The sequence below is a fragment of the Lepidothrix coronata genome, unplaced genomic scaffold (assembly GCF_001604755.1).
Source record: "Lepidothrix coronata isolate B3197 unplaced genomic scaffold, Lepidothrix_coronata-1.0 Scaffold104, whole genome shotgun sequence".
NCBI classification, from domain to species: Eukaryota; Metazoa; Chordata; class Aves; order Passeriformes; family Pipridae; genus Lepidothrix; species Lepidothrix coronata.
In genome coordinates this window covers 1,493,954-1,615,849 of record NW_016690284.1, presented here as the reverse complement: position 1 = coordinate 1,615,849, position 121,896 = coordinate 1,493,954, and the positions used below count along the sequence as shown (strand labels likewise).

The following is a 121,896-nucleotide window of genomic DNA, read 5'->3' as shown; positions in this document are numbered from 1 at the left end:
GATTTAAATCTTGAAAATTTATAATTCACATAGTAGTATCCTCTACAGCATACTGCATATTCCTGTTTAGCATATAAAAAGGCTGCCACAACATGGGGGGCATAAGGGACAATTTTCTGATTGGAAAAAGAAGGAACAAAGAAGGTTTTTTGTGACTCCTTTGCACATACGCACAAAAATATGTCTCTACCTTTAGAAGCCCCTCTCTACTCCCTGAACATGTAGAAACATTTTACCATGGTTTCAAGATTAACCTGCCTTTCAAACTTCCGGGTGACACTAGAGGTTTGTTATGGTCCTGTGTGACATACTCTGCAGGTGGGAAAGGAAATACACCAGCAGCTCACAGGAAATTCTGCTTTCACACTGTGTTCTCTGCTACAGAAGATTTACTTATCTATATAGAGACGCTATACTCACATAAAATTATAAAGCAGGAACTCAGACTAAACTATTCTTATTCCCTATTTGGCCATTACAATATCTTTTCTTTAATTGGATTTATAGGATTCAATGTACTGTGATTTAAACACTGAAAGACAAAAAAAATAAATTGAAGAGGCTGTCATATGCTGGATCAACTGTAATTTGTGACACACAAGCAGAGTGCAGAAGTTAATTTTCTCTTTGGTATTAATTTCCCTCCTTCAAATGAATGAGATAGCTTTTTTTTTCTCCTCTATGTTTCTCCACCCTGCATACTCAGGAGCAACACTGGATGACGAAAATGTGTAGCAAATTTGATGGGTAAGGAATATTTATAATTTTTTAATTAGACTGCTGTGATTCTTTCCCCATATACAAGGGAAGAATAGTACATAGGAAAAGCTCTAAAACCAGATCCCATAATGTCCTCTACTCTCACAGGGTGAGGATTATTCATTCTCACACCAGTTGGTTTTGTTTGATTTTTTTGTTTTGCTTCGTTGTTTTTTGGGGTTTTTTTGTGGGAAGCTCCTGTGGTAGTTAAGTAGTTAAGGTTAGTGCATTTTTCCTATTTTCCATTTCATGATAACAAAAATTTAAAAATCTAACGTTCCGTTTTTCCCAGTTGTGGCAAATATTAATTATACCTCAAACTGCCTTTAATGTAGACTTAAAACTGACATTACGGCATTCTTTTGTGTGTCATTATCAGAGACAATCTCAATTTTGTCCAAAGAATTCAAATATAACTAGGGTGAAAAAGAAAGAGGAAACTGAAGCCCCGCAAGTTAAATGTAATATTTTGATTATTAAAGGATGTCTGCAGGAACAAAGCTGCAAAAGGGTACTCTGGAATTTAAACCTTACTCCTTTCTTACTCTTCCTTATTGGAAGATGATGTTCAGATTCTTTTAAAATATATCAGTCTGTCTGACTTTCTATCTATAAGGGAAGAAATAAGTGTTGTATGATAATAATAATAAATGCTAACTCATACGGCAATAGTGACAAATGCTAACTCACAGCACTTGGCATGAACGTCCAAAGCATTTTACATGCAGGTTACAAAGTTCAAATCTGATTCAGAGTAGGCCAACCCTGAGTGGTGTTTCAAAGCTTATGTGAAAATAATTAGACACAGGAGAATTCGTAGTAAACAAGATACAAGATTAATACCACTAGCAGTAGTTAATTTTGCATTTTTAGGGTGTCAAGGGTTTTCCAGACATGAAATTTTAAAAGACAGTCCTGAAGCCTATTGATGAAACTCCTCGAGGATATTTGACATGTTTTGGTCCTGTGGATGGATGAGATTTTACTATTTAGAGCTTTTAATTTTGAGAACCCGTGATTCCTCCAGAACATTAGCTTCATATTTAATAAGCAAAAATTATGATACAGAAGTTTTTTAAAGTGGTATTTTAAATTAAATATGCTTGATATAATTCTATTGAAACAAGATTCTCATATGTGTGATATTAACTATGTCAGAAAGTTTTTCCACTCTGTCTTCACAAATAATTATTTTACTCATCTAAATCAGTATTAAAGTTTTAGAAGTGCATCAGTAACTGTGAAATCTAATTTACCAATTTTTAGGTAAAACTTATTGTTTATGAATACTTATAAGCCCCAGATTTTTATGGGTAGTGCAGGATCTGAATCGAAAGACCTCCGGAGAAGAGGGAAAATTCAGAGTGGAAAATGATTGACTAGAAAACAGGAAAGCAATTATCTAAGCTTGTGAAGCTATTTTTATACGTCTGGCTACATCTACACTTCAGCTTGAGTATTATTTGCTGGTTTTGTTCCCGAAAATTTCTGAAGTCTGTGTGCAAGAATTTGCCTCGTCTGTCTGAAGTGTCAGGGAACGATGTTAAGGTGTTATCTGCATATCTAAACTCCTGCTTAAAAAAGACATGATCGAGTAGGTAACTACGCGGTTTCTTAGAGTGGGACTTTCCGACTTCTTTTTTTTTCTTTAATATATACACTTATTAGTTAAGTTCAACAAATATAATTGCTACTTTTATATTTGTTGGAACTTAACTAAGTAGCAAGAAATAGACCAACACTCGAGCTGCAGAGAGACCAACCTCGCACAGACCGAACAAAGCGGCGAAAAGCTTTTTTTTTTCTGTTTGTTTTGTTTTTTTTAATTACTTCACGCATTAAAAAAGCAGAAAACATCCGGCGTACAAAAGCCCCTACGGTCGCGGAGCACCCACGTGAATTACCACCTCGTCACAAGGCAAGGAAAAAAAAAAAAAAAGAAAAAGAAGGAAACAGAACAGGCAAAGCTCGTAAAAAAAAAAAAAAAAAAAAAAAAAAAAAAAAAAAAAAAGAGAGAGAGAGAGAGAGAAAGAAAACGCAATTTCAGCTCCGAGGCCGCTCCCTCAGCCCAGCCCCGCCCACGCCTCCTCAGCCGCCCCGGGGCGGGGGGGGGCCTCGCGCGCCTCCCCTCGCGAGAGCGGGCGAGGTTTCCGGTGTTGTGGCTGCGGGGCCGCAAACATGGCGGCTACGCTCCGCGCCCGCTCGCTGAGGCACCTCCGCATCCGAGGTGAGGAGCAACCCGCGGGCCGCCCCGCCGCTGCCCCATACCCACCGGCAGTCCCCCTGTCTCCTCTCCTCTCCTCCCTCTCTCCCTCTTCCCACCTCCCTCTCTCCCCTGGCGCTCCTTCCTTCGCCGCCCGGCTAACGCGCTTCTCTTCCCCCCGTCCCCGCAGGTCGGAACGACAGCGGCGAGGAGAACGTGTCCCTCGATCTCAGCCGAGGTATGGGCGGGGGCGCCGGCCCGGGAGGGCCGCCTGAGCCTCGGTGCGGCCGCGGCGGGAGGTGTGGGGGGGGTCGGGCGGCGGCGTGGAGCGGCCTGGTGGGGCCGCGGGGCCGAGGCCGCTGGTGAAGCCGGTGCTCGGGCACCGCGGGGCCGCGCCGGGGCCGCTGGGCTCCTCCCGCACCGGCGGGCGGGCGGGCGCTGCGCTCCGAGCCTCCGGTGCTCGTGTTTACAGTGCCCGGCCCTCCGGCCGATCGCGCCCTGCGGCTCCGGGCAGCACCGTGAGTGCTCCTGCCACCGTTCCGTGTGTATCCCTGCCTGTCGTGAATCCCTGCCTGTCCTAGGCCAGCTGGCTGTGAGCTTCTTGCTCCAAGACCGGCAGCCACTCGTCTCCCCTTTGCTTGTTAAATTGCTCCGAACATCCTCCGCTGCCCTCAGATGTGCGTGTGTGTGCGGGGGGGAGGTAAGAGGAAGGAAGCAGCACTGACATCTGCTACACACCGAGAGATTTTGCCGCAGGCGATCGGGAACTCTCCTACCTAAATGTGTAATTGGTCTTGTCTTGCTGAGCACTAAGGTAAGCGTTAGGCTCTCTCAAAACAGATGGGTAAAATGCAAAAAGCTGGAATATTATTGCTCTAGAAGCAATGATATTTCCTGGAGCAAAGGATCCTAGTCTGGGAGAAGGAATAAATTTCATGCTGGTGTATAACTGTTCTGCTTCAGGAGATTCAGGACTGCTTTTACTCTGTATAGATCAGTTTTATGGGGAAGCAGGCAGGGAAGTGACAGAATCAATGAGATAAAAGTGAACGGTTAAACATAAAGCAAGTACAAACATTAGCAGTATAAGTATTGTTTTCTACTTAGTAAGATGCAGGATCAACAATTCCTTTTCTAAGTCTCTTTTCCTCCAATATGAGTGTTTAGAAAGGGCTGAAAGTTATCTCCATGTATATGTATCATATTTACAAGTATGTTTTAGTTCCTGGGAAGAGAGCTAGGGTTTTTTCAGCTTAAAGAAGTAGGCTCTTATGTCTCCTCTCTCTCCAAATGGATATAATTGTTCCAGTGAAATGTGGTCTTTAAAGTCAAGACAAGGGAAACTTTTGCCAACAGAATGTGGGATGAAGGCCTTAACAGTTCAAACACGACACAATTAGTACTGTAAGCAGTGCTACCTGTTTATCTGCAGAATCAGAATTTTAATCAATGGGTTTAGTAACTTTTTTATGTTGTGTAGCATACTGAAGTGTTTTGATGTGAAAGAACAATACACAGAATTTAAATGGTGGAATGGTAATTTTTAGATGTGGTCTGTTTGAAAGCTTTTACTCAGAATTCCATAGGCAACCATCATTGTGATACTGATTTTTGCCATGAGCTGTTTTCAGCCACCCACTGATTTCAAGAGACCTGTACTAGTAGCAGTAAAACTACTTGACCTGTATGGTATTGAAAAGAGGCTCTCAGGTAAGATGCAAAACATTTTTAATACCATAAAATCTGTTTTGCAATGTGACTATATAGCTCCTATTAACAACAGTAAAAAAAAATCATTGCAGTGGTTGCAGTTGAATAAAAAGCTGCTTTAAATTTAAATGTCATCTCTTATCAAAAAAGTGAGAGTCTTGATATTTTGTTGGAAAAACTGCAGCTTACTGGTCAGTAATCATGTAGCACTGTATATCCGCAGTAGGTATTAACATCATTTTAAAGAGAAAGCAAAAGTAGGAAGCTTAAAAGTCATAGCAAGACATTAACTAAGCTAGATGATAACTTGATCTCCACAGTGAACACAATGAGTATTTGTTTTTCCAGCTGTTAAAATGGTTATGTAAGCAATTAGTTCAAATATTTTGTTACCCTAATTTGCTACTAATAGTACAGTATTTTGGTTCACTGTGTTGTGCAGATCGCATAGTTTTCCATAGGGCTCACCTTTGCATTAGCTTAAAAGAACATTCTAAAGTTTTTTGTTTCCCTGTACAACTGAACTTTGTGTTGATTAATATGGAATACCTGATTTGGGCCAAGTAGAGGATCACCATAAACAGTGTTTCAGCCATATGCTTCTAGTTACAGGGGCCTCCTTGTTACAAACAAGAAGTTATATTAGCATTGCATTGTTTTGAGTAGGTTTCCATTAGTAATGGTTTGATGAGCACGACTTAGCATACAGGTCAGTCCTTCACTCGTCTGTACCTGTGGACTATATTCTAACTATGTTCTTCCCATGCAAGGAACCAGTGCTGTTATTAAGAATTTCAAAACTAATAATAGATGCGGGGTGAGCACTACCCCCGTTTATGCTGCTTTGGGTCCTGCTTCTTCCTGGCTTTTTGTGCATTAAGGCTCAAAGAGTGCTTTGCTGCATGTGGAGCCAGTCTACATTTCTCTGCATGTGTTTGGTTTGCTCTTTGCTGCAGTAGTTTCAGGATTGCTGATGTTCTCTCACAAGACGCCTTATTGTTTTTTTTACTATGGCTACTTTAGTAGGGGTTTATTCTTTGGAGATCCTTCGTGCTCTGCCTTTTTAAAAATGATACATAATGATGGTTATGAATGAGATTTTATATGATAGTGGTTGATGCATTGTCTGTGTTTGTGTAGGTGTGTGTGAATTTTCTGTGTAAAATATTAGCCTGATAAAAGATGATAATGTAAAGTAAGTATGTGGTTTGCTGTTTTGGGGCAGGAGGGTTTGCTTTTTTTTTCTATTTGTTTTTGAGTGGGGGATTGGTTCTTTCTTGGTGGTTTTGGTTTTGTTTTTGTTTTTTTTTTTTAATTTTGTGTCTGAGCCACTTGGCCCTGCCTGTACCCCGTCTTTTAAAGGGATTCAGATAAATCTTCTCTTAAGAAAATCAGTTTGCTGAAAGGATGATCAACTGTGGAAGAATTGTCCCCAGGACAATTTTGGGCATAATTGCTGGTATAGTAAGAAAAAACTGTACAGATACAGGTTAAATTCATTGCTTTTGTCTGCTTAAGGTCATGTGTCATGTCTTCTGTTGATTATAAAATTGCAATTAATAATTGGGATTTAGAGCACTCAGGTTTTGGCCTCATGTTATGTTACCTACTCAGAATAGAAAAGAAAAGGAAAAGGAGGGCAGACTTGCCACCAGTGCAACTCCCATTGCAGTCATCTGGAAGGAATTAGCAATGGGATGAGAGAGGCTGGTTTAATTAGACTACTGAAATCAAGCTCGTAACTCCTTAAGGCCAGAAAGGACAATGCAAATATTATATATTTTTAGTGTAATTCATCTTTGTTTCTGGATGTTTTATAGGTATTCCAAGCTGAATCACAGCAGCTCATATACCTCCCAGAGCTTTGGGCAAGCTCTAAAAGGCATGTGTAATCCACACTTGTTTTGCTCCTAAGTTCTTTCAGGGAGTTGGACTAGGTGACCTTGAAAGGTCCCTTCCAGCCCAAACCATTCCACGATTCTTTGCTCACCTCTGTAGCTGAGTTGTCTTATGCTGCTGGGTGATCAACACCTTTTTCCTTGTTGGAGTTTTAGCTGTTGCCTTTGGGTTGTGAAGGCTGAGGTAGTTTATAACTTGCCTAGTTGAGAGCATAGTGCATTATCTGTAATCAGGCTTGTCTTCCTTCAAGGGATCCCTGTTTTGGGGGAATCTTGTAGCTTAGAGCTTGCAAAGGCTATTAGGAACTTTACAGAGCATGTTCACTTACAGATAGAGGGGTGCCAGCTGCTGATGGTTGAGTGCTGTATGTGTTCATTTCCTCCTTTTTGAGGGTAACAGTCTTCACTTTCTGATACTGTACTCTTTAATCAACTGAAATGTACCTATCTCAAACGTCAGTGCTTTCATTTATTATTCGTAAACACGTATTATAAGGTAATACTTTGGTTTATCATCTTCTCCTGTACAACCAATTCTCTCTGTTTTGTAAATGTTGAGTCTTCTAGCTATAACACAGGACATGTATGAACAAAGTAGCTGAGAAAACTGGCTATTTTTTTTTCTCTTTGAGAGCAAGTGTCACAAAACTGACTAGTGTTATCTGAGAAAATACCCTTTTCCTTTTTTGCCTCCATTGTTAATAATTTCCTCCTGTCATGTAGGTAATAATAAAACATACAGAGGTTCCATATAACATCACAGGGTCTAAATGGTGTTACTTTTCTTACTGTGCTTGCATCGCTTTAAACCATGTAGTATTTGATTCCATATTCCCACATGGCAAATCGTAGTGCATTGCATGCAGGGCAAATATCTCGGGATGCTATTTGCAGTTTACAGCCCACAGAAATGTCGGGCATTTTTAAGGGTTATTTGTGGGATAGTCAAAGAAGGCTGGATGAATTTTGTTTCCAAAGTCAGCTTGAGATTTGATGACCACGCTGTTTTCAGCTTCCTTCATCAGTATGGAAGAAGCAGGGGAGGAATACAGGGCACCTGTCCGATACTGAAAGCTCAAAGTAGTGGGGGAAGGAAAAAACCCCTTTCGGAGTGGTGGGGAACCAGTGCTGAGATGGCAGCTGGTACATACTTTTTGGTGGCTCAGAGGCAGTTCTTCCACACTAATGGAAAGACTGTTGTGGAAAGCCTGTAGGTTCTTCTTTGGATACGTGGCCTGGCTTGAAAATATGGAGAAGTGGGGCTCCACCACATCATAGAAACAGTATTTTAAAAACAGCCAAGTAGTCATAATGTGTGGGCACCTTTCACCCTCACTTTGTAGTTTGCCACCATTCTGATGGGTAACTATAGCAGGATGTTTTGTTAGAGCAGGTCACAGGGAGCAATAGCTGTTTTTTGCTCCCTTGTTTGTGAATCTGTAACTGAAGCTGTAATAGTAGCAAAAAGGTAATTAGTAACATTTTTTTCAGCTATTCTGAGATACAAAGGAGCAACTTGAAAAAAGCTGTCAGAGAGAGATCTTACTGTGCTTACTGTCTGAGAAATGTTCTACTGTGTTATTCTTGTATATTGAGGTTTTTATGTAGGGGGACCAAAGGAAAGTGATAAAGAGGGTGGCCTGCTAACTTTTTTGGCAGTGTGCAAGCTTTTGATAGGTTTTAAAAGTAAGAGAGTTAGAAGGGCTGAGTACATGCACTCCAAAATTAAGGCACACACTTAACTTTCCTGTCTGCGCTTGTGCTTGCACATGGGCTTTAGATGACTATTGCTTTGGAATTGTACAGTGCATTGGCCTGGTTAGATTAAGAACACTTGTGTACCTTTGTCTTTGCTTCCTAAGTGCTGCTTTTATGATTGTAAAACTTCTCAGAGCTACAAACATGGTGTGTGCTTAAAATATTTTCACTTTTCATTTCTTGAAAGTAGGAACAACATTTTCAGTGAAGGAAAAATATTGACAAAAGACCACTTTAAAACCTTATGACTTGCTTATCTGTCATTAAGGTATCTCTAGGAATTGGCTACTGCTATGTCTTTGAAGATCTGCACTCATATCTGTGTTTAAAGTTCTTGTGTGCAGCATCTCTAAATTTGCTTCTGTGTGTGGGTTCTTTGTGGTTCAGAGAATAAAATATCTTGTATTTTCTGTTTTGCAAAAGAGATTATTCTGTGATTTGCATCAGTATCAATATCGTCTTCGATGTTTAGGCAATGCTGTGTTTTCACAACATTCCACAACATGCTTCCTCCCTACTCACCTGAACCGGTGAAGTATTAAAATGTCTTGCTTCCTTCTTGATATGTTTGAATCTCTGTGATAAATGCTATTCAGGTTTTTTTCATTTGCTTCGCACCACCCCACTTTGAGGTTAGTGCAATGCCTGGTTTCGCCATTTTTTTCCATCTGAGCCTATCCATTGTAGATACTGTGTAAAGAAACACGCCCCTCATCATAATTACAGTAAATAAGGAAGCTGTGTCAAGGATAGCCTGCCCAGAAAGAAATACATCACTTGCCAAACTGATGACCTTCATGCATACTTTACCAGTTACTTAGCAATCTTGGAAGTTTTCCCTTAGTAACATAAAGAGATGCTTAACATCAGGTAGGGATTTTTCTCTTTTAAGTGTAAAGTGAAATAGTCAGTTATATAGTTATAGTTACAACTGCAGTTTTCCTACTGTTTATATCCATACAAACTCAAACCTGCAGAGGAGGGCAAGAGAGCTACAGGACGGCTTGAGAATTGATGTTGAAATGATGGCCAACTGGCCTGGGGGAATGTACTGAAAAATCAGATAAGTTTTTCTTAACTCTTGTACTTGAGATTTCATAATGGATACTCCTGTCTGAAACTTCTTTTTTAAAACAGTTAAGTGACACAAGACGTCTACTTTTAATACCGACTATCTTCTTGCAACTAAGACATAAGCATGTGTGTTGAGGCTTTGATAACTACACAAAATATGTTATAAAATAAGAGCCTTGCTTTTCATTGGAGGTGTTTTTAACTGCATGCAGGTAGGCAGATGCTAGTACAAGACTGCAGGTAAATTTGTACACTGAGCAGCACTCCTGTGGTTAGTTACGATACAGAAGGGAAGGTGACGTAACGTTGCTACACCCGTGCTGGCTGATATTTGTCAGTTTTTTAACTGGAGCACTCATAACTGTCACAATCAAAAGTATTTATTCCAGTTTAAAAATCTGTAATATTGGATTTAATGCAGAAGTGATTTTTTTTTTTTCATTTGCTGGTCATCTGTTTGGTGATGGAAAATTTGGGAAGCAAAACTTCAGAACAGGGTTAGTGAGGAATGTTTTAACTAAGATGTTGTGTCTAGTGAAGAGGAGGAACACTGGTAAAGATGCATAAGTGAGAAAATTGAGTTAAAAAACCCCAACCAAACAAAAAACCCCAAAACCCAACCAACAAGAACAAAAAAATGTACTGACCACTGTATTTTTTAGTTACTTGACTGAATTTTACTTTTAGCACATATCTGAAAGCTTTCTAGTATGCACCTCAATGGTGTCCTGCGTAGGTTTGAGTAAATAAATGTAATGAGGAAGTCTTTTCACCTAAATTCTGCCTGAACAGCAGTAGCTTATGAATCAATGTTATTCATTAATAAATTAGTCTGAGTGATAGAGTGTTTATGAAAGTTTTCCCAAAAGGAGAGATTTTGTTTCTAAATTTACTGGTTCTGTTCTTTGCTATCTGGACTTCTCTAAGCTCACTTTAATTCAACTGCTACTTACTGCTATGGTTTTGGCTACATATCACCATTCACTTAGGTGGTTTCTCCTGCAGTATTTCAGAACAATACTTTTTAAATTACCTATTTATCTATTTATTTGTATGTTTTCTGACATTCATTGTCTGACATGTAAAATGAAAAGCACAAAGATTTTTAATTCTCTTTCAGTTGGAGAAATGGGTAGTTAACATAATTTTATGCTGTTTATAAGTGATATTTTCAATAACCTTTCAAGTCCTAGACCAAAAGGATGGCAGAATGGTAAAGATGAGCAAGGACAGTTACTTGCCCATATTTGAAATGGCTCCTGTCAGTTAGCACTTGTTTGGCTGAAACGAGGTATCTACATCTCTATGCCCTATTTGCATAACTATTCATTGTGAAATGAACTACAGCTGTTGATTTAAGACTACAGAATGATTAATAGGAGGTACTTGTGCACAGAGGTAAGGTATTTAAAGCAAAACAATATGGCCTTGATTTATGGAAAAATACACAATAATTGTAAGAGTAACAAAGAATAATTAATCTCTTCATGTAAAGATGTATGGTGAACAACACAGGGATTTTGTTTGGGTTTCTTTAGCAGCATAAAATATTTGTTTCCTGCTTGAAGGGTACATAGTCTATAAATAAATACATATATTTAAAAATAATTACTTCATAAAAATAGAGGACTATCAAGAACAGCTGTTGCCTGGAAATTACTTCTTTAAAAACAAATTATTAAATCTGTAAGTAATCTTATTCCTTTGTTACCTCCTGAGCATCAGTGAAGTCAGAATTCAGCTTGAGCAACCTCATATCTAGAGAATTTAGAATGTGTTCATCTCTTTCTTTATGCAAACCATATGTGTGTGTCGTGGGTAGACTGGTTTTTTCTTTCATGAAATACAAAAAATGAAATGGAAAAAAATTTGCTGTTTTCATAAAAGTGATGTTTGCAGCTCAGATTTTTAGGTTAGTGTGTTACCTCAGTGGAATAGGTTTTCCTAAGTTGGAGCTGACCAACATGTTGAATGTCTCCTATGTTCAAAGAATTGTACCTAGGTCTTGTTCTGAAATTTATAAATGACATTCCTATACCTTCTCTTAAAATTACCTTTACAGGAGAAAGTATAGAAGTCTTGATTGGTGGCAGCAATGTGACTGTATGAGCTGTGTGACACAGGGACCTGTCCCTAATACAAGGGACTGAAGTTCCCAAGCATCATCAATCAGCAGTATTCTGAAATCTTCTGGTTATAGCATTTTAAGGTGGGGTAATTAACATATCGCGTATTTACCACAGTTTAAAGTTTTCCTGCTGAAGTTAGTGCTGTTTGTCAATTACTTGTAGTTTCTAGATGTCTCCATTTATTGTTTGAGTATGTTATTACTTCGATGTTTCCAAATTGCCCTTCGTGTCTTGATTGGCAAATTGGGTGATCCTACGTCTGCTGATGTTGCTGGACTTCTTACATGACTCTCTGAGTAACAGGATATTTCTGGAGACAGTGGCTACCTCCTGAAAGCTTAGAGTTTATCAGAAAGGGCCAGGTAATACTTACAATTTCAGGTTCTTGAGCAAATCAAAATGATTCAGAGAAGAATCAGAATGCTAATTGAGAAAATAGTCCTAGAATAGGATGATATTTCTCCCTTTCGTAAATTTTCTTTTAATGTTAGTTATATTAACTTGCTTCTCACTTTGATAATACTCAACAAAGTAGGTGATCAGGATTCTCTTGAGTAGTTTTGAAACCAGATTTGCCTGATCTGCTCTCTAAACAATAAGCGAATGATGTGAGGAAGGTGCACTGTATGTTTTTGTTAAAACAACTAAAAATTGATCGCCCTGAATTTTCTGTTTCTAGAATTGGTGACAGAAAAGAAGAAAATGGGTTGGAAGAACTGAAGATAATTTTCTAAGCCATTACAGTAAACTTATGTTCGTCATTCAAATCCATCCTTGATGTTCTGGGAAGTATTAATTTGATTTGTGTACTGACATGACCAGTGTTTTGTATCTGGGAAAGGCTTTTACTGACTTTGGAGCATAAGAACACTTGTACTGGGTCACTCCAACCTTGGCAGCAGCTGATAATTGTTGCAGAGAAGAGAGCAGAACAGGGCAAATAAATACATAGTCACGCAGTTACAAAGTGTTTCTCAGCCTCCAGCATTTTGATTCTCTGTGTTTTTTGTCTTTTTTTTTCTTTCTCTTTTTTCTTTTAAATATCTAAACTTCTGAAAGTTTTAGAGGAAGTTCTTCTTGAGTTTCACTGTATTTTGGAATACGTGTATCACTATGAAGTGGTAATGAAGAAATGTTAGGAAACTGTAATCCTAGTTTGGCTTTAGTCATCATAGTATACAATTGTGTATGTACTAGTGCGGAGAGATGGCATTGTGGTGGGTTTTTTTGGAGAGGGGTTGGGTATAAGTTTGTTACTCTCTTTGCTGACTGCCATGAAAGAGAGGAGGTGTGCTTTTTTCTCTATTACTGAGCCCCTTGCATCTATTCATAGCTTTCTTAATTAGTAGTCATGAAAATAATCTGAGTTCTTAGCTTTTGTTTGCTTTCTATTTTCATGAACCTGAGTTACTGGAACTTACATGTATTGAAAATAAAGTGCTCTTTGTATGGTTAAAGCTAGTTGAATCCCGTGAAAGCTATAGGAATCAAACTAAATAAATCACATGAATCACTAGGTTCATTCTTCAGAAATCTCACTTTTGGTCACCTACGCTCTTCAAGGGGTTGTTCTCAATTTTTAAAACTTGATATACAATGTGGATTTTTTCATCTAAAATTTATAAGACTTATATGGCAAAACATTACATTATACCAGTGCAAAGTATTTCACACCTCACTGATTCAAATGTCATAATAGAATTTTAACTGTGATCTGGTTTAGTATTCAATACATTTTTCAGCATAACCACCTTAACTTGATACTGCTAGCAAACAGTTATTTATGTTTTTACCATATAAACTGAGACATATCTTCAGTCTAAACATGTGTTATTATGTTTTTGGAAATCCTTGGTTGACTGTAAAGTATTCATGTGCCAATATTTTTTTTAATCTGGCAAAGTGGAGTTGATGTGTTAACTTAATTCAGGAGTGATCTCTGTGTCATGCAGTTTGCTTTTTTTTATGTAGCTTTCCCTTCTTTAATTGTTCTTAGGTTTTCTGTGCAGTTTCCACCTTTTGAATTAGATGTATATTAACAATACTTTCATATCACAAAGATTACATAATTGCCCTGAGGTTTTTTTCCCAACAAGTTGATAGTGGTTTGATATGCCTTCTCACTGATATTTCATTTCAATATTAAAGGTCTTGATTAAAAAGTGGTTTAGCAGACTGATTACTTGTCATATAGTCTTACATAGACACCTTGAAGATATTGATTTCTAATGTTTCACTGCTTTTAATAACTGATAAGTTTTTCAGCGGAAATGGAGAACAGTGCATTAATGCTTCTAGTTGGTGTGTTTCCTTCAACTTCCTTCATTTTGGCAGCATGTACTTCAATTAAGAGCAGCTTGGCAATATGCAGTGGCATAGCATTTAAACTTTAAAAATCTCTTAATAAATGTAGTGTACAGAAGTTCACCAGGATCATCCGTTTATGTTGTGATTCTTTCCTTCAGAAAGAGGAAGATATCTCTTGTGTTCTTAGTCAACAGTGAGATGCTTGAGTATAGTGAAGTACAACTTCCTTCTTTTATGTGTATTTAGTCTTTTACTTCACTTTTTGGCCCTGTGATTCTAGCAGGTGTGACATCAGCTGCTAGTGGAGTCTCTCACTTGAGAGTTTACTTACTGTACATACATTGCTGCTGTGTACAGCTACTTTTTTAGCATCTACCAAGTGATGGATATGAAATACACACTCCTCAGTTTAACTCATTATGCCTGACTTCAGAGTTGCTGAATTATTTGTGTGCTAAAGCCTACCATTTTTTTTTCTTTCTGTCTTTTTTATTCACATGGCCATAACAGAATAGCGAGTTGGCATGCTGCTAGCATACTGAATGTGGTCAAACAATGCTGCTAAATCTGTCAGGGGAAAGGAAAGGAGTCGTCACTTGTGCTAATATAGCTGTTGCTGGTCCTATTTCATCCCTGCATTAGATGAAGCGCTCGCTGTTTTGTGTAGATGGACCTCTGTGGTGTTCTTTCTCTCTGGAGAATGGGATCTGTCAGAACGCATCATGATTCTCACTGGGGAAAAACAATGTCACAATCCTGAAGGGGTGAAAAATGAGTCAAGCCCTAAAAGGTCATGAGAGTTTGAAAACAAACAACAACACAACATCGAAGATTTTTGATATACATGCATCTGTGAGTTACTTTTAGGCATAGGAGGTCATGGAATTCTTGAGGCTAATGTTTTGAAAACACCAGCTTTGCTCTGTGCTAAAGATTATAATTTTAAGTACTGGGTGTTAGTGCAGATAGTTGTGGGTGAGAAACTGTGTTTGGTGTCACAAAAGTAAACAGAACAACTGCTGCTACTTCAAAGTGTTTGCTGTCCAAAAAAAGGCAGACAGATATTCAGAAAATGAGATAGTAATGATTAGCAAGCTAAGCTGTTGCTGCAGAACACAAGTGGGCTGGTTTGCAACTTCTATATATACCAACAAGTTTTATGATGGCATTTGAGCAAAGTGGCTTTGTGTACTGTAGTTGGGATGATTTGCCAATTGTAAAGTACAAGTAAAAAAAAAAAGATAGTTGGACATTTTTCTACTGAGCGTCTTGTGGAACAGGTACATCCTGCTTTCATCACTCTACCTGTGAATGGCTCAGTGGTTCAACCACTTCTGTGTGGATTTTGTAAGAATTCAGTTTGAGTGGTAACTCACTAGAGAACTAAGATAGCCAAAAGAACACAAAGGATTCTGCTGAGTTATTTAACAGGATAATTTGAATGTAAATGTGTGCTGAAGTAGTGTAAAGGATAGGATGTATCATAGTGGGACGGGAGAGGGAAGGGAAGGGGTTGTGCATCTTTGGCAGAAGAAAGCTGTAAGATCAGCTCAGTCATTTTGCACAACTCCACCCTCAGAAGCACTATGGGAAAGAATGTGGAGATACTTGGTTGTTGCTGTGGGCCGGCTGGAGATCACAGAATTGTCTAGGTTGGAAAGACCCTGGGTCATCGAAGCCAACCATAAATATAACACTGCCAAGTCCAGCATTAAACCATGTCCCTAAGTGCCACGTGTACACATCTTTTAATTACCTCCAGGGATGGTGACTCAACCACTTTCCTGGGCAGCCTGTTCCAGTGCTTGACAATCCTTTCGGTGAAGAAATTTTTCCTAATACGAGTCAGCATCTCAGTAATAAATGAAGTGAGTCAGAAAAGAATAGGCTTTTTGAGGGGTCTTTAATAAGTAACTTCTTAGTCTTTTGTTTCAGATACAAAAGCAGGAACTTCTGAAGAGCTAAAGAGTAAAAGCTAAGAAATCTCTGCAGCAGTGGTCTGAACTGGGGTCCTTAAAAAAAAAAACCCAAAACAACACACACCATCAGCACCCTAACCCCCTCACCTTATGTTACAGTTATTAACTTCTTTTATAAGATACTTTTAGTGAGAGAGTTCTGGAGTTTAAAATAAGACTTCAACTCAAAAAGTCTCCTTTAATTTTAGTTCCTTCTGAGGTAGGATGCTGTTAGAAGGTCTTTATTTCTTTACTGCCTTATCTTTCTTAAGCGGTAGTGGTTTTGATAGAAGTGTGAGACATCTAACTTGCTGTATTTGTATTATCAATTCAATACTGGAAATGTCTGTCATGTTCTCAGTTTTCTCACAGGTTTGTAGATCTTGTTCTGGAGTTCCCACTTTGCTTCAAATTACTGATTTGCCAGTGAAGTTTCTGGGAAATACCTGGCTGCCCTGCTAAGCACTGCAGAGAGGGTTTTCCTCAAACTTTTCTGTTTCTAGAAATGAGAGTTTTTCTCAGCAGAAAGAGGACAACGTGAGGAAAAGTTGCTGTAACTGCAGTTTTTCATGCACAAATAGAGGAAAATGGTTTTAATGCATGTTTTAATTAGGCATCCTCATCACACAGGTCTGCCATTACTACAGGATTGTTAATGTGGGAAATTGTAGTATCATTGTGTCCTGGTTTCTTCACATCCAAATTGACTGCCTTTCTCCAAGGCAGCGCAACTCACGCACTTCTGAATTAGTACCTGCTTTCTCAGATAGCGGAATAGGAATATTGATTGCCACTGAAGTGCAAGAGGTTTTCTGGGCTACTCTCATGGTCTTTCCTGTCCATACAGCAAACTTAGTTTTGGTAGAGGTTTACTGGTTTACAGCTTACCGTGCTCATGTAGCTATCTGCACTTTCAGAAATAAAACTTTTAAACATACTTGCAGGCATTTTGGAAAGTTACTTTTGCTGCTTGTTCTCCAGGGAACTGAAGTAGAAAACTCTGGAAAGCTCTAAGACTGCTCACCTGGGATCTTTGTTGTGGTGTAAAGGGGTATGTTACAGGTCCAAAAGTGATGTGAGCCAGGGAAATTCCCACACGTTACCCAAGGCAGACCAAAGTATAAATGTCAGCCAAACTGTATTTTCAGAGAAGCCAAATTATGAAGAAGTTATTTTCCTCTCCTGTTATGTACCCCTGAAATCAGGGGCTATGATATAAACTATTTGTGGTGCCATAACTATGCTAAACTACTTGTTTTCAGTGTGCCCTATCCTTGGAACTGTTAAAGGCCAGGTTGGATGGGGGTCTGAGCAAACTGGTCTAGTGAAAGGTTCCCTGCCCATGACAGAGGACTTAGAACTAGATGATCTTTAAGGTACTTTCCAACCCAAACTATTCTATGATCCTATGGCTTGAGCTATTGCAAACCTCTTAAACAGAATTAAGCCCTGGAAAAGCAAACTATTCAGAGGAATCCTAAACTTGGGATCTCGTAAAAGTCTTACTGTGTCTAATTTCTGTGATCGTATCAAAGATTTTTTTAATTTTTTTCTGGATTGGAGGTGGTTCAAAGATGTGCATGCCCATATTCCAATTTAAATTCAGAGTTATTGGATGTTTGGTTTTACTATGCTTACTGTTCAGCAGTGCAAGTGTGCCTGTACTTGAGTATCTGATTGTTGACTTTGCTTACGCTGTCATTAGATCTGTGGAAAAGGATGTTTCACATCAAGCTGGTGGTAGCAGAAATTGATGCCCAAATCTAAGAACCTATCTTGCCTTCCCAAAATCTCACTGATCCTTTGTCTGAAAATTGCCAGAATTATATGGTGTGACAGTAGCATTTCTCTACATGTACTAAAGTTTCATTAAACAGTATAGTCAATACAATTGATTCAACTTAGCCTTGAGTAGGCATCTAGCAGCTCATCAGGCTAATTGCTTTTGACTTCATTGGCTGATAGACAAGATATTCATTGACTACAGTGGATTAACAGGTTTGTACACCTTAATTCGGGTGACTACCTGTAGATGTCATAATCTTTAAATGCTGTCTTGATGCCTGATAGTGGTTCAAGTACATGATCTTGTCTTTCCAAATATGTTCTGGATATATCCTGACAAGATTGCTAGTTATGTTTGCTTTGTAGATCTGTTGGTTTAAGATTTTAAACTACAGGTGATATAAAAGCTTGGTTTATAGAGAGGTGGTGACGATGCTTTCTTTCCATTTCCATTTCCTTTGTATAATGAAAAATATACAAGTACATCTTCAAGAAGAACAAATAAAAGACTATGTATGTGCCACAAATTCAACTCCAGCTGTTCATTCTGCAGTAGGAGGCAAGTTTCTCTTGCTGAAGCTAGTGTGGGGCACCACACACAAAAATCCTTCTCTGTCCTGCATTCCAGGTGTCTGATGTTTGGACTCTTCAGGTGTTTTCTGAAGGCTTTAATTTATGTAACACAATTATTTCTTTTTTTTTTGGTAAGGTACTACTTTCACTAGTTTACATTTCCAGCATAACCTTGGTATTTCATTTATTTCAAGCTGCTGATAGTATTGTTGTAATACCTATCCTCAGTGTCTAAACCAAGGCTGCATGAGAATCCTGCAGCCAAATATATCTCCCTTTGAAAACTGTCCTGTTGCAGTACCATGATGTGCAGAGCTTACTGCAGTTTCTGTTACAGGAGCTCCCTGTGTACCCAGCCCCATTCTGCTTGTTCCATTCTGCCTAATCTTCCAACCTCAGTCCCAAAAGTGGAACAATATTGTCTCTTCTCACTATCATAGTCCCTTTTCTGTTTTCCAGCAGAATGCGGGGTCGTCAACTGGTGTCTGAATTCTGGTTTGTGGGGTTTTGTTATGGGTGAGGTTTTGGTTGTTTGTTGGGATGGTGGACTCTTAGGAAGAAAGGAGAAGACATTCCTAGCCTCTCTGTTTACCTTGTAGTTCACTTCCCATGTCACTAGAAAGGTCTGGCCCTCTATTCAAAGTTTAGGGTCATTGTGGAAAGTAATAGGGAGAGCAGAAAAGAGGCCCATGTTTACAAAATTCCAGCCCTTTGTCTGGAAAAAAAGCAATAATGTGATATGTCAGTAACATACGGTCCTTTTCCTTCCGTCTTTAAGCTTACATCTTGTCTTTCAATTGCAAGGGGATTAAGGATACAGTTGTTCACTTATGAGATGTACGGATTGGAGTTTCAGACACTAAATGGATTTCTTTGTCAGCTGTAAATCTAAAATACTGATTAAAATCTGCTTTAAAATAAGAGTATCTCTCCTTTATGGCCTTTAGCATTTATTTTCCGGAACGCAGGTATGCCTGCTTTTGGTTCCAAGCATAAATCAAATTGGTGCTCCTTGGAGCAAAAATGCTCTGTATCCCTAACTGAGGCCGAGAGAGCACCTATTATATTTATGAAACTGCATGTTGAACACATGTTTAGGGGGTTTTTTTGGTTTTGGGTTGTTTTTTTTTTTTACTGTATCTGCTAATAACCTGTTTTCTTTTGCAGACCCCTGTGATAATATGAGAGAGATTCTCCAAAATGTGGCCAAATTACAAGGCGTGTCAAATATGAGAAAACTAGGTCACTTGAATAATTTTACTAAGGTAAGAGCTCAAATGGTGTCATAAAACTAGTAATCCTACAGGCAAAATATTTTGTATTTACTCTCAGACATTGGCTGGGAGATTAATGAAATCACTTAGTATCATGGAACAGTACTTGAGGTCTGCATACATACTATGGGAGAAGAAAGTATCAAATAAAGACAGGAATATATGTGAATGGAGAGTCATACTAAAGTTTGAGTTCATGTTTTGCTGGCTGAATTTTTGTAGTATTTTAGGGCTTAGAAGATTGAAATACCTCCCAATTAATGGGTTAAGTTGCATAAATAGAGCTAAAGATTAGTTTTTGTGCCACAGAATTAAATCAAAAATGTGAAATGCCAAACTTTCTGGATGTAAACTGATTGAATATGGTGAGTGGGGAGGACTCATGCATTTTGGCTATTAAAAGGACTCCTTGTAAGATTGGCAACTTCAGTGGTAGTGTATGACATTCTTTTAGCTGGTGGGTGAGTATTGAGAACAAAATCACAATAAAAAATAAATGTATTTTCTAATGCATTAATAGAAAATGTGTAAATGCTATTTTCTAGATTGGTTCAGAGCATGTGTAGGTGCACAGCATTCACTGAGGAACTGAACTTAGACTGAAATCTTTTCTTTGGGTCATTGCCTTGCGTCTGTCAGGCATCACCCATTGACAGAATGCTGCTGTTTTCACTGGGATTCCAAACTGTGTTGCAAGAAAGCCCTTTATGCTGCTAGAAAAGTCTGACGCATAGCTGTGTTTTCCTTTTGTGATAATCTGGAAACTTTTAAATGTGAATGCTTCCATATTCTCTAGTTGTCTTAAAATTAAAGAACTGGATTAGGTTTGCAGATGCACAATTCCTAATGGAAAGTCAATATTTGAAACTATGGATCTTAAAACAATGTAAATTCTGCTATTGAAAAATCAAATGTTAATCACCCATAACTGGTAAATTAGTAAATAAGCATACTGTAATTGAAAGAGGAACCAAAAATTCTTTTTAGAAGATAGTTTGGAAAAACTGAATAATTCCACAATTGAATATTTGAAGAATTTTCCATTAAAAATGGAAAATACTTACAGAAATGCAGGGAAGTTTTTCATAAATTGGACTTAAGACTGGCAGGAAATCATGAGTTTGTGAGAAGCAGCTTCCTAAAATGAAATATACCTTTGAAGGTGGAGACTGTAGTTCATAACCTGGTTTTTATCCTAAATCAGAGTGACCCTGTATAAGAGAATCATACTACTGTGTTTAATATTTAACCCTTGTTCTTATATTCATCTCCCTGGAATATGTGCTTTACAAATGTACAGCAGAGCATTTGGTTTTAAAAACTCTTCCTATTTCTGTTTGAACTGTAAATACAGTTATGAGAATAGAATAAAAGTGGCAAGTTGTACTGTATTGTCTGCCTTGTGGTTGGAACAATTCTGTGTCTTTCATTCCAGTGGTTAAAAGTGAAAGCCTGGAGCTTGAGGGAAATGGTTTTATTTCCTTTTTGCACTCTGTTCTTCTACCCTGAACTAGTGTATAGTCTCAGTTCCCCCTTTGCGAGACAAAAGCGTGAGTAAGGTTGATGTGCTAAGAGCTGAGGATGTTTGTATCCTGTCTTGGAATTGAAGTGAACTTGATTTGTTTGTAAATTCTTGCATTTTATAATCCATTTTTGAAGGGCTAGTTTTTATCTAGCATATTTGTACTATGGACGGGGGAGGGACTTTTGAAAATTTTTAATAGCATATATTAGATGAAATAATATGGAAAATCAATTAAGTTTAACTCTCCTGCTAGGAATTTTCTCTTATACTTAAGAGAAAATGTCTGCAGTAGTCATATTTTCCTTCAAAGACTGCAAATCTGACTGTTCTAGTTCTTTGGTCAGGGGAAGCAAAATGTTGATATCATGTGGAAACAAGTGCTGGAAGTTAACATGGAGTTTCCTAGTAGGGATCATAATAGATACCAAATTTTGAATTAATTTAAAGATGTCTGAGGTGTCTTAGATTTAGGTTTCTTTACTTGAAACAGGGTGGGATTTTTAAGGTGAGGTTTGTTCCCCTCACCTCCCTTTATTTGAGGAGAAGGAAAGTATTCATCCTTTAAAAGTTACTGAATTAGTACTGAATTAGACTTTATGCAGAAGTTAAATACTTTGATTAAATTTTTTTTATTTTTTAAATTTTTTTAAATAATGGTGATCAGCAGTCAACAGGATTTATTACTTCATCTGCAAGAATGATACTGTAAAACAGATACTTTGTGCGTAGGTGATATAAATCCCTTTTCATTTTTATTTGCCTTCAAAACTAGTTAACTAGTTAACTAGTGACTTTCACATCTCCACAACACCATTATTACTGTGCAAAGTATGCTGTATGCATGATATTTTACAAAAAACTTAGATTTCATTAATCAAGTTTTAGCTAGTACTACTACTTAGCTAAGTCATTGATGTTCATGTTCTTGGCTCTTTGGCTGCAGAACGTAGGTTGTTCTTGTCCAACAGGTGTTTTAAGTTTTCTGATCCAAGAAATTAGCATTCCCAGTCTGGTGATGCACGGGCTATGGAAAGGTGTGTTTAGTTCTGAATTGCAGCAGTGGCAGACTCAGAAATCTTAGCTGCTTTGAATGACAGCAGACTCCTCCCCTGCTGTTTGTCCACCTAGTAAGTGGAGTTGCAATTTTTTGGGCAAAAACTTGCATTATCTCAATCTATATTCCTTTCAAACTACCTGTATCGCTATTTAAGCTAACCTAAATTCTGACCTGAAAACTGTTTGAGAACTTGACCTCTGGTAAATGATCAGTGACACTTTCAGTTGTCACAGCAGTTCACAAGCTTGGTATGTGCTTTTAGCTTCAGTAAGCTGAGTAGGATTACCCATCTTTCGTTTATATGGCCACCTACGTCGGGCAAGAGCCTTGAAGTTTCCCAGCTTCTGCTGATTAATACCAAAACATCATGGTTACTTCTTGGGGGTTTTCCCCACCCCCATGAAAAGCAGTAAGTGATAAATCACTGAAAACCAGAAGAAACAGTACAATTGCAATTACCTAGTGGAAAATATCTTTGTGAGTTGAAGTATTTATTTATAATCCTGTATTATAGGAGGTTTATCCGACTGGGAGCTTCTGAGAGATCCTTTATACCATTGTAAAACTAAAAGGGTATTTTACTAATGAACTGAGGAAAAAATCCACAGACGATGTAGGGATTTCTGTTTTTCTTTCAAAAAGGAAGGTGCTTCTTAAAGGACAAAAATCAAACTTAATTCACTTTAGCTTAAACTTAGCAATTGAATAGCATCAGTGATACAGTGATTTGGAAAATTATGTTTTCAATCTGCTCAAAACTAATTCTGTCATTATTTAATGAAGCTCTGCTGTTCTCTCTATGTCTCTTAGCTTTTAACCATGCTGCAGACTTTCATTGTGACATAGATTGAGTGCCTTGGATATGGATATGGCCATAGAAACTTTCACGAATCGTGTCTTGATTGTAGTCTGTGATTTGAGAGTCTTAGCTGTCTTTTGCAAAATCTAAATGTTAGAATCTGAATGTATATGCAGACTGTAATATTCATCCAAGTAGATAAACCATTGTCAGCAAAATGTGAAATGTCGTGATGATGTAGCAAATTGGAGCAGAACATGTGCTTAGGGACATTTGGCTGTGAAAAACCTGGAGAGAGTATGTGTCTAAATCTAGAGTCCACAATTTCAGTAGGGGCTTCTCTTAAGACTGGGATCTACAAAGTAGTCTCCTCATAAATGTTACCAGCGGTGGTTCAAACTGTATTTCCAAAGTTACAGTGCAATAATTACATTTTGGATGCATAGAATAATGTAATATTTTTACCTAGTAATTGCTGTGGCTATTCTAAATATGAAATTGAATGGTCTCAGTGTGCACTCCCCTTGTATGAGCTGTTGACCTCCTGTGGTTTTGTTGTTCTGAGCTACCGTTTCCAAGACATGTTGATATGTTACTCATATTACTATGACTCATCTGAGTAGCATGAAAAACTCATAGCTGACAGTAAACATGAAAAAAACCTTCACTGTAAGTTAGTCACTCTCTGACCTAGTGTAAGTACCATTTTGTCCCAATATTAAATCTCACCCTCAAAGAGTCTTTGCTGTGCCTATTCATTGTCTGTTATATCACAAAATTTTAATTTTAAAGTTGACTCATTGGCACTTTTAAATTGCAAAGTATACTCTAGTTTTGTTTCTATATATGTATATATAAAGATATATAAAATTTACAGTGTGTATAAAAATATATTTTATATATAAGATCTATGTATGGAAAAATATAAGAAATATAAAAATATAGAGAATTGCATAATTCCAAGTATGATATGATAATCCATTGCTATTTTAATGAAATATGTCAGTGTATGGCTAAAGGTAGATTTTAGTATTCTGGTACTGGTTGCCTACAAACTTATGCTACAATGTTACGTATGTTACGGTCAAACATAGGACAGTTACTTAGTTTTGTCAGGAATTCAGCCATCTACAAATATCACTGCACTTCAGTCAGAATCTTTGGTCTGCTTAATGTTGTTTGAAGGTGAAATGAGAAGAGAGTGGCAAAGTTTTTATGTATTTAAGCCCAGACATTTATAACTCAGCAACACCCAAAGCATTAAGACCAGCAGAAGGGTATCTTCATGACAGCTTCCATGACTTTTCCGCTTTCAAACATACAGCAATCTGGCTTTACCTTTCCTTTTTTCCTGGACTAAATAAACCAAATTTAGTTTTGAGTGCACTTTCCCTCTTTATCTGCTCTTAAAATGTGGCACACAAAATTTTGTTCTTATGGTTTTGAGAGCAGCCTGTCAAATGGGGAAAACAAAGTCTCTTAATCTCAATCATAGTGCAGTCCTATTAGTATTCCCAAAGATAAATCTCTTTTCTTTTTTCTTTTAAATTAACTTTATGAATGTTTTCTGGACATCTACTGTTTCTCTACTGGATTCTTTTAATTTCTTATGCATCCAATAATGTGTGGTACCCTGAAGGATGTGATACGCTCTTCCTTTTATTTAATTGAATTTTTTTCTTGAGTTTGGTCACTCCTTTTAAGTCACTGAAACATTTTTGAATTCTGATCTTGCTGTCAATCTTTTAGATTCTTTTTTATCTGGAAATCCTGTTAGCACACTACCTTGTATAAATTGTAAAAAAAGCTAATGCATAAGTATTGGTGGCTCATTGAAGTGAGAAGAAACGAGTAGCTACAGTAGCTAACCTACATATTTTTCTTTAGCCAATTTTACCAGTTCATTCTCTATGAGAAATATTTTGCATTTATGCACAGACACTAGCAAACACCTCTATAATAACTTCCATCAAATTCAGAAATATATATCTGCACAGCAGCTAAACTTGATGAAAATTTTAACTTGTCAGGTCTAACTGTTTTGGAATTTCAAGATTAGGTCTAATTTTTTTCTGTGTCAGTGAAAGTGTGTGCAGTGGGAACACATACAGAGATGAAAACAGTTGGCGTTGAGGAGCTAATAACCACAGTATACATATTTGCTGAAAACAACAACTAGACTAGAACTGGTCTAGTGAACTGAATGCTCTTTAGCAGTTGCAGCAGGTTGAGTGGGTTCCTTGAAAACATCAGCTGCTTTAGTTTCGTCTCAGGACTGCTCAAGATGCAAACCAATGGTGAGTATCATGCTAGGAGAGCAGATTCAGAAATGCACTGATGCACACAATAGCAACTTTTTAAAAAATGTTTTTTTCCTACATCAGAATTACAATTCTGTGGTTTTTTTTTTAAATAGGAAAAATAGACTGTTGAGGATAATCTGGTATGTTAAATTAGGATTTCTCATTTGTGTCTGGGGTGGAATGCTGGGGAGAGGTTTAGATGTATAAATGATTAGCCTAAACAACTACTGATGTAATTGTCTGAAACTGAACAATGAACTGTTTTTACTCGCTACCTTCTCACACTGTTTTGCCTACACTCTGCCAGCCAGTTTTTACAGTTCATAAGATGTCAATAGAAATGCTAGAGCAGCAGTGGTGGCCTTAGGCAGTCTAACAACATGGCACAAAAATAGATTGATGTTAGGAAGTGACAGGCTGTCATAACCAGTTAATGCATCAATTGTCTAGTTTTATTATCACTTAAATTTGAAAGGTGGGGAAAAAGAGGTTATGTAAAAACTTTCCCTATGTTTTATAATCATCTTTGGTTAAGAAAAGTGCAAAATCCAAAATACTTCAATTAACTTAGATTATTTGAGCCCAAACGCGGAGCTGATCCAGGCCAATTTAATAATCTCTCATTAACAGCTTTGGATTTCACAATTATAACTATGCATACAATTTCATAAAATGTAATGTGATCCTTGTACTTTTTGAGCATAAACGTAAGTATTGTTTGAGTCTAAATGGTCATGCTAATAAAATGGGTTTACTTAAAAGCAGAGTTTGTGTGCAGTATGCTGGTTTTTTCAGTTAGAGGTGAACAGTATAGAACTGCAGTATGGGACATATTAAATATTTTAAATTACAGTAGCCTTAACTTAGCTGTTTGTTTTGTTTATTATAAATTTCTTATTGTTAGCAGTAAAAAGAGTGTCCCACGTTGTGATATATTATAGTACTTTTAGAGCAGAGCTTTTGACTAGTTAGCACAAACACTTCCTGAATACCTCACTGAGGAGAAACTTAATACTGCACTGACTTAGAACTGAACACATGCCTGTTTTGAAAGCAGAGGACAAAGTGCAAAGCTATTGCAATCAGTATTAGTCACTTGAGGTTTTGGAAGTGCTTGGAAAAGTGCTTTGGGATTTGGGCATGATAGTATTTTATAATTTTAGCTAGGAGGTGGTAAGTGAGATGACTAGGAATTTCTTTGCCGTCCTTGCAAAGGAGGATAGCATCACCTCTTCTCACAGAACAGATTTTCCTTTCCTCAAGAGGCTAAAACATTGGCATGCACTAGATTGCTCCTTTTGAGGTTGGTTTCAGACTTAAAAACTGCACTTAAAAATTTTTTGTGTTCAAAATTAATAGATATGGTTGAAACATTCAGAGTTTGTGATAATTTACTGCTATCTTTTTGTGTACATAAATTCAACCTTCGTGCTGATTTTCCGGAGTTAGGAGTTCTGTGCAATGGATGACAGTCCAAGACCAAATGCCAATTACAGAGCACTTGGCAATGCCTTCTGATGTTTTGTACACCTCTGCTACTGCGGCAACACATGGCATTGGACCATCTGTGTCAGTCTTTGCTTCAAAATCCTCACCTGAGCCTGCTTGGATCCAGATGTGCTGTGACTTCAGTTGTTTTTTATCTCTGCTCAGGTTACCAGTTGCCCAGCCAGCAATCTGGAGCTTAAAAACTTAAGATCACAGCTTACACAATTGTGCAACCTTTTCTTTGTATGAGAGGCCACAACTGTGTCTCAATGTTTGATGTGCATAGGAACAGAATATGGACAACAGTAATTCTCAGACAAGTGTGAAGTTGGTACTTTTTTAATTGCTATGAATGAAATTTCTGAGGTTTATTTGGAAACATTTCCCGAAATCTGAAGTTTTGCACAGTCATTTTTAAAAAGCTATAAATAACAGGTATTTTCTTTTATTTCCAGCTTCTTTGTAATACTGGCCATGCTGAAGAAAAGCTAGGTTTTACCTACGACAGCATCATAATATGGTAAGTAGTAAGGAGCACTAGAGCAGTCCTAGGGAGCTTCAGTTGTTTTGGTGCAATTCAATAAACTTAATTTGTGCTTTTGAGCTAGCATTTTGTATTTACAATGTGTTTGAAATTTCATAATGTAAGCATTGCAATGCAAATAGTTTAATGAGTAAAATCAGAAATGCATTACTTTATTATATTACTCATGGATGTAAAAGTACCTCTAAATATTTCAGTACTTACAGAAAGCACTTTTAGTAAAAATGTACACCTACAAAATATGGAGCATACTCTTGATGTAGAATCAGGATTTTAAAGATCAATATTTTGTTATTTTGTTATGTGTATGTCTTTGTAGCATTGCTTTCCCTGCTACCAAACTGCTCTGTGTTTGTACTCTTAAATGAAATTTCTATTTATTTTGTGACCATTTTTGACAGTCCAGTGACGTGCGTGTTTCCGCATAGACATTGGTAAATTTGTCCTGAGGCTCAGCAGTGGTGGCAAAAACAACCACAACAAGATCTAGTATTTAATACATTTTTTGTGTTCTTTCAATTTGTTATCTCACTTAAGAAAAAAAGGTTAGAAAAGCTAATCACTCTTTAGGTAAAATGTTGGGAAATCTTGTGTAATTGCTTATGGAAATATTGTAAGTCATTTTCCTAAATAGAACTGGTATCTTTATCTTTCTGGCTAGCTGTTCTGTTTTCATTACATTTCTCAATATTTAAATATAGTGATACATCCCTTTTTGGTAGCTTTTTCTTTTGAATATTGGATCTCATGATTGTGTTGTCCTTTGTAGTGGTTTCACTTTAATTGGTGTACACTTCCCTCATAAGAGAAAGTGGAGGGGCAGACACTGATCTCTTCTCTGTGCTGACCAATGACAGGACCCGAGCGAACAGGAAAAGCTGTGTCAGGGGAGTTTAGATTCAGAAAAGGTTCTTCACCCAGAGGGTGGTTGGGCACGGGAACAGGCTCCCCGCAGAAGTGGTCACAGCACCAAGCCTGACAGTTCAAGAAGCATTTGGCCAACGCTCTCACATGATGTGATTGTTGGGGCTGTCCTGTGCAGGGCCAGGAACTGGACTTGGTGATCCTTGATATCAAGAATACCCCTGCTGTCAGTACAGACTGGGGCATGAGCTGATTGAGAGCAGCCTTGCGGGTGGGTGAGAGGCTGGATATGAGTCAGCAGTCCCATGTCCAGTCTTGCAGCCCAGGTAGCTAACTGTGTCCTGGGCTGCATCCAAGGCAGTGTGTCCAGCAGGTCAAGCGAGATGGTTCTTCCCCTCTACTCTGGGGTCCCCAGCACCTGAAGGACATCGATCCTGTTGGAGCCAGTCCAAAGGAGGGCCACCAAAATGGTTAGAGAGGTAGAGCACCTCTGTTACGAGGAGAGGCTGAGAGAATTGGGTTTGTTCAGCCTGGAAAACAGAAGGCTTAGGGGTGACCTAATTGTGGTCATCCAGTCCCTAAATGGAGCCTACAAGAGAGACTGAGAGGAACTTTTTTATGCAGACAGATAGGGGCAGTAGGTTTAGGTTAGATATTAGGAGGAAGTTCTTTGCTATGAGGGTGGTGAGGCCCTGGAACAGGTTGCCCGGGGAAGCTGTAGATGCCCCATCCCTGGAAGTGTTCAAGGCCAGGCTGGATGGAGCTCTGAGCAACCTGGGCTAGTGGAAGGCATCCCTGTGTGTGGCAGTGGAATCATTTTATGATTCTGTGATTGATTTTGGTCTGCAAATTAAGAATATCTTCCTCTTGTGACTTGTAGAACAAGCTCTCAAAGCATTGATTTCTGTTGAGGAACTGTTTGTCTAAAGGTTGTTTTGGTCTGCCATTCAAGAAACATTTTCCTCTCAAATATAAAAGTAAAGTACTCTACTTGATGAGGGGAAGAAAAAAATCCAGAATTAATTTTTGCCTATCCGAATGAGAAATGACATGGATAGCAACACCACCACTTGCATGAGTAATGGGTAACTTCTGCCCTAAAAGGAAACTGCTGAAGAGTCTTAAACTGGCATATCCAGAGCAGTTGTAAACTGTGAGGTAGATGTCCAAACAGAAAAAATACCACTGACTCTTACATATTCATCCATCAGACTTTCACCTCTTCAAACATGCAAATCTAGAAACAAAGCAAAATGTCTGATCTAAAAAATACCTATTATCTGCTCAGCACAATTGAAGAGTTACGTGCTTTTCTTGAATAACTTTGGAAATAAATATCTTCTCTAGTACACTTTTTCTTACAGGAATGCTTTTTCTTAATGTCACAGTATTGAAAATCTGTGTCTTATTTGCTTACAGCTCAGCTTAGAGTGGCACTCTTTTTATGTAAAGAATCTTATTTCATGTTACAGAAAAGATGGTCTTCCTAAAATAATTCCCTTCTTGGTGCTGAAAGTAATAATCAGTTCATCTTTATCTGCATATGACATTGCAGACCTTTTACTTTGTGTAGATATCACCTGGAATTAGGCTTCTGTTACAGTGACTTACCTAGCCAATTAATCACCAACACACTCAAGAGACTTTTTGCCTTGCAGTAGCTGATTACCACACATCATGACCCTAGAATAAGAAAAAAATAATCCATTAGTATAAGTAGAAAACCAGTCTCACTGGCTGAAGTATTTACATTCTTAGGTGTACAGTGAAAGATCCTACTACAATATGTCACTGGGGGGTTGAGGATCCCTCCTCCACCTTCATGTGGTCAAGAAAGAGGGATGAATCTTTTGAGGGCCTTCAGAAGGACAGTGTGCCGCTTACTGCTTTCAAACTCCATTTCTAGAGGTCTTCCATATCTTATTTCTTCTTACCTACTTTACTCAGCCTGTTAATTTTCTTGGACTAATATTGTACTCCGCTGTTTTGTCAAATAACAAGTCACATACAGGTTTTGGTCATGTGTCATTTTATGGATGTACAAGCTGTTCTTTGGGGGAAAAAAATGGTTTATGGCTTTTTCAGATTAGTATATGTAGCGGGTTGACCCTGGCCGGATGCAAGGTACCCGCTAAAGCCACTTTCTCACTCTCCCTCTGCAGCTGGACAGAGGAGAGAAGAAAAAAGCAATGAAGGATTCATGAGTTAAGAGCTGTGAGAGGCCACTTACTTATTGCCTTCATGGGCAAAACAAACTCAAAATGGAGATATTCTAACAGGATAAGAAACAAAGAGTGAGAAATAAAACAGTCTTAAAAGCACCTCCCCCCCACCCCTCCTTCCTTCCATGTTCTCCCTTCTCCCCACCAGTGGTGCAGGGGGATGGGGAATGGGAGTGATGGTCAGTTGTTGTTTCTGCCGCTGGTCAGGGAGAGGAGTCCTTCCCTTGATCCCGTGGGGTCCCTCCAATGGGGACAGTCCTTGATGGGCCTCTCCAGTGTGAGTTCATCCCTCAGGCAACAGTTCTTCCCAAACTGCTGACCCCTGGGTCACTCCTCCATGGGGTGCAGTCCTTCACAAATGAGCTGGCCCCCCCACAGGGGCCACAAGTCCTACCTGGGAAAAACCTGCTCCAGTGTGGGCTTCCCTCTCCACGGGCCGCAGGTCTCTAGCAGGACCCTGCTCCATCTTGGGCCTCCCACAGGGTCACAGCCTCCTTCATGCATCCACATGCATGGGTTCCTCCATGGGCTGCAGGTGGGTCTCTGCACCCCGATGATCCCCCATGGGCTGCAGGGGCACAGCTGCTCCACCATGGTCTGCACCACGGGCTGCAGGGCCTCAGCTCTGGTGCCTGGAGCACCTCTTCCCCCTCCTTCTGCACTGACCTTGGTGTGTGCATTTTTCCCATGTTCTCACTCCGCTCTTCCCTGGCTGGAATTCTTTTTGCGCCACAACCTTCTTTTCTTAAATATGTTATCACAGAGGCGTTACTATTACTCCTGACTGGCATGACTTTGACCAGCGGCCGGAAGTCTGTCCTGGAGCTGTCTGGCATCAGCTCCACTGAACAGGGGAAGCTTCTAGCAGCTTCTAACAGAAGCCACCCCTGTAGTCCCTCTGCTACCAAAACCCAGCCACAGAAACCCACTACAGTATATTATCTGTATCTGCTGACAAGGCTTCTAGGCTGCACATGGAAGTATCTCAAATGAGTAGGTAGTAGCTGCATGTCAGATGATGAAGTCTACCTACTGCTTACTAGTTGTTTGTCCCTCTTGTTTTCTTCATTGTAGTCTGAGGTTAGCTTTACTGAATGAGGCAAAAGAGGTGCGAGCAGCAGGATTGCGAGCCCTCCGCTATCTTATTCGAGACTCCAGTATTCTCCAGAAGGTGCTAAAGCTGAAAGTGGATTATTTGATAGCCAGGTAATTTTTCTCTTTCTTCATGTTGTCAATTGCACAGTTGTGAATCACTTGCTGTTTCACGGTTGAGACAGGTAAGAAAAGTGTTTTCATATTTTCTTACATTCTTAATAAGCAGTTTTATAAAAGCCATTTTTCTTCAATAGAAGGCTATTTCATCACAACATCTAATCCAAATAAAATTTTGTCCTAATACATGATATACTACGAGTAATCTAAAGAATTTTTTCCATCATAAATGCCATTAATCATAAATTAATGAGATTGAAATAGCAATAATTTTCATGTCTTAAGTTGTTCTATGTGAGTTGTTTAATTCTTTGTATTATCACAGTGCTTTGGAACCTGCAGTACAAATTCAGGGCTAAAACGTAGTTCATGCCGAAGAACTTGCAGCTTATCTAAGTATAACCGATGACACAACAGAATAATACCAAAGGGCAAACCAATAGTGAGATAGTAAGATCAGCATGATGAATAGATGTAAATACTAGCAATGGTAGTGCCTTCTGTATTAAAATTTTTGGATTCGATATACTGATAGAGGTGTGTGTGAATTTTTGTTTGCAGATATACACATATAATTTTAGTGTGCTGTTTAATTTTGTTTGAGCAAAAGGCTTTTCTACTCTGAGAACTCACAAAATGTGTTGATATGAATCATTACAAATACTTGGTTTAGTCTCATTTGCAAATGACAAATGCTAGCTCAGACAAATGCTTTGCCATTGTATATTTGAGAACATTCTACTGACTTAATTATAATGAGGATAACTGAAAAAAAAAGCAAAGCTAAGTGACCTATCATAATGAGTATGTTTGCTGAAATGCATAGTTTTTAAACAATAAGTCAATTCTTTTTCTTCTGTTTGTTCATGTGCATAAATATTAACATGACTTGTTAACAGTTAAGGTGAAAGTTACTGTTGTTATAAACAAAATGTGTTTTTTGACTTATTTTAGGTGCATTGACATACAACAGAGTAATGAAGTAGAAAGAACACAAGCACTTCGATTAGTCAGAAAGGTAAAATCTGCTATGTGTGGTGGTATCAGCTGTGCCAGTCCGTTGTGCTGACTTCTGGTTTTTTCCATCAAGAGTGTTTTTTCACATACCTTACCTTACCTTACATGGGAAGAAATTATAGATTTAGATAATTTGAATATGGATAATTTAAAAGACAAAATAAAAGTAATGAAGAGACTTGTTTTGATTTTAATATTTTACCATTTAGAATCTTGCTGATTTTCCTTTGATAGAAGTCATACTGGATGAGATTTGGGAAAAACTTAACGAGGAGTGAATGCAAGGGCATAAGAACAATATTAAGTTTCATCTAGTGACTTGACTTCATTGTAGTCTGTTTAAGCATCTGTGAGTCAAGGATGGGAGATTTTCTGCCATTTGAGGAATGAGACAAATTTGCATCACTGTGGTAATGAGTTAAAGAATGCTTATAGCCTTATTGCTTTTTTCGTAGAGGTTGATGCTACCCATGGGCATTTTTTTTCTCAGGTATTCAATAAGACATGGTTAGTCTATGATGGTTACTGCACTGTGTACCCACGTATATGAGATGTTTGAAGCTATGGTAGCTACGTTTTCAAGTTCATCCTTGAGAAATTGGCGTACACAGCTACTAAATGTATTTTCTTCAGTGAAGAAAGTCCACAAAGTGCTGGACTTCACTATTCTTTATCGTTCTTACATTCTTCAACTGACCTAAAAAGATTCAAGTCTGAAGTAGTTGGAAGAATTGTTCCTTGGGAGCACTGTGTATTTATAGTACATATAGTACATATATATAGTTTTAAAATATGGAAGTTTTCTGTATGATTTCTTTTCTTGTAATAAGCTCCTTTGGTTTCTGTCTTACAGAAAAAAAACAGTATAGTTGATTAACAATTGTGCCAAAAAAGAGGGGTTTAAATCTTAAACACTGGCCTCCACCTCCAAACCCAAACAAATGAGCAAGAAAACAACCATAATGGAACGGGTCCTTGAGAAAGTTGCAATTTATAAAAGTTTTTGCTAATCTACTTTGAAATAAAGAGTTTCAATGTAGAGTCAGAATAACTTAAAACTGAAGATGGAGTGGAAACACGTTTATAATCGGTTTTATTTGGGTCAGAAATTTGTCCTCATTATTCCTGGGCTTTTTTGAGTATTTCTTACTTGAGTAAAAGCTTCTGTCTTGCATGAAAGAAGAGACAGCAAGAGAATCAAATCCATTGGTTTCATTTGAAAAAATTATGTTCATAGATAAACATTAGAGAAATTATACAGCTGACTACCAGTCCTTTTTTTTGTCCATCATTGTGGCAGGGTACTGTGCGTGCACCAGGTGTGTGCATCAGGTGTACCGGCTGTACAGGGATGCTTGTGGTTCCTTGACACTGAGAACTGTGTTGATGAAAGGTGTTTTCTACCATCTCATGCTACCTACAACATTCTTTTTTCTTGAAAGACAATCTCAGACAAACAAAAACCGCACCCTACTGGCTACCAGTAAAGTTAACATTTTTTTCCTGTGCTGTTTAGGCTACAGCGGCTAAACATGCCTTGCCATAGGGTAGTCAGTACTTGAGAGACTCTAACAAGGAATACTGTGACACACTTCCTGAATGGCACACTCTGTATTTTCACACTTTTTATTACCCTGCTCTTACCTTTTTGTCACCTCTGTCTTCATCTCCCTCAATGTCTCAGGCTCAGTGGCTTGATGCCAGGATTCCTAAAAGATCATATAAAGGTCTAGAGGAGGAGAATGAATGGCAAATAAGACAAACAAAGCTAACTAATTTGTGCAGTAGATAATTTACTGTGAGCCATGAAGGAGCTGAACTGGGTTTTTTCAGCATCACAGAACTATTGTTTTCAGTTTTCTGGATGCAATTCTTTGGTAGCAAGAGTACCTATATGAGAATAGCAGAGATTAAATTAAAACATTTTCTCACTCTCCTGTCTTCCTTTTCATAGAGTAGAAGAACAAAATATAAAATATTAATACTTGTTTATGAGTTTAGAAAAGGCACTTAATAATAAATTTATTTAAAACTCTGCAGGTTAAAGTAGTAGAGGAAGATAAAAACAATTTCCTACTAAGAGCTTTACAATTTAGTAATGTCTTCAACCATGAAAAGGATGGCATGAAGTTGCTTTGGGAAGTGTTTTTCTACCTAACAGAAGTCAATAAGACAAATTTTTTTTAATGTAGTAGGCAGGGTGTTTTCCTGTTAAAGCAGAAGTCAGGGTTAGATGCAATATGAACCACCTTCTTTCTTCCTGTTTTTTAAAGGAATCTTAAGAGACCAAATTTGTAGTCTTTATTATTATTTCATGATACTACTTGTAAGTAGCTCTGCATAACCTGTCATTTAGTCTTTAGAACTGCATTCTGATACCTAGCACAGATACAAATACAAAAATTTGTTATTCTACTAATGTATTTGGAATTGATTATTAAAATAAGTCTTTCATTCTCATGTCTTAAACCAAAGAAGGCAATGAAGCAGAATAGCCTTAAGAGGCTGCTTGTGTCCTCTCACTAAGTACATGTCAGTATCAGTAGGAAACAGATTACAGTTTTACAGTACACCCATTTTATTACTAATTCTTGTTTCTTCATGCCATTGTAAAACTGAAAGACTGTGTGGGTGGGGAGGAATTTGTTTTTAATTTAGAGTCCTGTCTTAAAGCTTCCTGTTTTGTTGGCATTAACATTATGTATAACAAGAAATTTCTCAAAAACATGTCTTAAAAGTAAATTTGTTAAAACTCTTCCAATATATTGGTCATTGAGATTGATCTCATTTTAACATCCGTGCAAAAAAAGGTAAAAAATTAATCGCCTTTGAACAAGTATCTATAACACATCAAAGGCAGATGTAAAATGAATATAGGACAAAACATTCTTTTGAAAAATAGTGAATATTTTGTTGTAAACGGAAGGGATGATAAACCCATGGAAAACTAGCCCTGAGTTTTTAGGTGCTTGATGGAAATTGAGTATTTTTGTACATCTCACTTTTAGTGGGGAAAAAAAGTGACATTGTTGAGTGGGCTATAAAACATTGTGTTGTTCCCTTTTTAAGCAGTCAGACAAAAACCTACTTCCTCCTTAGTAATACATCTGTTTAGTGATATTCTTGTTCCGTAGTAGAGAGTATATGTGTATTTAATTTTCACAAATTGAAAAAATGTGGAGAAGCTACTCAGCCTTTGTAATCAAAGCCCCACTTGGGGATGGTGAAGAGTTGGTGGTACTGGTTGTTTGTTTTGGAGTGGTTTTCTTGGCCTTTAATGTGTGCACAGGGTCTTGGTCTTTCATCTGGTGTGAATTCTAAGTGTACCAAACTAGTAGCTGAGGGTTTCCACGGTGCAGAACATCCTCAGTAGTACAAATGAGCATTAGCTATTAAATCTGTTTTTCTATTCTGTCTCAGATTTATTTTAAGTATTTTTTAGTTGAAGAACGACTTCATTAATGGACACAGGTGTTATTTCCATCTTTGCTTTTCCATTTAACATGTTTAAAGTGTGTGTGGTTTTCTTTTGCTATATCTCTTTAACTTATGATGAAGATTAATTACGTTGCAGTTCTAGGACGATCAGGTACTGTGCAAAAGAATATAGGGCTGTTACTGATAGTTGCATTCCAAATACTGTTAGCAGCTGCTTCTGTTGCCTGTCTTTTTTTTGATTTTGCAGCAGTCTAAGGATATCTCTACAATACGGGAGATGCTAGTCTTGGCTAATTAAACAGTTGAGTAGGTATTGAATAATCTGCTGCAGTATGAATGAATCTTCTACATGAATTTGTAATCTACTCTGTCATTGGATAGTGTTCTTTGTCATAAAGAAATTATCGAAAACAGCTATGGAAAATGTAGTCATAATTCTAATTGCAGCAGTCATCTCTTAACTCTTTCTTATTAAAATAAAATAATATAAAAATAAACAACTGGAGCAGGAAGAGAATACTAAAGTAAATTGACAGATGAATTGGAATTGAAATTCAATTTAGGAGCAAAAGAAATAGTTATGAGGATTCACCCAATAAACCAAGTAATAGACGGAGTGGTCTGTCTAATTGTATGTAGGAAACAGAATGCTGGTGAATTTATAAGTGTATTTAAAGAAATATTATGAAGAAACCAGAGGGATTTTTCTTTCTTTTTTGGCAGATGATCACTGTGAATGCTTCATTGTTCCCCAGTTCTATAACTAATTCTTTGATAGCAGTTGGAAACGATGGTCTTCAAGAAAGAGACAGAATGGTTCGAGCATGCATAGCCATTATCTGTGAACTAGGTAAGATGACTTTTCTTAATTAGTTTTCAATTTTGATGGGGTTGTCATTAACAGTATTTGTTTAATAATTAATTAGTTGTTAAGAGTTCTTAATGTCAATTCATGGATTTTTGCAATTAACATGATATGAACCAAAATTACTTAAAATCCCTTTAAGAATAGTACCTGAAGGTTTCAGGTGCTCTTCTTTGCATTAAGATTTGCCAATTTTTGATTTACCCTAAAAACATTTCTGTACTGCAATTGGTGTTTCTTAAACTAATGGATTGGAAGTAGGGAGAATTCCATACACAAGATGCTGACAAATTTACAGGAGTTCAGAGAATTACAAGACATTTTCTTTTTAAAAATTCCTGGAGTGGTTGCTGTAGTTAACTGGCTTCTGGAAGTCAGTATTTGTGTCCCTGTTTAAAGGCTATCAGGACAGTGGTTTATACTAACTCCCTAGACTTTCATTTGTGTGCTGATTTTTGAAGTTTTTCCATAGTCAGTCAGAGGGAAATAACTTCAGCAATATTTTCAAGATACAAACTTCTGTTTTAAAGAAATAAACGATAAGTTACTGTTATATTCTAGTCTGTCCAGTGAAGTGTGAAACTTCTCTGTGGGGAAATCCAGAAACTACCACATGGAAACTTGGTTGGAATTAAGTTAGGACATGGCCACATGGTGGATACTGACCAGTATTTTTGTGTTTGATGAATTAATCCAAAATCTCTATTTATTGTCAGCCAGTTCCATTAAAAGCTTTATATGTGCCTCAGCGGTGTTCAGGAAGGATAAGATTTATATACTGAAGAGATGACAAGTTTATCATATGCCACGAAATGTTTTCTTTCCTATCACTGGCCAAAATGACGTGTTTGTCTTTATTTAGCACTTCAGAATCCCGAGGTGGTGGCTCTTCGGGGTGGTTTAAGTACCATCTTGAAAAATGTGATTGATTGTCAGCTAAGCCGAATAAATGAGGCTCTGATAACTACAGTTTTGCACCTCATTAATCATCCAAAGACCCGACAGTATGTGCGAGCAGATGTAGAATTAGAGGTGGGTGCAGTTTTACTTGTTTAGAGACAGAAATTAAACATTGTATTGGTAATGAAAATATTTCATTTTGTCTCAGATTTCACCCTCTGTGTTAGTGCACAGTGTTTAAAATATAATATTTCAGGCTAAGAGCCTAAGAAATATAAAACAGCAATAATAGGATGGTTTGGAGTGGGACTGAGGAAAGGACAACAGCGATTTAACTGTATTTTCATATGAAAATAATGTATGTCTTTCTTTTGTTTAGCGAATTTTAGCCCCTTACACAGATTTTCACTACAGACATAATCCAGACACAGCAGAAGGACAACTCAAGTAAGTGTTAGTGCTGCAACTGCTGCTCCCAGTTATATTGGAGTTAGGCTATTCTTCTTTCCAAATACTAATTTTCTTGAAGTTTAATACAGTAGCCTAAAGTGCAAATTCCTAAAATACTGTTAAGCATTTAGGAATTAAAAGGGCTTGATTTGCCTAGAGAAGAGAGGGTTGGGGGGCACCCTCCCTGGAATAGCAGACTTTTTAATACTTATGAAGATGTTATCAAGAAGATGTAGTGTGGCCCTTCGTGGTGGCGAAAGGTGGAAGGACAAGAAGCAACAGAGAGAAATTGAAGCAAGAGAGATTTCAACTTCATATGAGGGTAGCAGGGGGATTATTTTCTGTGAGGCCAGTCAAGAGTTAGAACATGCTGTCCAGAGGGATCCTGCAGCCTTCATTGTTAAGAGTTTAAGAGCCAACTGGATAAAGCCTTGAGCGTTTTACAGGTTTCAAGCTGAATTACAGAAGGCTTATATAGTTCCCACAGCTCTAGATACTGTAAAAGGCATGTGTAATCCACACTGCATTTGCTAAGTTCTTTCGGGGGGGTTGAGCTGGATGACCTTTAAAGATCCCTTCCAAAGCAAACCATTCTATGATTCTATAACCTGGCTTGGTTTGATAACTGTCAACTTCTTCATGCGGGAATTTCGACTAGAGAGAGATCTGAGATTGCTTCCAACTTGAATTTTTCAGGCTTTTTTAATTGTCAGATGGCCTTAGAAGCGTAGGTCTGGGAAACTGAATAAGGTCCAATCTTTATGTCCCTGCTGTAGACCCACTGTCAGTGGAGGTGCAGAGTGATTCACCTGACCCCATATAGGTGTTTACTTTTTGATGTTATCCTCCTGTGGAAACTCCTCTGGAAGAGGAAGAGTAACAATATTTAAAAATTCTAAACTTTTTTGTGTGTATATACATTGTGTAAATACATATGCATACATGAAATATTTCTCTTACTCTGGATTTTGTCCCCCATCTAAAGTCTCAATTAACTACCTTTAACTTGCTATGTTAGTAACACTGTTTTCTAGTAATTACCTGCATTGTGACATTTGTTGTTTTAATGACAGAGAGGACCGAGAAGCACGGTTCCTAGCTAGTAAAATGGGAATAGTGGCAGCATTTCGATCATGGGCAGGTAAGATTTGTTTACTTGTTTGAATCTGGATGATTGGAAGGGTGATTTTACTTTCCAGTATAAATGACACAAAATCTGTGTCATTTGATGTTTCTAATTTCTATCAATACCTTTCTACAATGTTTTGATACTGTAAAATTGGAGGACACATAGATAGTTTTCTTTGACTATAACATGGCACAGCTTTTTCCCTCCCTGTATAGAATACCTTATGAGTTGTATCTTGATGGTCGTACTTGACATTTAATGGGTGACAGGATGTTTAAAGTAATATCATATTATAAAAATTTGCCTTTGAGATAGTTCTGCCACTGTAAATGAGAAATGTCTATGTTAAGAGATACTGACAGAATTTAGTTTCATTAGCACCTGCTTTTACGAGCTGCCATAGCTTAAGAGAATTTGCAAATGGATATAGGTTGCAATTTTTCATGTAGAAAACATTTCTAAATCAAAAAAATAGAGTTTTTTAATGTTTTTAAATTCTTTCTCTGCAATATTACAATATCTAAAATGAACGTACTGCTTAGGGACTGCTAATTTTTTTAGTCAAGACTGTGTCTTGCAAATTTTAACTAAATCAGTTAATATAACCATTTACCAAAATTTTGAGTCGGAATTTTGCAGGCTATACTTAGAAAATATTCAGGCTCTTTTTTCACACTTTTTGATTTAATTTTTAAAGCTCTGAAAATGATTACTGAGTTTAATTTTAATATCCAAGTATCCTCCAAGTTTCTTATGTGTTCTTTCATGTTTGGAGAGGAAGTGCAGGAAGCTTGAGACAACTTTGAAACTTCTAGGAAACAGTTTCTGATAGGAGTGTTGCTCCATCTTCCTGTACTCAGACACTTAGAACTTAAAGCCTGTGCCTGAAAGTGCAAGTGACTGAAGAAACAATTGTCCTGGAATATGTTACTTGTTGTGGCACTCCTGCTGTTAACATGTTCATCCTATTTTATATGATTTGTTATGTTGGAGACTAATGTCTTAGATATTCTTACTACAAAAGTGTCCTTATGCTGTCAGCCTTTGAAAAGGACATGCTTTAGGGTGTTGTTGGTTTTGTTTTGACTTCTTCTGTGTGTTTTTTCGCCTGTCTGTTTATTTGCCATATACTGCTGTTCTATTCTGCTTATTTACCAGTCTGTGTTCCTCTTCTGAGCTGATGGTTACTACATGCTTTATGCTCATGTGTGATCCTGTCCTTAGAGACAAAACTGGGGCATGGAGCAATGACTGCACGCACCCAAATCTATTCCTGCATTGCAGTTGGGTTGTGGCCACTGTACGCTCTTGCAAAAGGCCTCTGAGGTGCACCATGGCCCTTAGTGTGTCTAAGATGCCACATGTGCATATCTGAAGTTTTTGTGACTTGTAATTTTCAAAATTGAGAACTTTCTTCAAGTTCCTATGAAACACACCATGGAAGTTAAATTTCTATTAGTGAAAATAAGAGTGAGTAGGTGATATTTTCATCTCTCAGTACTCTTTAAAGAATAACAGTTTGAGTTTGTTTATGGTATCTAAGACAAAAAAGTGGGAAAATCTAGATTATTTTTGTTATTTTAAAGTTGCATTTTGTAGAAATTTGTTTTCTGGATAGTGTAATTTCTGTAAGTTTAATTTGTTCTGTGAAATCTGAAGAGAAGTGGTCAAGGAAATGAACAAGGTTACTGTCTTTGCAGCCACGTTTAATGAAGAGACTGCATAAACTGAGGCTGAAAATCAGTGTGAGCTTTAAGTGATGTACTGTAACTTGAAAAATTTGAAGGTTCTCCCTATTAATATTGAAATTTTAAACTAACAGAGTAAAATAGAGTGTAAAACATGCAAATTTTAAGAGAGACTTTTATGTAATGTTAAATCTACTGTGTTGAAACATCTGGAGATGAGCACTGGTCTCTTGGAGGAATATTATTCTATATTTAATGTTTTCTAGGTATTATCAGCCTGTGCAAACCTGGAAATTCTGGGATTCAGTCTCTTATTGGGGTACTCTGTATACCAAATATGGAAATACGGGTAGGTAGTAAATATTTATTACTGATGTAGGCATAATATTGAATGTTTTAATTTACATATTCTAGCTTTCTAACAGTTCAGTAAACACAGACTTCACAGTTATGAGACCACAATCCTCAAGTTCATTTAACTCCCGAATTCAAGTCTGTAATTCCATTACAAAATTCCTGCGAGAATGGGAAGCAGAACATGTATTCTGAGAAAATGGAGGAGAGAAAAGTACAGGAATTAATCATTACTGTGCTCCCAAATCAAAGGAAGTTTACAATAGCTGCAGTTACAAGCTTAAAGCATAATAATCAGAGTTGAATCCAAGGGAAATAAAAACATTTTTTCACAAATTAAAACTATTAACCAATGAAGTTGATGGTGCCAGCTGTAAGCGTTCTAAAAATCTGCAATCCAAGTAGTCTGAACTTCTATAGAATTCATAGTGATAATAAGGTACAGTTCAAAAGTAAGAAAACCACGTCTTCTCTTCTTCAGATTATTTCAGTTTATGAAAAAAGGAACAATTGCACAAATACACAAATGCAACACATACACCAGTTTTAGCACTCTATAAAAAATCTCAACTTCAGTATTAATAGTGAAAGTAAGGACAATTTTTTTGTACATCTCTAACATGCATGTTGTGGGGTTTGTTTTTTGGTAGCGAGGCCTGCTTGAAGTTCTCTATGATATATTTCGCCTTCCTCTTCCTGTTATCGCAGAAGAGTTTATTGAGGCACTTCTCAGTGTAGGTAGGTATTTAAAACAGTTCACTTAAGAATTCTGTCTATTAAGCTTCTCTGCAAATTTGAAACTTTCACTGTTTCCTCTATATTGTCAATTGCCTTATTATTAACTGTTTTATCTCTGAATTCATTGAGTACTCAGAAGTCCTCTTTAAAATCCTTTATAAACTGTTAAGTGTAAAGTTTGATAAAAGATGAGCAGTGGAGTGTAGTTAGGCATTTACACAAAGGATTGTGTAAACATATCTCTACAAATTAGACTTCTTTGAACTGTCCCAAGTATTTATAATGCAGATGTGTTAGTGAATGTTACAGAAAAGTTATTATTCAGTTTTTTCTATATACCATGTATCTGCTAGCTATCCCCACTGCACCTTACCAAACTTTTGCTTTTTCAAGGGCAAGTGCATGTTTTTTTATGTCTTTATATTTAACTGAGTTAGTATTTTATCTTTAGAATTACTCCTTGTAAACCCAAGATTATTCTCTGCTTTGTCCCTCAGTGCAAAAGTATGAGCCCAAAAGGAGCAAGTTTCAGCCTTTAGTGTTCCTGCAATTCTCCTCTTCAAACTCTGATTACAAATGTTTTGTCATGCAATTGATTATAAAAACTTAATCCTTGTTCCAAGTTTATAAGTAAATAAATCATTCTTTGTTGCAAACTTGCTACTTCAATATATGGACATATATTGTAAAATTTTAGGTGCTAATCGTATTTTCCGTTAAACAAGTTTAATGGGTTTATGAATTGGAAATGTCATTATTTTGGTTGACTCTTAGATACAGTCTTTATCCTAACTATCAAGGTATCCTTGCTTTGTTCAGGAATGTGGGTTAGATGTATTGTTAAAGATCCCTTCCGACAAAATTTTCTGATATTTGAAACTGAGGTAACATTTACTGGCAAGGATTATTATTTACCTACTGACAGCCATTAAAATAACACTATGAAAGCCAGTGTTATAGTTACCTTTGTCCATATTTTCTTGTTATAGATCCAGGCAGGTTTCAAGACTGCTGGAGACTTTCTGATGGCTTTGTAGCTGCTGAAGCTAAAACTGTATTACCCCATCGAGCCAGGTCAAGGTGAGGATTTAATGAACTCAGTCTAAACATCTTTTCTTGTTTTGTTTTTTGGTGGTGTTGACAAAATACTTCCTGTTTTCTGGCATACTTTTTTTTCTCCTTAGGCCTGATCTCATGGATAATTACTTGGCATTAGTGCTCTCAGCTTTTATTACCAATGGACTTCTAGAGGTAACTAATGACTTTGAGTTTGAATAGATGCTTGCTACTTTTTTCCTATAAGAATTCAAATAAGATGTTACACATTAATGTTGTAATATTTTTTAACTTTTTGAAGGGTCTGGTTGAAGTGATCACGAGTAGCGATGACCATGTGTCTGTTAGAGCAACTATCCTTTTGGGAGAACTTTTGCACATGGTAAGTAAAACTTGTTGTAATTACTTGTAAATAGATATTTGCTATTATAGCTATTGTAATATTGAATTTGTATTACAAGCCTGGAACATGTAGTTTTCATCTGAATAGTGGATTAGTTTACATTGCATCTTTTGGCATTTCATGTATTAAAAACAGTATTAATCAATAGAAAGACTGTTTGGAAAGAATTGGAAGTGCTAGGGGTTCTGATCCAAGGATAGTCTCCAGCTCTGCCTCTCACCACTGCTCTTCCTTGCCATAGTAACCAGTTGTATTTTAAGCTGGAATCCTGCAAACTCACCCATCAGTTACTGTGTTTGGGAAAAGGACCATTGGTGATTTTTCCTTTTCTTAGAATGATGGTAGGTAGCCCTCTGACAACGTGTTTACCTTTCTGCTTCCCAGGATAGGCAGATAAAACTTTTTTCACATTCAGCTCCATGTGGTTTGGGTACTTGGTATTATTCATTGAGGGAACTCCATCTTGGTGGAGTGCACTTTCAGCACTGCTGTGGGTATCTCCTGCTGCAGGGAAGCTTTTGCTTTGTTCTGCTTCCGTCTACCTTACGTGGCTTTTACAGTACTTCTCTCCTTTAACCTAAACTATTTTCATATGGAGGTGACATCATGTCCTCTCAATGATGAGAATAGCATATGCAGCAGAGCACTTTAACCAGTTTTCTTGTGGTTTTTTAAATCTTTTTTTTCCAGATAAACTATTTTATAAGAGTTAGTAAGATTGTGAAATATGACTTTGTCTTGCAAAAATTTGAATATGAGTTATCAGATGTAGTCTGCATCTTTAGACTGTTGACTCCTTTCCGTGGTATGCCAAAAAACCCGAAGTCACAATCTTCAGATGTAGGATTGTTTATTACTGTAGTAATTACATCTCAGTTCAGCAGTATGGGTCACAACCACAGCAAATCTTTTTTTTTTTTTTTTTAGTTTTTTGAGTCATTTTTCTTTAAATAATTGATGGAATTGCACGGGTGTTCAGTCAGTCATTACAAAGTTTAAAAAGAGGAATCTGTAATAATGTTTACTATTTTACTGGTTTCCAAATAATTTTGAAATGGTTGTGACGGTTACTCACATTGACATATTCTGGAAAGCATAGGTATTTCTTGATTTTATGAAGAGGTGATTTATTAGTCAAATATGGCTTTTATCAAGAACAGAACAAATATTTATATTTTTATTTAGTTTATAGAGATGGAAGTCATTTCCTTATTTTCATTATTCTTTAGTTTCCAAAAATATTTGCAGAACTACTTATGTTTATTAAAAGTGGTTGAACATCTAGTACCTTATGTTAATTAATCAGTTGGAGTTTTTGTGCGTAGCATTTTAGTAGAAATCAGCTTAAATTGTATTTCTGATTTTAGATTTTTTTTTTAGTACTATGTGCACATAACATAAGCATGTCTGATGCTCTGCAAGTTTTCGCGTGTTAACACTTAAAAAACCACCAGTGCAAACAATATGGATCATAAACTTCTGAAATCTGAAATTGTCCTAAGTTACTTTCAAGTGTATTTGAGATTGATCAGTTAGATCACAAATTCGAAATTGTATGTGTAATATGCTCTGACATTAAGTGAAAGGTAGTTTCATTGTCATGATTTTCTGAAAGTCTTGTGAAAAGTGGTAGATTCTTCAAATGTTGATCCTAAAGAGATGGCTGAAATTGTTATAATAAGTTATTCTAACTGGTCTTTTTTTGTTTGGTTTTTTTTTAGGCAAACACAATTCTTCCTCATTCTCACAGCCATCACTTACACTGCTTGCCAACACTGATGAATATGGCAGCATCTTTTGACATCATGAAAGAGAAGAGACTGTAAGAATTCTAAGTTACATTTAAAAGGATAAAGCTCTGTCACAAAATGCCATCTTCTGGGTCCTTTACACAATTTAAACCTCCTAATGAAAGAAGTCAAATAATTTGATAGATTCACATCTTTAATTGGTATTTCTTCAACTCAGTATCCTTAGTTGCTTTTTTTTGTAGAAGACAAGCTGAGTGTGTTGGGGTTTTGCTATTAGGAAATATTTTTGTTAATTACTCTTTTGTTAATTACTCTTCCATGTGTCCTGTCAGATTGTTATTCTGATAAATATCATAAAGTTCTGTTTTATCTTTCATTCTGTTGTTAGTGATAAATTACAGAATGTTTCCAAACTGCTACTGTGAAATGATAAATGCTACTTGTAGAGTGCTTCCTAAAAGTGTAGTGCTCTTCTGCTTTTTAGATTTGAAGATTTCATATCTGTCACTAGAAGATTTTGATATGCAAAAGCACCGTTAGTTTTCAAAAAAGGCATATCTGAAAAACTTCATCAGAGGATATTTCAGGTGGTCAAAGCTATGGGATGAGAGGAAGGATGAAAAGCAGAAGAGATATGCTTGTGGATTACCTTCGGTTCATTTGCTTTTTGGCATTTGTGGACATACCTGGTAGAGCAGTAAGAATTCCCATTTCAGTTGGAAGAAAGTGATTTATAGAAGTGGTACTTTTTATTTTGGGATCTTGATATTGGTCAACACTGCGTTGTTTCATACGTTGAAAAACTGTAATTCCTGTTACTGATTGAATTTGCATAATTTAGATAAGTGACCAAATTCAAAGGTATTTGTTTGAAAACAAAAAAAAAAGCACTCTTCTATACTTCAAAAATTGTTGTTTATGGGGAAGGAAGATAGAGTTAAGTTCTCATTTTTAGACTTCCTTATTTTTATTTGCTCAGCAGGTGGGTTTTTTTTTCTGCTACCACTATTTTGTAATTAACTGTTCTTGCCCTTGTCAGCTGTCATTTCTGATACTTCCTATCTTTTCCTGTAACCCTTGTTACATGCTGCTGCTGAATTGTTTAGATATAGGAGCAGGAAGCGCACTATTGATAGTCCTGCCACCCTCAAGGGACGAGGGAAGTAATAGAATGTAAGAGAAAAACTTGGTTACTCTAAGTTGAAGCTAACCCCCTCAGCTGTCAAACAGCAGAATATTGATCTACTGTGCCATCTCACAATGTAAATCAACTTCAAACTTTACGATACCTTCTGTGAGCTGTGACAGACACCACTACTTGCTGAGTAGAAGAAAAGTTATCCATAAGGGTCATACTTCAGAGGCTCTGAAAGATAGTTTTCTGTATAGTTTCAGTGTGAGACTGAGGCTTACAGGTATATGAAAACTTGTCTCAAGAAAATAACTTTCTTTGCTTCTGAATTGTTGGTCAAGTTTTTCTTGAGCTGTTTACTCAAGAGATAGTGGTGCTCTTTAGTTTGATAACAGTTGTCAAATACCAATTATGGTATTTTTTTTTCTCTTAGACGAGCAAGTGCAGCACTCAACTGCTTAAAGCGTTTTCATGAGATGAAGAAAAGAGGACCTAAACCTTACAGCCTTCATTTAGATCATATTATTCAGAAAGCAATCTCAACACACCAAAAAAGGGATCAGTACCGTGTACAGAAAGACATCTTTATTTTAAAGGTATTACCATTATTCATTATTCAAAAATGAATTTGAGATTGTATTTTGGAGACTTGGATCCTGCCCTCACCCAGCCTTCATTTATTTAATTGAGTCATTTATGTGATTTCTTCGTAGTATTTTTTTTAATCTGTTTTATCTTTTGGGTACTTGTAGATACTATATTATATTTCCAGGCATTGATGTGCAAAACTCCAGTAATTTTTAATGATTTTTGAGACTAGTTGCGATCTCTTACTTTTAGATTCTTAATGCAGTACTATAACCATACAATTTAACTTCAAATGAAAATTATTGTGAAACATTGCCCTTTTAATGATTGTGACATGAACAGTAAGTATATCATGTGACAAGACTAAAAAATTAATGTTAGGAAACTTATTGTAGCTTTTTGTGTCTGTATTCCAGGATACAGAAGAAGCACTCATCATGAATCTTCGAGACAGCCAGGTTCTCAATCACAAAGAGAACCTTGACTGGAATTGGAATCTAATAGGGACCATACTGAAGGTGAGCTTACAAAGAGCATGATAATATTTTGAAGAAATATTTTGGAAATGTTTGGGAAAAAGTCTCTGTTTCACATCAGAGCTTTGACTTTCTAATATTAATTCTGTAGTACATCCAATAATCTATTTTATTTGGGAAAATTAGGATCTCATAGGTTTAATCAGTGCTGATGTAGTCTCTTTGTATTCAAAACTGTATTAAAAAATACACTACAGATAAATTCACAAGTTTTCTTAATAAGCATGTGTTAAATGTTATATATCTTTATTTGTATAGAATTCATGTTTACAGAGTTAGCTATATTGTCTTTAAAGCTGCTTGTACTTTAGACTGCAGAGGGATACTGCCTTATTTTGTTCCATAGCAGATTTTTAAATTATATGAGCTGAAAGTTAAAGCCAGAGATGGATTCTAGATCAAACTTTAGATGCTTAGACTGAACCACATATCAAAACTGGATATGCAGCCTCATCGAATGTTTTGAACTAATACAAATACTCCTGTAGCATCAGGTTAATTACGAAATTACTTTGGTTTTACAACATAAAGGTAATACCTGAGGGGGGGGCATTATTTTAAATATATTTAATGCACAGGTTTTAAGATACTGCCTCTTTTTGTAAGCGGAAAATTTGCTTTCTTTGAGTAAGAAAACTCTGAGTACTCAGTATAGTTCAAACCAAAATAGCTCCTGTCATTCTGTGCATCAAAGCCATCCTTCAGCTGAGTAACATTTTCTTACTGTCTGTACTGTGTTGATATGAAGACGGTGAAAGTACAAAAAAGGATTAATGGTAACAATCATAATCAAGATTATGTGGGGGCTTGTGGGGGTTTTTTTGTGTTGTTCATTTGTTTTTTTAAAAAATAAAAGAAATTAAGTATTTCTGTGCCTTTCTTTCAGGGACCGATAAACTTGAAAGAGCAAGAATCTTTCTGGTATAAAGACCTGAATATGTATATGACAGTAGCTTTGCTCCATCAGATTTCCAGGCTTTTTTTACAGCAATTATTAGATTTACTGGGTTACTAGATACCTATTATTATTAGTTGTAGATATTTTTACCTTTGATTCAGTATTAAAGATATTATCAGGAAACTGTTTTTCAGAACCTCACTGTTAATTAGTCTATATGGTACTTTGACAGTGGAAGTTTTATTTAGTTCAGGTGTTTGAGTTTTATTGAACTGCAGTTTGCACCAAATGGTCAATTTTTCTGCTATATCAGACCCCCCCAGCAATGTATTTTCTAGTGTTCTGTCAAACAGTTGCTAATGTCTCAAAACTGGGGAGTTCTTACAGAATGAGAAGTGTATGTGTTTTCTGGTTCACTTTTAACCACTTCTGTTCCTGTTAAACTGCACAGCACCAGCATAAACTGAGATAATGTTATCAGAATGATCCATCTTTAGTCCTTAGACAAGCAGGATCCACATTCTAGTGTTCCGAATCTGCTATCTCATGTGGCTACTCACCTGCCTCTTACATTTGTGGAGCATTAGCTCTCTAACCACCTCACTATGTGCATCTCATGTGGTCCCTTACTGCATTTTTTACTTGCCCAGGTTGCTGTGTAAGCTGCTAAAAGAGCTTAGACAAAAGTGTCAACCTCATCTGTATCTGACACTATTATTGTAGTCAGTTTTACTGATCATTGACTAGTGCATTTTATGTCTTAATGCATCTTACAAAGTGTCAACAGGGGAGTTTAAATTTTGTTTTAATAAGCAAAATTTAAGTGAGCTAGAACAGAATAATGTTTATTTTTAAAACAAATCTTACAAATATTGGAAACAACAACCCAAAAATTATTTCCCTATTATGCATATCAGATTTTTTTATTTGCAGAGAAAAAACTGAGCAAAATTATTTATTTTTCATCAGCTTTTCATGGTTTTCTGTTTTCATTAGAATTGTGGCCTCGTACATGTAGCATGTGACCAACATTCCTTGTCCTCCTCTAGAAAAAATTAAACAGTTCTTGAAGCAGGAAGTGTGTGCTTTTCAATAAAATAAGTGCTTTTTACAGATGTAACGTTAGGTGCAAGGAAACTTGTATTTCTAATTAGGTAAATATGACTGATAGAAGTACATGAATTCTAGTGACTAATTAAGGACAAGTTTCATATAATGCTATATTTGCTGTTTTTCTAGTGGCCAAATATAAATCTAAGGAACTATAAAGATGAACAGTTGCACAGGTATGTAAAAATTATTTAGACTTCCTTTGAAGAAAGAAATTTGAAAAAAATGGTTTTTACTATTGCAATAAAATATTTCTTGGATATATCACATTTCTAAAACTTAATCTATAGATAGGCAGAGAATCTCTACTGAAAATTTATTCATGTGAAGCAAAACTCAAGCTACATTGCTTACTGTGATTTCAAAAAGTGAGAGTCTGTGTTTGCAATCATTGTGTTATGTTTCAAAAATGGTTAAGTTAGGTGAATGAAAATGCTGTTGCTGAATGAATAAGACCATTTCCTGTCAGAACACAAAATCGTGTTTTTTATGGTAGCATTAACTGTTATAGCTGGAGAAAACTCAGGTTGCAAGATTCTTTTTTAGCTCTTTGTTAGTCTAGATAATATAGTCTTTGAAACTTGCCACAGGATGTATTACAGCAGAATAAATTATAAGCATGAGAATGAGAGGGGAGCTATGTCTCCTAAGAGCATAGAGATTTTAAATTCCTTTGCTTATATTAAGTAATGGTTTAGACAGCCCTTTATAAAACACAGTACAGCAGCATCTCTGATGTCGTCTGGATAAACTCATTGCTGTTACCTGCTACTCTTCTAACAGATTTTGAAAATTTATTGCCAATAAACCAATTTAATGATAACCTGTTTTTTCTCCCAGCATTACTGTGTCTTGTGAGACTGTCCTTGTCATACTGAAAAATAGCAAATTCTTTTTTACTTTCTGTAGGTTTGTAAGGAGATTGCTGTATTTTTACAAGCCTAGCAGCAAACTCTATGCCAACCTGGATCTGGACTATGCCAAGGCAAAGCAGCTCACTGTCGTGGGCTGTCAGTTTACTGAATTTCTTCTTGAATCAGAAGAGGTAATATATTTTCAGCTACAGGACTGGAGGTAGAATGAATAGTCTTGCTGTGTGCCACTTAGAGTAAAAACCTTAATTTTTGGTAAAGGCTTCTGAGACTTGGGATCTTAAATCTAAAGTGACCAGTGTAAATAAGAAATACAATATAAAATACTGAGAAGGATGACTGTGATTATGTAGAAGTTTTATTAAAAACAGCTTTGTTAAATGCAACTTAGAGTTTGGAGGAATTTTTGTATTATTTTTGCTATGTATAGCCTTCCTTTTCTACGTCCTTTCTTCTTTTGTGCTAAAGACTTTTATGCCTCAAGTCAGAGGAAAACATCATAGAATAATACTTTTCCCTTTTACTGGAAAGAAAGAATTAGTTCCTAAAATACCTCCAAGCTTAACTCCTTTTATTTGCCTTGAACCTTCTTCTGTAGTCTGAATTGATTACCAGCCTGCATTTCCATTTTGTGTCTGTGTTGTGCTTGTACATTTTAAGAAATTTGAAATTATGGGTTTCAGTACAGAAAAGAGACGCAGTTCTGTTACTTACAGATGTTACTCCTCTTTGTTTTTTTAGGATGGACAAGGTTACCTGGAAGAATTGGTTAAAGATATTGTACATTGGCTCAACTCTTCATCGGGAATGAAACCTGAACGTAGTCTTCAAAATAATGGGTTACTAAATACCCTTAGCCAGCACTACTTTCTGTTTTTTGGTACTTTATCTTGTCACCCTCACGGAGTGAAAATGCTTGAAAAATGTAATGTGTTTCAGTGGTGAGTGTTTTTATCCTGTTTGAACTGTGCTTGCTCTGTAAGAGTTATGAAAATTGTAAACTGTGCATCAGGCCATCTGGAAAGCTGGGAACTCTGAAGTTATTTTGGTTTACTTGCAGGTAAAGATCCCCCCTTTTTTTTTAAGAAGGGATCTTTTGGTCTGTCATAATAAACAGATAGATATGATTGTGGCATAAGCAGCTTATTTTTTCCTATCCACACCTGTCTGACAGAGATCAGTCTCAGGAAGGATTATAGAGTACTGAAAAGACAGGGGTAGGGAAATAAAGACAAACAAAACCTAAAACACACAAACCACCAAAAACTGATGTGCATCATACTGTTTGTGAAACGTGTTGATATGTGTTGTACTTAATGCCCAGTCCATTATACTTGAGTGAAGTTCTGAAGTTCAAAATTTTGTTCATGTACAGATAAACTTACCTTCCTTTGGGAATGAATTGGTTAGTGACTAATACCAGTTTATTTAAATATAGTAAAATACAAGCAGAAATGCAGGTGTTTGGATGTACTCCATTTTTTTCTAAGTTGGTTTTGTTGATTATTAGAAAGCAAGCTTTTTACTGCCTTCAGAAAACCTGATTTACAATAAAATCTAGACAGTTAATAGGACTAACTTTATGGCAAACTTTATACACAGCGTTTCATAATGAAGAATTGTTCACAGAGCTTCATGAACAATTTCTATACTCATAATCACTAAGTATGCTGACAAAATTTTTACAGAGCAGTTACAGAAAAATGTTAGTTTGGGGTTTACCCTACCCCCTTACAGTTCAGTGCATTATTTTGTCCTCATTTGACTTTACATCTATAACAGTTTATAGATACTCCATTTCATATGATAATGAATTTTGTGATTATACCTCATATGGAAGGATAATTCAAAGTGCTTAAGTTTAAATTATTGCTTGAATAAATAAACAGGTTTGAGTGAGTTCAAGTACTAATTTTATTCTTCCTCCCTTTTCTGCCTCCAGTCTTCTTAACCTTTGTTCTTTGAAGAACCAGGATCACTTGTTAAAATTGACTGTTTCTAGTCTGGATTATAGCAGAGATGGATTGGCAAGAGTCATCCTTTCTAAAATCCTGACAGCAGCTACTGATGTAAGTTCAGTTCAACGTATGTTCCTTTAGATGCCATTAGACATTTATTTTGTTATTCAAGGTGTATGACTTTATTTTTAAGCTATTATATATACAGGAAGGTTTTTATTTTTGTATTCTGGGAAATGAAACTCCTACTCGTCTAGCTTTTGAATTTGTTGTGAACTTCACACCCTATATTGTATTTGTGCTCAAGAAAAGTCATTCAATTAGAGGTTTCTCTTGTGTGTGAAGGGGGTTAAAGTCTCAGTATGTATAAACTAAGTGTAACATTATTGTCTAGGTCAGTGGACATCCTAAGTTAATTGTGAAGGCATTGTTATCACAAACAGAAATCTGTATTTCTAGCACTACTAAGAAGGTTAACCGTCTGGTAGTAGATACTGTTTTAGTAATAATTGAGGTTACTCAATGTGGTGGAACTGAGCAGAAGCTGTAGCTCCTGGAATGAGGGGTTGTCCAGAAATAGTCACTGGGATTTGTTCTCTTGAATCAAAGAAATTGAGTGGGAATAAAATAGAATTACATGGACTTGGGAGAGGAGACTCTTGAACTTTTAAGGTGTAATATTATTAGACAAGCAAGCGTTGATGTCAGGGAAATGACAATTAGTAAGTTGAAATATTACTAGGAAAACATTCATTACTTAAGGGGGGGTTGTTTCTGTCACCTGAACAGACAGAATGTATTCTAGAGTGGATATGAGAAAGAATAAAGTGCTACCTTTAAGTGTCTCATGGTGTTTTGGAAGAGAGGGAAGGGAATTCAGGATATTTCTCTGAGCCTGTCAAAGATAAGATGATTCTTATGGATAAAGAGTGGAATCTGAAAGTAATGAAGATAGTTGAGGTTGAAGGGTGACTCATTGAAAGAAGAGGGTGAGGCTCCTTACTGACTACAGTTTTTTTAATTGGGTTCTCAGTTCAGTTTAAAAGCAATAAAAATATATGGGAGTTGACATAATTTCTGAAAAGCTATATTTAGGAAGGGGGAAAGACAATCTCCAGTAGGTTTGTTTCTTTCAGAAGTTTTAATTCCCTGAGAGTGTCTCCAAACAATAAAGATTAGTTTCTCTTGTCAACTTGAAATAAGAAGGGGAGAGTAGCATTTTGGGGTGACTGTATACAACAAAAACATTTACAGAGCAATATCCTTACAGATCAGTGAAGGAGAAGCATGTCTTAACCTACTTTCAGATGTGCTTTGGTCATTCATGCTAAAACAAATTATTGCTGCCTCAGCTGCCTTTCTGCCAGTTCATGGTAGAAATAGCAGAGTAGCCAGTGTGTCCTCAGGTGCTGCAGTTCATGACCTCAAATTTTATCCTTATAGGTGGCTGGGAGAGGGAGAATTACCCTACATCTACTGGTATCTATGCTCCGCTGTGTGTAGTCAGATGAGCAGTGACTTCTGACTTGCTTCATCATTTCTAGGGGTCTTAAAGCCCTGTAATAGTAAAAGTAAGAACCTTCTGACAGATTAGAGCTTTATCTATGTTTTTCATGTAGTTCATGCATGAGGAAAAGAGATGTCCTCTGCACTGGTTTTCCTGTTCATTCCCATCAAAAGTAAAAACATTTCAGTATTTTCCTTCATCTGGAAGGCAATACTGGCCTTCCCCTCTCTGGTTTTTACCCTCTTCTCCACACTGAACAGATAAACTGATCAATTTATGCTGTTTATTCAGTAAGTTTTGAACAGCAGTACAGAAATTGACAGGGTACTTGGTTGGTTATGCTGTCACTTGGAGAAACTCATAGTAGGTTTTCTAAGAAGTTTGGAAGACCAAGTATTTCAGGAAGGAAATCAAAATTTATAAAGATAAGTTCCCCAGAGGTTTTAGTATTTGATTTTAAAAGTCATCTGCAAAAATTGCAGACTTGTTGCACTGGCCACTTGCAAGTTCTGTTGCTAATTCTGATGACTTTGTATGATGCTCTCACATAAGGGCTTTCCAAGCAGACTCACAGTGACCAATTAACTTGTGATTTCAGACTTGATTTTCCTATTTGATAAGATAGAAATAGCTCTAATAAACTGTAATTTTAATAGATAAGGTGTTCATCACAGCTGCTTGCTACAAGATATGGTAATTGAAATGTCTTTGTAAAAGGTAGAAACTATTTAACTGCATTAACTGTTTTTCTTCCATTCAAGAAAGCATTTTCCTTGCTTTGCAGAGCTGCAGGTTGTATGCAACAAAACACTTACGAGTATTGCTGAGAGCTAATGTAGAGTTCTTCAGCAACTGGGGGATTGAGTTACTGGTGACCCAGTTACATGATAAAAATAAAACTATTTCTTCTGAGGCACTTGATATTCTAGATGAGGCATGTGAAGACAAGGTGAGCATCCTTTCCCTTTTTGACCTCTTTTTGGTATGGTACTCTTAAGTCTGTTCCCTACCCCTTTCCCTGGTAGCAAAGTAAAAATATGTAAGAAGCTACTTATGGTTGCCTTTCTTGGTTGTCATTGATGGACTTGTAATAGTTTATAGACCCCTTTGATGAAAACACTGCAGTATGATTGACAGGAAAATGCAGACTTCTGGAGTCTGTGTATTTTAAATAAGAACTGCAACAAATTCAGCTGTTTTGTTAATGATATTTTTTGTGACGTAATATATATTTAATGACAAAAGGTACCTAAAATTGGTAATATCAGGATACATTTGGTGCTGTTTAATACTTCCTGTTGTGAAAAACCTGCTACTTCATTGCTGGCGGATTGATGTAGTTATTGTAGTTTTCAGAATAACATAGTGCTCAAATACTCCTTATGTGTTCTTAATTATTTTAGGCCAATCTTCATGCCCTTATCCAAATGAAACCAGCTCTTTCTCATCTTGGTGACAAGGGTTTGCTTCTACTCCTAAGGTAAATGTTGAATACTGTGTTTGACTTCACACCGTGAAAACAAATAAGTGTTCCTTTTTATTCAAATTGCGTGATTTTTTTTTTAAAGTAGAGTAGTAACTGTCTGATGTTATTTTACAGATTTCTGTCCATCCCAAAGGGATTTTCTTATCTAAATGAAAGAGGTTATGTAACAAAACAGATGGAAAAGTGGCAAAAGGTAATGCTAAGAAGAAAGTGTGCTTGATATCAGGAGGGGGAATGGTGTGAATGTGGGTTTAGGCAGTCAGAGATCCTTAAAAATATTGTATATTAATGTATGTGCCTGACTAATATATTTATTGCCTCAGTGACTTAACGGTTTTGCTGAAAAAGGTTGACAGGGACTTAGAGTTGCGTAGGTCCTCTGTACCTGTGGGCTTTTGATTTACCAAGGCCTTTATTTCAGCAAATATTTCAGAGTGTAGTGACTTCCTAAAAGAGGTTGGTTTGTAAGGTCTTATCTAGTGGAGTGTGCAAAGGAATGCCACTTTTCAAGATAGCTGTTACCTCTGGTTATTGCTAATTATAGTTAAATGTGGAGCTCACAAAGATAGAATTGCTTTACTCTCTTAGGAAGTAAAGAGGAACACAAGACCATTAAAAATTCGTAATTGCCATAACTTGAATAAAACTCTCCAGACCCTACTTTGTTTTTGTAATTGTTTATAAGTGGTTGGTCTCATTCCCATTGGCAATTTTTTTTACTAGTTTAACTGTCAGTTCTCAAGGAGTGCTGAAATGTGTGGTGGTCTATTGAGATTATTTGAGTTTGTCAGATGTGAAGTATTTTCTTCCTTTTTTTAACAAATTCACTGAAATGGTTATGGAATCAGTTGTTGACTCTGCAAACTCATTGTATGTATGAAGTGCATTAATTTTGGTAAGCCCCATCTTCAAATTATAAAAAAATTCAACCAGCCTTAAGAAGCATTTTAATTATTTCTTCCTTATAAAGTATCATGCTATAAGACCATAAACCACTAAATGTATTGTGTCAACCTTTGTCTTCCTATAGGAATATAACCTAAAGTACGTTGAATTGATTGAAGAACAACTTAATGAAGCACTTACAACATACCGCAAACCTGTTGATGGTGATAACTACGTTCGTCGGAGCAACCAAAGGTAAGTTTGGGAAAGTGAGTCTTGAGGCATAAGTTGGTGGGACTGACCAAGAAAACTGTAAACTCGAATGTATGAAGGAGGGGCATACCGACAGGGTTTCAGTTTACACTGCTCCTGGGAACACAGAGGTCTCAGGAGCTTATCTGAAATGCTTCTACAACATGGTAGAAGAAACAAACAGGATGAACTGGAAGTGCTGGTCAGTTCCCAGAGCTTTAATATCAATGGTATTAGCAAGACTTGGTGGAATGAGCCCCATGATTGGAGTGCTGGGATGGTGGGCTACAGGTTGTTCAGGAGGGATATACAGGGTGCAGAGCAGATGGATGCGTCACCCTATATATAAGGAAGAGATCTGATTATACAATTAGTGATGATGTGATTGAGAGCCTATGGGTAGGATTAAGGGGATGGGAAATAAAGGAGATGTAGTGGGTGTCTGCTACTGATTGCTCAGCCAGGATGTTAGCACTGATGAGTCATTCAATAGGCAGTTAGGAGAAATTTCTGGATCTTGTTCTTATGGGCTTCTTACACAAGACTTCAACTTCCCAGGCATCAACTGTGAATATCATACTGCAGTAACAACCAAGCTTGGAAATTCTCAAAGTCTGTAGGAAATACCTTCTTGACACAGGTACTCAGTGAGCCAGCTAGGAAAGATGCCCTCCTAGACTTGCTGTTTGTGAATACAGGAGGACTTGCGGGAGATGTGATGGTCTTGGCACAAAGATCATGACATGGTTGAGTTGAGAATTTTCAGTGTAGTGAAAAAAGGGACAGCAGAGCTGCTGCCTGGAACTTCAAGAGAGCTATTTAGCAGAGTACCCTTTTGAGCTTTTGAGGGCCCAGGACTCCATGAGTGCTGGTCTGTGTAAGAACTGCATTTTAGAAGCACAGGAGCAGACAATTCCATTGTGTTGTAAGTGAAGCAAGCAGGGCAGAAGATCACCTTGGCTGAACAGGGAACTCTTCATGGAGCTCAAGAGGAAAAGAAAATGAAATTATCTCTAGAAGCAAGGTCAGGCTTCACAGGAAGATTATAAAGCTGTGATTCACGTAAGCAGGCACAAAAGGCCAGAGCTCATTCGGGACTGAAACTGACCAGTGTTCTGTCATACAATAAGAAAGGCTTTTTTAAGTGCATTAGTGGCAAGAGTAGCTCAGAAGAAAACATTGGATCAATACTTTTCGAAGATGGTCACCTGACTTGTAGGGATGAAGGAAAAACAGGGATATTCAGTGGTTTTTGTCTCAGTCTGTAGCAATATTGATAGACCTTGGTCGCGAGTTGGAGGTCCACAAGTATGGGAACTGTAACTTTCCATTTGTGGACACTAAAATTGTAAGGGACCAGCTGTTATCAGCTGAATGTTCACAAAGCCATGAGGCCTGGTGGGATTTCTTCCAGAGTACTGAGGGAGCTAGTTGATGTTGTCACAGGACCCATCTCTATCAAAGGTGTTAGGAGCCTGGGGAAGTCCCTGCTGACTAGAAACTGTTATTCAAGTTTGCAAGAAGGGCATAAGGGGAGACCCAGAAAACTGAAGACCTATGAGTCTAAACTGGGTTCCTGAAAAATTATGAATAAGGTTACACTGGAAATTATTAAAAGGCATTTGTCGAGTTTGGAGAAAAGGAGCCTGAGGGATGATCTCATTGCTCTCTGCAACTTTATGAGGAGGGGAAAGGAGAGGGACATGCTGATCTCTTTTCCGTGATATCCAGTGACAGGATTCATGGGAATGGTTCAGAGCTGAAGCAGAGGAGGGTCAAACTGGACATAAGGAATCATTTCTTTATCACAAGGGTTCTGAATGGTCACATAGTGGAACAGGCTTCCTAGAGAGGTGGTGGATGCCGTAAGTCTGTCAGTGTTCAAGCGGCTTTTGGACAGTGCCCTTAGTAACGGGTTTTAGCTTTTGGTCAGCCCTGAAGTGGTCAGGCAGTTGGACTAGGTCCTTTCCATTCAAAATAGTCAATTCCTTTGTAAATGCCTCTAAAGAATTCTCTTCATTTGAAAAAAATCAAGAGTAACTCATTGCATTACGCTGCAGCGTAATTTATTTTAAAAGAAAATATTAGAAGTGCTGGGAAACCTACATATGATTTCTCTTTCTGCCAGATTGCAGCGACCACATGTGTACCTGCCAGTTCACCTTTACGGCCAGCTGGTGCACCATAAAACAGGCTGCCATTTATTGGAGTCCCAGGTGAGGATAATAATTGTTTATAACTTAAAATATTTTTAAAGATCATCACTGTAACCCTTTTTAAATATGTCTTGAAAGAGATGGCATTTAAATGGTCATTGCAAAATAAGTTGATTAGGTTGTTCTTGATTAAGTTGTGAAAGTGTTTGCCATTTAATCTCATGTTAAATTCCTTCCTGATGCTGAAATGTCAGCAAAGTACCTTGTAACATTTTTCTTAAAATGACTGGCAAAATCTTAGAATGGAAAGCAATTCATAAATGGTAAAAATTTTTCACCCTCTGCGAATTGTATATTGACAAATATACGTGCAGTAAAACTGTGCCTATCCTTTTAAGCATGCAAAAATATGGAGGTGAGGAAATAGAATCTTTTGAATATTCTGAAAATATAAAAAGAAAAACCTTAAGTTCATAATTACTTAAATTTGCTTTCAAAGTGGGCTTGATTATGATCATTGAAAAGTTCAAGAGAAAACTTATATATTCCAGTGTGTTAGTTTGACTAATCTTTTATCTTTATAAAATCTGAAATAATGTCATGCAATCAGTGATTTCATTTAGATTTTCTTCTTGCATTATCATGGCTGTTAATTTATGGTTATAATTCCAGAATTACCACTGTTCATCTTGGGGTACATGCTTTAAATAAGTGCTTTAACTTTTTCTATAAATGCAAGAGAACCTGTTTAACTGAGATCTCCTTTTCATTTTTGACTTAATTTCTTCTGTTTTTCTCCTTCAGAGTATTGTTACAGATCTAAGTTACACTGTTCGTTCCCCAATGCTGGATAAATGGGAAGGAATTAAGCAGCTGAAAGCAGCCCTTTGGGCTTTGGTTAGTAACAGATTTACAAACCTTTTGCAGTTGTTTAGTTGTGACTCTTCGTTCTGAAATAACCAAGCAAAATTTCATATAAATAATGAATTAGGGTTTTTGTCAAAAAGTATGTGATTTTTTTCAAGTTGGAATCTGTACCATAACTGGACTTTGAGTTGAAAGTGGTTCACTGCACTTGTTTTGTTCTGAGTTTTTTAATAATCACTTTGTCTTTTTTTCTTTTTAACAAAAAAACCTCCACATTGCCATATGTAGCAACAATATTAGTATGGAACCAGTAGTTACAAGTTGCTGTGGTCTGATTTTAATGTATTCACTGTGGTAGTCCCTCATATTTTCGGAAGAAAGTTGGCTGCCAGTGTAGATGCATGAGAATATAGGCAGTCATGACACGCCTGGTACTTGGGACAGGCAAAAACCTATTATTGGTGTGAATCCAAGCTACACTTCTAAATTTTCTTTGCCACCTCAACTGTTCACCTGCTTCTTTCTTGTAATAAAATGGCTGTGTAAGAGGAATATAAAATGAATAAACCCAGATCATACTGCAGAGTGTAGTAGAAGTGGTAAAGTGAGGGATACATAGTAGTTGTAACTGTGAGCTGATTGAGGTATTATAGATAGTGTGCTGAGTCCTTTTTTTGGATTTGCACAACTAGAAGATGCAGACAGGGTGCTCAAATCTTGTAATTGCTTTGAGAAGATATTGTTTGAAACTCTATCAAAAAACAAAAATGTCAAAGTTTTACACTGACAGTGCTGCAGATCACATCAAGATCAAAACTTACTTGACAAATTTTATTCCAGGGCAACATTGGATCATCAAACTGGGGTCTTAACTTGCTTCAAGAGGAGAATGTAATTCCGGATATAATGGCACTTGCTCAACATTGTGAGGTTCTGTCTGTTAGAGGGTATGTGTATCTGATTTATGCATAAAATTTCCAGATGGTAGTTGCCATCAGTTTTCAAATAGCTTTACCTCGTTTACATGAGTATATTTTTGGACTTTGTTGGAAACCGCCTATTAAAAATCGCTGATGATTGATACTCAATCTCAGTTTGATGTAACAGTAGAATTGTATAAGAAGTCTGAAAGAAAATGCAGTAAACAAATGAAACCTATGAAAAAAGATACATACTACTCTTCTCCTTTCTTTAAAAAAAATAAAATATTTGCTGCTTATCTCTGTGAAAATTAATTTATCATTTCATTATTTTTATTGAACATCTTTTTGAATCTTTAAAAGCATAAATAGATGGTATCTTGCCTAATATTGCTATTGCATTAGTGTTTGTCCTTTTTTCAAAAGGTACTTTTCTACTTTATGTAATAAGGCTCTTGTGAGAATTAGTTTTTATTTTTGAATAGTTCTCAGATACTTCAATGCATTTCTTAAGCTTCCAGTGATTTACAAATGAAAATTAACAGTATACTAGTTGGCAGTTTTGTGAAGTTTCTGCTGAATTGTTTTGAAACTTTCAGGAGAGAAATAAGGTTAGTTAAATGAGATGCTATTATTGTTGCTCTTTTTTCTATATGTACGTTAAATACAGAACCTGTGTCTACGTGCTTGGTCTAATAGCCAAAACTAAACAAGGATGTGACATTTTGAAGCATCACAACTGGGATGCAGTAAGACACAGTCGTAGACAGCCTTGGCCAGTGGTCCCTGATGACATGGAGCAGCTCTGCAATGAACTTTCTTCTATACCCAGCACTCTTAGCTTGAACTCTGAGTCCACCAGTTCTAGGCACAACAGTGAAAGCGAATCTGCTCCTTCAAGTAAGTAACCAGAACACCAAGACAAGCAAACAAAAGAAAAGCAAATGGAAAAAAGCCCCAAACCATGATAAAATGGCATTTTGGTGTCCTTACCAACCTTCTGGCAGGATGAGGTTCAGGCAAATGGTGTAAAGGTGATAGTGCAGTAAAGAGTTGATAGTGCAGTAAAAAGAGTGCAAGCAAGAGGACAGTTATGTGCATTCAGAGAGATGCAGACAAGTGAGAGGGATTAAGCAGTATCTTAGCTTCACATTTGGTGTAGAAGAAAGAAATTTTAAGATTAGGGTAAGTTATTAATTTTTTATGTCAAGTCTTGGCAGTTTGCTATATCGTGGCTAGGCTTCGTGAACGAAGATTTAGGAAGGCTCTATCCACGTTTGTTACAGGCACGCTGGTGACTTATGAGGCCAATACGAGATAGACATATCCAATTGCAAAAGGCACAGCAGAAAGACTCCTTAGGAGGTGTATTCAGCAAGACATGATTCTTTCTGCATTGTCTTTTCTCCTCGAGAGTGATCCTGCGTGCGTTCTCAAAAGAAACAGCAGTGTTGTAGATGGTGTGTCTCCAGGCCTCTCGATTTGAGGCCAGAGTAGACCAGTTATGATGATCAATATGGCCGAGGCTGAGATGTTGTTTCAGGGAGTCCTTGTATCTTTTCTTCGGGGCTCCTCTCTTGCGGCATCCGGAGGCAAGTTCACTGTAAAGCAGGATCTTAGGGAGGTGGTGGTCCTTCATCCTTGAGACGTGCCCTGCCCAGCACAGCTGAATTCTCAGCAATGTGGCCTCAATGCTTGTGACTGCTGCTTGTTCTAGAACAGATGTATTGGTCACATAATCCGACCAGTGGATGTTTAGGATTGAATGGAGACAGTGTTGATGGAAGCGTTCTAGGAGATGCAGGTGGTGGCGGTAGACGACCCATGATTCGGAACCGTATAAGAGAGTAGACAACACTATGGCTCTGTAAACACTGATCTTGGTGCTTTTCTTCAAGTGTTTATTTAAATCAGTCCAGCAGTTTACCTACCTAGGTAGCCTCATCTCCTCAGATGGTAAGATTGATGGGGAGATAGACAACAGGTTAGCAAAGGCATATAGAGCTTTTGGAAAACTCCATAAAAGAGTATGGCATAATAAACACTTGAAGAAAAGCACCAAGATCAGTGTTGCTATAGTATGCTGCAGAAAACTCTGTGCTTAGGTATAAAGATACACTTGGCTGTAGTCAAAGGAATATTCTAGAAAATAGATTCATGTATTCTTTAGGTGTACATACATACACAAAGTATTGCTGTATTTAAATCATTGTGTATTTCGAGTAGCTAATGCGTTTTATTTTTGCTATGTGTAGCTGGGATTCAAATCCAGAAGTATATCATATTTAGATATCATTAAAGGAGTACTTCTGTTGTAATCCCAGTAGGTGGATATTTGCACTGAAATAAGATGGCGTGACTTTTCTTTTGAAGCAGTGAGACCTTCACCTCAGATACTCCTCAAGTAGTTAATTTGCACTACAATATGCAGAAAAAAATTATGAATTAAAGTAGCAGTAAATTGCATAGATTCACACTTTAGCTTCTATAGAATGGCTTCCTATTTTGCAACATAGTTTCTACACTCTGAAGAAATGTCCATTTGCAGTGACAAAGTCTCGTATAATTTCAGGTATGTTCATCATGGAGGATGACCGTTTTGGTAGTACTTCCACCAGTACATTCTTTCTAGATATTACTGAAGATGCAGAACAAATATTTTATGACAGACCTGGACCTTCAAAGGACAAAGAACGTAGTCCCTTTCCTTTTTTTTCTTCTAGTAGACTTGTGAAAAATCGCATTCTAAACTCTCTTACTCTACCTAATAAAAAACACAGAAGTAGCAGTGATCCGAAAGGAGGAAAGCTGACATCATCTGACAGTAAATCAGGCCTGAGGCGAAATCGTACAGTAACAGAACCTAGTGGTAGCATAGACTTTCCTGCTGGGGAAGAATTCAACCCTGTTTTCAGAGTTCCAAAAATCCAGACTTTACGATTAGAAACTTCTTTTGTTGGAAGTAAACACGTAGAAGATACTGATAGTACCCCAAGTATTGGAGAAAATGATCTGAAGCTGCCAAAAGGTCTTGGAAATGAAATTCATAGGGAAAACACAAGCAAAGAAAGGCTGATAGGAGATGGTACGACACAAACACATTTCAAGAGTCGTAGCTTAAGTTTTAATACAGATACCACAACAAGTGGCATAAGCTCAATGAGCTCCAGCCCTTCAAGGGAGACTGTAGGTGTGGACACTACAAACGTAGATACTGACTGTGGAAGTTTGAGTACTGTGGTAAGCACAAAAACAGTTAAACCAAGTCACTGTTCAACACCACAGTCTAACCACCTGCCTCTCTCAAAATCCAACTCTGTATCCCTGGTACCACCAGGGTCTTCTCATACCCTTCCCCGAAGAGCCCAGTCTCTTAAAGCTCCTTCACTTGCTACAATAAAAAGTCTTGCTGACTATAACTTCAGCTACACGAGTTCTCGAGATGCCTTTGGCTATGCTACATTAAAGCGCCTGCAGCAGCAGAGGATGCATCCTTCACTGTCTCACTCAGAAGCCCTAGCATCTCCAGCAAAAGATGTGCTGTTTACTGACACCATTACCATGAAGTCTGGCAGCCTGGATTCTCGGCTAACCCCAAGCCGGTAAGAGATTATTATGTGCTCATTTCTTACTTCAGTGCTGTAAGAATCAGTTAAATCAGAAAAGTATCTTTCTAATACTTCTTTCTATCTGTGCCTAAAAGGGGCAGTTGTTGCAAGGTGATTCCTAATTCCACTGACAGCAGTACCAGTATTAGGAGAAAAATAGAAGAATAATGATCAACTTTGTAAGTGCTGTCAGAGAAACCTGGCTTTCACAGCTCTGCCTAGCCCCTTTAATGCTGTTGGTGGCAAAGGAAAATGTTTCCTTTTATCACTTCCTTCCTGTTTTATTTTTCATAGTATAAAAATGCAATTGCACTGCTAACACTGTTAAAGTTGCAAACACACCAAATTCCCCCTGAAGTCAGAGCTGTATTTAAGAAGCAAATTTTCTTGATGTCACTGGGTGAGATTTTAGGACAGGGACTCCTGCCAGTATGCTATATTTGTGTTCACTGTGGCATTGAGGCCAGTGATGAGATACTGGTACCACTGATAGGAATGTCAGTTTGGCTCTAGCTGCAACAGAGCAAAGATTTACTCATAGCATTTATTTTTAGATGGCAGTGTCACCTCTTTATTTTTGAGTGATATTAGATGTTCTGAAGACTAATTAGAGAGTTACATAAGATGTCTGGCTCTTGACATTGACACTGTTCCCAGCTGCAGCAGTCAGTGCTTAACAACTTTCACTTGAAAGGCCTCGTGTCAGATTTTTCCTTTCACATCATCTTACCTCGTGTGTTGGATTTTCGCACTACTGTTGAAAAGGAAAAGACACTTTCTATCTCTGTTCTTCCCTTAACTTCATCTCTCAGATGAGAGAAGGCGGAGATGCTACCAGTACATGCGTCATCTGCTTATCGCACAGATCAGCAAATGCCCCTGAGCTGCACTCCTCACACCCAGCTGAGTGTATACAGTGCCTGCTTATTGCTCTGCATTTTTGGCTGATAAAGAGCAACATTCATTTGTTGCTATTTTCACATCTTTCTGAAAAGATGCCATAAAAGATAATTTCTTCTCTCTTTGTGCAGTTATGTTAGAACTAGACATGAGTGTGTTGATTAAATTAAGAATGATTCAGTAGTTAACCTGTGCTGTCCTGGAAATTGAAAGTGCTGTTCCTTGCTCTGTCATGGGCTTCCTGTGCTAATGCGGGAACAAATCGGTGTCATTTCGGTGGTGGTACAGGTTCTGTTATGGCTGTAAGTACTATTGTACTGTTCCTTGCAGTCGTGCCCTTGATATGCAGAGCAGCCTTGCTGCAGTGGACTTTCATCCAAAGACTCTGCATGCAGTGTCATACTGACAATATTCCTGGTGCTTAGCTGTTCATCTCTGTTCTCTTGTATCAGTGGATAGGCTCAAGGATTTGAGCTGACCTGTTTGACACTGAACTGAAATGTCTGGAGTGCTCATATCTCTCAGAAGGTTAAATAATTGCAAACATACATGCTAAAAGAGATTTTCAGATTCTGTTGGTCACTGATATAATTGATTGGAAGGACTGCAGTGTAACTAGTACATGTGTTTTTCTTACTGCTTACAGTTGAGTGTCACTGCTGAATAATTGTGGTCCTTATAATTTCAGATTATGTTTACTAATAATTTCAGAGTAAGTTTCCTATTTCCAGCTAAAATTGTCCTTAACTGTTGTTTAAATAATAAATTAGAAAAAAATATACTGTCTTTTTTATCTGCCAAAGCTATTTCTCTGTCAGTCTTCAGAAAACTTTTGTTTATGATTTATTGACAGATTTATGTGTTAGATTTATTTTTGTGATGATTTTAGTTGTTCTTTTCATTCGGAAGGTTAAAAAGCCTTTTTATTTGGGTGAATTATTTTGTAAGGCTAAATTTCCCACCTTTGACTTCAAAGACCAACAAAAATGTTTCAAATCCTGATCAAGGCTCTCACCCTATCACCTGCAGACATTCCTTCATGAAAACTTAGTAGTGTTTATAAATGCTAATGATATGTCTGTTAGCTTTTCTAAGAAAAGCAGGGACAAACATTTAGGATTAATACTTCTATCTTTAATTTTGAGAGTCATTGTAGCATGTTGTATTATGAAATAATTAATGCAATTGGTAACTTTTTGAGTTCATAATCATACAATCTTTTTGGTAGGAAAAGTCGTTCAAGATTGAGTTCAGCTACTAACACAAGTCCACCATTAAACCGTGTCTTTAAAGGCCACATCTACACACCTTTTAAATGTCTTCAAAGATAGTGACTCAGCTGCTTTCCTGGGCAGCCTGTTCCAATTCTTGACAACCCTTTCAATGATGAAATTTTTCTCAATATCCAATCTAAACCTCCCCTGGCACAACTTGAGACATTTTCCCTCTCTTTCTGAAGTATGGCTTAACTTTTATTGGAAGTCCACTGCTACTGTCATTAGCAATGGTCTGAATAAGTATCAAGAAAACTATTGATATCTTGTAAATTGTTTCATGCATTTTTATTGCTTAATAATGTCTTGAACCATACATGATCAAATTTTGGTAATTTAATTTTATCTGAATATCTGCTAGTCTGTTAGGGATAAGAAGACTTTTTATTGCCCTTCTAAAACAAAAAATTGATAGAAAACTATTTTGAAGGCAAAAAAGAAAGCAAATGTTCACTGTACTTTACCTTCCAATATATAATAATTTGCAATAAAAATTTACTGTTCCTGACGTATGTCTTGTTATTAGGAAGCTTTAATCCACTGCATATAGACCATCTACATTATCATCTGATTAGCAGAAAACATTTATAGATTTTTATCTTTGACGAGAAATAAAATGACAGATGGCCAAATGTGAGGTTTCCATTACTAGGGCTCTGATCAGCACTGAGGACTTGTTCTCCTGCCTCTTCTATCCCATCTCGTTTTCCCAACCTCTTTGTGTCTTCGTTCTTTGAGGTATTTTTCGCACTCAGCTCTGCTCACTGTACAGGTTTAAGTTTGTTCTTTGGGCATTTGTTGAGCAAATACTTCCTCCATGCTTTGGTGACCTGGTGGTGGCACCTTCGGAGTACAGGAATAAAATGTTCCCTGCACGCATCGCTGGTAGGCTCAAGGTCTGCCTTTGCAGGGATGTGCCTGCTCAGCTCGGAGTTTGAGAATATCCAGGAAATACATGTTCAGTGTATAGGTACGTTTCAAAATGAGGCAGTTAGGCCATTAGCCTAAATCATTACTGGCTCCGTCTGGGCTGTAAATATTCAAAGCCTGGAAACTTGGAGAAAATTTATAGTTTTGCAGGATTAGTTTGAATTCCTCTACTTGGAATTACAAAGAAGAAATTTTTACTCTAGGAACTGCCAAACCATGCAATACGAGGCAGAAAAGGCAATGAGCCTGTAGCTGTAATTTATTGTAACAAGCTCCGCGATCTACAATGGGATGATAAGGATAGTCTTACTTTTAATGTGCTAGAATGGGAGAGTTACTAAAATAGTGATTTATTGTTTCCATGTTGCAGGTTCATGAAAGCTTTAAGTTATGCTTCATTAGATAAAGAAGATTTATTAAGTCCTATTAACCAAAACACACTTCAGCGTTCCTCTTCTGTTCGCTCCATGGTTTCTAATGCTACCTATGGTAGCTCTGATGATTACATTGGCCTTGCTCTCCCGGTGGATATCAATGAAATATTTCAGGTATGTATGCATTAACTGATTTGGTTCGTATGCATTTTCGTACTGAAAGGTAGGTAGTCAACTGTTGCCTTTCCATCAGAATAGATTAAATCTAGAGAAATGAGCAAAAACGGATGTGATACTTTCAAGAAATGCATTTCGGAGAACAAGAGGTTTTCTTCAAACCCTGTTTACGCAAGGTCGCTAGTCTGGTTTGCATTATTAGGCAAATAATGAGACACACTATGTTAGAGGAATGTTAAACAATGGTGACATAAATACGCTGTCACAAAATTTTTATTTGACATCTGACTTTTTTACTAAAATTAGCATAGTCTGTGGACATTTGTTAATGCCTCTTTAGCCAACTAATTGATCATCGCAATGACCATTTATGGTCAACCATAAATTATGTGCATAATTATGTGCACACAGTTAATTCCCTGCTTACCTTGATCTTGAAATATATACCAATATTTTATTATTTAATCATCATAGTATTAAATTATATTGTCTTTACTTAACCTTAAAGATACATATTTTTAAGTTAGAACAGATTATTTTAAGTGTCTCAGCAATTGCTTTCCTCTTTCTGCTTGGTAGAAAACACATTCTGGTTTAACAAACTGATACATCACAGGGTTTAATATTCTGTTACTTAATTACCAAAACCAGGACATGGTCTATGTCAAAAGTAAATCAGTGGGCTTCCTTATGTTTACTTTACTTAGTTGTTGCCTTTCAGTTGTAAATCACGTTCTTACTAATCTTAACAAAAATACAAAACCAAGACCAAAGGCAAATTTTTCTGTAATACATGCTTCTATTTTCCCTTTGTGTAATGATTACTTTTTCTTTCTCCTTCACAGTCTTTGTGGCACATTTATGTTGCTAAATTTCTTCTCTCTTAAGTCTTTTTGTAGTTGAGACATGTCTCAACTCTGCATCCTACAGACAGCATGTTAGATGTCCTGGTTGTTTTTGCACTGGATTTCCAAGATCTCCAGTGCTGTAGAGTCATCATAGGCAAATTATTAATAGCCATTGTGGGTCACTGGTTTTCTTGCACCAGCCTATCACCACTGTTAGAACATTTACTAACTGGTCATAAACCTTACTTAATAAACATTCATTCGCAAATGTATATTTTTCTCATTTGGCTTTTCTTCAGTACTTGGGAGCTTATTCTTGATTTTCTTCTCTAATTATATCTTCTTCCTGAAGTAAAAAAATCAAAAACATTTTATTTCCTCATAAAATCTCTTTTTCCTTTGTGTTATGATTATCACCTGTGCTAATTTTAATTTTCATTTGAATATTCCAGGTAAAGGAAACTCCATATTTCCAGAAGAAAACTACACCTCCACTTGATGACCGTGGAGCTAGGGTCTTTGCACCTGATGCAGGAGGTACTGGTTTTGTTCCTTTCCTGCATGTTTCTGTTGTTTATTGGTACATTGAGTGGGTTGTTGATTTATTCGTTAATTTTTCATTAGAGAAAAGCTTATTTATTAGCTGTTAAGTTTTGAGAACTGCGTTCTGGAATCTGGATTGCAGGCCATGAATTCCCTGTTTTATTTAGTTTGAGATAATACAGTGTTGCATCCAATTTTGTTTCTGCTCTAATGAAGGGAGGAGGAAAGTCTGCTTATCTTCGATAATGTGAGCTAATGCTAATCAAAGACTGGTAGTGATATTGAATTAAAGGAAGTAACACTAGATAAAATATGAATGCCACATATTGAACTGTTACATTTTGATTTCCCTTTGATTAAACATGAGTTTATAGGAACCAGTAATGGTGTTCAGTGTTTATTTCAGAAAGTAAATTTTGTCTTTCTGTGACGTGTCCATCACAGTTGATCAGTGAAGGTGATGGGACATGGTACAAGAGAACTGCAAGTACTCGAATGTGTGACTTGTTCTGGAATGCAATTTCTTTTTACTCTAGAGAAATTTGTAGGGTCTCAGTATGTCTGTTAAAAAGAACAACTGAAAAAAGAAGCCTTGAAGCTGGTCCTCTAGTAGTATATTAGGATAACTGTTGTCCTGCCTCCTGGCTAGCTGGTGTTTCCTTACAACCACTTTGAGCATTCAAAAAGACACACTTTACTGATTTTTTTTCTTTTGTTTTGTTAGCATTGTATATAAAGCTGATTTTCCTGGAAGTGTTTTTCTGTAGTTTGCTAAGTTTAAGTGTAAAGTAACTCTTGTTCAAAATTGTATTTGTTTTTTCCACTCAGGAAAGAGCATGTCACTAAAGTGTCTTCTGTTTGTTTCTGCATTGTTGACTCTAGTTTCTTCCTGTCATGACCACTGAGTTACAGTTTTTTAAATAGCGTTTCTATGTGCATTAGTGCATGTGTAATTTAAACATCTGGTATATTTTATTAATCTTGTTGGACACTATGAAAATTGGTAATGTGTTTGGTGTTACATAGGTATTAGTAATGTTGATACTATGTCAGGATTTACCACTTACCATCTTTTACAGTATGTGTGTTTAGAGGTTAAACTCTGTCCTTTGCAATGTTATTTTATATCTGGTAAGTTGAGACTAAAATGTGATGTCTACTTCTCAAATGCTAACAATGTTGGGAGCTTAACCTCTCTCAAAAAAAATAATGTTACAGGTGTTCATGTGCACACGCCCCCCAGCCTTAAAAGGCTTAAAAGTGGAAATTGATTGAAATAGTGCAAGTTGCTTGGTTTTGTGGGTTTTTTTTAATAACTAATTCTTATCTACAGGTCTTCCATCAGGTGCAAGTGATGTTGTCAAAAGCCCTTTCCAGATGCTACGACAGCAGATCAGTCTCACAGAAATCATGAATACCAGCCGTTCAGACGCCTCTCAGTTTTTAGAAAGTACAGAGGATACTGGTCTGCAGGAGCACACAGATGAGAACTGTCTTTACTGTGTCTGCATTCAAATTCTGGGTTATCAGCCTAACACCAAAGTGAACTCTGCATATAGTCGTACAGGTTAGTGTTCCTTGTGGAGAAGTGTAGTAAAACCAAGTGAACCTGTTGGATTTTGTTCATCTTTAAAACTAAATAATCTGTAAGAGTTTTTGTGTAACTGACTATTGACCTTAAAATTAATTCTCTGATAAGCTCACTCTGCAACCAGTGGTATTACTGTGGTCATTTCCAGCTTTTCAGTTTTTAGTATTATTATGATTAGGTGCCTGCGTGTATTTTTAAAGTATTTCTGAGTGTATGTTAAAATATAAATCTTGAAACCTTATTTGGTACTTAGAATCCGTTTCCTAAAAATTGACACCTGCTGTCCAACTAATGAAAAATCTGACTTCAAGTCTGTATCCTAAAATACAATGAAGTAAGTCTGAGGAGTTGGTTGAAGTTGAGCTGTAATTTCTGGGATTTAGGCATCTTCCCTCATATTTTGAGTTTCGGATGAGACTCAGAATTATTTTTTGTAACGTCTTCTGCAGAGCTTGCATTTACATGCCTTTTTACAATGTCTGTGGAGAAAAGATAATCCAGTAATGGATGCTTAGTAGGAATCCTTACTGTTTGACATTAGTGTTAAACATTCAGCTAGTAGCACATGTTGGCAGGGGGCATGATACACAAAACATGAGGAATGGCTCAGAGAGCTGAGCTTGAGGTTGAGTTCAGAAGCAAGAAAGGATGGCAAATAAAATCCCAGCTGTAATTACAGGTGCAGCAGACCCAGGCTCTTGTCAGAGACTTTTCTGCAAACTGTGGTAATTGTATGAAAAAAAGTATGCATATGAAAGAGCATCTGTATTGTCATATAAAATGGAGCTTTATGTGTGAGCATTTTAGGCTTCCATCAGTGTCTAGAAGAGTTGACTATTTTCACTGGAGTATTTTAAGATTCTAAAAAAGCAATTTTTAAAGATTTCAAGTATGATTTTTTCAAAATACAACATCTACTTTCCAGCTGGGCATAGTAATTAGTGCATCAGTGTCTTGCATGTTTACCATTGTTGAAAAATAGCAAAAGCATGTGAACTGAAGAAAAGTGTGAATAACAAAGATGCAACATTTTGTTTATGTCAGATTTTTCAGACATTCCATATACTGACTGGTGTGGGCAGACCATTCACAATCACTTAGACGTCCATTCCTCCAAATTCTCTGGAATTTCAGGCTGTAGTGATGCAGTATCCCATGGTTCGGCTAGCAGCACCAAGAGTACAGAACTTGTCTTAGGTAAGTTTGAAAGCCTTATGATTATTAGAGACTGTAACTCTTGAAGTATGTTTTAGGTATTGTGGAAAAATTATATTTCGCTTATATACACTGCAACTGATTAATGCTCATTATTAAACAAAAACTGAACAAATCTGGATAAAAACATCTCCGGGTGGGAGAACGTAGTTCTAGACTCTTCTTTTGCTATAAGCATTTCTACAGGCTATTCAGTAGCTCTGTGTCTGACGTTACAAGCAAATTGATTGCCTTTTTTCTTAACTGATGTTAATTTAAAAAAAACGTTTAAAAATGACTGAATTTCTGTAAAGAGAAAGACATTTCTTTTTTATACTTGCGTATTACATTTTGACTTATCATTTCTTACGAAGTAGCTGGTTGCTGAATTCTTCAGTATCTGAGAGAAACTCATCCAGTTTGCAACATGATTTAGTGATAGAGAGAGCACTGTGACTTTATCTTAGAGGATATTCCAGTTACAAAGTTTTCAAATATTTGAAAAGGTTTTAAACTGTTTAAATTCCTGAAAATAGTATTTAATTTTAGTAGAAATATTTTTGATCACTCAGAATAATATGTAAATATGTATGTGCATGTATGTGTATGGAGTGCTAAAACAGACTTTCGTGGCATAATATTAGCACAATCAAAGACAATTTTGTTTAAATTCCATACTGTTTAATTTGTTTTTCCAGGAGTAAAATCAATCCCAGATGATACTCCAGTGTGCAGAATACTTCTGCGGAAAGAGGTCCTACGTTTGGTAATCAATTTGAGTAGTTCAGTAGGAACTAAAGGCCATGAAACTGGACTTTTGACGTAAGTTCAACACATTCCAGATGTTTTAGCAACATTTAGTCATCTGTATTCTCTAAGATCTGAGGGACAATGAATAATTTAACTTCTCAAAAAATTGTCAAGGAGATATGATTTACTGTCATGTAAAAGCTAAACAAATAATTTTAGCATTTTTGCTCTGTGTTTAATATTGTACTCTTCACCAGACTTTTTAAAATCAGTGTCTTTAAAAAGGAAACTAAGTTTTTTTATTTATGCTGAATAATAAATAAGCACAATAACAAACTGAAAGTAACTTCTTGAGAAACACAACTCTGCTTTAGGCAAGAGTACAACTACTGAAATTAGTTTATTTTAAAAAATGTTATAACCTATAGGTTTCTGGACTAGTGACATTGGAAACTGGCAAATGCTAAAAGAAGAGTTCTACTTTGTTAATGATGATAATCTAATTGAAAAGTTTCTTTTAAAATATTATGGAAATCTGCTCAAGACTTATAAATTTTGTTTATTCTGTTGTCCAGAATTAAGGAGAAGTACCCCCAAGCATTTGATGACATTTGCCTTTACTCTGAGGTGTCCTACTTGTTAGCACATTGTACATTTCGACTTCCATCCCGAAGATTCATTCAGGAGCTGTTTCAAGATGTTCAGTTCTTGCAAGTAAGTGGAGGGTTCACGTGCACTGAATGTACCAAAATATGCTAGCTCGGTGCAGGTTTCATGTTCTGAGTAAAAAATGCTTTCAGAGAGGTATGTCCTAAAGGAAACCAAAGTCTCTAACTATTAATACTTCCATCTTTTTCTTTTAGATGCATGAAGAAGCAGAGGCTATTTTAGCAACACCAACAAAACAGCCTGTAATCGATGCATCAGCCGAATCCTGACCTCTGCCCAAGCAGTGCATTTCATGCAGACTTTCTGAAATCCTCACACAACCTACGACTGACTGGACAAAAAAGGCTTGGAGCACCATCTTCTAGACTGTTCCAGAAGCTACTGGTACCTGAAGACTGAACTGAAAACATTTGCTTCCTCAACCAATTACTGCCACAGTGATTTGAGCCCTTTGGGGATTTATTAAACATTACATAGTTTTAATAATAGTAATTACCAGTATATGCAAGAGCCAAGCACTGAACGCCTCCACAAGTTTTCATTTCATTTTCTACCATACATTAAGAAGAAAAAGGACAACTTGCAGAGACATTATTAATTGACTTATGATTCTGTTCCAGAGAAGCAGAACGATGCCTTGCTTTTTAAACCCTGAATACCAGGAATCAGAGAGATGGGAGTGCATTCCACTGCCAGCAATGGGGAGCCATGCTGTAGTTGTGGGCACTAGGGGATTAATATTAGCCCTTCTCTGTTGGTTTTTGTACTGTTTATAACACTATGAACATGGGGATTTTTAACTTCAGACAGAAAGAAATGCCTCTGTGAATATGAGGTTTCATTAAGTTATTTTAATATTGCTATAGTTGTAAGACATTTTATTAGCAGTTTCTTCAATTTCATTACATTTATGTACATGTATCTTGCCTGAACCAGTTAAGGATTTTCACTACAATTTGATTTTCAAAAAACCAAATAATTTAAATCTAAAATGCTGAAATGAGATTGTTTTCCCTGAATATTATGCATGTGTTTGCAGTTTCTACACTCATGCTCATATAATACAAATGTGGGTCTTACTCTTAACTACAATTGTTTAAAAAGCATGATTTGTATCAGATAAGCAAATATTGTATGAACTAAACTTGAAGACATTTAATCATTATAGCTTTTGTGAGGAGACATAACATGAGTGTTTTCCAAGTTCCATGGAAACAACTTTTTATAAAAACAAAGGTTTATTTGAATTTTCAATGGATTAGTGATCAAGTGTCTGATAGTACTAATAATTGTAGTGAAAAGCCTTAAGTAACAAATTTTGGAGCAGCCGTACTTATAATTTTGTACTGGTATTTAAGACTTGTTGCAAAAGTTAAATGATACAGTGACTGATAATGACTGAAGTAGTTGCCTCAATCATGTTACTAGTTAGGTTTCTAAACTAATAAGTGCAAGCTTAAAAGGAAAAAAAAAAGAATCCCTGTCACTTTTGTCATGAATCTAAAGATTCAGAAGCCTTTATACAAAGGTAGTATAAATATATGCAAATGTGTATATATAGTAGCATGGCCACCTTTGTTAGAATGCCTGTAATAGAAGGGATTACCCTTTGATTTTGATATAGGTGAATAATTCAGCTGGACTGTACTGAGTAGAACGTATTTTTATCCATTCACTTCTACCATTTTTTATAATTGTCAGATTAATACTTAACTGAAACTTATCCTGATGCTCATAACTCTGTTCTTACTAGCTATGCTACTGGAGATTTCAAGAAGTAGTCCTGTGAACGGTAACACATGATTCCTAGTGAAACATAGAATTTATTTCTTCTTATTGGAAATTTCACCATGCCATATAAGCACCGCTTTGCAGCTATCTTCACTGAGTTCTTGTGTGCGCTGCATACCATCAGGTTCCGGTAAAGCAAATTGTAAGTTGCTGCTCATAGTCAAATTTAGTTCCTAAGATTATCTTTTCATGAGTTCCCACTGAAAGAAGGAGCAAAAAGAAACTGATTCAACTCTTCTGTGGTCGTTGACACAAATGATACATCTATGTGTCAAGACATGTTTGAAATGTTCTGAAAACAGACCACACCAGTAACTATTGGACTTATGGTCATAAGAAGTAAATGCTTCTGTAAAACCAAAATGTCAATCACAGTAGACCAAATAGTGGTATAAACTCCAAAGGAAAATAATGTAGTTTTCCCACAAATGGGGATAGCGTATGTTATACAGTAGTTTCAAACACTACCTCAGTTAGGCTAGAGTAGAAGAGATTTGTTTTAATAACTAAATGGGGTTACATCAAACAACTCCATGTTATTTTTCTGCAGTTAAAGCAAAATAAACAAGTTTTATCACCTGTATTTAAATAAAACACCTCTGTTCATTTGTTAAGTTTAACCCATAGCACTTAATGTAGAAAGGCCTCTGATTATAAAAAGGTAAGCAAACCTACTTTTGATAGAATTTCCATCCTGAAATGCTTATGCATTCTGAAGTACTTGCTTGCTTGTGTGGGGATCCATGACAACAGAAACTTGACATAAATAATTATGGCTGCAAATTCAGTTATAAAGCGTGATTTTTCTTCTGAAAATGTATGAGTGTCAGTAATTTCAACAAGTATGCATCAAGGATGTAAAGTCTGTACTGTACATAACATACAACATTTCTAGAAAATTAATTTACATACTGACATTAAGCTCATTGATGTTTCTGTTTAATTGGCAAATGAAGGGGATACTGTTATTGAAGGAAATTTATATTGGCCTAGTTATAAACTGTGAATTTCTAAATCTGTATATCTCTTTTTTTCAAATACTGTTTTCAAAGTTCTTGTTTTGGGATTTCGTTTGGTTCATTTTAAAGCTTCAAAATTAAAGTGTAGTAAGCAATGATTGTGCTTGTATTAGCCCTAATAAAGAATCTCTTCCACTTCTCCTAGGGAAGCTGACAGACCAGCCACTTTTATATTTCCAGTCTGAATGATACTGTTGAATAAATGGCAAAGTGTGTAATGTTCACCTACACTATATACCAATGCAGTTGGGTTGCTGTGGCAAAGAAAACTTTCCCACATGCTCATACGCAGCTCAGAGACAGAAGCCGTTGTGGGAAGGAGAGGCTGCTTGTGAAACCAGTCACATTTAGTCTACTGCATTAGCTGTCCAACTTACTTTGTTGGCTTTTACAGTCAGTGGAAAGGGGCAGCCCTTTGCAAAGGGCAGTGAACTGGTGGGGCCCCCAGGTACCTCCCCGAGGGCCTCTTTCTCTCCAAGGAGGGAAGGAGGACATAGCTGGGTGCTGAGAGTCTCTTTTTGTAGAGAGAGACCTTTTCAGCTCTCTGAAATTCAGACATGCAGCATGCTCCCAGCTGTTGCAGACATCAGTTGGAGCTGGAGATGGTCAGGCTTTGAAGTGGTGAACCTGTATGTGGGGCCCCTGGCATATTGTGCTTCAATCAAGTTGCTTTTCCTCATCTGACCATTCTTATTTGACTGACATCTGACATACCTACCCAAAATGTGCTCTCATTGCAGGGTGGTTATGTTTTTTCCCAAGTGGAGTTCTAAACGATTTGGATTCAGTAGTTTAAGGTGCAGTGGCTCAGCACGCTGACGTAAGCTGCCGTTATAAAGCACCAGTGAGAATCCTGCTTGGCTCTTTGTCGTCTTATTTTGAAACATACATAGTGATCTTGAATGCGATTTAATTTGCAGTGAGACTGAAAACAAAACCGTAGCACCTTTACTATGTGCCTGAAGAGTAAGGTAGCTATTCGAGAAACAGAGAATAATCAAAGCCTAGTGAGAGTTGGAAGAGTTGTTGCTGCTTCGTAGTTGTGTCCTGGTCATGGTATTTGGCTTTTTGGGCTGCAGGAAGCTGGTGTTTCCCTGTAAGGGAACATAAGCTCCAGTTTAGCAATGGCAGTGGAAGGCTTGTTTGTTGCCAGTCTCTGGAACATCTCCCTGGTTCTGCTCACCTCCCAGCAGGGCGGCACACAAGCCTTGTTACTCTGAGCTTTACTGGAGCCAGTTGAAAGCAGGTCCAATAACTACTTTTTTTTTAGTAGTTAAAAAAAAAAGCTATTAGAACACTTATATTATTATGTGCTTATTAAAGATATACTTGGTGAGAGTAAAACCTGAACTGTAAAAGAACTTCGGGGACATGCTAGAAACCATGTTTGTATTTTTCTAGAGGGCCCCCATCTCCTTGGTTTTAGTTTTAAATCCTCGTGGTGGTTCCGTAGATAGTTTTGTTTTCAACGGATTTATATTCATTAAAGAATGCGGAGTTTCTTTGGGCTATTTTTGTAGCATAGATGGACAGCAATGCCACAGCATGCAGAAATTGCACATTTTGAGTTGCTTTGTAAAATACACTATTTTATTTGAGAAATGTGATTTATGCCAAAAAATGTAACATACCATTTTGCCACTGAATAGAGTGTCTCAGCACAAGATGCAATGTCTTAAGGGGATAAAAGGCAGACAATTTTTAGTTTTAATTGAAAAATTGTTCCAGTACTGGGCTGTCAGCATCCCTAAAACTTCATTACAAGAGATTATCTAAATTAATCATTCTGATCTGAGGAAAGGGATCAAGGAAAATCTCAATACTTATTCTCCCTGTCCTGTGTGGTCTTTTTTTTATTTAGTAATACGCTGCTACATATTTGGAGGTTCTAGTGTTTTAGGTCACTGAACAGACATTGAAATCTGATTTATATTGTATACCTGTAACATAGAAAGAAAAAGTATTTATATATTTTACGTAAGAATATTGCATTGAGCTGTGTATAATTTAAACAGAGGCTTGTCCCAAAATGGTATTGCCCATCTTGATTTTCTTCGTGTTTTTCTTTTTTCTTTTTCTTTTTTTGTATACTGTGTACAGTTCATGTCAATGAGCATTAAAGGCCTCCTGAAGCGTAGTCTTATCAAAGGGATGCGTTGTTAATAAAATGTACTTAAACTTCTAATAGTTGTTCTGGTCTCTTATGTACCTCTCAGCACTAGAAATGGGTTGGAATTTTATTTACATTTGTAAGTTACTAATCAACTAGAATGACCAGAAGCTTTCTAAATAAACTTTTTTGTCAAAAATATATTTTATATTAATGCTTTGTAAGATACAAAAATAGAGACTCTTTAATAGTTTGCACACCATTTTTATTTTAAAACTTTATCATGCTGATACTGAGAATACTTTTCCATTATGTGATGGTTTAAGTATTAGCATTTCAACAACAGCTGTGAGAGTTGAATTATCAAAAAAAAAAAGAGGATTACACTTTTGAACTCATTCAACCATTAATGCAAGACAGATGTCTTAGTATATAAAAATTATACATGCTTCCCCAGCCATGCAAAAATACTTTCCTAATCTTCAGTTCTGGCACACAGACTGCACTTTCTGACTGGCACAGGGGCATTATCCTCCCTGGAATCCTCTGTTTGTGCGCTTTTATGCACAGGTGGTTTCACAAAGCACCACCCATCGGGGCCAGGAACCAAAAGGGTTTACAGGGAAAGAGCAGTTGGCTTCTCCTTAGCTCACCCAGCAGTTCTGGTACCCAGTCAAGTGTTTCATTGTGTCCAGATAATGAAATTTCAGCAGCGCAGTATCTCCCTAGGAAAGACCAAGGGAGCTGAGAGGTGAACAGGTTAATGTGTCTCACCCCACCATCAGGAAGGCACAACTGGCTGAACCCACACACACACTCACACTCCTCCATTCACTTCCTGGGCAGAATTGCTGCAGCCAAGCCCCAGAGACAGCAGCTTTTTCAAAATAGGGATTTGTGCTTTGTTGCAGCTGACCCCTCTGACACAAGGAATTGCAGCAATGCCAAATTTTAACATGTTTAGTGGGATGTTGACTGACTTGTCAGAATTCCTTAGCTACATAACTCTTGATTTCAAACCTTTTTGAATAAACAGGCCTTTTTCTGAAATGCACAGTTCAGAAGTTTAATATCAATAGTGACAGAACAGCTCCCTTCTGTTTATTGGCCTTTTCTCCAGCAGCAAAACTTTTAAACTACACAAGTACGTAAAATGTGATGAAACACTTTGGAGAAGGAAATGTTCCAAGCTGTAATGATACTGTGGTATCAAGGTTTCAAATGCACTGTAACCCAGAGGTAAAGGGAAGAAAAGTTTCTCTGGGATGTTTCCATTGAACAGCATCAGCCTCCTCCCTTACCTCCCTGTTCTCTTGTCAAACTGCCCTTCAGCAAAATGTGCCCAGCCACATTTCCTTACTCCACTGGCTGAAGGCTGACAGGAAGGACTCTGCTGTAATTTTTCTTTACTTGTCAAATCAGTCTGTGTGCCATCTGTACACACACAGCACAGTGTGCGTGGACTGGACACCTGACCCCAGCTGGCCATCCCTGTGTTTGTACCTTTGTCTGTACCTCGCCTTTTCCTGCCTGAAAACCTCTCCTTCTTTGCAGTGAGTGCTTGTCTCAACTATAGGCTAAGGTCTTACTGGTTTTCCTGTTGCAACATAGCTTGTGGACATTACAACAGTATCTGTAATCAACAGTGTAAAAACTAGATGTGGTTCAGTATCAGAACTCACTTGTGTCTGCAGCTGCTTTAGTTCCTAGGAAGTGTGATTAGCTAGCTAGTTAAACATAGGGAAGACAAGTGACTGCATTTTAGCGAACTAACTGAAGATCAAATTGTCAGAGACCTTCCATTTTTTTCACCTTTGATAACCGCTTATTCCATGCTCCTAAGCTGAAACCATGTGACACATTCCAAACAGCACCATAAGGATGAAAAACTAAAGGGTTCCTTGTGCACTGAGGAGGTTAATCTAATGAGACTTTCAGTACAGTTCCAACTATACTGCATCATTACAAATTTATGATTTTTTGAAATCAAAGTGAAAGGCCAAGTTCACTGCTGCCTACTGTAGGGATTCTGAATGTTAAAATAATTTCATTAATGGTTAGTTTTTGTTTGGTTTGGTCTGGGGTTTTGGGGGGGGGTTGGTTTTTTTTGTTTGGTTTGGTTTTGGTTTTTGTTTTGTTTTGTTTTTTAACACATGCAAAAGCAGTGTTGGGAGATCTAGCTGATGCAGCCTGAATATGACATTCTTCACAAATGGGATACATACACCTATGCATCTGACTACCCTGTTTCCTTACATGGTTGGTGGTTTGGGGTTTGCTATGGAAGTACAGGAGTTAATGCCAAAAGAAGTTCAGTTCATGTGCAAAAGCAGAGAGACAGTGCATGGTACCATCTCTGCAAACAGCTTTCCTGCTGCAAAAAGAACTTCCCACCTAGCTCCCCACATTTCTTTAGTGTATAGTTTAGACAATTTTACAGGGTCATTCTTCCAAACAGAGAAGGCAGAAGTGTGATGAGCCCCAGTGACAAGAAATGGAAGCAGGGGCTTGTACTATAAAAATACGTTTTTTGTGCTCTTTCACCCAACAAGTGCCATTAGGACGCAGGTGCAGTGAAAGCATGGCAATTACTGGATTTTGGTGCTCTGGGCAGCTCTCCTAGAGAAAGTCAAAGTTCCTTCAAATCTTCTAGTAATGTGCCACACTGTATGCAGGTAACCTTTCCATGATGATTCCTTACATCAGTTAAGAGACAGAAAATAAAACCCACCCCTCACTATCACTGGGCTGGGTAATGCTCCATGCCCAGCAGCACAGCACCCCTGGCTGGGGTGGCCAGAGCATGTAGTAGCGTACTGCAAGTGAAATAAATTCCTTGAGCACAACAACCTATCCCCTTGTTTAACTTGCTCCTGTATGAATAAATTTATCTCTGTCAAATACAGCAGTTCTCTGCATCAGGCTATGACAGACTGCTGTGATCTAGCTTTCTATGCAATACAGGCCACAAAACAGCCTATAAATCTTATATAATCCCCATAAACTTGTAATGAAACCATAACACACATTGTTCCTGTGTGCAAGCCAGTACTGAAAACTAGTCAAAGTAGGGCAGTTGAGTTTGTGAGAGCCCTAATCAAAAGAAGTTCTCATCTATATTGTGTAATCATACACTGGATGGACTGAATGGAGGAGAGTACATCAAAGCCTTCTCCCCAGGCAGTGCACATCTCTCTGTGAGATATATCTCAAACCATTCTTTCTGCCAGCTGTTTCTCTGGTTGCTGAGGCTGTGTCCTCATTAAAAACATCAATATAGCAGTGTGGCTGGTATAGCCCTACTACCAGCTCTGTCTCGTTCACTTCCAGTGTCTCCGGTGTTTGATAGGGATCAGATTCAACATCAAGATGAGAAAAATAAGCAAAATTTTCAAACCAATTATGAGTTTGAGAGATAGGTGTGGGTGGAAGGTCTCTCTCTACATTTTCCTTAGGGTAAATCCAGGACGAATTGTGACCATCAGTCTTGTCTTCTGTTGGTATTGAACACAACTTGCTCCATGGATGTAATTTCTGGGCTTCAGCCTTATTGTCCATAGCCAGCATGTCAGGAATGCAGTCATTTATTTTTAGCACTTTCTCAGAACCAATCTACAAGAGAACCATTCAACAAAAAATGAAAAAAGTCCAGAGTAAAGAAAAGGGAGTGATCACTTCAAGGATTTCTAATATTGTCTTACAAATATTTTTTTGATTTGGACTTTTCAAATAAATGAGAATTTGAAGGAAAACCTATGGAGAGAATGTTCAGTGGAAGTGGTATTTTATGTCGAATCTATCAGACCATTTATTTAGAGAATTCTTTTTTTTAAGTAAATTCATTACAACTGTATTTGAAGAAGGAACCATGCCCCTCTACTATGAAGACTTTGCCAGGTTTTTGATGCGGGCTGGTTTTAGTCTTAACCAGAAGCAACTGGAAGACAGCGGCATGGGCTGATAGGTGTACTGAATCCTGGAGGCCTCTGGCCAATCCTCTCCTCCCAGCCAGACCTGGCAGTGCCTGGCAGAACCGCCTGTGTTCTCCCAGGGGCCAGCAAGTGCATGGCTCTGCAGTGCCCTACTGCAGATGGGTGTGGGGCAGGAGGAGAGGCCGGACACAGCTCATAGACTGGCACATGGGGGCAGGAGGAGCGGGCAGGCACAGCTCACAGGCTGAGATGTGGGGCAGGAGGAGCAGGCACAGCTCATAGGCTGCAGTGAAGTGCAGTATTGTCTGGTCTGCTGCATTCAGTGTGAGGGCTTGAACAGCAGTAGTGGAGGAATCATCTACTGTATCAAAAGATTTCATTTATTCTCCAATTATGCACTGGCTTTTTGCAGTAACAGACTGTAGAATATAAGCTGGTCCCTGCAGAGTCACATGAATGCCAAAAAAGAAAATTCTTCACTAAAGAGTATTATTAAACTATGTTAATGTTTTTATAATGGTTAAATGAAGTCAACACAAAAATTAAAAATAAGTTAATTTTTAAATTTAATCAACAGAAAAAGAATATTTTTTGAAACTTTGATTTTGAAATCAAAGAATGGACAAATTAAACACACTAGATTTTCAGTGATCTTACCTTAAACTCTTTGAATGACAGCACTTTGCTCTTATTAGGACTAGGTATTGCAGGACAGCAGCACTCCTTCACCCTGGAAATAGGAGAACAAAACAAAACATATTTTTGTTCTCTTATAAAAGCACATTCTACCAGCAGAAGCCACACATAGATGTGTACAGACACAGCAGCAGAAGATGAGTGTCTCAGAAATGCCACAAGCCAAATACAACATCCACACAGTTTGACAGCCAAAGGAAGAAATGAATGAGACCTTACAGCAGGCTGGAAGCAACAAGCTGCAGCAGTGGGTTGTGAATTAGGTTAGTTACATTCTCTGTCTACAACAGAAAAATGCTTTATAATTTACCACTTCTTCTTCCAGTGGCATATAGCTGCTACTAGGGTTGGAACTATCACGAGCAGGAATAGGAAGTACAGCATGTTATCTGTGAAAGAAAAATACTTTTAAATTTTGCTTTTAATTCCTCAGATGTTAAAATCAATACAGCCTTTCTCGGGCAAAAATAACATCAAGCCCATGTGGGATACCTGCCACTAACTCAGCAGTAGAACTGTGTGGTCCATGGTTGAATTATTATTAGACTGCTTTTTATTTGCTCTCATATTGGCATCTTTACTGTGAGAGGAAATTTCCAAAACCTAAGGCAATGATAACTTCACTTACGTATTGTTTTAGGTTTTCTCTCGGATCTCTAAAGAAGACAGATTTTACTGTAAGAAGTGAACAGAACATCTGTACTTCCATTTTGGATTGACTATAGCAAGAGAGACACTACACTAGTGTTCAAATCTTCTATGATTTATGTGGATACAAGGATCTCAGTATTTCCTCCTAGCTAGAAGACACAGCCTCGAGCTACACTGTTCACTAACACTTGAGTCTGTAAGTGGGCTGAGGGGGAACACTAGTTAGTGCCAGCTCTCCCTCTGCCCTGTGGCAGAGAGTTCGTGTGTTCCTACCACACACCACAGCAGGGAATGGGCACACGTTACGTTCTCCTTTTATCTCTTTTTTTGGGTCAGTTAAGCCCGCATTTTTATTCTCTGCATGGCTGTACAAATGTCTTGCTGGCTAATGGGAGCTGGAACATGGAACACAGAGGGATGCAGAGGCAGGACTGTGCCTGTGAGGTACCATGGGGGTTTAGACACTGTTCTGCTAGTTAGCCTAAAGCATGAAGTCTCCTTGCATAAGGCAATGCCTCCCCCTTTCCTATCCCTCCCCCTCACCTCCAACCCCAAGAAGTTTCTCAAAACCAGGCATCTCCAATTTGGATCATAAATTTCACAACCATGACTGCTGACTGGTATTTTCAAGGGAAAAGAATTACAGCCAAGGGATTTCCTCTTCCGCTGTGGTGATCAAATGTGCCCACTTAGCAAAACACAGTGCTTAGACCAATAAACCTTCCATATCGGTTTATGAAGTAGTTAACTTGGCAATGGATTTAAGGACTGATGAGAGTAAGAAGTTCCAAGAATCCATACAGAAATTACCTGTTTGCACACAAATCTGTAGTTTCCGTTTATTAGAAAACCAGTTAAATCCAAATACAATTCTTCAGTGAGCTCTAACAAACAGGACTCACTAGGCATGCAAGTGTGCATATATTAAGCTATTTCCCAGAAAGATATAAGACTTAAATAAGGATATAAATTAATTTCATTCTAAATTTTTTTTAAAAAACCCTATCTACTTTAAATTATCAAAATGCCATGTCGGTACACACATGTGATTTCTCAGTTGGATTCTTTCTTAAGTGCACTTTGCATTGAATTACATGTTTTTCCTTGAGAAAGGGAGATTATTATTAATAATCTCATGAAAATTTTAAATAATCCCATCCTTCTGCTAGAAGACATTTTCCACAGCCAGTACTCACAGTTATATGGTGTGTCTATGTATATAAAGTTATCAATGGGAGTCTCTCCTCCACCTGTATATGCTTTAACCCCGAGTTTGTATTTTGTGTTTGACATCAGGTGTTCCACAGTGTATCTCTTTTCTTCTGGATTTTCAATTGTGTATTTACATAGCTCTGAATTATCTAAAATGAAACATAAGATAGAATCATGAAATCACAAAATCAACAGTCTGGGTTGGAAGGGACCCTAAAGATCATCTGATTCCATCCCCCTCCGCCATGGACAGGGACACCTCCCATTACACTGTGTTACTGAAAACCACATCCAGCCTGGCCTTGAACACTTCCAGGGATGGAGCATCCACAACTTTTCTGGGCAATCTGTTCCAGTGCTTCATTACCCTTATGGTAAAGAATTTCCTCCTAATATCTAATCTAAATCAATTTTTTTCAGTTTAAAACTATTACCCCTTGTCCTGTCACCAGGCCCTGGTAAAAAGTCCTTCTCCGTCTTTATCATAAGCCCCTTTTAGATATTGAAAGGTTGCAGTAAGTTCTCTTCAAAATGTTACAGACCCGCTTATGCATGGCCACTGAAATAAAGAAAACATTTGTAACCTGCCTTCTTTGTAACTTGCACACTTTCTTACGAGAAGGATGATGCATCCTGACTCACTGCCACAGGGCTGAACTCACATCCCTTCTAGCTGGACTGTCCAGCATTGCCCATCCTCTCACAGACACCCAATAACTTGTTGTCAAAGGCTGCAACTGTTTATTTTCATTTCCTTTCACTAGAGCTTTTAACATAGTAATTTGAGTTTTGCCATTTCCTTTTTTTTTTTTCTGCCAGAATTCTGTAGCCCTTAAGCTTAGGTCAAGTTCTTTGAAGATAATCGAAAGCAAGAAACTTCTGCCTGAAAAAAGAAACGCTCTTTAACCTCTCTTGTGCAACTCCCAGACCCCAGGGAGAAATGGGTTAGCTTATTTCTCCAGTCACACCCCTTGTCTGCTAGTTCTGACAAACAGGGAAGCAGAAAAATCTTTGATTTAAACTTTTTAAAGTCTAACTGGGATTACTTACAGAATTATGGTACTTCTATAGTTAGTTTAGTTCTGACAGGAACTCCTACATAAGCTTCCCTCAGTTCAAAATATGCTTTTCAGTTTGGTACTAGTCTAATCAGCAGAAGGATCATGGGACATGACCCACATGGAATAAGAGGCAAAAAAAAAGATATCCTTTAACATGATGGAAACATCTGAAAATCATAATGGATCAAAGTCATCTGGAGCAGTTTTGCATGTGGAACAGGAAGGTCAGATATAAAAGTTTAAATGTGGCTTTGTGCCACTTCACAGCTCACTTCAGCTGAAGGAACTCCACTGTAGAAAACAGACATGAATACTGTCACTGGAAAAGAATTTAAATGGGGAATTTACGCAGTGCTCCAATTCTGAAGGAAATAAATTGCATCCCATCTGTTTCTAAAATAGCCCAAATCCTAGTAAGACTAACATGCTTCCTATGACTCTTATCCAAGCAAACCACAAATGTTTTTTGAAATTCATCCAGAACTCCCATAACAAGAGGCAGAAACTTACATCCTCCTACAGTACCAAAGGAATGTTTTCTGGAGCTAAAAAGGAGCTACAGACAACAGGACAGGGGCTGTAAATCTCTATAAAGCCAGAGTCCACTTCTGCCTGTCAGCACCTCAAGCACAGAGGGGAATCAAAAGCAGCAAGTGTTGAAATCTGTAGATGGCCAAATTAGCCAACTTGACTGCCCAATATGAACCTTCTAAGATGCTGCAGTATGAGCAACCTGTATCAACGAAGCAACTTCCTACATTGCAGAGCTCAGTTACCTGGAAGAATGTGCTTTTTTGATCCTTTTAAACTGCAATTCTCTTGTATAGGTGACACATAGACATGGTAGCCTCTCACAAAACCAGGCTGTGACTCATTTGTGAGGTAAGAATCCCAAGACAGTGTTACTGCATTGAAAGTCAGTTCAACTTTGTCCACAACAGGGTCAAGAAGAGGAGCTAGAAGAAAGGAAATTCAAGTTAAACTCGCAATTATTCTTCAAGGATGTTTATATTTGCACTTGAAAAATCTACACTCCCATATGGTGTTTATGTTTATATCTTACTTGTATTTAAAATTTGAACAAGGCCAAAGTGCTCTACAAACACTGTCAACTTCACAGAGCCTTCATGCATCCTCATTATACACAAAGTAGTGACTGATAATCACAGTTTTGTTTAGGTCTTCTAATACACATGGACTCTACCTGGTCACTGTACTAGCCAAATATCCTCTATGGAGGGCCTGCATGTTGATATACAACTGATGATATAGAAAGAACATAGAAAATAAAATTTTATGTAGCTGTAGTGGGAAGAAGCAATTCTTCTAGTTGTGACAGGTCAATTTAGCAAATACACAAACCCTAAATATGTTGCCAACTTACGTAGCTCTCTGAGATAACCAGTCTTTTTTTCCAGTAAGGAGGCTCTATTAGCGACAGATCCATAGATGTGGAAGTTGTATCTCACCCCCGGAACAAAGGCAGCTAGAAAATAGTCAAACTGATTACAAAAATAGGTTATGGTTTGTATTTCGGTGTTGCTTTTGCTGAGCTGCCTTCTCCATGTGCTATTGTGCTATTAAAGCAACTGAAGGAGACAGAGGGTAAGCCAACTCATGGTATGCATACTGTAAATTAACAAATTTATTCTGTCCGAAAGAGATAATGGGGGAGGGGTTTATATTTTTTTTTTTTGTTGCCATACAGTATTCAAGGTGACTGCACAATAGACTCTGAAAGAGCAAGATAATTTCATTTCACATTTCTGGCGCAGGAAAAGGTCATGTTTTGACTTTTTAATGCAGATGCATATCCATGCATCAGGATTCCACATTATCCTCAGTGACATCCACTCCCATTCACATCAACCATGTGCAAACCATGAAGAATTGGACAGTCCTTTTCCCATGTGTTACCACACTCCACTAAGAGTGCATATTCCCACATGTTTGTGTGAATTGCAGTGCAGTTCCTTTATTGCATATTGAAGTGTATTCAGTAAAATTTTGTTCAAATATGTTTCATTCCAAAATTAACTCTCAGTTTGAGAGACTCCAGAAAGGCTAAATTCTTGCAGCTGTGGAAGTAATCCAGAAAGGATTTACATCTATTGGCCACCACTGGGATAAAAAACCATGCAACTGATCCTAAGCAAAGACTGGTGCTGAGCCACATAATTTGTGGCACACTGACAGCAGTAAACCACTGTGGGTGTTAAACTGCCTGCGTCTAAACTTCTGATCCACGTTACAGTTAAGGCAGAGCTCCATTTTGCATCTCTTCTGCTCAAAGATTTTTAACTCCTTCATTAACCTCACCATCCTCCTTCAAGATGCTACGACAACCCACTCAGAAAAGGTTTTTTCTAAAATATTGTGCTGACTTCCAAGGCTTAATGGTGCTGGCACATTTGTGGTGTCTAATTAATTTGGTAGGCAAAAAAATGATGCCTCTGAAGAATTACACCTGCACTGCACAGACTTCGATATTCCACATGATTTGCTTCCTAAATTCAATTAATGCCCATAGCGTGAAGAAGTGCTACACAGACATCAGAACGAAAAGTTGTTTGGCTTTCACCTGAGTTAATCACAGCACTGGAAATGTTGGGCCCAAATCTCTTCCACTGCAAATCACAAGGCCGCAACTTTGGAAAGTTACACCACTCGATAATGTAACTGTCATATATATATCTGGGCTTCCAGGAAATAAAAATGCCATCATCTGTACCATTAACCTGTTCTTCCTTAAGCTCTTCAGTACCTAGAATGAACAAAACAAATATCTATTACTTTCATGAATGAAACTTCAGATTCATAAATGACGATCAATATAGTTTCTATGCTAAATTGTGAAAAACAATAATAAAAGAGTTGCATTCCCTCACTACGCGACATATGGGCTCTTTCACATGTTGAAAGCTGATCTCTCTGTATGCTAAAGGCTGATAGCTCAGAACCCATCCAGTAAGTTACTACATATTCATAAAAAAACCCCTCAGCTGCAGAAATGTAGAGTCAGAGAGCTACAAGAGGCTGATCACACACAGAGTTCCCTGCAAGGCACTGGCTGCACCTTCAAGGCATCTGCCACAGGTCTGAGGCCCTAGTTTTAGGCCAAATGTGTTTTGTTCTGTGGGCACTGTGAGCTTAAGCTTAACACACATACAAGTATCACCCCATAGGTGAAAGTACAGTAATAATTTCCAAACAGCACTGATGTGAGTTAAAGGCCAGGTTAATTTATTGCCCAAGATGATAAATTATGACTTCACTTAAAATAGGTAGAAACAAAATTATCATAATGGAAATGTAACTGAAAGTACTCTTACTGTTATCTGTAGCTCTAGAGATGACCAGTACTGAAGGAAGTGAAAAATTAACATCATTCATTGCCATGATGCTGATTTTATAGGAATGGTTATCAATGAAAATCCTGGTGCTATTGTAGACTGATGACAAGGAGATGCTTTCAGGCCTGGAGCCATCTTCTATTTTTTCCCAAGTTACTTCATATGAAATACTTCTTCCATTTGCTCGAAAACCTGGTGTTTGCTGGGAAAAAAAGTTACAAAGGAAGAGAACAATAACTTCGTAAATTTTGCTGAAAAACTATGAAAGGAGCATTTAGAACTTTAAATAACTAACCGGGTGTATTATTTCTGTAAAAATATAAACCTTTTTTTCCATACACGCATACGCATACTGGCTGAAATGGAAGAAATCTCAGTAATTATATTTGTCATATTTTAATACTTACAAGAACAGAATTATGTCTGAAATGCCAGGACAGCACACCAGCTACATATGTTCTGAGATACATTATATATAAAATCTGCCTTAGATTTATAAAAGACATTTTATACTGAACTGCTATTAAGTACAAACAAACTTACTAAAGTTTATGGGAAAAACTTCCAATCCCTTTATAAAGGGTTTTGTTACTATTTCTGTAGTGATGTCTCACCTTCCAGAACAAGGTCACATTCCTTCCCCCTAGAACTGGTGTAATTTCTCTCCACATGTCCAGTTTCCCTGACGGAGCTGCAATAAACATAGCAAAATAAAAAAAAAAAGATGCTCTAGATCCAGAAAGAATAGATAGTTTAATTGCTTCCTTCCACTCAAAGAAATTCCACTCCCAACAGCGCTTCTTCCCCATCACTGCCAGGTCTTGCCCAAACGTTATTCTTTAATATCTTTTCCCTTCGTTCTTTTTTCTGGACGAAGGTCTGGTTAATTTCCCAAGAAAATCTTTGCTTGCAGTTCCCAGATGCTTGTTCCTACCTCTGTACCATTCCTTCAGGCTACAAAGGGCACTGTAACTCTGTCTGTCCATCCTCCCAGTCATCTGGATTTCCCACTGTCTGCGCTGGATGAAATATCAGAGACTAGCAGGTAGAATTAGAGCTATTTAAGAAATCACCTTCTGGAAGCTTGCCTAGTGTGCTTCTCTTTCATGCATGCAACAGGCCTGTGCTTTAGATACACAGCAGAAGAGTAACAACAAATAGCAAAGACGTGTGTCAAGAAAAGAATATCCCTCAAACTTCCCTTCTCAGTAGGTGGGACATACTTGCTTCCTTTGTTCTGATAGTCCGGGCTTCACTCCACTCACTCCACCTCCAAAAATGCTTTGCTGCCCCACAGCGAACCCTCGCTGTGTATTCCGTGTAGGGTTGCAGCCCACCCACAGTGATGCTCCTGTGAGGGGAATGCATGTCTGAACTATTGTGCTGCAACACAGAAAAACAGAACAGTCAGAGCTCACTTCAGCCTCAGCAGCAAGATGGTTTTGTCTTAAAAAAATATTTCTTCTTCTAGGTCCTGCAGCAGCAAGTTAAGCTTGACTTGGGAAAGGTAATCATGAAACAACAATCAAAAAATAATAATAAAAAAATGCATGAGATGAAGAGTCTGGGAGATCCCAAAAGAGGTCTGAAAGTCACCTCTATGTAACTGAGTAGGAGTCACAACCCTCCAAATGAGTACTCTTTACATCAAGGAGGGAGTTTACTGAGATCTTGCCCTCACAGAGCCTGAAGCTATTACTTTATGTAAGCAGGATGCTGCTCCAGATCTAGGCAGAGCAATCTACAGCTACCTTTTCTTTCCATTTTTTCCCCAACCTTTTCCCATACTCCCTCCTAATAGAGTTTGTTCTGGTAGCTCAAAATAAGTGAGCATGCTTTTAAGCCTCTCCTCAAAACTGTCTCCTGCAATGGCCACATTTGATCTAGACCTCTTAAGCAATATTGACACAGAACACAGCTTGATTGTGATCTTCCCTATGCTTTTTTAATGTGCTAGAGGCAAGCTGCCTTTCTAAGAAAAGGACTACATAGAAGCCTCACTGTTTGTTAAAGAGGTGGAACAAGACACATGTTTTTGTGTATGACATTCAGGTCTCATACCAGTTCAGCTTTCCCATCCGGGTGGAGCACTTCAGTCTGACAAAAGAGTTCAATTCCATTGCTTTGATAATTCCAATGTAATGTGATTTCTGTATCTGTGCATTTTTGCCGCACCTGGAAAGGTGCAGTGGGATAAACTGCAAATGGAAAATCTGAGTCAGCTCTTGTAAAACATAAAATATATGCAAAAGTATTTTAAGGTATTTTAGCTGAGCAGTAAAAGCAAATAAAAAATACATACTTAGCACATTAAAATTAGCAAGATTTTTTTTTTCACTGATGAACTATTCTACCTCCCTTACAGTAGGACAAAGGACATTGCTGTCCCATATGAGGACCAAGACAGGTTAGCATCATCACTTCTTTCCTGGCAATAGCTGCTTACACCTGTATCACATCTCATATCATACCAATTCCCAAGTAACCTACACAGTTATTTTCTAAAACTCCTCATTTTAGATCCTTGCATCATGTTGCTTTCTATACTAAGAACTGGCTTCAGCAAAGCAGAAGATTTTGAAGTATTAAGGGTCATTTCAATAACCAAATCTGACCTTTGGAGTGAATCTGTTTTCTATCATTAATATGACTTTCCAGAGCTGAAACTGAAGAGAGAGCAGATAACTATAGGGACAGGTAGCAAAACTGGGAAGTTAAAAATCAGTGGCCTCCATACTTTAAACAGGGCACTCAAGGTATCAAGCTCAGAAGGAGCAAAAAAAAAGCCCTCAACAAAAATATAGAAAAGACCTTACATCTGTGATTTACATTAAAAACATCCATGGCAGTTTTCTTTCCCAGTGGATTTTCCGCAGTCACTGTGACATTCCAGATCCTCTGCTGGCCTATCTCCCAAGAACATGCACACGTCTTGGAACAACTTTGTGTGCACTGAAACATTTTCTGGGAAGATCTATCAAAGAAAGGGGAGGGTTGGACAGCGGCAAAGAGAGAGAAAGATGTTTTTCCATAATGTACAATCAACACAAATATTGAAATTTTTGATGTTCAACTAGAATGCAGCATCATAAAAAATCAGGCTGAGGGGGAATATAAAAAGCCAACCAGTTCTTTCTTTTAGCCTGAAGTAGGGTGAATAGATAGGTATTAGAAGAAAGTTTTCTTCAAAGTCTATGTTTGTCTTTTTAAGATACAGCTAAATTAGTGATTCCTCATAGAAATTCTAAACCAGGGACTTATTTGCCAGGACCATTTACACATCCACCATTATGTTTTAAAATGAAGTTGTAATTTCACGTGCACCTTCTAAGCTTCCATTTTTAAATTACCATCATAATATCTTAATAGAAGTGAATGATGCAGAGACCATGAAGGTACGTGCAACGATGACCTGACTTCTGCTGACATCTATTGATTAAAGTTTGCTGTGATGATGAGGTATCTGTCCCGCTTAATGAGTTTCTTTGCAGGCTCTGGGGTAAAGCCCCTCTTCTCATCTGAGAGCCATGTCTGATTTGCCACACCTTGACTGAGAGTGCTAAGAAAGAGCTGTGAGAAAGTCTGCAGAGAAATCTTAAAAAAAAAAAACAAAAAAAAAAACAAAAACAAACAAACAAACAAAAAGTAAAGAAGCCAGTTGAAATTACAGAAATTATAGACACAGGTAGGATTTTTGAGATAGGATTGTCACTAGCTCAAGGACTCAAGAAGGAAAACACGAGCATGTAAAGTCCTAAAATCCTAAAGAAAAAGAATTAGGGAGGTGAATCAGGCTAACTAGGAGGTAGCTGGGAATCATCAGTTTTGAGTCAGCATTATTGTCAATGGATTGTTAGCACACTAATAGTCTATCAGCTGATTAGATCTAGTTGTCTGTTGTGTACTCAATAATTATGTTACACTTTTAAGTTATCTATATCCTGATTTCAGGGTGTCTTCATACCTACTGGAAGATATCCAAAAAATTAACCCAAAAGAATGATTAGAACAAGCTTTAGCAGGCAGAACTTGGTCTAAAGGACAGGCAACTTTATATAATTAGTCTAAATCAGAGCAGTTATGCATCGCTCAAGCTTTGTTCAATAAGTGATCGGTGAGGTGGAAAGAGGCAGGCAGCTAATTACAAAAAAGAAAAAAAACATTTTTCTTGGTGAGAGAAGGTGACCACTCTACACAACACACACCAGAGTTAATACAACAACAAGACCTACTTTGCAATCAAGGTGTAGTTTGATGAATGCTTCCCATAAAGATAGGTGCTTTCTCCTTCGCTCCAAGTACATGTTATTATTCTCATATCTTGTGTTTGGCAGGAAAAATCTTTAGGTGTGTCAGGTGCTCCTTGTCAGAGGGAATAACCAAAAACACACCAATAGCATGGCAGTCAAGGCAAAAGTCATCAGTGTTTAATATATTAACAAGCTACAAATAATGGATAAGTACAAAGTCTGGTTTATTACAAATGTTATTGAAATTACACTTATTCAATGACCAGTTTGTAAGATAGTCAGGATAATACCATAAATTAATAGCAATCCAAACACTTTTGTTATCATATTTTGTTATATTCATATATCCATTAATTTAATCTGTTTTGTTTTCTATCTGTAAAAATTGCTACTCGCCTTCAAAATAGGGACTGTGCTGAGTTTTACCACAGGCACACAGACAGTGAAGCTGAACTCCTAAATGGGTAGGTATATTTAAGAATCAATCACCTGTCCTAGGATCAATTAATGGGATTAATTTGCACATGCTTGATGCTATTCTTTAATGATTTCTATACATAAATTTACAGATCTCAAGTCAGACATTAACAGAGATCAGCTGGACAAGACAGGGCTATGACAAATTACAGAAGGCTTTTTTTTCCTCCCCCCACAGTCACTCTTGACTTAATAACAAAGGGAAAATAGATCCGTAATAACGTGTTCACTTACTACCCACAAGGAAAGCTGCATGAGCTGGGCAGTGATCTTGACTGTAGGAACAGCAGACATGGATTTGAGGCGTTTCGTGATGTCTCACATTTTCCATAGTGAGAATTCCGAGTCGACTGCTTGTGCGATTGAAAACACGAACAGCTGGGCGCACAGAGAATTCTTTAATGATTTGACCTTTCCTTCCAATGCAACAAAAACTGGTATCAGAGCCTTCCTCTAAAATTATTTTACTTGGAAAGATTTGTGGTTCACTGCTATTTGAAGTGTCCAGGCCTGAAAATTAATACATAAAAAAACCATTTCAAGATCTGCTCAGGGCAAAAGCCTTCAAACAGAACACATAGCTAAGCATTTATTCAAGAAATTGTTAATGTTTTATTATCCATTCACAGACTTTTATTTAGTATTCTTCCCCACAGAGAGATGAACTTCACATGCAAAAATACCTATATTTGTCTTAAACCCACAAACATCTAACGTAGTCCAACAAGATGGAGACTAAATCTATCTCTCTGCCTTTCACTGGAGGCAAAAAAAGTGTGTGGTTAAGAACTGCCTTTACAGAGGAACATTAACTCCTGTACCTATGCCCAGACTGATGTTTTACAGCCAAAATGCCTGCTCTGGAAAACTATGAATAGGGGGCTAGAAAAACCTCATGTTCTGAAGCTCATGCAGAGCTCAGCTAAGAGGAGTCAACATTGACTGAATCAGATCAGTAAGGAGACACTCCACTTGGAATGAGAATCCTATGGCCTTTAATGTTGGACTGCTTGCTGGACGTAAGAATTAGTGGAATTTAAGTGACTCACAGTCTTTTACACATGTTGCGTGGATAAACTCTACTCTCGAGAATCTGATACAAAAATCTGATGACATCTAGGATTACTATGTCTCAGGGAGCTCTAAATCAGGTCTGTAATGTGGGATCATTTTGTGACTGAGAAATAGTATTTTTGAACCCTATCAAATTTCAATTGAAAAAAATAAGGTCTCAAAGACTGAGGTTAGTGAGACAAAAAGGGAGTCTTGCATCCTATTTTCTATTATATAAGGAGAGGGAGATGGACAACTTAAGTGTCACAATCCAAGTCTAAAGACCTGTGATGCTCTTCCTACCATGACGTACCTCATCTCAACTAAAAGCCTTTGCTGCTCCAAATGAGAATAGTGTTTCATTATAAAATCACTGTACCAATTTTTCTAAAGTAGTTACCTATTTTACTTAAACAAAACTCTCTGGAAATCAAACTGTTCTAGTAAGACACAGTAATCTTAAAAAAAAAAAGTGTTTTCTGATATTGTTAATTACATTATTGGTTCAGTCCCCATTTACTCTCATAGAATTCATAAGACATTCATTCCAAGTGACATAAGGACCTCACTTGCTCCTTCATTCCAGGTGACATGAGGAGCTGACTCACTCCTTTCTCTCTGCTTCTGTAATACTAATCAAAGCTATGAAACCAGACAAAAGCAACACATGCATCAGATCATGTAGTCATAGCAATGCACTTCATCTCCTCTCCACGAGTCTGGGGCAGGGATGTATTTGACCTGGTAATAGATTATGCTACAGCCTTTCCAAGATCCCATGCCACTCCATATACTGCATTGTTTTAATGCATGAGCAAAAAAAGCTCTGAAACTTTTGGTCTACTAGTTCAGGAAGATAGTCTGCAAATTCTAACAATGACTGAAGCACTGCTATTATTGCCAACAAAAAGTAAGGAATTGGTTAGTGTTTAGAGATTAATGAGTTCAAAATGGATTCTTGATTTGATGTCACTTCTCCTGAACTGTCCTTCACAATTACAGACAATGGTGAATTACAAACTAGGTTTGTACTATAAAAAAATAAAGTAAATATTGCAAAATCTTGTTTTACTTACCCAAGACAGTCTCCCACAGACTCCACTCACTCCAGATTTTTGATGTTTCTGCTTTGGTCCTGATTCTCACTGCATGAGACATACACTCCAAAGGTATGTCTGAATACCATACCCAATGAAGAGGCTTTCCTAATTTATCAAGTGTGACATTACGAAACTCCTACAAGCAAAGACCAGGAAGGCAAAGTATTGAAAACACAGCAGTGTGTAGACACTCTGTAGACACAGTATTTGGAAACACAATCAAAGGCAGTGGGAGAGAAAAAGCTCAAAGGAGGAAAATGCTTTTGAAAAACGAAACTCTGAAATCCCACTCACTACCTATGATCTCATATTAAGTAACTATTAGCTAATTAACTACTTACAGATCTGTACTGGCAGCAGTAGGGTGACTGATGCACTGACATATTTGTGAGTCAGGCCTTACCTCTCATGACGTGGATTCACTCCCAGAGACTTTAAGTAGGTTATTTGTGCCTGATATTACATGAGTAGTAGCATGCACAGATGCTGCTGCCTACAAATGCATCCTGGGTTACATATCACCATTCCTGGAGTGATTTAAAACACATGTAGATGCAGCACTTAAGGACCTGGTTTAGTGGTGGACTTAGCAGTGCCAGATTAATGGTCGGACTCAATGATCGTGAAGATTTTTTACAACCTATAAGATTCTATGATTCTATATATTTTTGTATTTTTTAAAGAACCATCCAGATTTTCATCACATAGACCCATGCTATTTGTATGGGTTGTACTGAAGCCTGGGCTCACACTGACCACTAGAGAATTGCTCTCTAGTGCTGCTTCCCATTAGCAACACCTGCACTTGCATATTATTACTGCTCTGAGAAAAACTCTGCAATCAGTTCAAAATTTACTTCCTCAGTTATAGCCCTGAGAAATGTAGTCACTGATTTGGAAGTTATAGGGGCTGTTTGTGTTTTGGTAGGAGCAGACTCACAGAGTTTCTTTATTGGTACATATTCTTCAGAAAAACACAGAAGCAAATAGGTTCTTGTGTGGTAGTGACATCCAAAGTAACCTGTTTGTTTTCCTTGTCATGTTTATTACGAGTAACAGAACACACTACATCATTGGATTTGAAAAGCTCTTACTTCCTACCAGCAAGTTAATAGCAGTTTATTGAAGGATAATCCAAAAAAAACAAAACTTAATTGTTTGTAGCTGTAAGGCCCCAGTTATTGACTTCAGGGTTAGATCTACTCATGGGGTGTTAAAAATCCTATCCAATGTATCAAAGTGGTAAAAATCTTTGGAACTGCACAGAGGTCATCTGCAGTGAAGATGTGGTTCTTCTGAATATTAGATCAAATACTACCAGCTAGGCTGATAAGAATAAATTGTGATTCTTAACAGTGCCTATCTTATTTTATTGATCACTGATTTCTGAAAAAATAAGCCCTTCACTGTTTTATGTGCTTTTTCATGAACAGCAACTTTAAATGAGCCAGAGCAGTTTTTCAGTTTTACTAAGTTTTAATATGTGCGTTTCATATTCTTCCATAATCCAGGTGACTCATAATAGGTTAAAACGTGACTAAAACATTGCCAAAAGATTTTGTCAAACTCAAAGGAAAGGAAATTTTCTTTGGAGACTGTTCTCACACTGAAGTCACAAAGAGTGGAAAACACCTGGAACAGGTCTAAGCCTATGAATTGGGTGATCTCCTCCTCTTCAGAAAATTTGGCTGATTTAAGTGTTAAGGAAAACTACCAGGATAGGGACTTTGCAAAGAGACATCACTACTTCTTCCTTTTCCTTTAGCTTCCTTTATATTGTAAAAGACTAGTATACTTCTTTTCAAAGTACACTTACTGTCAACACAGTAGTAGAAGTAGTTTCATCTGTTCGATTGACTTGTATTTCAAAAGACATTGCCAGCTTAGCATCATGTGCTGACTTGACAACATCCCATTCCACTAGCAGCCGCTGGAGAGCCAAATCCTTGGAAACGTTAAAGTAAGTTACTGGAAACACATCAGATTCTAGGAGCACAAAAAGGACACAAAAATATTGCTGTTTAGCTAAATTACAAAGCAGATCTGAAACAACAGTGGTTAGAGGTATGATAGGTTCCACACTAGATGGTTCTGAAGGAAAAAACCAAAATGGATCAAGACCCATGCTGCTGATAAAAAAAAGCAAAGATAATCTTTCATCTTAAAGAACCAGCAGGCTAAAATGAGGTTCCTGAATCTCAGTAGCCCTTCCTACCATGACATTTGGTATGCTATTAAATTTCTTTATGCCCTCAATTTACTAGCTATTTTATGGGAATACAAATCCAACCTCATTTTTATGAAGAGGAACAACATAATGTATTAATAGGGATTAAATTCCAATAAATCCCAATCCCAACAAGCCTACTTATCATTAGGGCAGAAACTTTGGGCTCAGGTTTGATCTCTGATAAAATACAGATTAAATTAGTTGGTGCAAAACAAGTATTTGAAGAGGATAGATCAAGAGATTCCCTCCAGTAGCTAGCTCAGATGACATTCTAGTATTAAGCACATTCCTAGTTGTTCTACACAGAACTTAAGCACCTTAGTTGGAGCTGTGGATCCTTCTACTGGAATTAAACACCTAGTTTTAATGGCACCTCCATCCTTCTGTGGGTCTGGAGTTAATTCCCATAATAAAATAAAGTTTAAAAGTCAGACTAAAGTCTCTTTTGTTGCTGGGAAAGAAAAGGCCCTGCAAGAACATTATTCTGCTGAAAACTACAGATAACTTCATAAGTAGTTCCTCTTTTCAGATGTTTGCTTTGTCACCCCTCCCAAAAAAACCCTAACTCTTGGAAGAGATGAAATATAGTACTCGCTGATTTGTAACTTCTTTCCTTCCTGAAAAATAAACAAACACAAACGCCCTAAACTTGATCTGGTTGTTAATGAAGCCAGGGAGCTGGAAAGGCCAAGTAACTAGGCTTTTTCTTTTGCCACAATTGCTTTCCAAGGTGCTTCTGCTTGTTACAAATGACAGGGGCAGAATGTTTATGCTGACTGGGACACAGAAAAGAAGTCACAGAATTAGCTGCATCTTTTCATGAAACAGAACTCATTCTGTGCATTCCTGCCACACCACAGTCCTCAGGGACACAACGGATTGAGAGACCTAAGCAGATCCTTCTCGCAAAGCTGCCACCTCCACTCATCAGCCAGATGTGCTTCACCAACTGAATTACCTGAGCCTTTCACAGAGTATCACTAGCAGGAAACATGAGCATTCAGAAGATTTAGATTGAGAATCTGCATTTTGATAGATGCTTCTGGCAGACATCAGGTATCCAAACCATTCTGCAACTTATCCTGTGGTGTCTGCTCCGCACTAACTTCTGTGCAGCATTTTCCCTACATATGGGTTTTTTCATTAGCTGTAGGGAATGAAACGCTCAAGAGAAGCTGCAGTTCTAACAATCTGTGATCACTCAAAGGAAGCAAATAAAACTTTATAAATTTTATATATTTGTTAATTATGAGAATACAGACACTGACACAGCTTAGTTGCTTATACAAGTCCAGCCTATAATTGAAGAATAAATGGAGGAAATAATGTATTTTACTGTTAGTTCCAAGATACTAAAAAATGCTGGAAGAAAGGAAGAAACAAATACACCTGAAAGAAATGCCAGCCAGCTGGCAGAAAACACTTCCTTTTTCAGGGTGCAGCATTAAAACAAACCCCAGCATATCTTCTGAGTTTCCCTATCCTTCTTCTGCTCTTTCTTCAGCCAATTCTAATTGCAAGTGTCACTACTATGCCTATTGCACTGATGATGAACCTTTCTCTGTTCTCTACATCTGTCTCGTTTTGTCCAAACTAAAATATTATTGCTTTTTTCACGATGGAAAATATTTTCCCCTGCCACATTTAGTTAACTTGATAAAAACCACAAAGGTCTCATTAGTTTCCATTTTTTAATCCATCTGTACAAGTGTCCCTCCACTATCTCTTTTCAGCTAGGTGACATATCACTTCAAACTTCACACAATTTTGTTTTCCACTTACTCTGGCATAACACAGTCTAGATCACCAGTTAGAGCTTTTACACAGTACCAACAAAGAGAAGAAACAATATAGTTAAGGTTATATCCAAGATCCCGATTGCCATTGAGTTACAATGTGGATATTAAAGAATTCTTTAGCATAATTTTAAGATGTAGAAACATCTGTAGCATTCAGTTATAATATTCTCCTCCTAGCAAACTGAAACTACCAAGGCCTCTTTAAGACTTGTTTTAACTTGAAAGCTAACTCAAGACTATGTGAATAGCTTAATGATTAACAACAGAGATGAATTTTATGCCTAAACAATTGCATGTGAAAACAAGTGACCAAGTTATGGTAATGCAGTAACCGTTTGGACTTGCCCACATTACAAAGTTTTGCCACTCTAGGAGCACGGGTAACAGAGCCTCAAAACTGGGGAACTGGCACCTTGCATGAGTGGTGTGTGAACACACGAATTTCAAGGTTGAAGAGAGGCAAAATGTCTGAAACTCCCTTCAGTATTATAACAAATATATTTACACAAAAAAAACTCCCATCTCTCTTCCTTCTTCGCCAACTTAATTAAGGCAATAAAACTTCCATAATGCAGACTAGAGCCTGGTAAGGTCTGCCTTCTTAATGGTGGTCACAGAAAAGTCAGTGAAAATTTTTCATCTCTTTTTTTTTTCTTCTAATGGAATCATTAAAAAAAGTAAAAAAAAAAAAGAAAGAGGGGAAGCAAATAAATAAATACACTTTGACTTCGTATCTTTGCGAGTCATCGATTCAACAGGCAATTTTGCATAATGGGGTCACAAAAAGTAATAATACAAGTTGCTTTGCCACCTTACAAAAGAAAATCATTTGATTAAGTGTGTAACATGTTGCTTAATCACAGACTTAGAAGTAAGCAAGTCCAAAGCTTCAACTGCTGTAGATTGGTTCCAAATAAAAAAACTGAACGTTCAGACACTTACCTTGCTGTGAGTATGTAGCATAGCAAGTCTGTAGGGGGAGCAGTACTGCCAGAAGCATGAAGTGATTCATCCTTTGTCCACCTTTTCCTGCACAAGACTTACCAGCAAAGAAGGCATTTTTAATTATTTGTCTTTTTAGGAGAAATGCGTGCCAAACAATAGACTAGATAATATTACTGTATTTAAAAACTAAAAAGTAAAAACCTAATCACATGAACTCCAGTTTAACATAAATTCAGGAAGAACGGACAAAGAAAGATAGGGAATGAAAAAAACACTCTTGGTTTTGGGACCTGGTTAGAGCATAGAGAGAACACTACAATCAAAAATTTCAATTGAGTCCAAACTAATAAATCACTAAACTAATAAATTAAAGTTTTTCATCTACTTATTTCAAAGAAATATTGAAACAAAAGTTTCTCCTGATATATTTTGGCTTTCCTCCTGCACAAGTAACAAGATATCCATCCTAACAAGCTAAAAGAAGGTATTAAGGAGGACACTATATGGAGGGCTTTAGCTAAACTGGAGTTGAAATACACATATCAAAGTCTTAGCACTTCCATTCCCAGAAGGAGCATCATCTCAAGCAACACAGAGCTCTATCTAGCATTCCTTTTGTAGCTTTTACACTCATATTTTGACAGTATGAAAGAAACTGTGTTTGACCTGTACAGCCCAGGTCTGAAGGACTGATTGTATGTCAGATCTCGGAAGACATGAATCACCTGCAAATTTCCCCATGCAGAAAAGAAAGGAAAATATTCAGCACCAGTACGGTTAAAGCTCTCAGGCACAGAGGGTACTGGAGTACAAACAACAGGAACAGGACAAGGGATATAGCTATCTTTAGCTTAGAACTTCTACATTTTACATTTCTGGAGCTGCGTAGAACACTGATAAAGTGAGTCTTCTATCACTGCTTTCATAACAGAAGTTGAAAACACTTCGCAGGAGATAACCAGAATGACCTGTCTCCATAAAACTGAGCCAAGGACAGAACATTTACTGATTTCAGATGGGCCAGAAATTCTCTACATAATTTATTCCTAGCAGAAAACCTCCAATTTAATACCTCAGAGCTACAGACTGTTTAATAAGTTTAATTACATTCAATCGTTTTGAGAAACTTTGAATTTCTCCAAAGGATCAGAAGAGAAGATTCTATTTTTTTTCAGTATGTTTTTAAGGGTTACACGAACACTGCAGAGAAGTCCTGCACGCAGCAGTGCAACCCAGGGCTCAATGGGCTGAGCTGCAGCATGCCCCAAATTCTCCTTGTGAGTTCAAATGCTTCTCATGGAGGGCCCTGTACTTAACATGCGAGCGTTGTCTTGCCCAGTGTATAGGCTTCTGCAGTCTTTCTTGACATTATACTAATATCCTCAAAAGTGTTTAAATAACATTAAAATCAACCTGTATGAAGAATCCAAATATTTTTGAGAAGATAGGCCTAACTCATATGCAACTAACAGACCATTCCAAGAACTGATTTAGGGAAATCTGATTTTTTTCTAGATTTCTAAATTTAAACTCTTTTGTCACCTGATCAAATTTTGTATCTTAAAGGGAAAATAATTTGTTATGGTTTTTCTGGAATAAACAAGATAGAATGGCTCTTTCTTACAGAGCAGAGAGTGTGAGTGACACAAAAAGTAGATTATGTCAAAACTTCTGGTAGCTCTTCAGTAGATTGCTATTCTTCTGAATTGTTTGAAAATAATATTGAGACACAAAGCCAAATCTTAAACACTTTTTTTCTTTTTTTTTTTTTCTTCTCTTTTCTTCAGAAAAAAAGGTGAAAATACAACTGCCTTGAAGTCAAGGGAGTCGACTTCTGCTCTAAGACTATTTAACACAAGGGTGGTCGGCTGGGTTCAGCAGCATATCTCCTGAGTTAATTACATCAGCATGATGAAAACCTGGCCCCACAGGACTCCTAATTTTGTAAACGTCTTTGGGGTTGGACAGACAAAATTTGCCCTATTTATTATGCATCATTTAAATTCAACAGCAAATACAGTGGGAAGGTATTGTGGAAGTAATGATATATTAGACTATTTGTTTAAATTACTTCCTATTTAGAAAACAAATCTAAAGTCTTTTACACTCTTAAGAGGCATTCTCTACTGTTGTCATGAAACAAATGCCTAATGTAACTATCTTGCTCCAGTCATTTCCACTGTCAGTTCACTAACGACTCCACCTAGATCACTTTTATTGATGCAAATGCCTTATGCTACCAAAGGGCAGTGTAATATAATAAATGATTACCAAAATATAAACATATTTTGGATTATGAAAATGATTTTCACTATTCAGTATGTTATTATTCTAGTTTAAAACTGCATAATAAATGAATTGTGGTAAGACATGCAACTGTAGGTAACAAACCAGTTGTCATCAGGAAAGTCCTAAAATCCACTAACAAAAAGTAAATTTAAATAAATGAAACATTAGTTAAAAAAAAAAATATGATCCTTAATATATGAGTAATATTTTGCATTACATCATCTTTATGCAGAAACATCTGCCTGAGACTAACAAATTAATCACACGTCGTATTTACTACCAACTAATGTCAAGCACTTATTTTGTATTATAAATAATTAAGTACTTTTATAAAATAATAATTTAAAAATCTGCATCTTGGTTACAGCTTTATAAAATACATTATCAATTTCATCAAAACAACAACAACAACATGATGATAATAAATTAACAACATCCTTGCCAAAAGTGAAAATAATTGAACAACAAAGGGAAGGAAAACAAGTAGCCAGGGAAGGTTTTTAGGTGTCTAAGCAATTCACCACCCTGAAAGAGGCCAATCTGAAGAGATATGAATATCACACCATTATACCACTGTTAATCTGAGAATTAATTACTGGCGACTCTTGCCTTTTAAGCCTAAGAGAAGATATGTTTTGTCACTATGCTCCAATCTGGAACATCTGTGTACTTTGGTCCATGAATTGCAGATAAGAACAAGAAACTCTTTGTCAGTAATTTTGAATATTGTCTCGAAACACATAATTTTAATACTTTTTTCCCTTTCTAGCTACTTTCATCATTGACATAATTTTGCAAACGCATTTTTCAGCCTATCGCAGAATCACAGAGCAGTTTGCCTAATTGTATTTTCAAGAACTCCAGGGATGGAGATTCCACAACTTTCCTAGGTAAATTGTTCCAGTGCTTAACCACTCGCCCTGTGAGGGTTTTTTCCTCCTTGTATTCAAACATGCATTTTGTCCTTATGTTCATTTAAAGAGAATATCTTTTTATATTCTCTTTATATTCCTATTTCTCCTTATATTTTCCTTGATGCAAGTTACACCCATTTCCTTTGCCCTTTGTCTGTACACCTCTGCAAAAAGCTTAGCTCTGTCTTTTCAGCTTTCTTTGTACAGTGAGCCCAAAACTGTAGACAGTAATTTACATATTGCCTCATTTGTGCCAAATAGGAGATAATCACTAAGCTCCAATTCTCTGCCATCAACAGCAACACTAATTACAGCTCTATTTTCTGTGTTGAACCTGGTTATTGAGACACATTGCAAAATGATCTATAAAATGGGGGATAACACTAAATTGCAATCTGAAGTCAGTTGGGCACAAAATAATCTGTCTGACCTACAGAAGTTAGCTGACCAATAAATCTTGTATTTTACCCTATATTCGTTCCCCTTTTAAAAATTTAAAATCTGTGGGGTGAATAAAGCAGATCAGTCTGTAGCCTAAATCACTGATAGATTTTTTTAAAGTCATGACTGTATAGTCTACTGGTAATTCTTCCTGTTGGAAAAATGTAACCTGGGGTGTGACAAAACAGATACAGATGGATTGAGGTCTCCCTAGCCTAACTTCAACAGAACAGAACCATTTTGGGGACCTGACAGAAATTGCAATAATATTCAGAAGAAACAGGAATTGTTCAGAGACCTGACAATTAAAGAAGAATCACTCAAGAAGTAAAGACAGCATAGAAGCAAATTACCTTTGAGTAAATGAAATCTCCTTAAGTAGATAGTTTGTGAATATTTTAAATAAATTATCTCCAGGTAAACTATTTCTCATTCAGAGCAAAATTCTGGCTTAGATGATCCCTGTAGTCCTGTCCAGGTCAATGCCAGGGAATGAGAGGAAAAAGAAATTCTCTCAGTTATTCATCTGCAAAACACACCTAAGATAAACATTTCGTCAAACCCCTCCTCAAAGTCTTTGAAGCACCAAAATTCAGCTGAAACTTCTTACCAGATCAGGCTTGCAGTGTCCAGGAGTCATTGGCCGGGAGCTGGAGCCATACAGTGCAAATATTGTTGCAGCACCTGGAATACCTGTGTGTGTAAGAAAAGGAAGTCCCTGCTATGAACATATTATGAACATCATAGTTAACTGCAGAGTTAATCTGTTTTGTAGCAATCTTCCTAAAGGTACATATTTCAAATCATATTTCATATAACTTTCCTTTCGCAGTGTCCTTTTCTTTGCTTATTTAAAACAGCTGCCCTAACATGGCCATAACAACACAACCCATATCCTTAAATGAACCACAGGCTGGGAAAAGAAATGTTTCCAGGTGCTAGGATTCAAAAAACTGAATCTATTTAAAGTACTAGAGTATTAGATAGGGATATCGAGTCATAACCACCATGAATCAAATAAATTTTTCTAAACCAAATATGGAAGAGGACTGTCAATGAGGCAACTACAGAAATAATACTACTTTGGATTTATATAAATCCATAGTTCATCCTGTGTTCTAATTTCCTCTACTTCATAGACAGACTGAGGATAGGAATCACAATCCAAGCTCCTACTACACAAGATTGATAACATTTACTGACATCTAAGTGCCAAAACCCAATAAGCTCTTTCCATAGCCTCCAAACTCCCCAGAAAGTAAGGCAGCCCACAAGTAGATTAATTTATCCTCCTGATGTGTTTCTTTTCCTCTTAAATAAACAGATAACTAGGTAAGTGTCAAAAGGACCAGAAGGCCCCAATGATTTGTAAAAGACCCTACAAAGTAGTGTGCCTCCACTCTCCTGATTCCTGCCATTCCCAGTATATCCTTTGCAGAATCAACAGTGCAGAGTTGACATCCAGCTCAGGCAGTTTTACTTGAAACAGTGAGCAATGTCTAACCACCAGGAAATTAGGGAGTGTCGGTAAAGCAGTGTCTGCTGAAACATCCTACAACTAAATAGATCCCTCTTTAAAATAAACATCATACTGTTTACAGAAAATCTGATTTTCAGTTATGGGGGGAAAAAAAAGGAACAGCTGAGATACCACATTCTAAAGCACATGAATCCTTCCTTTAGTCCTTGTACTTGCGTTCTTCTTTTAAAGATCTTTTCAGTTACACTTGGTGCACAAAATACATCTATGTGTAAGACAGTGAAAGCTCTTGATAAGCCTTTGAAATCTAATGGGTGAGCAACAAGTTTAAAAAGCTGCACTTGGAAGAAAGTAGTTTCTATAATTAAGGTCTGATATGCATGTAATAATTTGACCACTTAGAGGTAGCTATATTTCCTGTGTTTTGGTAAGTAGAAAGCTCTTTAAGCTCTTTAATGCATTCTGTTGATTTTCTAAAAAGCTTTGCCAAAATAAGAAAATATGTACTTCATGGTCCCCAAAAGACTAGAATCTGAAGAAAAAAAGCAGTAAAAATGAAGGGGGGGGGGAAATGGAGTCTAAAAACATAAAGCCATTAACAAACTGTGTAAAACTAGTTCTGCTCTATCAGAAAAAGAATGTTAGTAATTGTAGAGAAGGAATCACATAACAACAGGAAAACTTGTTTTACCATGTTTTTCAGGCATCATCGACTCTTAACTTGGTTAGGTTTACCGCCCCGGAGTAGGGACTGGAAGAGGCAGGCAATATTCAGATAGAAACAGAAATAAAAACGTTATGCCAAAAAAAAAAAGTCAAACTAAAAAATCAGGAACCACACTAGAATTTATGATGTTTTCTCACTTACTCCAATGATTTTGAAATTAAACTATGGATTTAATCAGCTTAAAAGAAAGTAAGAGCAAGAATTTTTCTCTGTATGATGCCAGATTCAAAGATCCTGAAGTCTTCTTGAATCAGCAGGAACAGGAGATGCTAACACCAAACCTAATCACCTGGCAGGTGTAGCATCCTCGTCCCACGAGGTACCTCACCTAAGTAATTTTTGCTCAGGTCAAATTAGGAGCTTTTAATCTGCAGCTAAGCAGTAATAACTTGAAAGCAGAAAAGGCTAGGCGGTCATTAGACACCTTAAATTCATCGGGGTGTGATGATGCTGGCGGAGTTTCGGGAGGAAACTACGGCTCCCACCACTCAAGAGCACCCACTCGTGCCGAGGGGGTGCCTGGAGAACACGGGCTGAAGGGCAAGCAAAAGGCGGAGAGGGCTTAGCGGGCACCAGAAAGGCTAAAAATCAGAGTCAAAACTCCACAGTGCGTTTCAAAACAAGCGCCGGGGTGGAATGGTGGGTGTTCCTCAGCGGGGCAGGCTGAGCGGCGCTCGCCGAGGGCGGACGGGACCTCCGAGGGAGGGGAGGGGAGCTTTGTTGAGGGAACGAGGGACAAGGGGACACCAGCATCACTCACCTGCAGCCGAGAGCAGCCACCTCGGGACCAGCAGACACCTGGGGGCAGACAGAACCCCCAGCGCTGGGACGCGCCGGCCTCTCGGGCAGCGCAGGGAAGCGGCTCGGCCGCCCCTCCCCGGGCAGGGCAGTGTCTCCTCCCACCTCGCCGAGCCGGCTGAGCCGAGTTTCGGGAATCTCTCCCCCGCTCCGGGAAGCGCGGCCTGTTCCCTTGGCTGGCTTCCTGAGGACAGGATGCGGGCTGCCCTCCGTCCCCTCCTCCAGGCGCCCGCGGTGCCCCCGGGGCGTGGGGGGGCTGCAGAGTCCGGGCTGGGACCCAGGGGTGCCGAGCAGGGACAGGCAGGGGTAGCCTGAGATGACCAGGGAGGGCAGAGAATGTACGTTTTCCCGGCCCCTCCAGTCCCCAGCAGACAGAAAGCGCAGGCAGGAATGATGTCTCAAAGGCTGCTTTATCTCTTATGTCATGGCCTGGGGTACCTGTGTCTCCCTGGTCTGGCTCCGGGAGGCAGGAGCGGTCACTCTGGTCACGAAGGCGGAGGGGGTGAGGAGGTGGCCTGGTGCTCGCAGCAAGGCTCGGGGTCGTAACCGTTCTGGTGCAGCGCCTCATTCCCTCATGCAGCTGACCCACGGAATCTCTCTCAGAAAATACGTTAAGTAAGATTAAAGTCTTCAGTCCCAACACCACATAAAGCAGGAAGGGAGACCAGGAGTTGACCGTATCTGTTGCCCTGCCCTTCAGCTGAGGGTCCCCAGCTGACTGGCCTCAGTCAGGGAGGTACAGCGTGACACAAGCTTCCTGGCTACATCAGAAGATGTAGAGAAAGTTTTGCTTAAAGCTGTTGCTTGTCCTTGTCAGTGTGTCCATGGTGAAGGTTTCTCCAGTTTGTAGCACTGAGGTCTTCTGTCTCTTACTTTCTTTTTCTTAAGCTACATTTGTAGGTTAAACACAGTGTACCTATTAGGATACTGCTTTCCCTACTTTCTTTTGGATTACCTCATATTCTTGAAACTTGGTTGCTTTTGGTCGGGAGGATGAGATCTGCAAAGTTCAGCCTTATAGGCTATATTACTTATTATAGCTCCCAACATATAGTTTGCCAATTTTTTTGTAATAGAATAGTGTTGCTCACTTATACTTTGCTTGTGAACCACTTCAGCACCTTGATCCTTCTTTTCTGCATTGCTGTCTAGCCAATTGTTCCCTACCTCATTTTATTGCAGTGATTTCTCATACTTCCCTCTATCAAGTGACACCCGGTTGCTTAGTCAGGTATTCCATTTTCTTATTATGCTTTTGCTTTCTAGTCAAGCAAATTATTTCTAGTCAAGGAATAGTTCTGTTCTTCAGAGCCTTATTCTGGAGAATTGTGTCCATTGCTTCAAGAGTTCCTGTGCATGTTGTGTGAATCATGGAAACTGAACTTTCATAGAGGGTCACTAGTTACTCCTTTTTTATTGCCTGCATGCTGGTCTAGAGGCACCACAACAGGACATTTACTGTTGTGTCAGGACTCAGAGCAGTACGCACTTGAAAGGTCACCTTACTGCTTAGTTTTACTGAAAATGCAAATCATAGATATCTAAAATTGGATGCCAAAATTTTTGTGGGTTTTTTTTTCTCTTAGGTTTGTTAACAATTCTCTGCAATATACTAGTAAGTTCTTTCCTCTAATATTTCTAGACAGTATAATTGGAAAAGCTTCCTGAAAATTTACCTGTTGTATGTTTGAAAGTGGGATTTGCAATGATATCCAATACATAAAACATGGGGTAGAAAATTTTTGCACTTACTATTTTAAAGATAATGTATTTGTTGATTTTTCTGCTTTAAGCATTCTTTTTTTTCTTCTTTTAATAGAAATACCTGTTAAAATCCATTTATATATTTAATATTTTCTGAGTGATTCTAACTCTGCTGTTGTTCTCTCTTGCCTCTCTGTTTGGGTAGCAGCAATAGACACTGATGCTGCTTTCACACTGATCCAGATGATCCATAAGATCCAGAATGAACAATGTGTTAGCATATTCTTTGAATGCTTACTTATGAATATATGAATTCACTGCAATTTAGAAATACTGTTCGAGGTACTAATTAGTACCCAGAACCCCTAACAAGTTATTGAATATGTCGTAAGGAATTTCATGCCTGGTCATAAAGTGTTTCAAAATGCAGGTTGCCAAGTTTCTCGTATTTGAGAAGAGCAAACTGAAGCAGAAGGCAAAGAACGAAGGTAAATCCACAAAACAGCTTGGCAGCACAATGTGTCAAGTGTCACAGAATCTACAGAATCTAAAATCCCAACTTAGATACCAAAGTTCTCTGTATACCAAATCATAGCAGCCTAATTTTGAAAGGCCTAGAAGACATCCGGTCCAACCTGGCACACTCCTTCTCTGTAACCACAGCTCTGAATTTCACCCCACTTCTCCTAGGTGCTGAGTTGCCTACGTATGTGTATCCGAAGACCATCTCTGATATGACACAGCTGCATAACCTTGATCCAGACTGCTATGAAAGTCTGTCATCTATAGAGAAATTTGAAAGTTGGGCTGTTGACATGAGATTGTTTATGTTCAGAGGTTTCAGAGGGAAAACACCAGCATGGAAAGGTATAAAATCACAAAGGTAAAAATCACCCAGAGAAGCCTAGTCAAGCTAGCCAATCTAACTGGGGACTAGCTGTCAATCCTTATGTTATGTTATCAGTGTTGGTGGAGGATTGCAAGTTGACAGTGCTGGGATTCCTTTCCAGACAGCCATGAATAGTGATTCCTTCCCTTTTGACTCGTGTCTGCTTGCCCAGCAAGGCCTTCTTGGGTAGGTTAATATGAAAGGCAAGGATACTTATACTTTGTCTAGTAGCTCATTAAACTCTACCTAGCTCTTCTGTCTGTTAGTCAGCAACTAACTGATTTATTTTGAATTATATGTATAATATATATATTATTATATGTAATTTCTCTATGCCTGGCTAAAAGTACCTGAACAAACTGAGTGAGTGTGACAGATGCACTGAACTCTTTAACCAGACTAGGGGTAGCTAGTACAGGCTCCAAAAGGAGGTAACAGGCTAAGACATAACCGGGCCAAGAACTTCTGTAGTTCCAATCCGTTCTCTGAAAATCCACAAAGGAACAGAGTGACGCGGGTGAGCATTGATGCATATGAACTTGGATCACTGATCATGTGAATAACACGTTAATAGCGGGTGACTTTTCTAAGACTCCTTTGTCGCGGAACAAAGAAAGTTGTGGATGCAAGAAGTCTTACGCATACCCTTCCCATTGCTTGAAGTTTGGCTGCAAGCCAGCCACTTTATTCCATAAATATGACAGCCTAAATGAGCATTCTTTGAGCTCTCCCTGCTGAATGACTGGCTGCATGGGATCTTCCCTTGAGCTGGGACACCACTCAAGGTTGCTCCTCACGGTGGAAAGACCTCCCACCCACTGCAGATCTTTGGTAAGTGACAGATACTGTGCATTACCTGGTATTATGGCACACTAAGATTTCTGTATTGGCACCTCTGATTTTTCTATTGGAAGATTTGAATCATTGTTATATCCTTTGTGCAGTAAGTAATACAATAAACCTTGTTGTTGAATTTTTTTGTAAAAGTTGCATTTTTACAACAAATTTCAATAAATCCACTTTTACAGATACTTTTGACAACAGTTCTTTATTTTTATTATTTTAACATCAGCTGTACCTAAAATAGAATATTTCCCTTTTCATACGTCAATTTTTTGTAGCTTCTTGGCATCAAAAACTGATTTGTCTCTATTGAGATCTGTGTTCAAAAATGTTCTTGTAATCTACTTGCATCATTTACAAAATTACCACTGGTATTGTATACTAGTAATCTTTACCCATACTTACTTATACAGTGCAGTAAATCTGCCCCTTATGAGTAATAAAAAAGTAATTTTCTTATTCCTCCACCCTTCAGGAAGAAAGGAAGTCATTGGAACAATGCTATCTATGCTAACAGGACCATTTCAAAGGAAAACAAAAAAAAGAATCTGCAAACATAATGTACAAAAGACAATTCCCTCTGTCAGGCACTGAATCAAAGACTTGTAACAAGGAAAATGGGGTAGTTAAATGTTCCTCGTTAACAACGCAATGAAGGACTTCTCTTCACTATGTTACTTAAAGTAAAGCAGAAATATTAGTATGTATTTCAAAAGTTTCTGATTCCAGTTAGTTAATGGTCATATACATGAGTTTCTGGACAGTTTACCAGAGATGTTGATTCTCTTATTAAAAGCCAGTAATTTTTATGAAAAGAAATCTGAAGTTCTTTCAGTTGTAAATGAATATTTAAGATAGTGTGAAAGGTGCAATCTTTATCCCCAAAGCAGGATGAATCATATCCACATCCTGATTCAAAGAACTTTTTCTTAAAATTTCCCATTGCTGAGCTGCACTGGACTGAACAATTTCAGATGTACTTTTTAGGGCAGCCAGAATTCCAAGAGGTTTTCAGCAGTATTCATGGAGTTTCTCTGGGAGTAATTTTGGTCATTCCACAGCTGCAGAGGATTCATTGAAACTGTAAAGCCATATTAGTGTTGCACTGAGCTAATATTCTTTGCTTTTCAATAGGCCCCTCAGCTTGGAATCAAGCTAGAATTCCTTGGTACCAGCCTGAACTGTCTCATGAAATGTAGGACGTAGGAATGATGCAAGTGTCTGCACTTGTTTTGCAGGTGCATCCTGAGTGCACTTATTTACTGCTGAGGTTGTTTGCAGCTTAGAGACCAGCAGCTTCCAAGAACTTTTAAAAGTTCTAGATACTTTTCTGAGCAGATAAATTCCAACTTGATCATGTTCCCAGAACTATTCTTTCCCATTGGATTGGATGAGACACAAGTAGTCTGCCTCTCCAACCCCCACACTTTTGTGTCTTTCCAAACAGTGACAACTTTAACTGGAGGGCAGTGGCTGTATGCATTTACACTACTGTTAAATCTATTACATTCTTTTTAATAATTAATTAAATTAAGTACTGTTTATATATTTGGGGTCGTTCCAAGCATGCATTTGAACACTTACAGCTGAAGAGAGAATTGAATTCTTCTCTTTACTTTCAGGTTGAGCACTCTGGTCAGTAGGCTATTAGAAAAGGGCTCTGTGCCTTAACATTCTAAAAGAAGGTGTCTTAAACCTTTCTGAGAGGACAATTGTATGCAACACGAGACAATCATACTCTGAGAAATGAACTTCCTGGGAATCCTCACACGTAGTTTTTGATCCCAAAAGCACCTTTACAGCTGCATGCTCCTCACACTGTAACAGTTCTCTGTATAGGAAGTCTAGTTCTTCAAGGTATTGGAATGTAGAGAGGCCAAGTGTATTCAGACTTTCAGGTTAATGGATAGCTAGATGGGATTCCAGAGGGGAAATTAGCTTCTGCCTAAGAGCCTCGATATGTAATTGTGTAGTTTCCAGGCTCATCCAAAACAGAGTAAACCCAAAAACATGCACTCTCCTGGTCCCAGATGTGAGACACTTTGCGGTCACATTTTCAGATCAGTTTTTCTCGGGAGAAACTCTCTGCTTCCATCCTGTGGCAAACTAGAGGAAGAGACATAAAGAGCAAGCATTAATCTATGTGGGAGTCAAGAGTTAAAATTCGTTCTATATTTGGAGCACTGGACTAATAAAACATGGAGAGGGTGACAAAACATTTCAGGATAGAAGAGTAAACAGCACGGTGTGGGGTGAAGTCACAGCCCCACAACTGAAGTTTGAGGAGTTTGGAGTGTTGCGGGGTGTTGGGCTGTTTTCCATGGGAGCAGTGAAGCTAACTAGATAGTTCCCATGGACACAGCCTTGAGCTGTGTGGCTGAAGTGCAGGTGCGCATTCCTCAGTGTTTTTGTGGAAATATGTTTGTGCTGTGTGTGTGGGAAAGTAGAAGTGGGAGAACTGAATAAAAGGCTGCCTGCTGCGCTGAGCAGACAGACATATCTTTGTCTCACCATCCTCTTGTGTGTCGTCTATCCTTCTTCCCCCTTCACACCGGGACCCTTCGACAGATACCCAGCGACAGCACGGTGTGCTGGAACACTGCTCACTGTTGTATATTGGGATTGTGTGCTCAAGTATGCTGGATTTGTTTGGTTTGTTCCTTTTTTTTTTTTTCCTGTGAGAAAGTTTGCTAGGATGAAAAAAAGGGCCCAGTATTTCTTCCTATGTGATCAGGACATTAGTTATAGTGGTAGCAGGGCTACTTGAGGACCTTTACGGTTATATTAGACAGCACTTATTCAGGGTGTGCATACAGTACTATTTCCCATGTCCAGGTGCAACAGCCTGTTTTGAGTGATTGGGTAATGGAGTTGGGCATATTCAGAAGAAGGATAAGAAGATTCCCTGTGGACTTTTGCTGTGCTATGGGCCTTCACTCTGATGTAAGAACAGATGTGAAGTTTTCTGCCCATTTTCTGATGGAGAAATCACATCAGTGTACAGAGTCCAAAATCCAGCATGCCAGTTGGAGATAACAGCTAGCAAGGGATGACACATAGGTTACTTGTCTGCAAAAGTCCCTCTGGTAGCATGGGACTAGCCTAAAACCATTTCTGAATTCTGGAACACAACAAGCCACTGATATGACGAAGTTCAGGCACAATTCTCTGCCAGACAAGCAAATGAGACTGAGGCAAAGGACTATTTCCCACAGGGTGAGTGTTGCCTTGCTACCAAAAATAGTTTTTTCCATAGATGTTCCACTTTCCTGAATTAATACTATACTACTGTAACCCATAAGACAATTATTTGGTTTACACACAGTTTCAAGGTATGTCTACTCTAAACTGCACTGACAAATCTGAACTAGAAGCTTGCATGGGCTGCTGCAACCAGGTGGTTTTCAGGCTTCTCTGTTAGTTATTTAAAATGAGTGTGGGGATTTCCACTGTATCAAGCATTGTGGGTAGTGGAACAGCTCTAAACAATCTACAGATTTTCATTAAATATGATTACTAGAAACTGCTATGTCACTTGGACTGAAATATAAGAAAACACACAGAAGCCTACAGCAGTCAACTGTCACAGAAAATTTTAACCCAACTGAATTTTTCAACTGAATAAGCAGTTGGCAGTTTCATCTTCAAATGGTAACACTACTGTTATAGACCTGCTTATTTGTCAGTTCACAGTAGTCAATAAAAAGAATTCAGAAAAGGCTTTGAAAACCCATTGGTGACACAAATGAAACAAAAAAAGGGTTGTTTTGTTCCATGTCTTGCCTTTGAATTGTTGTATTCAACATTCTTGTTCCTGAAAATGTTGTTCAGTAGAAAGTCCATGGGAAGGAGAATAAAACTCTAAAAGAGGAGGTAGGCTTTCTTAGGTGTAACTCAAGATATCTCACAACAGGATATCTCAACAAGATATCTCACAGCAAGATATCTCAACAATCAGGATTCCTTACAAAATTTTGAAACATCCTGGATGACAAATCTAATACATTTCTTGGAAAAATGAAAAGTGCTGGGTGGTATGTGAATGTGCCAGAAGCAAAAATTTAAACTCCCACCAGTAAGAATCAAGTTATTTTTTCCTCTTCCCCCAAAATGTAGAGTATGTGAAATTTAGAAAGAACAAACTGGCAGGCAGGCGGTCTTGAAATCTTAAGTATGTTAGTGTCATGTACTATTTCTTCAATAAGCTGAGATGCTCAAATTTAAGTTACTGCTTGCAACTTGAGTGTGTATCTAGTGAATGAATAAGGTAATTAATCAATTAGAAATTAATAATTAATTCACAATAAAAGATGACATAATGTGAATGCATGATGTAATGTATAAAAGGTTCGCTATATTATTTAAAGAAAATTGCACCTTTTATTCTTTTTGTACTTAGGCTCAGTGGTTTGATGGCTGGAATTTAGTGCAGTATTTCCTATCTGGCACACAGAATAAAAGATTCTGTGGCAAAGACAGTGTTGCACAGTGCATCTAGGTGAGGCTGAGGAAGCCTGGCTTGTGGAAGATGAGGCATTAGAAGCACATCCTGGAGTAGTGGACTAAGAGCACCAAGCAATCAGACACTGTGTGCAGTGCCAGGAGTTTGGATCTCTGTGGTTGATAGCGCCAATTAATGACCATTAAGTAGAGAGAAGGCAGACTTTGGAAAGAACAGCCCAAATAATATGTCATTAGAGCTGTTCATGGGCATAATCACAAGTATTGTCCATGCCTCAGGGGGATGTGGCCATTCCAACACCAGCTATTCCAGCCCTAATGTTGTATCAGCAAAGCTCTTCCTGGAAATGGAATTTTGGGATGGTATAACACCAGCTGGCAGCTCGGCACCACTCAGCCTCTCACTCATCCCCCCTGCCCCAGTGGAGTGGGAAGGAGAATCAAAAGTAAAACTTGTAGGCTGAGATAAGAATAGTTTAATGATTGATACAGAAGTAAAATATAATAATTACAGTAAATAATAATGGTGATTAAAAAAGGGAAAAAAATAAAACTCAAGGAAGCTGACCAACACCAGGCCCTGTCCCCACACCCAGATCAGCCCTGCTTCCAGGTAACTCCCTAGTTTATGTTCTGGGGAAGGTATTCTAACTTGTGGAATGTCCCCTTGGCCAGTTCGGGTCACCTGTCACGGGCGTGCTCCCTCTCAGTTTTTTTGTGTACCTCCTCACTGGCAGAGCATGAGACACAAAAAGAAAAGGCATTAAGTTAGGATAAACACGATTTAGCAGTAACCAAAACATCAGCGTGTTACGACATTATTCTCCTACTGAACCCAAAACGCAGCAGTGTACCAGCTACAGAGAAGAAACTAACTCTAACCCAGACAAAACCAGGACAAAAAAGTTCTGTTGTCTTCCCTGTTCACACTGCTTCCCTGAGAAAAAGAAGTGCTGCGATCCAGTGGCTTTTCTGCTGATGTAGGGCGTGTTTGCACAGGTTACACTTGTGCCACTTAGCAGCATGATGTTTTTTTCTCTGCTGAGATGTGTATAGTGATTTACTGAAAGGGTAGCTTTTCTGATTTACCTATAAAGCCTTTCAAGACAAGAAACACAAGCTAGAAAATATGTTCATACTAGAGTGTTTTACCCATGGAAGTACTTCACCGTGTACTCAATATTTAAATACGCTTTTTGATTGATACGCTATTCCAGGGGAACAGATTCCAGGGGAAAATGTCCTCCAAGTAACGCTAGGTGGCGCAGTAGGTTAATGCATTAAAGTTTTTCAAACGTTTTAAGGTCTGCAAATTCCAGTAAATTTCCATAGCCTCATATGTTTATTGATATATTGATGCACTGATTAATGTGTAAAACGTATTGCTTTTTGCGGGTTTTTTGCTTTATGATTTTTCATAGTCATCCAAGTAAAAGTCCACATAGGAAAACTTCCAAGGTACTTCCTGGACAAAACAATAGAAACACTTTTCTCACATTTTATACCTTGCCTTCCAAACAGAAGTGTAGCAGAGGGCAGCGTCTGGATGCTTATAATTTGGGAAAATTAGAGTTTATTTCGTTCCTACTGCCCTCTTGAATACCACAGGAGTGTGTTTATAGATGCTTTGTATACCAATAAACCACTGTCTCCAAATACTTACCAAACATTAAGAAACCTTCAGTGTCAGCTGTTTCCTGTATGGAAAACGAGAGATTTCTGAAAATACATTATTAGTATGCCCTCAATACTTGTTCCATCTATGATGAAAAAGAAAGCTGAGTCTAGCAGTGAAAAATCTCTGTTTTCTTGAAAAACTCAGAACTACCTGGATAGTTTTGTGAAGCTGCTTACTAAGCATTAAATGGAATTTTTTTTTGTTGCCAAATTAAGTTGTAGCAAACTGCTAGTTCCTCAGAGAATATTGTTTACATAAAAAGTTCACGATAAGTATGTCTCATGCATTGTTATTTGCAGAAGATAACTGAGTGATGATTAATGAGTGATTTATATTATTTAGAAGAGGTCAGGAGAAGAGTTACCAATATTTGAGCAGCAGCATGTGCCATTTTAAATAACTCCAATTTCAAAAGAGTTGAGGGTAACAGTCAGATGGTTAATGTACTGAGCATTTAGCATCTGTTCCTGTGAGGTGTCAAGTACCTTTGCAAGGCACTGAGTGCACTCAAATTATATTAAAATAATGAGGGAATTCACTTCCAGGAGATGCTCAGCCATTGGCAAAATAAAGCTATTATCATCCAGGCAGTAATGGATAGTAGGAGAAATCCATTTCCTTCTTTTGATTTTTTTCTTTTTTTTTAGATTTCTTCTCCTGAAATGCCTTGTGGAAGTTACCAATGCTCCGTAAACACCAATCTGAGAGCTGAGTGCCTGCAAGCAAAATACCTCCTGTCTGCTCTGAGACATAGGGGAAGCGTAAAAGCTGAAGACAACAGAGGGAAATTGAAGTGAGCCAAAGGCCATGAAAAGCTTTATGTGGTAGACTTAAGCCCTTCACTCTAAGGTATTTCTATAGCATAGGGCAGCTCCAGACATCTCGGTGTGAGTGACTCCTTTGTTTGTGGACACATTGGTGTCAGCTCTCTGCTGACAGCCTTTGCAAGCCTTTGCCCCGAGGTAGAAACGCAATTGCTTAGCAGCCCAGTTCAGCACACAGCTCCTATCAGCATTCACAGCTCATATTTGTAACCTCTTCCAGGATAATCTGCTTGTCCTGTCGGGGGGTTCAGGAAGGTCCTGGTTTGGATCCCCTTTGGTGGTAGTCTCTATAAATAGCAAGGGCTGTGCCAGTTTCTTATGGTATTTTCAACCACTACAAAGATGTTTTCAGCAGGTTTAGGCCAAAAGGAAAGTAACAATGGTATTCTATAGGAAAGCAACGGCAACTTGAACCTACATGGGCATAAAGAAGTGTGAACTAAGCTCATGCTGCTTTAGAACAGCAAATACCTCCTTAAGCATTTTTATTGAGGCAATGTCCACACACTTTATAAGGTGTAATCATAAGAGATCCATGCAGAAGCCTGCTTGAGGAAATATTCTGGAATTCAAATGGTAAGGCATCCTGATGAAAAAGCCAGCAGCAGGTAAGTGTTTAAATTATTGAAAAAGCTCTCTCCTGGAACCTCAGTGTCTTCTGTGCCAGGTCCTGCACATATACTAGACAAAATAAATGTAAATTCCAAACAGTTGTGGAAATTTGACGTAAAAGACAGATGATGATTATATGCAAAAAGGGAAACACAAAGAAAAATATTAGTCGTGTGATAAGTAGCATTAGCAGGATTATATGACAGCCTAGCTATTGTTGAAATTTCAACAACTTTATGATATTGAGCATGAAGTTGCTCTAGGGAAGCAAACATGCATTTCTCAAGCTATTGAAACATGGCTTCCATTCTAGGAAGTGATGTCTACGTGATGTCACTAGGGCCTTGGTGGACCAGGCTGCTGAGTATTCTCAGGTCTTCTCTGTGGGAGAAAGCCAGCAAGGGTTTCTGAAGCTGGCACTATGTGATAATACCCAGCCTAACCCCAAACCACAGACAGAACTGTGGGTCTTCTGGGGAGCCACTGTCATCTTCACAGAACTATGATCTTTCTCTACTCAGGTCTCTGAGGGATATGGTGAGTGACTTGTGATTCCTACCCTCTGGTTTAAGGGTCAGCAAGGTTGTCTGTGCTTGGGTTAGTCCATGAAAGCCCGTGAAAGAAAAGATATTTGGTATCACAAGGAGGGGAGGTCATTGGTGTGGTAATGAAAGAAAGGTAACCAGTCAAAATGAAAGATAAAGACAAAATGCTAGAATAATATACTGCATAAATATGAGCAGGTCAAGCTGGGCAAGGCCGGAGAGTGCCATCAAATTTACCAGCAAATGGTTTAAGATTGGTAAAAAGGATGAGTAATATGGCGAATTAAATGTCAATTAAAATATCTGCACAAATTATTTGTATGTCTGGGTTTATTCTGCTGAATGGGTTAGCTTGCTGTAAGAACAGCAAGCTTGTTTTTACAGATTGAGTAAATGGCTTTGGCTCATTCTCTAGCCAAGAATTGTTCTTCATATTCTATGGTACATGGTAACATCAAGACTATGCCAGGGAACTCATGGTAACTGGGGTTTTGCTACCATGTTTTATAACCCAAAACATTCCTGTTAATCCCATTGACATAACTGAAACACCAAGTCTTACTTGCTGATGACACAATAATGTGTCATACTCTTCTTTCACTTCCCCTTGACAGCTTTCTCCTCTTCTTTGCTGTGCTGTGTGATTTTCTGATCAATTAGGACAATACGTTTTGTATCATTACTGATCCACTGCTCCACTATCAACTTCTGTCTCCTGTCCTAGACACTGAATGGCTTTCTAATTTGCATCTTATAAATTTACTTGCATGATACTTGCATTATTCTTTTTTACACCGTTGAAAGTGAGCTTTCTTATAAAAAATAATTTCTTTTGCTTACTCATGCTTCTGAGTAATTATCCAAAAAGAAAAAAATAAGCACTTCTTCATTTGATCAGCCCACATATAAGGAAAGTACTCCTTGAGCAACCCTGCGTTATCTACTCTTTCTGATTATAATGCCACCTCATCTGCTTTCTCCCTAATTCTGTTCACCCAGAAAGTTTTCTGAAGGATGCATAAATCCTACATGAGAATACATGAAGGACAACTTGATAATACCAGTTTTTTGGTTTTGAGCTCAGTGAATGTCATCTTGTAGCAATCCCAAACATCCTATGTGGGAAGAGAAAAGGAGTAGTGAGAGACAAGTTACTTCTTTCTCGTGTAGCTGGTGTTAATCCTTTGAGCATCTAGTGAATGTTTAGATGTACTTTGAAGAGTTTGTGGTTGCACTGGGTTTGGTTAATTTTGACTCATGAGAAGGGATCAAAGGATCACGGTAACTCTGTTGTGGTTGCCCACAGCTGCACGTTTTCTTTGTGGTAACATGCAATAATAAAATGCCTTGAGTGATACCATGAAATTTGCCCAATGATGTACTTAATGGTGGATTTCTCACATTGTTGTACTGAAAATGAAGTGTAGTTGTGCGAATGTTGGGCAAGGAAGACATCATGGACGAGAGACAGGAGAAAATAAAGATGTTATAAGACCAGCAAACAATGAGAACAACATCTGGGGTATTAGAACTAACAATTGAAAGGAAATTCTTTATATCCAGAAAGTTTTTGATTATATTCAGACTTCAAAATCTGTATGACCCAACGTGTTAAAAATTTAATTTCATAACTCTGTGTGATCTAGGTTTTGCAGATGCATGGTTTGTATTTTGGCTAAAATTTTCTTCATCTGTCACAATCACCAGTTACAATGGAAGGATATCAAAGGATATCAAAGATATCTTGTCTGTGTTGCTGCTTCTGTGACATTTGAATCCCGTTCAGGTTAGTATAATGTGAGTAAACCATTAGGTTGTTATTACTTTTATGAGTACTTGGGCCTTTCAAATCTTTTGGGAGTAAGAGGTGGGTGGATCCAGGTTCTGGGCTGCTTTGAATGACCCTATGCTGGTGTAATACCTCCCTCAGTATTGGGTATTTCCACTACCAATCAAAGACTTTTTTGAGGTACCTTTCCATAGCTTGTCAGTTCTTCAAATTCTCCTTAAAATGTGGACTGTAGAGCTGTATTATTTTGACATCAATCACAGCAATTTACATATAGGAGCCGGATCTCAGCAATTTACATATAGAAGCAGTACTACTAATAATTCTCTTTCTTTGTATTCTTCCTTCTTCTTTACTGTTCTGTCACTGCATCACTGATGTGTCTGGTGAGTTCCTTGTCCACATGGTCCCATGTCCCTTTCAACCTTTTTGTTCTAGGAAACTTACCCTCCTTTCATTCATCTAAACTTACTTAAATTTCTAACGTGAAGGAATCCAGCTCACCCAAGTGATTTGAGTCTGTTCTCTGCCTACCTCTGCTTTTACTTGGAATACACCTAATTTTGTGTCACTCACAAAAATGATTTTATATTTGTTTTCAAATTAAATTTTTTTCTGAAAATGTGAGATAGCATCCAGTCAGGGAAAACTGATGAAAGCAGTTTGATGCAAGCTTTTTTTGAATTTTAAAAATGTTTTCTCTGCATCTGCAGAAGGCATCCAGAATACATCTGTCAACACAGCATATATGCCTAACCATTAAAAGAGTTTCTTATTAATTTGAATGTTTAGAAGTGTTTCAGTACAATTTTCTAGATGAGCACTCCTTATGGACATTCACCACCTTCTAGGGGGTTATATTAGTGAACATCCATACGTGTATTCTTTGGCGTGTGAGGTTTCAGTAATTCCAGAGTAATTGATCTCTTCTGCACAAGCCTTTTCCATGGGCCCTACCAGTTATATG

At 37.7% G+C, this 121,896-nt stretch overlaps 2 protein-coding genes across 4 annotated transcripts; one reads left to right on the top strand and one right to left on the bottom strand.

Annotated features, from left to right (window-relative positions):
• Window positions 1–2,881: 2,881 nt before the first annotated feature.
• Window positions 2,882–78,251, top strand: RICTOR (RPTOR independent companion of MTOR complex 2). Its single transcript, XM_017823623.1, has 38 exons — window positions 2,882–2,986; window positions 3,153–3,200; window positions 19,322–19,419; window positions 27,056–27,120; window positions 31,305–31,436; window positions 32,397–32,460; window positions 36,621–36,747; window positions 37,625–37,794; window positions 38,042–38,109; window positions 39,186–39,253; window positions 41,196–41,278; window positions 41,934–42,021; window positions 43,011–43,101; window positions 43,206–43,272; window positions 43,379–43,459; window positions 45,202–45,302; window positions 46,797–46,959; window positions 47,368–47,469; window positions 49,625–49,671; window positions 50,405–50,540; window positions 51,109–51,308; window positions 52,310–52,436; window positions 54,617–54,781; window positions 55,236–55,312; window positions 55,433–55,511; window positions 56,349–56,458; window positions 58,584–58,671; window positions 59,416–59,508; window positions 60,319–60,425; window positions 61,069–61,298; window positions 62,971–64,000; window positions 67,481–67,658; window positions 68,962–69,046; window positions 70,386–70,619; window positions 71,688–71,840; window positions 72,536–72,659; window positions 73,163–73,301; window positions 73,451–78,251. Exons 1-38 carry the CDS (start codon window positions 2,938–2,940, stop codon window positions 73,523–73,525), a joined length of 5,142 nt encoding a protein of 1,713 aa, XP_017679112.1. The 5' UTR covers window positions 2,882–2,937; the 3' UTR covers window positions 73,526–78,251.
• A 173-nt stretch (window positions 78,252–78,424) lies between these two features.
• Window positions 78,425–107,672, bottom strand: LOC108501584 (oncostatin-M-specific receptor subunit beta-like). 3 transcript variants are annotated; one of them, XM_017823625.1, is made up of 21 exons: window positions 107,547–107,598; window positions 105,190–105,272; window positions 104,933–105,049; window positions 101,602–101,660; window positions 100,933–101,029; window positions 97,778–97,947; window positions 95,938–96,097; window positions 94,043–94,318; window positions 93,314–93,443; window positions 91,898–92,055; window positions 91,143–91,279; window positions 90,305–90,464; window positions 89,696–89,772; window positions 89,061–89,283; window positions 88,310–88,492; window positions 87,113–87,214; window positions 86,505–86,684; window positions 84,652–84,816; window positions 83,115–83,193; window positions 82,766–82,838; window positions 78,425–81,788 (listed from the first exon to the last, which is right to left on the bottom strand). In XM_017823625.1, exons 5-21 carry the CDS (start codon window positions 101,000–101,002, stop codon window positions 81,339–81,341), a joined length of 2,793 nt encoding a protein of 930 aa, XP_017679114.1. In that variant the 5' UTR covers window positions 101,003–101,029; window positions 101,602–101,660; window positions 104,933–105,049; window positions 105,190–105,272; window positions 107,547–107,598; the 3' UTR covers window positions 78,425–81,338. The 3 variants fall into 3 exon arrangements, with proteins under 3 accessions (XP_017679114.1, XP_017679115.1, XP_017679113.1); XM_017823626.1 differs by lacking the exon at window positions 101,602–101,660; XM_017823624.1 differs by lacking the exons at window positions 101,602–101,660; window positions 104,933–105,049 and having other exon boundaries at window positions 107,547–107,672.
• Window positions 107,673–121,896: the final 14,224 nt, after the last annotated feature.

What these genes read in the sequence shown, in the direction of transcription:
- RICTOR (XM_017823623.1), top strand. Translation starts at nt 2,938, where the DNA reads ATGGCGGCTACGCTCCGCGCCCGCTCGCTGAGGCACCTCCGCATCCGA. An exon ending in GAGGCACCTCCGCATCCGAG is followed by an intron (nt 2,987 to 3,152) that starts GTGAGGAGCAAC and finishes CCGTCCCCGCAG; the next exon opens with GTCGGAACGACAGCGGCGAG. An exon ending in GTCCCTCGATCTCAGCCGAG is followed by an intron (nt 3,201 to 19,321) that starts GTATGGGCGGGG and finishes TTTCTTTTGCAG; the next exon opens with ACCCCTGTGATAATATGAGA.
- LOC108501584 (XM_017823624.1), bottom strand. Translation starts at nt 105,219, where the DNA reads ATGACTCCTGGACACTGCAAGCCTGATCTG. An exon ending in TCTGTGGGAGACTGTCTTGG is followed by an intron (nt 94,319 to 95,937) that starts GTAAGTAAAACA and finishes ATTAATTTTCAG; the next exon opens with GCCTGGACACTTCAAATAGC. An exon ending in TTTTAATGTAAATCACAGAT is followed by an intron (nt 91,280 to 91,897) that starts GTAAGGTCTTTT and finishes TTCCATTTGCAG; the next exon opens with TTTATCCCACTGCACCTTTC.